This window comes from Malus sylvestris, chromosome 17 (assembly GCF_916048215.2).
Source record: "Malus sylvestris chromosome 17, drMalSylv7.2, whole genome shotgun sequence".
Lineage (NCBI taxonomy): Eukaryota > Viridiplantae > Streptophyta > Magnoliopsida > Rosales > Rosaceae > Malus > Malus sylvestris.
Genome location: NC_062276.1, coordinates 18,744,353 through 18,888,531, shown reverse-complemented (window position 1 = coordinate 18,888,531; position 144,179 = coordinate 18,744,353). Strand labels below are relative to the sequence as shown.

Below are 144,179 nucleotides of genomic sequence, written 5' to 3'. Positions count from 1 at the left end.
ACATGGAATATAAGAACTCTTCGTTGATCACGTTCAGTGAACTCATTCTCTTATTGAGCACCTACGTACTTGTCTTGATGTCACACACACCAATGACTCGAGACTAGTCACTCTCCCTGAGAGAAGACACAGTACGTACTGATCTTAACGGACTGTCAATGCCCAATTGGTAATCCTATGATCAGGAACATTTAGGATGTGTCTACGAAAGAATGGTCTCATTAATCTAACTTCATTAGATTGCATTCTCCCAATCACATATTCCTTGGACTTTATCGTTTAAGCATATAACATTTATATGAGACGGCTCAAACAATAATCTTTGCCCTTTATATGTTAAACTAGATTAGTTTAACATTTGAAATGTCCGTAAAGTATCATCATATGATTGGTTTTAGGGCACATTTCCAACAGTAGGGAACTTTAGAAGAATGTTTTGGGTTGTCGAATGATGTCATCCAATCCAATAAAACAAGGAAAATCTGAGAGATAACTAGTGATGTCACGGTTAATTTGGAGCATTGTCGTTCATAATTCAATGAAGTAGTAACTGGAAATCAAGTTATTTGCATACATGTCATGTGTGGAGAAAAAGCCTCTAGCTATCCCATCCATCATCTTATTTCTCACATTCGTTTTACAATCTGTCTAGATTTTCATACTTGTTTGTTTGTTACAGCTTCATCCAAATCAAAACCCCCATTTTAGTTCTTGTTTCAAAGTGTTTCAAATCTGTTTTAGTTTGTGTTTTTAAGTGTTTTGATTCAAGTAAAAGTCCATTTTCGTCCAAAGTCATTCCTAGTGTCTAGTTTAAGTTTATTTGGTTGTTTTGAGCTGTTTTGAGTATTTTAAGTTTGCTTTGAGTCTTGTGAATCTTGTTAAGTGTTTTTAAGTTTAGTTTTATGTTTTTTTAGTCAGTTTAGAGGTTATTAGCAAGCCCTCCTAATCCCCGGTTCAGAACGATCCCTACTTATACTTATACTAAAATTGTCAAAAGAGGGTTAAATTTGTGTGTTAAGTTAATTTTCGCATCAAATTTTTGGCGCCGTTGCCGGGGATTAGTAACTTTGCTAATCCTTTGTTATTTCTTTTTGTTTATTTTCGTGTCTTTTGTTTTTAGTTACTGACTTTGTTTCTGTTTGTGTTTTTTTCTTTTTTTACTTTTGATATTTGATTTAGTTTTGTTTCCTTAATTTCAGGTACTAGAGAAGTAAGACATGGATTTTGCTACCATTCAAGCTCAATTGGCGGAACTTACTTCTCAATTGTCACAATATGCCGAAAGGACCACAATGCAAAGTGTCCCTACATGTGGTGTGTCCTATGGGCAAGGATATCCAACTCAGCAATATTCTCAATTCGCTGCGAATGAAGATGCTTGGGGTTATCAAGGTCATAGCCAATCATGGGACAACATGTTTTCCAACGCTTACAATTGGGATTGGGGAGATTATTCAGGTTAGATAGAACCTCAACAATTCCAACAAGATGGATATTGGCAGCAAGAAGAGGAGTTCCATTCAAGACCTATGCAGCCATCACAACCTCATATACAATATGCTCAATCAAATTCAGGTTTGTCAATAGATTATGATCAAATATTTGATGAAATAAATTCTTTGGTGCAGGGATCACAAAATCAAACCAAGGAGGCTCAACAAGATGAATATTGGCAGCAATCTGATGAGTTTTATTTAACACCTATGCAGCCACCACAACTTCCCCTACAACAATTCCAATCAAATTCAAGTATGTCCACGGATAGTGATCAAAATTTTCAATTACTAACCTCTTTGGTGCAGGGGCAGCAAAATCAGAATGAAACAATGCTCAATCAAGCTAAGGAGATGAGCGAATTGAAAAATCAACTTGGAGAGATTATAGAGTTCACGGCACAAATTCAAGAGCAAAGTGAACTCTCCAACTCAACTATTGAAAATTTGAAGGAAGATTTTGAAATCCATGATGCTATCACTTTGGGAAGTGCTATGGAGGTTAGAGGTGAACCCAAGACATCCAAACCAAGCCAAAACATGGATGAACAACCGATGCTCGAAGAAGAGGAGAATAACAAGGCCACGGCAAGGGAAGAACCACCCTTGCCACAACCCCATATGCCCTCTATGTCATTCACTACAACCAAGGTAAGCCTAAATTCAATTCATCTTGATCCCATTTCACTAAATTTCCTTATTCCTTGCAAGATCAAGCAATCCAAGGAAGAAGAGGGTGAGAAAGGCATATTCGAAACCTTTCCAAAGAATCAAGAGCAAGAAGTGGATGGGGAATGTCTAGAATTCATCAAAGAAGATACACTTGAGATGAAAAATCCCAAAGAAGTTGGATTTTATGACACGGGACAAGTCATAACTCTCAAAACACCAAATCTGGCCAAGTCCCATATCCCTGCAACCTCCAAAGATGTGGTGTTCGTCATTGAGTTTGTGTCGGAGTAAGCAAGTAAGCCATCTTCTCCAACTTCGATTTAATTTTATATTAACTTGCTGATTTTGATGATTCAGGCACCTACACTAGAATTTAAACCATTATTGGATGACGTCAAGTATCACCTTCCATTCAAGGATCAATTCCATGCTATGGGCCCTATCCAAGCTTAGAAAGAGGTATCGTCCGGCTGAAAGACGTTAAAGCAAGCGCTTCTTGGAAGGCAACCCATGTATTCAAATAAGGAAGATCTTTGGATTGCTCCACGATTAGTTTTGCGTTCCTAAAAACCTTCCCTTTTTCTGCATTTTTATTTTGCCATGATTGTCATTTTTATTTGTTGCATGTTTAATTGTTTTTTTGTATGGGTTTATTTTTGAAACATTGACAGATATGCAAGCTACTTTTACATTAAAATTTGTAAAATATGAACAGGAGGCAGAAAAATACAAGAGAAAGCCTTTACAAAGGCTGCTTAGGAGAAGTCTCAGTAGTCGGCGGAGCCACAAAAGGAGGAGGTATTGGAGGCTGATCATTTGGAGCTTCACTACACGATACTGCCCCAGGAGACGAAGGCAAATGTTGTTGGAACAAACCCACAAACCTCTAATGATCAAGTAAAATCTGACCATCAGATTCCTGCATCTGGTCAATCTTCCTCTTCATGTTTGTAGCATAGTTGTGTGCAAGCCTGTGCAACTGTTTATTCTTATGCTTGAGCCCTCTAATCTCCTGTTTGAGACTCATCACTTCAGCCGCCAATGATTCAACTTGACGGGTTCGAGCAAATAGACGTTGGGCCATATTGGACACAGAACCTGCACACCGCACACAGAAAGCCAAAAAATCCTTAACAGCCAATTCATCAGATCGTTTGGAAAGTAGTCTGTTATCTTTGGGAGTGACAAGGTTCCGGGCCACCACCGCAGCGATCATATCATTTTTCATCACCGAATCCTCAACGGTAAGAAGACCAGTAGGGGATATGAAGGATGGGCGCCATATGTTGTCTGGAGAAGGCATGGATGCCTCTTGACCAAGGTTCAAGTTAAAACGACGGTCGGAGAGGCCAAACATTTTCAAAGGTGTTGAAGAAAGAAGAGGTCGAAGAAATTGAGATCTTAGAAGTACAATGAAGGGAGTTTCTATAGGCAGAAATTCAAGTGTGCTTTGAAACGAACTGCGCGCCTTTATAAAAATTAGCACTCGATGAGATTTCAGAGATCGAAGAGGCGAGCTCAGAAATCGAAGAGGCAAGCTCAGAAATCAAAGAGGCAAGCTCAGAAATCAAAGAGGCCAATTCAAAAATCGAAGAGGCGCTAGCTTTCTCAAAATCTGGGCTTGCTCAAAAACCACGGGCCAATCTTCTTTTCCAGATTTGTCCGCACTTGTCACATGTAACCTCTGCACTCGACGGAGCTCAGAACTCGAAGAGGCGAGCTCAGAACTTGAAAAGGCAAGCTTAGAAATCGGAGAGGCATCTACTTTTCCAGATGTGTCAGCATCTGTCACATGCACACTCAACTTTGCGGAAATCACGAGCAGTTTGTCGAAGCGCCGATTCCAGATATCGAAGAGGCACTTGCTTTTCCAGACGTGTCAGCGCCTATCACATGCACACTCAGCCTTGCGAAAATTACGGGCAATCTGTCGAAGATTTCTTGTGAAGTAGAAGGCACGTGAAGTTTACTGTTAAATCATCCAACGGTTGCTGACAAGAGTGAAAGAATAGTACCGGTTATTAATTCCTATAAATGTCAACCTTCACCCTCTATTGCAAGGCAGACATACATAACCTTTCTTCATCTCTGAGAATGCCTTTCCAACGAAGCCTCTCGAGTCACTCAATGTTCCTTATTCCTTGGGGTACCTTGGCAAACAACTCACCCAAAGCAAAAGTATTTCATATCATGAAGGCTAAAAGCAAGAGTATCTCATATCATGCTTCCTCCCTGTCTTTCTCCTTGTCGTTGTTTTTATCTACGGGACAAAGAGAAAAAGAGCAATTAGCCAGCACTTAGTATCAATCTTTGGATCTGGAACCGACTGCCTGGAACCCCTTCCTGATTGCTTACCTAGCCTTGCTCTCGAGTACTCATCTTCAACATCTTATGCTTCCTCTTTGTCTACCACATCTAACTGGGGAACAGATAAGGGAAGTGGAAATGATATCTCGAAGCATGTGGAGACAATGTGCTAATTCGTCCTCAGCTAGGGATAAGGAGAAAGAAAGCAAATGGTGGGCACTTGGAAAGATTAAAGAAAGAAATAAACCATCACCTCTACCTCGTGCCTGCCTGTCGTGCAGAAGAAACAAGTAGAGAAGAATGGATACTGCAGAATCAAATCAACCCAGTAAAAGGAATTTGATTTGAAACCAAGGAACTCTGATATTCCTCGCTCAGAATTCCAAACTAGTTCGAGATCAAAGCTGAGGAAAGTCAACAAGATCATCTATCTCCAAAACCAGATTTGCGTTCTTAAACTCTACTCTGTCTGGTTTTTACTTTGCCATACTTGTCATGTTTATTTGTTGTTTGTTTGTTTACTTGTTTCTGTGTGAGTTTATGCTTGAAACATTGAGGACAATGTTTGATTTAAGTGTGGGGGGGTAACCAAGTTGTTTTGCATGAAATTCATAGGAGTTTATCACCTATTACTTCTAGTGTTGTTTGTCACATCCCGACCCCGAGCAGATCATTTCCAAGGCCTGCTCCACCACCGTAGCACGATATTGTCCGCTTTGGGCTTACCATTCCCACACGGTTTTGTTTTTAGGAACTCACGAGCAACTTCCCAGTGGGTCACCCATCCTGAGAGTGCTTTCGCGCGCTACTCGCTTAACTTCGGAGTTCCGATGGAACCCAAAACCAGTGAGCTCCTAAAAGACCTCGTGCTAGGTATGGATGGGAATATACATTTAAGGATCACTCCCCTAGGTGATGTGAGATGTTACAATCCAGCCCCCTTAGGGGCCCGACGTCCTCGTCGGCACACCACGGCCAGGGTTAGGCTCTGATACCAATTGTCATATCCCGGCCCGGGGCGGACCACTTCCCGGGCCTAATCTACCATCGTAGCACAATATTGTCCGCTTTGGGCCCCGACTACGCCATCACAGTTTTGTTTCTGGGAACTCACACGAGAACTTCCCAGTGGGTTACCCATCATGGAATTGCTCTCGCGCACTACTCGCTTAACTTCGGAATTGCGATGGAACCCGAAGCCAGTGAGCTCCCAAAAAGCCTCGTGCTAGGTAGGGATGGGAATAAACATTTAAGGATTACTCCCATAGGTGATGTGGGATGTTACAATCCACCGCCCTTAGGGGCCCGACGTCCTCGTCGGCACACTACGGCCAGGGTTAGGCTCTGATACCAATTGTCACATCCCGGCCCGGGGCAGACCACTTCTCAGGCCCGCTCCACCACTGTAGCACGATATTGTCCGCTTTGGGCCCCAACCACGCCCTCACGGTTTTGTTTCTGGGAACTCACACGAGCAACTTCCCAGTGGGTCACCCATCCTGGGATTGCTCTCGCGCGCTACTCGCTTAACTTCGGAGTTCCGATGGAACCTGAAGCCAATGAGTTCCCAAAAGGACTCGTGGTGCTAGGTAGGGATAGGAATATATACATTTAAGGATCACTCCCCTGGGTGATGTGGGATGTTACAATCCACCCCCCTTAGGGGCCCGATGTCCTCGTCGGCACACCACGGCCAGGGTTAGGCTCTGATACCAAATTGTCACATCCCGGCTCGGGGCGGACCACTTCCAGGGCCTGCTCCACCACCGTAGCACGATATTGTCCACTTTGGGCCCCGACCACGCCTTCACGGTTTTGTTTCTGGGAACTCACGAGCAACTTCCCAGTTGGTCACCCATCCTGGGAGTGCTCTCGCGTGGTACTCGCTTAACTTCAGAGTTCTGCTGGAACCCGAAGCCAGTGAGCTCCCAAAATGCCTCGTGCTAGGTAGGGATGGGAATATATATTTAAGGATCACTCCCTTGGGTGATGTGGGATGTTACATTGTTCCTTGCTGTTTTTAAGTGTTTTTAAGCTGTTTTGGAGTGTTTTAGTGTGTTTTGACATAAAAATCCGAAAATCTCATAAAAATTTGAAAAATTGTTTTGAAAAACCCAAAAAGAGTTGTTTTTGTGTGTTTATTTGTGTCTTAGGGTACCTTCCACCACAATGATGAGGATTTGGTTTTTAATTACATGACCGTTAAAGAGAGTTATAAACATGGATGAAAATTTGATTTACACTTTGGTGTATGCTTGGTTGTGGTTATAATTTATGAATTCACATGCAATCATAAAGGAAAAATTAGTTTTTGTAACATGCTTGAAGGAAGGAACTCAAATGAACGCTACAACCTTGTGAGACTTGAGCCTAAACGTTTATTTGGAGAGTTAATAATCTCTGCATCATTGTTTTCTAAAGTCGTGGCATGATCTCATTATTCTTTGCTTGGTTGCTACTTAGAAGGCGGTTCATCATTTAGTTCCAAATGCTAGAACTCATGCCTATTTCATTCAAAGCATGCTATTGATTTGCATAACACATATTCAAGATGAAGTTGTGTAGTGACCACCAAAGCCAAATTGTCGGGCCCCTATTTCATTATGTGTTTAAGTTTAACCCCATTGAGCCTTGTTAAGCTATGTTCTTTGTTAATCCACACTATCCTTACCTAGCCTAGTTTTAAGACCATCCATACCCTTGTTCTTGAAGCATAGTAAAGCATGACTTAAAATGAACTCCTTTTTTATCACTGTATTTCAGAAAGCAAGTGTGGGGGAAGTGATTCTTGTGTGTGTGTGTGTGCCAAAGTCCTTAATAAGGCACGGGTAGAAAAGAAAAAAAAAAGAGTGAAAAGAAAAAAGTTTGTTAAAAAAGGACTCAAAACATTGAATTTGGCCCTAAGTGTTGCATGAATATTCCCCTTTGCATTTAAAAGTTGATTCTGCATTCTAAAGTGATTTCCAAGTGTCTATTTCATTGCTTTGCTTGCCATCACTTTAAGAACGTTTGTTATTCCTATCCTTTCTTTGTTAGCCATTAGCCCCAAGCCCTGTTACAACCCTTGACTTCAATCTTGAGTGTTGTGTGTTTCAATTTGTGGAGTTCGAAATTGGTATGAGCATATGGTGTCACTGGTTCTCGCATCTAAGTAGTAGCATTCTATTCACGAGATCATATCTAAACATGCTTAATAACTCCAAAAAATTGCTTTCTTTGTTATAACATATGTGAGTCCTAGTCTTTCGTGTTTACATCAATCTTCTCACATATACTAGTGTAGGGTGTGTAGTCAGAAAATGTGTGTGAAAATAGAGAGTATCTTGTAAGGAATTGAGCAAATTCTCTAAGGCATGTTACTACATTCAAAACATTGTTTTAATTGGTTAATTGTGAACTAGTAAGTGGTGACTATGATTAAGTATGTGCTCAAGTGTAAAGATGACCAAAATCTGTGGGAATGATGATTTTTAACATGTCATGTTTCATTAAAAATCCCTGTGGCAATTGTTGGAAGATGTAGGTTGTGTTTTGTTTGTTTCGTTTGTTTTGTTTTGCTCGAGGACTAGCAAAAGCTAAGTGTGGGGGAATTTGATAGGAGCATATTTATGCGACTGAGTTAGCTTGTTCTCATGCATTTATGTTGTTATTTCTAAGTTAATTACGTATTTTAAGCTATTTTCGTGTGTTTGTAGGTCCATAGGCCTTATAAAGCAATAAGATGTATTTTGGTGCATTTTGGAGTAGTTTTGGGCTTGGAATGAATATCTCATGCATGGAGCAAGGAGGATGGACGAAATTGAAGACTAAAGAGGCTAGGAATGTGTTAAAGAGAAAGAAGAATTAATGTAAAAAGGACAAAGAGCTCAGCCACAAAGGGGTGTCACTCCACCATTCACATTTCCATCATTGCAGTACACCACCATTACACTCCCTTTGTCTACCATGTGCACAATATCCTTTCACCTCCTTGCACTTATTGATTCACCACTTACTCACCTTTCCACCCATGCCATGCATAACCACCCTTGTCCCCTTCATTATTTCAGATTCATGCATCATTACATTGAATCATTGCACTCAATTGCTACACCATTCCTTGTTCCCTCCATCATTTTAGATTCATGCATCATTACATTGAATCATTGCACTCAATTGCTACATGCATCATTACATTGAATCATTGCACTCAATTGCTACACCATTCCTTTTTCCCTCCATCATTTCAGATTTCATACATCATTACATGGAATCATTGCACTCAATTGGTACACCATTCCTTGTTCCCTTCATCATTTCAGATTTCATGCATCATTGCACTCAATTGCTACACCACTCCATGTTTCCCTCCATTGCCATGCACTTCCTCTATAAAAGGAAGCGTGTGTAACATAAATTTAGCTTAGTTCATACTTGGTTAGATCATTCACTCCCATTTCAACACAACCTTCATCCAAACATATCCATTCATCTTCACATCCATTCCTCCATACAAACAAACCTTCAAACACTCACCAACACCTTGTGCCGTAGCAAAGGAAGGGAATAAGTGCTTGGACGTGCTTGCTGTCCAACTTGGATCGTTAGAGCGTTTAGGTGTTTTCTTTCTTTTGTTTCTAATGTTTAAATTCATTTCCTTTCGTTTTGTTGTAAATATGAGTGGCTAAACCCTTCTTGGCTAGGGGTGATTTCAAAGCCATGATTATGTGTGCAATATAATTTGATAAATTCCAGTTATGAACTCTTGAATCGTGAATGCAATTGGCTTAACTATTCGATTGATAACTTATTTGTATTTGTTAATTAAGGGTCGACACTTAATTGGCATGCATAAATCCGTTGCTAGAATATAAGGAAGTTTCACATAATCGTTACAAACTTATATTCACATGTAGTGAAGGTCACTTATAAACGATCGCGTTAAGTTCAATTCCTAGCATGAGTGACATGATGTCATAGTTGGAAGTGCTTTTTCAATGCTTATGATTTTCATTAAACGTAATGATCTTTGATTGTATCTCTATTATGATGTCATGTAGGGAACTTTAGAAGAATGTTTTGGGTTGTCGAATGATGTCATCCAATCCAATAAAACAAGGAAAATATGAGAGTTAACTAGTGATGTCACGGTTAATTTGGAGCATTGTCGTTCATAATTCAATGAAGTAGTAACTGGAAATCAAGTTATTTGCATACATGTCATGTGTGGAGAGAAAGCCTCTAGCTATCCCATCCATCATCTTATTTCTCACATTCGTTTTACAATCTGTCTAGATTTTCATACTTGTTTGTTTTTTACAACTTCATCCAAATCAAAACCCCCATTTTAGTTCTTGTTTCAAAGTGTTTCAAATCTATTTTAGTTTGTGTTTTTAAGTGTTTTGATTCAAGTAAAAGTCCATTTTCGTCCAAAGTCATTCCTAGTGTCTAGTTTAAGTTTATTTGGTTGTTTTGAGTTGTTTTGAGTATTTTAAGTTTGCTTTGAGTCTTGTGAATCTTGTTAAGTGTTTTTAAGTTTAGTTTTTTTTTTTTTTAGTCAGTTTAGAGGTTATTAGCAAGCCCTTCTAATCCCCGGTCCAGAACGATCTCTACATATACTTATACTACAATTGTCAAAAGAGGGTTAAATTTGTGTGTTAATTTAATTTTCGCATCAAAATCACGGGCAATTTGTCTAAGCACCGATTTCAAATCTCGAAGAGGCATCTGCTTTTCCAGACGTGTCAGTATCTGTCACATGCACACTCAGCTTTGCGCTAATCACAGGCAATTTGTCGAAGATTTCTAATGAAGAAGAAAGCACGTGAAGCCATACTGATCGATCACTCAATGGTTGTCGACACGAGTGAAAGAATAGTACCTCTACAGGTATTAAAGAACTTCCTATAACTGTCCACCTTCACCCTCCATAGCAAGGCAGACATACTCAACCTTTCTTCATCTCTGAGAATGCATTTCCAACAAACCCTCTCGAGTCACTCAGTGTTCCTTATTCCTTGGGGTACCTCTACAAACAAATGACACCAAAGCCAAAGTATCTCATATCACCAAGGAAGAAAGCAAGAGTGTCTCATATCATGCGTTCTCCCTGTCATTTCCTTTGTCCTTGTTCTTACCTGCAAAGACAAGGATAAAGAAAGCAATATGCTGGAACCTCCACTCAAACTCAGGTAAGGAATCGACTACCTGGAACCTTTGCATGGTTGCTTACCTGGCATTGCTCTCTAGTACTCGTCTTCAGCTACTGATGTACTTCCAAAGAAGCTGCCACATCTGCCTAGAGAATAGATAAGGCAAGTGAAAATCATACCTTGCAGCATGTGGAGAAACGTGCAGAAGAAACAAGCAGAGAAGAATGCAGCCCTGCACAGTCAACTCAGCAGAAGAAATCTGAGTTGAGGAACTCGAGAAGATGCCACATTCTGCCAGAAGAATAGATAAGGCAAGGGAAAATGATACATTGAAGCATGTGGAGACAAGCATAACAAAGCACGTGCCGATTCATCCGCTACTTCTTCAAAATCAAAAGTATCTCATATCATCAGGGTTGCAATCACTCTGGGTAGAGGACTCGTTTTGACCCTCAAATTCTTGGGTCGACTCGCTAGGCGTTGTGGGCTACACGTGCCGATTCACCACTCTTGAATCAAATCCTTAAAGATCAAGTCACCAACTGGAAAAAAAGCCCATCAATCTTGAAGATCATACAGTTGACCAAACTGCTCAGGTGTGAATTAGAAACATTGAACAAAGCAACAAGTCATCATCTTCACCTTGTGCCTGCTGGCCATGTGTTCGAGTCAACCTTCAAGAATCAAACCTCAACGACCCTTGAAGAAGCTTCCAGCCAAATTCAAGATCAAGCCTCGACGGCCCTTGAGGAAATCACAAGTTCGATTCAAGATCAAGCGTCCACCACCCTTGAATCAAATCCAGTTCAAGAATAAGCTGAGGAAAGTCAACAATTGGAGGAATCCAGAAAATCCTCCAACCCAATTCAAGATCAAAGTTGTGGAAAGTCAACAAGCGCAAAAAAACAAATACGTGCCAATTCATTCACTACCAAAGCCAAAGATCATCTACCACATGAAGCTCCTTGTAGTCCAATTTCAACCTTCAAGATCAAGCCTCGACTGCCCTTGAAGAAATTTTCAGCCCAATTCAAGATCAAGCCTCAACGGCATTTGAAGAAATCTCCAACCCAATTCAAGATCAAGCCTCGATGGCCCTTGGATCGACATCTACATTAAGGGACTTCAAAACGCATCTCCTACACGTGACAAGCACATATATACGACGCGCCTTGAAGTGAGGGCATTTGTAGACATCGAAATTTCGGTGAAATAAATGTTGACCAATAGTTACAATTTCAACGCTCACGTGTCACATAAATTTTACACGTAGCGTGTGAGTAAACGAAAAATCAAAATAAATCAGAAAAGTCATCAAATAGGACACATGTCAACACCTGACAGAAACGATTTATTTCATATGCATATTATATTCAAAATTAGGCCTTGGAAAATTCTATAAATAGGAAGCCAATGCATTCATTTGAGAAGGACCAATTCAGAACCAATTCATAACCAATTCCTAACCAATTCATATTACACCAAAACCTTGAAGCTCTGAAGCTCTGAAACTCCAAAGCTCTCAAGCATCCAAGTTCTCGAAGAATCAAGAAAGCCCTTTTCGTTCTTCGTTCATCGTTCTTCCAAGATCAAGCCTCGACGGCCCTTGGATCAACAATCATCCACCTTTAAGATCAAGCCCCAACGGCCCTTTGAAGGAACTTCCACCAATTCAAGATCAAGCCCTGATGGCCCCTTGAAGAAAGTGTTCATCGTTCATCATCCGTTCATCCTAAGATCAAGCCCCAACGACCCTTTGGATCAACAACATCAACAAACCCCATATATCCAACCGTTTTGCAAGATAAAGCCCAAAAGCCCTTGAAGATCCATTCATCAACTGTTCATCAAGATCAAGCCCCAAAAGCTCTTGAAGATCCGTTCATCAACAATTCTTCAAGATCAAGCCCAAAAGCCTTGAAGATCCGTGCATCACTGTTCTTCAAGATCAAGCCCAAAAGCCCTTGAAGATCCGTTCATCACCGTCATTCAAGATCATGCCTCAACGGCCCTTGAAGAAACTTTCAACCGTTCATCCAAGAACAAGCCTCCACGGCCCCTGGATCAATCGCACATCCACAAATCAACACCTTACGGAGATCGAATCAGAGGATCAAATTTGAGAGAGATTGTAACCCAAAATCATTAATACAAATATTATTTTGTACACATGTTCTTGTCTCGTTTGTTTCAGGAAAATTCCGTGTTTACAATAATCATGCTCAATACTACTCTCACATAATAGCTGGGCAATAATTCGCTAGTCACCTACGAGTCGGAACCATAAATAAGGTCTGTACGACAAGAATGTGCACCTAAATTGGATCCAATATGAGCATTTGGTGCGGGAGGTGACATAATAAACAGGCTTATGCCATAACTCTAGCTAAATCACAATCACCCTATGTGCAGTTTTATGACCTCAACATTATTCAATCACATATCGCATCATCGATGATTCACATAACCAAACATAACTTACCCAAGCTTACCTGAGCGTCCACGGAACCACAATTATATATAATGCATCATATACCAATTCATGTACAATTTATAAACTTATATGCAAGGCATTTATGGCATACTTTCATTTAAACACATATTTGTGGAAAAATATCAAGTGTATAATATATATTGAAAACCAAAAGCCCACTCACTGGTATGTCGAAGGGTCGTAGCCCTCGAGTCGCCATTGGATACGCTCGTCCTCGGGATAAGTCTCACCTATATGCGAATTAACTATAAAAATGTTATTTTAGAGCATATAGACAAAACTAGCTAATAACTTCTCATACATAGCTCAAAATGGGTATATGAATATACCACAGTGACCTACACAACCTCAGGATCATCCCCAAATTTTTAGATTAATTTTTCATCCACCCACGCACCGCCACGCCCCGGCGAGTGCACAGTAAGACGCGCGGCCACACGCAGGGAATCCTGACGGATTCTCTAACTACCGTTAGGAATATTCCGTTAAGACCAACGATAACTGTTAATTCTAACTGACAGCATTAGCATATTCCGTTAACCTTAACGGAATATGCTCCTTTCTACTCCGGCGAGTCGCTGGTCGTCGATGACTTCGCCGATTTATGGGTAAAACTTCGAAACCACTATTCTTCTTCGTTTCTTCACCATTTTCTATGAAATTTTCACCAATGGAAAGCTAGAGATGAGTAGAACAACATTATACCTATTTTAGGACCTGTAACCCACGAATTCTTACCGGAGAAATTTGAGAAAACCGGCCAACTTCGAAACTAGCTATCCCGACGTCCAATTTCTTTAAACGAAGTACTCTAAGCTTCGTAAGGACCTCCTTAAGCTCCCTATGAGCATGAAATTTCCTAAAACCAACATATTTACGTATGCATGAACAGTGACAAAATCGGAGCTAGGGTTTCCACGTGAAATCGAAGGTTTCCTTACCTGAAAATAGTACCTTTGAACTCGTATGGTTCTCACGAACACAAAGGCCTTTGATCTGTTACATTTCAAATGGTTTTGGGTGATGTCCGTACAAGAGAGAAGAGAGAGAGAGTCTGTGAGAGAGAAAGAGAGTACGGGAAGGAGTGAGAGAAAATGTGGGTGTGTGTATGTGGTCCAAAAGTCACCAATCAAACCTAAGGAGAACACTTAGTTCTAATTGGGTCCAATAATAAAGGAATAATGCAAGTTTGAACCCCTTAACATGCATAACACACACCACAATACTCACGTCCAAGGGTATAACTGTCATTTCACATCGTCAAAAATTAAATATTCGGAATGGTGATAGACGCATATTTATGCGACTTAGTTAACTAGTTTTCTTGCATTTACGTTATTAGTTCTTAGTTATTTTAGTACTTTAAGCCATTTTCGTGTGTTTGTAGGTCCAAAGGGTTAAGGTAGCAAGAAAGTGCATTTTGGTGCATTTTGGAGCAGTTTTGAGCTTGGAATGGATTACTTATGATATGAGCAAGATGGATGGACGAATTTGAAGAAAAAAAAGGCTAGGAACATGCTAAAAATCTGGTGAAACAAATACAAGTTGCAAGAAGGGATAAATTTCTAGAAGGATTGGCCAAAACTTCACTCAAAACCATGCATACCCCATAAAATTCATCAATGCCGTGGCCTTCCCTTTGTTTTACTTCCACCAGATTTTTTTAGTGATGATGCAATGCCTATCTCACTATGACATTTGAGTGGATGATGTAATGCTTAACTCACCATGACATTTGAGTGGATGATGCAATGCTTAACTCACCATGACATGTGAGTGGATGACTCAAAACCTACCCTCACCAACAATTCTCCACCTTGCCATGCCTTACCTACTTCATTCCACCAGATTTTTGCATTAAACATGTCCATCCTCTTCCTATAAATACCATGGCAGCAACCTCATTCAAATCATCCAGAAATTAACCATTCTCCAAGCCTTTCCTTGCCTCTCCTACATATCTAAACCCCTTCCCATCCATTCCTCCAAATAACCAACCCTTCAACATCATTCCAACCTTGTTGTGGCGGCAAGGAGAAGGAGAAAAGTCCTTGGACGCGCTTGCTATCCAACATGGATCGTTGGAACGTTTAGGTGCTTTCTTCCCTTTGTTTTTCAATGGTTAAATTTGTTTATCTTTGTTTTGTAATAATGAGGAACTAAACCCCCCTTGGCTAGGGGGGGATTCAAAACCATGTTTATGCTTGCTATATGATTTGATTACTTCCAATTGTGTTTCTTGAATTGTGAATTCAATTTACTTATCCGTTCGTATAAAAACTAATTTGTGTATGTTGGTTGAGAGTGCACGCTTAATTTTCATGCATGAATTTGACGCTAGAATATAAGGGAGTTTCACCTAATCGTTATGAACTTATATTCACAAGTAGTGAAGGTTGCTAGTCACAATCACGTTAAGTAAATTCTTGGCATAAGTTTCATGCAAATCATAGTAACGAGTGCCTCGTCAATGCTTATGTTTTTCATAGAACTTAATGATTCTTGCTTGTATCTCTATTATGCAATTCATGTAGGGAACTTGTAGGGAATGTTTTGGGTTGTCGTATGCAATCATCCAATCTAATAACTTGTTGAAAAACTGAGAGTTAATTAGTGCAATTCACGGTTAATTTGGGGCGTTTAGTATTCATAACTTATCGAAGAGCAATTGGAAATCATTTTGTATGCAAGCAAGACATGTGTGGAGAAGAACCCCTTAGTTAGCCTTCCATTATCCATTCAACCCAAATTTGTTTAAAATCTATTTAAGTTTTTAGTTTATTCGTTTTTACTTTCAACTTCACCAAACTCAAATCCCCCTTTTACTTTCTTGTTTTAAAATCTTTTGTTTACATTTTTAACTTTGTTTCTTTTTGTTTTTGAGTCAGTATAGAGGTTTTAGCAAGCCCTCCTAATCCCCGGTTTAGAACGATCCATACTTACATACTTTGCTACAATTGTCAAAAAGAGGGTTTAATTTGTGTGTCAAGTAATTCTCGCATCAAATTTTGGCGCCGTTGCCGGGGATTAGCAACTTTGCTAAATCCCCATTGTTTCTTTTTATTTCTTTTTTGTGTGTTTTAATTTTAGTTTTAATTTTATTTGATTTTGTTTATTTCAGGTACTAGTTTATGACTCGTAGTTCTCAACCAGTTCGTGCACATATATCGGAGTTTGACGGCAATTTTGAACGAACTTTGAGAAGGAAAAGGAAAGTACCATAACCTAATCCACCTAGTTCTAGTTCTGAATCCGAATTTGAAGAAAAGGAGGAGGCAGAAAAAGACATGGAGGTGGACAATCGAACAATCAAAGAACTTTCAGCCTCGGGATTGGACAATGCCGCGCCTCTATGTATCCAATACCCCGCAGCAGCCCGAGGAAAGACAGAAGAATTTGAATTGAAGTCAAGCTTGTTACACCACATTCCGAAGTACCATGGGTTGTCCATGGAAGATCCTAACAAACACTTGAAAGAATTCGAGGTAGTGTGTTCGAGCATGACCCCCGTCAATGTCGATGGGAGTATTTTGAAGATGAAAGCCTTCCCTTTTTCTCTCTTGCAAAAGGCGAAGGATTGGTTGTACGAATTGGCGCCCGGAACCGTCACATCATGGGAAAGCATGAAACGGGCCTTCTTGGAGAAGTTTTTCCCAACTTCTCGAGTCATCCTCCTACGGAAAAGGATAAGTGGAATTCAACAAGAGGAAGGTGAATCTTTTCCTACTTATTATGAACGTTTTAAATCTCTTGTTGCTTCTTGTCCACAACATCAGATGAAGGAGGAACTTCTTTTGCAATACTTCTACGAGGGGCTACTACCTATCGAACGTCAAATGCTAGATGCCTCGGCGGGTGGAGCCTTGGTGGACAAGACCCCCACGGCAGCAAAGACTTTAATTTCCAACCGTGCGTTGAATGCTCAACAATACGAAGGCGTTGGACAAAGGAGTAACCCACGACCACATCAAGTCAATGAGGTAAGTGCCATAACCGAACTTCAAAATCAAATGGCTAACCTTACTACTTTGCTTTCTCAGGTAGTGGAAGGTCCAAAAGTGCAAAACGTGGCAGCTTGTGGCGTGTGTTCCATGCAAGGCCACCTTACGGACAAGTGCCCACAGTTGATAGAAAATGGAGGGTGGGAGACCCTCAATGCCGTGGGATTTGGCAACCAATACCAACCAAGGAATGACCCCTTTTCCAATACTTACAATCCCGGTTGGCGTGATCATCCAAATTTCAAATGGCGAGAACCCCAACAAGGCCAACAACAAAGCAGATTTAGGCAACAGCCCCCGGGTTTCTCTCAAAAACCGTTTGCACCAACTCAACCCCAAGCGCAACCTGCCCAAAAATCAGGTTCGTCTATTGATAATGATCAAATTTTTAATTTACTAACTTCTATGGCGCAGGGAATGCAAAATAGGGACAAAAAGGTGGACGAGTTGGAGAAACAAGTAGGGCAAATTGCCGAGTTCATGGGGCAGTTTCGAGAGCAAGGCAGGTTGCCTAGCTCAACCATTGCAAATCCAAAAGGAGGCTTTGAATCTGCCAAGGCAATCATGTTAAGAAGCGGAAAACAAGTTGGAACAGCCCCACCACCATCCAAATCAGCCCCAAACAAGGTGGAGGAAGTGATAATTGAAGAGGAGGAACAAGGGTTGGCCACGGCAAGGAAAGAGGTTCCTTTACCGCAAGTCTCCATGGCTCCTAAGCCATCCAATCTGCCAAATAAAGGTACAACCGTGTCCAATTCCATTCCAACTAATGATTTTCCTTTGAATGTCCCCTTTCCTAGTAGGTTCAAGCAAACAAAGAAAGAAGAAGCTGAAAAGGACATTCTAGAGACGTTCCAGAAACTGCAAGTCAATATACCTCTCCTTGACGCAATTAAGCAAGTACCTAGGTACGCCAAGTTTTTGAAGGAACTATGTACAACAAGAAAGAGAATTTCAAACAAAGAGGTTGTTCAGGTAAGTGGGAATGTTTCCGCTATTTTGCAAAGAAAATTACCTCCTAAATGCAAAGATCCGGGAAGTTTTACAATTCCATGTGTTATAGGCAATACTAAATTTGAACATGCTATGTTAGATCTAGGAGCTTCAATTAATGTCATGCCATACTCAATATATGCATCCATGAACTTAGGAGAGCTTAAAAACGATGGTGTTATAATTCAATTAGCCGATCGTTCTAATGCATATCCGAAAGGAGTTTTGGAGGATGTATTGGTGCAGGTGGATAACTTGATATTTCCAGCGGATTTCTACGTTTTAGAGATGGAGGACTCACCAAATGTCACCCCATTGCCGATTCTACTTGGGAGGCCATTCATGAAAACAGCACGCACCAAGATCGATGTGTTCAAAGGGACGTTGACAATGGAATTTGATGGGGAGATTATTAACTTTAACATTTCTGAAGCTATGAAATTTCCTAAAGATGATCATTCTTATTTTTCTATTGATATATTGGATGAATTGGCGCAGGATTATCTTGATATGTTGGAAGACGATCCACTCGAAACGACAATTGCCCAAGGATTTGGCACAAAACCCAACATGGCCGTACCAAATGATGAACATGCCGAGCTTGTGGCTGCCTTGGAATCATTGCCAAAACATCATGGTAAGCCGTCTAACCCAATTCCAATTCCCGTTTCCACTAATACGTTGTTACCTTCTGTGATTCAGGCCCCCGTTCTTGAGCTTAAACCGTTGCCGGATCATTTAAAGTATGCATTCTTGGGAGAGGAAGAGACGTTGCCCATCATTGTCTCTTCATCACTCACGGCATTAGAGGAAGAAAAGTTGATTCGGGTGTTGAAAGAGCACAAAACAGCCATCGGATGGACATTGGCCGATATTAAGGGAATTAGCCCTACAACGTGCATGCATCGCATCTTTCTAGAGGAGGAGGCTAAACCAACTCGAGAGGCTCAACGCCGACTCAACCCTCCAATGATGGAAGTCGTGAAAAAGGAGATTATAAAGCTTCTCGATTGTGGGGTGATTTATCCAATTTCGGATAGCCGTTGGGTCTCACCGGTTCAAGTTGTCCCAAAGAAGTCCGGAGTCACTGTGGTGAAGAATGCCGAGGACGAGCTTGTACCAACCCGTATTCAAACAGGTTGGAGAGTATGCATTGATTATAGGAAGCTCAACAACACCACAAGGAATGACCACTTTCCACTACCATTCATCGATCAAATGCTAGAAAGGTTAGCCGGTCATTCTTTTTATTGTTTTCTTGACGGTTATTCGGGATATAATCAAATTGTCATAGCTCCGGAAGACCAAGAAAAGACCACCTTCACATGCCCATTTGGTACTTTTGCTTACCGCCGCATGCCATTCGGTTTATGCAATGCACCGGCCACGTTCCAACGATGCATGGTAAGTATTTTTTCAGATTTTATTGAGAAGATTATTGAGGTATTCATGGATGATTTTAGTGTCTTTGGTGATTCGTTTGATGGTTGCTTGGAAAATCTCACATTAATCTTAAAACGATGCATGGAAACTAACCTCGTTTTAAATTGGGAAAAGTGTCACTTTATGGTAAAACAAGGCATAGTTTTAGGGCATATTATCTCTGAAAACGGCATTGAGGTGGATAAATCCAAAATAGATCTAGTACGTCACTTACCCTCTCCGACTTCGGTTAGAGAGGTTCGTTCGTTTCTTGGTCATGCAGGATTTTATCGTAGGTTTATCAAAGATTTTTCGAAGATAGCACAACCTCTTTGCCGTCTCCTACAAAAAGAAGTGGCGTTTGAATTCACCAAGGAGTGCACGACATCATTCAATCAACTCAAGGAGTTGTTAACCACGGCACCCATCATTGTTCCACCAGATTGGAGCCTACCTTTCGAGCTTATGTGCGATGCGTCCGACTACGCTTTAGGGGCTGTTTTGGGACAAAGGAAGGACAAAAAGCCACACGTCATCTACTATGCCTCACGGACGTTGAATGATGCACAATTGAATTATTCCACTACAGAAAAAGAACTTATTGCCGTTGTTTTTGCTTTAGATAAGTTAGATCATATCTAATTGGTACTAAAATAATTGTTTTCACTGACCATGCAGCATTGAAGTACTTGCTCACCAAAAAGGAGGCCAAGCCACGGCTAATTCGGTGGATGTTGCTACTTCAAGAGTTTGACATAGAGATTCGTGACAAGAAGGGAAGTGAGAACATAGTGGCTGACCACTTGAGCCGAATGGTGCATAATGAGGAGGCTTTGCCGATTTTGGAGACATTCCCCGATGAACAATTGATGTCCATAAAGGTTAGTGAGCCTTGGTATGTTGATTTGGTGAACTTTTTGGTGACAAAACGAATTCCAAGCACTTACACTAGGCACCAACGTGATAAACTTAGGCATGATGCACGGTTTTATGTTTGGGATGATCCATATTTGTGGAAATTTTGCCCGGATCAAATTGTTTGTCGTTGTGTGCTTGATTCTGAATTTCGTTCAATTTTAAGTTTTTGTCACACATATGCATGTGGTGGGCACTTTGGCACACAAAGAACTGCCCTTAAGGTATTACAATGTGGATTTTATTGGCCTAGTATTTTTAAGGATGCTAGAACTTTTTGCTTAACATGTGATAAATGCCAACGAATGGGTAACATTGGTGCTAGGGACCAAATGCCGCAGGTTTCTATCCTAAATGTTGAAATTTTCAATGTTTGGGGTATTGATTTCATGGGTCCCTTTCCTTCTTCGTATGGTTTTATATATATTTTGCTTGCGGTTGATTATGTGTCAAAGTGGGTGGAAGCAAAGGCCACCCGGACTAATGATTCTAAAGTGGTTGCAGATTTTATTAGAACTAACATTTTTGCAAGGTTTGGCATGCCACGAGTGATCATTAGTGATGGAGGGTCACACTTTTGCAACCAGACCATTGAGGCGTTATTGAGGAAATACAATGTCAATCATAAGGTTTCTACGCCTTATCATCCTCAAACTAATGGCCAAGCCGAGGTTTCCAACCGTGAGATTAAGCAAATCCTAGAGAAGACCGTTGGGCCAACAAGGAAGGATTGGAGTTTACGGTTAGATGATGCACTTTGGGCGTATCGTACAGCGTACAAGACACCCATTGGAATGTCCCCCTTTCGGCTTGTCTATGGCAAACCGTGCCATCTCCCCGTTGAGTTGGAGCACAAAGCTCATTGGGCCGTCAAGAAGTTTAACATGAACCTCGATGAAGCGGGAAGTCACCGGAAGTTCCAATTGAATGAGCTTGATGAGATACGGCACGAGGCATACGAGAACGCATGCATTTACAAGGAAAAGACCAAGGCGTTCCATGATAAGATGATTAGAGGCAAAACGTTCGCAATTGGGCAGAAAGTGCTATTGTTCAATTCCCGTTTACGTTTGTTTCCCGGTAAGTTACGTTCCAAGTGGATTGGACCTTTTGTTATTACTAATGTTTTTGTTCATGGTGCAGTCCAAATCCAAAGCTTGAAAACGGGACACGAATTCAAGGTGAACGGGCATCGTTTGAAGCCGTACTACGAGAACTTTGAGGAGCATACCGTGGATGACATTCCCTTGCATGCCGTGGACTCCATTGAGGAGTGAATGGGTTCTTCATCCGGCTGTACGACGTTAAAGCAAGGGCTACTTGGGAGGCAACCCATGCATGCAACAAAGGAAGACCTAGAGAACACTCCAAATTCCAGATTTGCGTTCCTAAACCCTTCTCTTTGTTGTTGTTTTCATTTATGCCATGTTAAATTGCTTAGTTGCTATTTTGTTTGTTTGTTTGTTATTTGTGTTAGTCTATGCTTGAAACATTGAGGACAATGTTTGATTTAAGTGTGGGGGGGTAACCAAAGTGTTTTGATGCAAATTCGTGGGATTTTATCACCCTTAACTTAAAGACTTGTTCCTTGTTTTTTTTTTTTTTAAGTGTTTTTAAGTTGTTTTGATGTGTTTTAGTGTGTTTTGAAGTAAAAATCCGAAAATCACATAAAAATTTGAAAAATTTGTTTTAAAAACCCAAAAAGGGTTGTTTTTGTGTGTTTGTTTGCGTCTTAGGATACCTTCCAACACAATAATGAGGATTCGGTTTGTAATTGCATAACTGTTGATGTAAGTTACAAACATGGATGAAAGTTTGACATGCTCTTTGGTTTATGCTTAGTTGTAATTATAGTTCATGAATTCACATGTAGTAAAAAGAAAAATTAGTTTTTGTAACATGCTTGAAGGAAGAAACTCAAACTAACGCTACAACCCTGAGAGACTTGAGCTTTTAACGTTCTTTGGAGAGTTAATAATCTGTGCATTTGTTGTCTTCTAAAGTCGTTGCATGATCTCATTATTCTTTGATTGGTTACTACTTAGAAGGCGTTTTATCATGTAGTTCCAAATGCTAGAACTCATGCCCATTTCATTCAAAGCATGCTATTGATCTGCATAACACATATTCAAGATGAAGTTGTGTAGTGACCACCACCAAAGCCAAATTGTCGTGTATCCTATTTCATTATGTGTTTAAGTTTAACTCCATTGAACCTTGTTTAGCCTTTTCTTTGTTAACCCACATCATCCTCACCTAGCCTAGATTAGGACTATCCATACCCTCGTTCTTAAAGTATAGTAAGCATGATTCAAATTGAATTCCTTTTGATTAATGTGGGCAGAAAATAAGTGTGGGGGAAGTGTTTATCATGTGAGTTTGTGTGCCATAGGCACGAGTAAAAAAAAAAAAAAAAGAGTTCCAAAATATTGTTTGTTGAAATAAGGGTCCAAAACAATGAATTCGGCCCTAAGAAGTTGTTTAAATCTTCCCCTTGTGTTTTAAAGTTAATTTCTGCAATCTAAGTGAATTCTAAGTCTCAATTTTACTACTTTGCTTACTAATGCTTGAAGAACGTTTGTTTTCCCTATCCTTTCTTTGTTAACCATTCCCCAAGCCCCGTTACAACCCTTAACTTCTATCTTGAGTGTTATGTATTTCAATATGTGGAGTTTGGGATTGGTTTGAGCATATGGTGTCCCTGGTTCTCGCATCTAAGTAGTAGCGTTCCATTCATGAGATCATATCTATAAATGCTTAATCATTCCAGAAAAGTGCTTCTTTTATAACATGTGTGAGTGTTCGTTTCCATGTTTACATCAATCTTCTCACATATACTTAGTATAGGGAGTGTAGTTATAAAATCTATGTGAAAATAAGAGTGTATCCAGTAAGGAATTGAGTGGATTCTCTAAGGCATGTTACTGCGTCCATAATGTTGTTTTAAACGATTAAATGTGAGCTAGTGAATGGTAACTATGATTAAGTATATGCTCAAGAGTAGGGATGACTAAAATCTGTGGGAATAATGATCTTTGGCATGTTATGTATCGTTGGAAATCCCTGTAGCAAATGTTGGAAGGTTAGGTTATGTTTTGTTTGTTTTATTTTGCTCGAGGACTAGCAAAAGCTAAGTGTGGGGGAATTTGATAGACGCATATTTATGCGACTTAGTTAACTAGTTTTCTTGCATTTACGTTATTAGTTCTTAGTTATTTTAGTACTTTAAGCCATTTTCATGTGTTTGTAGGTCCAAAGGGTTAAGGTAGCAAGAAAGTGCATTTTGGTGCATTTTGGAGCAGTTTTGAGCTTGGAATGGATTACTTATGATATGAGCAAGATGGATGGACGAATTTGAAGAAAAAAGAGGCTAGGAACATGCTAAAAATCTGGTGAAACAAATACAAGTTGCAAGAAGGGATAAATTTCTAGAAGGATTGGCCAAAACTTCACTCAAAACCATGCATACCCCATAAAATTCATCAATGCCGTGGCCTTCCCTTTGTTTTACTTCCACCAGATTTTTTTAGTGATGATGCAATGCCTATCTCACTATGACATTTGAGTGGATGATGTAATGCTTAACTCACCATGACATTTGAGTGGATGATGCAATGCTTAACTCACCATGACATGTGAGTGGATGACTCAAAACCTACCCTCACCAACAATTCTCCACCTTGCCATGCCTTACCTACTTCATTCCACCAGATTTTTGCATTAAACATGTCCATCCTCTTCCTATAAATACCATGGCAGCAACCTCATTCAAATCATCCAGAAATTAACCATTCTCCAAGCCTTTCCTTGCCTCTCCTACATATCTAAACCCCTTCCCATCCATTCCTCCAAATAACCAACCCTTCAACATCATTCCAACCTTGTTGTGGCGGCAAGGAGAAGGAGAAAAGTCCTTGGACGCGCTTGCTATCCAACATGGATCGTTGGAACGTTTAGGTGCTTTCTTCCCTTTGTTTTTCAATGGTTAAATTTGTTTATCTTTGTTTTGTAATAATGAGGAACTAAACCCCCCTTGGCTAGGGGGGGGATTCAAAACCATGTTTATGCTTGCTATATGATTTGATTACTTCCAATTGCGTTTCTTGAATTGTGAATTCAATTTACTTATCCGTTCGTATAAAAACTAATTTGTGTATGTTGGTTGAGAGTGCACGCTTAATTTTCATGCATGAATTTGATGCTAGAATATAAGGGAGTTTCACCTAATCGTTATGAACTTATATTCACAAGTAGTGAAGGTTGCTAGTCACAATCACGTTAAGTAAATTCTTGGCATAAGTTTCATGCAAATCATAGTAACGAGTGCCTCGTCAATGCTTATGTTTTTCATAGAACTTAATGATTCTTGCTTGTATCTCTATTATGCAATTCATGTAGGGAACTTGTAGGGAATGTTTTGGGTTGTCGTATGCAATCATCCAATCTAATAACTTGTTGAAAAACTGAGAGTTAATTAGTGCAATTCACGGTTAATTTGGGGCGTTGAGTATTCATAACTTATCGAAGAGCAATTGGAAATCATTTTGTATGCAAGCAAGACATGTGTGGAGAAGAACCCCTTAGCTAGCCTTCCATTATCCATTCAACCCAAATTTGTTTAAAATCTATTTAAGTTTTTAGTTTATTCGTTTTTACTTTCAACTTCACCAAACTCAAATCCCCCTTTTACTTTCTTGTTTCAAAATCTTTTGTTTACATTTTTAACTTTGTTTCTTTTTGTTTTTGAGTCAGTATAGAGGTTTTAGCAAGCCCTCCTAATCCCCGGTTTAGAACGATCCCTACTTACATACTTTGCTACAATTGTCAAAAAGAGGGTTTAATTTGTGTGTCAAGTAATTCTCACATCAAATGGGCTGTGACAATAACTAATTGGATCGTTATCGGGTCACACGATAAAAACCCGTTAATAACAGGTCCTTAACAAGTTTACACGAAAGTGACAAGTAGGTAACCTGTTTTGACACGTTAAGAAAAAAGTTATTTTGATGATTTTAATTTTTTAAACTAAAAAAAATTTACTATAAATACAATAGTCATAGTGTATATGTATATATTATATATTAAATATGTTTTTACCAAAAAATATTGTATTATTATTCTATATAAATTTAAAAAATTAAGTTTTACTTATTTATTTATTTTAATAGTATATTATAGACAAAGAGTGAGATTAAAATATTATAAAACATATTAAAATAAAAGTAAAAATACCAAATACATTGAAAAAATGGAATTTTAATGAAAAACTCTTAGTACTGTTCATTTTAACGAAAAACCATATTTTTACACTAAAAAGTCAATCATGGTACTATTTACTTTACCCTTTATTTTATCCTTATCTTTAAAACTTAAAGTTTTCAAGCCCGTTTCATTAGTTTTCATTTGAAAAAAATTATAATAATTAATTTACAAATGCGAAAAATGTGAAAAAAAACATGCAAAGGCTCATGATCTCATCCTCTATGCTATGAGTATGGGTACAACGTCGTTTGAATTTTAAAACCATACAAACCCTCATGAATAGTATTTTTAGGGAGCTCAAAATAAATAAAAATCATAATCATTAATGTACAAGCCTAAAAAATAAGAAAGCATATATAAACATGTAAGGTTCGTCAACCTTGAAACGCAACTCTCTTGATTTTGCATATTCGTGAACATTTGGTATTTTATAGTAATGTACTAATATATTTTCATTAGGCTCTTATTTTTTAGTATATAATACTTGAAAGACAAATGTTTTTTTTTTATTTTTTTTATTTTTTTTATGTTTTGGAGTAATATTTATGTAACAATGTGGTATGCATATACTAATTTAGTATTATGTTTTCTATTTTTTTTTTGGGTCAAATTGTGTTTTTCATTTTCATTAGTTATTGATTTAAAAATATTTTCTTCAACGGGTAATGGGTCGGGTCGTATTACATGATAATATTAACTACTCGATATCAGGTCATGTCATATTACCTGTTTACTTTAATGAGTGTTATACGACACGACCCGTTAAGATATCGGGTATGACACAAAAACGACACGAACACGAAAAACACGACACGAATGCCATGTCTAACCTACTCCCAAGTTTGCAAGTAATAACGGGCCCGTGCTTTTAATTAGTTTTTTTATGTTTTTTAAATTCAAAATTTTGAAGCCATTTCATTAGTTTATATATATATATATATATATATATATATATATATATATATATATATATATTCTTTTCGTCGTTTTAACGACACCTGCCCTTTTTGTGTGGAGGTTTATATACTTGCTCAAGTGGTCATGTATAATTTGGTAATGAAGGATTAATTATCTGAAGTGCACACGTGGTCATGTATTATTTGAAGTGCACAAGTGATTAATTATCTTGGTAATGAAGGATTAGTTATTGAGGATATGAAGCCCATATGACACAACTTGACAAAAAGAAGATCATTCACCTATAATTTAAAGAATAAGAAAATTGAAATCCACCAGAATGTATGAGAAACCATCCTCAAATTTTATTGAATGATAATTAATAATAACATGACAAACCTAACACCTAAACATATGTTCTAGAGTTCTATTTATCAAGCCTCTTAATCCTAGGCAGGGCGGTCCTAAGTTTTTTGTGCCCAATGCGAAACCTCAAAATGTGTCCTTTTTTTAATACAAAAACATATATTTAAAAAAAAAAATTAACGAGGGTTGGAACCTAGTCGAAGTTGAGGCAATTGTTTTAAACAATTTACGACAAAAGCAAAAGACTTTATCCAACTCTTTTGAGTACACGAGCCATTTCCTATCATAAATTTCACTCGTTCGTAATTTTCGATCCTAATAGTGTGAGGAAAATTTTCTAATGAGTTTGTCCCTAGGATAAATGAGATTAGTTTCTCGAAATGATCTCTTTTCTACAAGTAAGTCTCTCATTTCTGCATTAGAGGACCATCCCAAACTCTTGGATCATAAATGTTTAAATGGAAAATAGGTTAATGAGATTCAATATTTTCCTCTACACCAATATGATCATCATCAACATTTAAATTCACATCACCACCATTTTCATGGTCTTGAGACTCATCACCAACATTTTCCTCTAAATCACCACATTTTCATGGTCATGAGACTTGTCATTAACATCTTTCTCCACATTACCACCAATTTCATGATCATGAGGCTCCTCAACAACATTTTGTGACTCTTCACCAACATCATTTTCTCTCAAATTTTCAACCGACTCATTCTTTGTAGAAATTTTTTTATTAAGAGATCCTCTTAAACTTTTGGCAATTTCGTTATCCTTTGCTTTTTTTTTCCTTTTCATATTACTAGAGAGTTGTTTCCTAAAAGACATGGCTTCGATAATTTGTTTGCCAAAATTACCTACATATGATATAACAAAAATTTCCTATCAATTATCATTCCAACACATACTATATATTATAAAAACACTAACATCTATTATATATTATAAAAGCACTAACACATAATCTAACATATTATAAAAAATTGGGTTTGAAATGAAATCAAATAATTCAATTAATCAAGAATTCAATTCATCAACAACAACAATTCTATACATCACTTATCATATAATTCTATGTCATTTGCAAAATTTTATATTAAATTATGAATTAATAATTCAAATTTTAAAAGTTAGTTTACCTTGATAGGAGCATATTTATGCGACTTTGTTAGCTTGTTTCTTTGCATTTAGTCAGTTAGTTTCTGTTTATTATAGTGTTTTAAGTTATTTTCATGTGTTTTCATGTTCAAATTACAAAATTAGCAAGAAAGTGCAATTTGGAGCATTTTAGAGCAATTTTGGGCTTGGAATGGGTAGCATGCGTATGGAGCATAATGGATGGACGTTTTTAAAGTTCAAGAGGCTAGGAATATGCTGAAGAGATGAAGAAAATAAACTCAAGAATAAGAAGATAAGGAATCAACTAAAAGGAAGGAACATTATCCAAAACCTTATCCAAACATTATCTTAACCAATCTTATCTTATCTTATCCTATCATAATCTTATCCTAACCTTATCCTAATCCTATTCTACCTAAATTCCAACTACAAAGGGAACTTATTTTCATAATAGGATACCTACAAATCAAGTTTCTAGAAGCCAAGCTCATTCCCTAAAAACATGCCGCGCCTAGCCCTTCTACAAATTATGTTTCCTATCACAAGGACCACTCATTTTCCTCCCTGGAATCTGAATGACAAGTGTCCTTTTTCCTTACTGATTTAGAGTCCTAATTCCCCTTCTTCTCAGCCTTTGTCGTGCTTTCCCTTCTCCCTATAAATACATTGTGCTGCAGCATTCATAAATCACCCATCTCTCACCACAATTTCGCACCACACATCCATCATACACAGAAATCCCTCTTGTGCCACAGCCTTGCAAGGAGAAAGGAGAGGAGACCCTTGGAGCCGTGCCTACAATTCAAGATCTTTGGATTGTTAGAGCGTTTCTAGGTGAATTCTATCTTTTTTTTTCAATGTTTAATTTCAATTGTCTTTGTTTAATGGCGAACATGTGGAACTAAATTCGTTTTAGCTAGAGGTGAATTCAAAGCCATGAACATATGTGTGATATGAATTGATTACATCCAGTTATGATTTCATGAATCGTGAATGCAATTTACTTATCTGTTTGATTGATAACTTGTTCTTGTGTTTTGATTAAGGGTGCACACTTAGTTTGCATGCAGAGATTTGATGCTAAAATATAAGGGAATTTCACCTAATAGTTATGAACTTATATTTACAAGTACTAGAGGTTGCTAGGCAGGAGTATCATACAGTTCATAGTTACGAATGCCTTGTCAATGCTTATGATTTTCATAGAACTTAATGATCTTTGATATGTATTTCTATTATGCAGTTCATGTAGGGAACTTGATAAGAATAATTTGGTTGCGTCACTGAGTCCAATTCAATGAACTTCGGAAAATCTAAAAGTTAATTTATGCTTTTCACGATTAATTTAGGGCATTCTCATTCATGGTTTATAGGAAGAATAACTAGAAATTGATTTGTATGCATATGTGCCATGTGTGGAGAAGGACCCTCTAGCTAGCCTTTCACCCCTTTCATTTACCCTAAGTTCGTATTACCTTTAGTTTGTTTCTGCAAGTACTTAGGTTTACTTTAAATTCATCAAAACAACCCCATTTAGTATTCAGAGTCTCTTTAGTTTAATTTTTGTCCAAATCACCCTCTAGTTGTTGTTTTGAGTCAATTTAACTTAGGTTTGAGTTGTTTGAGTCTAGTTTTCAATTTTTAAGTTTAATTTGTGTTGATTAGCATCCCTAACTAATCACCGGCCTAGAACGATCCCTACTTAGGCGTACTACAACTATCTTAACAGGGTTTAATTTTTGTGTTAGTTTTTACCACATCAAATTTTGGAGCCGTTGCCGGGGATTAGCAAAATTGCTAATCTTCCCTTTATTTCTGTTTTTTTTTTTTTTTTTGTGTTTCTGATTTAGTTTAGTATAGTTTTCTTTGTTTTAGGTACTAGTTTATGACTCGAAGTTCTCAACCTATTTGTGCACATATATTGGAGTTTGACAACAATTTTGAACCAACTTTGAGAAGGAAGAGGAAGCAGCGAGAACCCAATCCGCCTAGTTCTAGTTCTGAATCTGAATCTAAAGTTGAAACTGAAGAGGAATTCGAAAAGGAACAAGACATGGCTATTGATAATCAAACAATCAAGGAACTTTTAGCCTCGGGATTGGACAATGCCGTGCCCTTATGCATTCACTATCCCAGGGCAGCTCAAGTCAAGACCGATCAGTTTGAATTCAAGTCTAGTTTGCTGCATCACATTCCCAAATACCATGGGCTGTCCATGGAAGATCCGAACATGCACTTGAAGGAATTTGAAGTGGTGTGCTCGAGTACGACACCAATCAACGTGGATGGCAATATTTTGAAGATGAAAGCTTTTCCATTTGCTCTTATCGACAAGGCTAAAGATTGGCTCTATGAATTAGCACCTGGAACAGTCACTTCTTGGGAAAGCATAAAGAGAGCATTCTTAGAGAAATTCTTCCCAACTTCATGAGTCGTTCTTTTGAGGAAGAAAATTAATGGAATTCAACAAAAACAAGAAGAATCCTTTCCAGCGTACTATGAGCGCTTTAAAACGTTAGTTGCATCCTGCCCACAATATCGAATGAAGGCAGAGCTTTTAATTCAATATTTCTACGATGGACTACTTCCAATTGAGAGACAAAAGCTAGATGCCTCAGCAGGTGGTGCTTTGGTTGACAAAACCCCAGTTGCAACAAAGATCCTAATAGCAAATCGAGCCTTGAATGCACAACAATATGAAGGAGTTGGACAAAGAGACCCCCCACGGCAACACCAAGTTAATGAAGTAAGTTCAATGGCCGAAATTCAATCTCAATTGGCTAATCTCAATGTTCTTGTGTCACAGGTTGTTGAAGGATCCAAAGGGCAAGGAACAAGTGTTTGTGGCGTCTGTGCTATGCAAAGACATCTCAATGATCAATGCCCTCAATTGATAGAGAATGGGGGATGGGAAAGTGCCAATGTCATTAGTTATCAAGGCCAAAATCAGTATGACCTATACTCCAACACTTACAATCTAGGCTGGAGATCACCCAAATATGAAATGGAGGGAGCCTCAACAAACTCAACAATAAGGCGAAATAAGATAGCCACCTCTGAGGCTCTTTCCAAGGCCATTCGCACCACCACAATCTGCCCAACCAAATTCAAGTTCATTAATGGATAACGATAAAATTCTTCAAATACTAACTTCGTTGACGCAGGGACTACAAAATCAAGCTAAGGAGATGGGCGAATTAAAAAATCAAATAGGGCAAATGGTGAAATTCATGGGACAGTTTAGAGAACAAGGAAAACTTCCTAGTTCAACCATTGTTAATCCAAAATGAGGTTTTGAAACCGCTAATGCTATCACTTTGAAAAGTGGCAAAGAGATTGGAACAATTTCAAAAACGTCCAAACCAAGCGAAGAGGAGGACGAAAAGTTGCTAAAACAAGAAGAAAGAGCCATGGCAAAGGAAGAACGACCCTTGCCACAACCCTCTAAGCACCCTATGTCGTCCAACTCAACTAAGGTAGGTCCAAAATGGAGCATTTTAGAGCAAAATTGAGCTGGAATGGAGTGTATGCTAATGGAGCACAAGGAATGGACGAGTTTGAAGGTCAGAGGAGCTTAAGAAATGAAGAAATGAAAGTGAAGAACAAAGAATTCAGATTTGGAAACCAAAGTTTCTAAAGTTGGAAGTTTCTATTCTTGGAGGTTTCCATTTTCGAGAGTTTCTATTCTTGGCTTTGGGCTTTTAGATGACCTAAACCCTAATTCCTTGTAAACCCTAACCCTAGCCGCACCTAGGCCTCTAGAATATCTGATTTCCTTGCCTTGCAAGGCATTCTAGAAGGCCCATCTCCAAACCCTAACCCTAGGCCTTATTCCCACTAAAAATCTGATTGTTTTAACCTAATTTCTGGTGGATTTGGGCTTCTAGAAACCCTAATCTGATTGCTAGGGTTTTGAAGTGCCTATATATACTCATTAAACCCTTTTGGCCGGAGATATCACCTCCCATATACATCATTCACGTCAGAAACAAAGAGGCTCTCTTTGCCGCACCTTTCCACCACCATATTCCATATTTTCTGCCCAAAATCATCCCTAGCCGCACCACCCATCAACCTTACACCTTTCCATACCATTCCCCATCCATTCTACACCACAAATAACCCCAAAAACCTGTTCTAAACTTCTCTGCCGTAGCAAGGAGGAAGGAGAATTCTTGGATGCGCTTGCTGCCAAGTTGGAGCGTTCTAGGTGTTTTCTTTCTTTGGATTTTAATTTCTAAATTTATATATCTTTGCTTTGCGAGTATGAGGAACTAAACCCCCCGCTTGGCTAGGGGGGATTCGAAACCATGTTTATGCTTGCTATATGATTTGATTACTTCTAATTGCGTTTCATAAGTTGTGAATTCAATTTACTAATCTACAAGAATTAAAACTGATTTGTGTATGTTGGTTGAGGGTCGACACTTAATTTGCATGCATGAATTTGATGCTAGGATATAAGGAAATTTCACCTAATCGTTATGGACTTATATTCACAAGTAGTAAAGGTTGATGATCTCAATCGCGTTAAGTAAATTCTTGGCATAAGTTTCATGCAATCATAGTAACAAGTGCTTCGTCAATGCTTATGGTTTTCATAGAACTTAATGATTCTTGCTTGTATCTCTATTATGCAATCATGTAGGGGACTTGTGGGGAATGCTTTGGGTTGTCGTATGCAATCATCCAATTCAATAACGTTAGGAAAATCTGAAGGTTAATTTAAGCGAACCTAATTAACTTGGGGCATTGAGAATTCATGGGTTATTGAAAAGCAATTGGAAATCGTTTTGAATGCAAGTATAACATGTGTGGAGATGAACCCCTTAGCTAGCTTTCTATCCATTCAATTCAATCAAATTCGTTTTAAAATCTGTTTTGATTTACAAGTTTATGTTTTGTTTTCAATTTCGTAAAAACCAAATCCCCCTTTGTTTTCAAGTGTCAAATTAGTTAGAGAGTGTGCTAGTTTGTGTTTTTAAGTGTTTTGAGTCAAGTTAAAACCTATTTTCGTCAGAATCTTGTTTAGAGTTCAAAACTGCCCAGAAAGTGGTTTTAAGGCAGTTTTGAGTGTTTTTGTGTTATTTTGAGTCTTTTGGTTTGTTTTGGTGTTTTAAGTTATATTTTTACATTCTTTGAGTCTAGTTTAGTGTTTTAAACTTTGTTTTTACGTTTTTGAGTCAGTTTTCAAGTGATTTAGCAATCCCTCCTAATCCCCGGCCTAGAACGATCCCTACTTACATACTTACTACAATTGATAAAAAGAGGGTTAATTTGAGTGCTAGTTAATATCATATCAGTATTGCATCTTTTGAGTCTACTTTGGTGTTTTAAACTTAATTTTATGTTTTTAAGTCAGTTTAGAGGTTATTAGCAAGCCCTCCTAATCCCCGGTCCAGAACGATCCCTACGTACATTCTTTACTACAATTGATACAAGAGGGTTTAATTTGTGTGTTAAGTTAATTTTCGCATCAATAGTTACAAACTTATATTCACAAGTAGTGGAGGTCGCTTATAAACGATCGCGTTAAATGAATTATTGGTAGGAGTTTCATGCTCATCATAGTAACGAATGCCTCGTCAATACTTATAGTTTTCATAATGCTTAATGATCTTTGATTGTTTCTTTATTGTGCTGTTCACGTAAAGGACTTTTGAAGAATGCTTGAATTGTTGTATGCGCTTTCCTATCCAATTCAATAACTTAAGGAGAACTTGAAGGTTAATTTAAACAGACTTAATTAACCTGGGGTGTTCAGTTTCATGATTCATCGAAAGAACAACTGAAAATTGGTTTATGTGCAAGTGTATCATGTGTGGAGAAGAACCCTCTAGCTAGCCCATCATCCAGAGTTTACCCAAATTTGTCCAAAATCTGTTTTAGCTTACAATCTGTTTGTTTTGTTTTCAAATTCGTCAAAATCCAATCCCCATTTACTTTAAAGTGTTTTATTAGTCAAAATCTATTTTGATTTGTGTTTTTAAGTGTCTTGAGTCAAGTTAGAACATAATTTCGTCCAAACCCACCCCTAGAGTCAGTTTAGAGTCTAATTCATTGTTTTAAGCTGTTTTGAGTCTTTTAAACTAGTTTTTAGTCTTTTTAGTTTGTATTGCATCTTTTGAGTCTAGTTTGGTGTTTTAAACTTAATTCTACATTTTAAAGTTTGTTTCAGGTGTTTTAGTAATCCCTCCTAATCCCCGGCCTAGAACGATCCCTACTTACATTCTTTACTACAATTGACAACAAGAGGGTTTAATTTGTGTATGAAGTTAATTTTCGCATCAAATTTTTGGCGCCGTTGCCGGGGATTAGCAACATTGCTAATCCCTTGTTATTTCTTTTTTGTTTATTTTCGTGTGTTTTTATGTTAGTTACTGACCTTGTTTGTTTTCTTGTTTTAGGTACTAGTTTATGACTCGGAGTTCTGATCCGATTCGTGAGCATATCTTGGACTTTGACGACGATTTCGAGAGGACTTTGAGAAAGAATAGGAATCAGCAAGATCGTAACCCACCTATTCCTGAACCTGAGTTTGAAGAACATCAACTTGAAGAAAAAGAGGAAGATCCCAATATGGCAGCGGACAATCGAACAATCAAGGAGCTTTCCGCTTCGGGATTGGACAATGTTGCTCCCTTATGCATCTAATACCCCCTGGCTACCCTATGGAAGACGAACGAGTTCGAATTGAACTAAAGTTTGTTGCATCACATTCATAAGTTCCACGGGATGTCCATGGAAGATCCTAATAAACACTTGAAGGAGTTCGAGGTTGTTTGCTAGAGCATGACCACTGTGAATGTTGTTGGGAGCATTCTGAAAATGAAGGCTTTTCCTTTTTCTCTCTTATAAAAGGCTAAAGATTGGTTGTATAACCTAGCCCCCGGAACTGTCACATCATGGGAGAGTATGAAACGGACATTTTTGGAGAAGTTTTTTCCAACTTCTCGAGTCATTCTACTACGCAAAAGGATTAGTGGCATTCAGCAAAACCAAGGTGAATCCTTTCCCACTTACTATGAGCATTTTAAAACCCTTGTTGCTTCATGTCCACAGCACCAGATGAAGAATGAGCTTCTTCTTCAATATTTCTACGAAGGGCTTCTACCAATTGAACGAAATGCTAGACGCCTCAGCGAGAGGAGCTTTGGTGGACAAAACACCCATGGCTGCCAAGACATTAATTGCTAACCGAGCATTGAATGCTCAACAATATGAAGGCGTTGGTCAAAGGGACAGCCCACGGCAGCAAGTGAATAAGGTAAGTTCCACATCCGACATTCAATCGCAGTTAGCTAATCTTACTTCCATTGTGTCTCAGATGGCCGAAGGAATAAGGATGAAAGAACCAAGTGTATGTGGTATGTGTTCTATCCAAGGACATGCCTTTGAAAAGTGCCCTCAATTGATTGAAAATGGTGGATGGGAAAGCGCCAATGCAATTGAATTTCAAGGCCACAACCAGCCAAGGAACGATCCATATTCTAATACGTACAATCCAGGTTGGAGAAACCATCCAAATTTCAAGTTGAGGGAGCCCCAACAACCCCAACAACAAAGAGGCTTTAGGCAGTAACCTCCGAGCTTCTATACCAAGCAATACGCACCAACACAAGCCCCATAACAACCTGCCCAAAACACCTCAGGTACATTTTTAGATAATGACACACTTCTTAAGTTACTCACCAATTTGTCTCAGAGGCAAGAAAATCAAGCCAAAGCAATGCAAAACCAAGACAAAAGGGTGGACCAAATGGAGAAGCAAATTGGGCAGATTGCGGAGTTTATAGGACAATTCAGAGAGCAAGGTAAGTTACCTAGATCAACCGTTGTCGACCCGAAAGGAGGATTCGAATATGCAAAAGCTATAAGTATGCGAAGTGGAAATCAAGTTGGATCAGATCCCCAACCGTCCAATTCACGTTCCAATGAGGTTGAAGAGTTGATAATTGAAGAGGAGGAGCAAAGCACCCCCACGACAAGGGTGGAAACATCTTTGCTGCAGGCCCCAAAAGCTCTTAAACCATCCAATTAAGCCAACAAAGGTAAGAAAGTTCCAATTTTGATTAATTCTAACGTTGTTCCTCCAAATGTACCCTTTCCTCGTAGGTTTATGCAATCAAAGAAGGACAAGGCTGAAAAGGATATTTTGGAAACGTTTAGAAAAGTTGAAGTCAATATACCACTTTTGGATGCAATTAAGCAAGTTCCAAGGTATGCCAAGTTTTTGAAAGAACTTTGCACAACTAGGAAGAGAATTTCGAGCAAGGAGGTTGTCAAGGTAAGTAAAAATGTCTTAGCTGTTTTACAGCGTAAACTGCCCACTAAATGCAAGGATCTGAGTAGTTTTACCATTCCTTGTGTAATTGGGAATACTCGTTTTGAATCTGCCATGTTAGACTTAGGTGCATCTATAAATGTCATGCCTTATTCAATCTATGCATCTATGCACTTAGGCAAATTGAAAAAGGATGGTGTGATTATACAATTGGCCGATAGATCTAATGCCTATCCAAAAGGAGTTTTGGAAGATGTTTTAATGCAGGTCAATCACTTAATCTTTTCGGCAGATTTCTACGTGCTTGAAATGGACGAGTCAGACCACTCCCCTACATTACCCATCCTCCTTGGACGGCCATTCAGGAAAACTGCCCGTACTAAGATTGATGTGTTTAATGGAACTTTGACGATGGAGTTTGATGGGGAAGTTATCAATTTCAATCTTTCTGATTCTATCAAGTATCCTAGTGAGGACCATTCATGTTTTTCTATTGATGTATTTGCTTTTTTGGCGCAGGACTGTTTTGAACAATTGAACGACGATGCACTTGAATAGGTCATTTCACGAGGAATGGACATTCAAAACAATGAAGCAGTAACCATGCACCCCCACGACATGAATGATTTTTCCCTTGCCGTACCCCCTAATGAAGACGTGATGGAGATGGTGTCTGCCCTCGAATCATTGCCACTACAATCTGGGAAGTTTTTGGACCCAATTTCCATTTCAGTTTTGGCTAATAAGTTACTTCCTTCAGTTGTGCAGCCACTTACACTTGAACTTATGTCATTGCCAAGCCATTTAAAATACGTTTTTTTGGGCGATGATGAGACATTGCCCTCATCATCTTAAGCACACTCACGGCACATGATGCGAAATATATAAGCACACAAATTAAACCCTCTTTTTATCAATTGTAGCAAAGTATGTAAGTAGGGATCGTTCTAAACCGGGGATTAAGAAGGATTGCTAAACACTTGAAAACTGACTTAAAAACGTAAAAACAAAGTTTAAAACATTAAACTAGACTCAAAGAATGCAAAACTAAAATTTAAAACACTAAAACAAACCAAAAGACTCAAAACAACAACCAAACACTCAAAACTGCCTAAAAAACACTTTCTGGACAGTTTTGAACACAAACACAAATTTGGACGAAATTGGGTTACAACTTGAATCAAAACACTTAAAAACACAAACTAAATGGATTTCTAACTAATCTAACACTTTAAAATAAAGGGGGATTTGGTTTTGACGAAATTGAAAACAAGACAAAACGTTGTAATTAAAACAGATTGTAAAACAAATTGGTAGTTTAAATGGATGATGGATTAGTTAGAGGCTCTTTCTCCACACATGACACGTATGCAAATGACTCGATTTCCAGTTATTCCTTCATAGAATTATGAACGACATTGCCCCAAATTAACCGTGACATCACTAGCTAACTCTCAGATTTTCCTTGTATTATTGGATTGGATGGCATCATTCGACAACCCAAAGCATTCTTCAAAGGTCCCCTACATGACATCATAATAGAGATACGATCAAAGATCATTACGTTCAATGAAAACCATAAGCAATGACAAAGCACTTGCAACTATGACATCATGTCACTCATGCTAGGAATTGAACTTAACGCGATTGTGACTAGCAACCTTCACTACATATGAATATAAGTTTGTAACGATTATGTGAAACATCCTTATACTCTAGCATCAGATTTATGCATGCCAATCAAGTGTCGACCCCTAATTAACAAACACAAATAAGTTATTAATCAAATAGTTAAACCAATTGCATTCACGATTCAAGAATTCATAACTGGAATTTATCAAATCAAATTGCACACATAGTCATGGCTTTGAAATCACCCCTAACCAATAGGGGTTTAGCCACTCATGTTCATAGCAAAATAAAAAGAAAAATTACTCATTGAAATCATAAAAAGAATTACACCTAGAATGCACCAACAATGAAGCTTGGACATCCAAAGGTCCTTTCTTCTTCCTTCTTGCTGCGGCACACAAGTGGGTGAGTGTATGGATTGTATTTAGGGTCAGAAATTATGGAGATTGGTGAAAGATGGGCACGGAAAAAGGAGGTTGGATGGTTTCTGCGTGAATGGGAGTGAATTGTCCTTTTGTGGCTGCAAAAAGGAAGTTTATATAAAGGGATTTCAGGAATTAAAACCCTAGGTTATTTAGGTAAACAGAAATTAAGTCAAAAGCTTCTAGAATTAGGGAAACAAATCAGAAATTTAAAGGAAATAAGCTAAAAGGTGCGGCATGGGATTAAAACACAAAAGGAATGTGTTTTAATTCATAAAATAGGAAAGAATCACTCTCCCTTGCACGGCAAGGAAGAGGAAAGGTCAGAAATCCCTCACAAGGTGTGGCATGGGTTTTAGGGCAGGTTAGATGTCCTAAAACTGAAGGGGAAGTGGATCCCTTGCACGGCAAGGAAGGTGGAATATGGGGTAAGTGCGGCAAAGGTCCCTAAGGGTTCTAGGGCCTTTGTTTTGTGTCCTCAAGTGCATATGAAGTCCTCAAAGTGGCTGGAACACAAGTACTTTTAGAATTAGGAAAGGTCAAACCAAAATAGGAAACCTTGGCTTAACTTTCCTACTTCAAGTAGGAATCCTTGTTGGAGTAGGAATCCTTGTGTGATTAGGAATCCATCTTCAATTAGGAATCCTTCGTTGATTAGGAAACCTAATTTCTTCAAGTCTTCAATTCATCCATTCCTTTTGCTCCAAAAGGCTCCAAATTACATCATTTTGCACACTTTGGCCTTATAATCTGAAAACACACAAAAGTGACTTTAAACACTAAAATAAATAAAGAATCACAACGTAAAAGCACGAGAACAAGCCAATTAAGTCGCATAAATATGCTCCTATCAACACAAGAGGAGGAAAAGTTGGTAAGGGTGCTAAAGGACTACAAAACAGCAATTGGGTGGACATTGGTCGACATAAAAAGAATCAGTCCCACCATTTGCATGCATCGCATACTTTCGGAGGAAGGTTCTAAAACATCTCGAGAGGCTCAACGCCGACTCAACCCTCCGATGATGGAAGTTGTGAAGAAGGAAATAATCAAGCTTTTAGATTGTGGAGTGATCTATCATATTTCCGATAGTCGTTGGGTTTCGCCCGTTCAATGTGTTCCAAAGAAATCCTGAGTAACTGTGGTGACAAATGCTGAAAATGAGCTTGTGCCCACTCGAATCCAAACAGGTTGGAGGGTATGTATCAATTATAGGAAGCTCAACGCCACCACTAGGAAAGACCACTTCCTGTTGCCATTCATTAACCAAATGCTTGAGAGGTTAGCGGGTTATGCTTTCTATTGTTTTCTTGATGGTTATTCTGGTTATAATCAAATTGTCATAACACTCGAGGACCAAGAAAAAACCACTTTCACATGCCCCTTTGGTACATTTGCTTATCGTCGCATGCCATTTGGTTTATGTAATGCACCTGCTACATTTCAAAGATGCATGATAAGCATATTTTCTGATTATGTTGAGAAAATTATTAAAGTTTTTATGGATGATTTCAGCATTTTTGGTGATTCATTTGATGGTTGTTTGAATAATCTTAGTTTGATCTTAAAACGATATGTTGAAACTAACCTTGTTCTCAATTGGGAAAAATGTCATTTCATGGTTAAACAAGGCATAGTTTTAGGACATATCATCTCTGAAAAAGGAATGGAGGTTGATAAATCAAAGATCGATCTTGTACGTCACTTACCCTCTCCTACTTCGGTTAGAGAGGTTCGTTCATTTCTTGGACATGCAGGTTTCTATCGAAGATTTATCAAAGATTTCTCAAAGGTTTCCTAACCTCTTTGCCGTCTCCTTCAAAAAGATGTGGCGTTTGACTTCAATAAGGAGTGCACGGCATCCTTCAAACAACTCAAGGAGTTGCTGACCACGGCTCCCATTATTGTTCCACCGGATTGGAGCCTTCATTTGGAGCTTATGTGTGACGCATCCGATTATGCTTTAGGGGCTGTTTTAGGACAAATGAATGATAAGAGGCCGCATGTCATCTACTATGCGTCATGGACGTTGAATGATGCCCAATTAAACTATTCAACAACGGAAAAAGAACTTCTTGCCGTTGTCTTTGCTTTAGATAAATTTCGATCATATTTAATTGGTACTAAAGTAATTGTTTTCAATGATCATGCAGCTTTAAAATATTTGCTGAGCAAGAAGGAGGCCAAGCCAAAGCTAATTCGATGGATATTGCTTCTCCAAGAGTTCGACATTGAGATTCGAGACAAAAAGGGAAGTGAAAACGTGGTGGCTGACCACCTAAGCCGTATGATGCATAATGAGGAGTCCCTACCCATTGCTGAAACGTTTCCTGATGAACAATTGATGTCCATTAAAGTAAGTGAATCTTGATATGCTGATTTGGTTAACTTTTTGGTGTCTAAATGAATTCCAAGCATTCTCACTAGACACCAACATGATAAGCTTAGAAATGATGCACGGTTTTATGTATGGGATGATCCATATTTGTGGAAATATTGCCCTGATCAGATTGTCCGTCGATGTGTGCATGATTCTGAGTTTCATTCCATTTTAAGCTTTTGTCATACATATGCATGTGGTGGTCACTTTGGCACACAAAGAACAGCACTTAAGGTGTTACAATGTGGGTTCTATTGGCCTAATATCTTTAAGGATGCTAAAACGTTTTGCTTAACATGTGATAAATTTCAAAGAACAGGAAATATAAGTGCAAAGGATCAAATGCCTTAGATTTCCATCCTCAATGTTGAAATTTTTGACATTTGGGGTATTGATTTTATGGGTCCCTTTCTTTCCTCGAATGGTTTCATGTATATTTTTCTTGTAGTTGATTATGTGTCAAAGTGGGTGGAAGCAAAAGCCACCCGGACTAATGATTCTAAAGTGGTTGCAGATTTCATTATAACTAACATATTTGCAAGGTTTGGCATGCCACGAGTAATCATCAGTGATGGAAGGTCTCACTTTTACAATCGGACCATTGAGGTGTTGTTGAGGAAGTACAATGTCAACCATAAGGTTTCTACACCTTACCATCCTCAAACAAATGGCCAAGCTGAGGTTTCAAATCGAGAGATAAAACAGATTCTAGAGAAGACTGTTGGGCCAACAAGGAAGGATTGGATCTTACGCTTAGATGATGCATTGTGGGCGTATCGTACTACTTACGAAACACCAATTGGGATGTCACCATTTTGGCTTATCTATGGGAAACCATGTCATCTTCTCGTTGAGTTAGAGCATCGTACACATTGGGCCGTCAAAACTTTCAATATGGACATTGATGCGGCCGGTCTTCATAGAAAGCTTCAATTGAATGAGCTTAAGGAAATTAGGAATTAAGCTTATGAGAATGCTCATATTTACAAGGAGAAGACGAAGGCATTCCATGACAAGATGATTCGTAGCAAGACGTTCTTTATAGGGCAGAAAGTGTTACTCTTCAATTCCAATCTTCGTTTGTTTCCGGGTAAGTTGCGTTCCAAATGGATTGGTCCTTTTGTTATTACTAATGTTTTTCCTCATGGTGCAGTCCAAATACAAAGTTTGAAGACGTAACAAGAATTCAAGGTGAATGGGCATCGTTTGAAGCCCTATTATGAAGCCTTTGAGGAACATGTCGTGGAGAATGTACCCCTTCATGTCGTGGGCCCTGTTCAAGCTTAAATGGAGGTATCGTCCGGCTGGAAGATGTTAAAGCAAGCGCTTCTTGGGAGGCAACCCATGTATTCAAATAAGGAAGATTTTTGAATCGCTCCACAATCAGTTTTGTGTTTCTAAAAACCTTCCCTTTTCTGCATTTTTATTTTGCCATGATTGTCATTTTTATTTTTGTTGTTTAATTATTTTTGGGTGTGGGTTTATTTTTGAAACATTAACAAATATGCAAAGTATTTTTACATTCATTTTCATGAAAAGAAAAAAGGAACATTAAGTAGAAAATACAAGAGGAAGCCTTCACAAAGGCTGCTTAAGAGAAGTCTCAGTAGTCGGCGGAGCCTCAGCAGTCGGCGGAGCCCCAGAAGGAGAAGGCATAGGAGGTTGATCAGTTGGAGCTTAATGACGCGGTATAGCCCCAGAAGACGAAGGCAAATGTTGTTAGAACAAACCCACAAACCTCTGATGATCAAGTAAAATCTGACCAGCAGATTCCTGCATCTAGTCAATCTTCCTCTTCATGTTTGTTACATAGTTATGTGCGAGCTTGTGCAACTATTTATTCTCATGCTTGAGCCCTCTAATCTCCTGTTTGAGACTCATCACTTCAGCCGCCAACGATTCAACTTGACGGGTTCGAGCAAATAGGCATTGGGCCATATTGGACACAGAACCTGCACACTGCACACTGCACACTAAAAGCCAGAGAATCCTTAACAGCCAACTCATCAGATCGTTTGGAAAGTAGTCTGTTATCTTTGGGAGTGACAAGGTTCCGGGCCACCACCGCAGCGGTCATATCATTCTTCATCACCGAATCGCCAACGGTAAGATGACCAGTAAGGGATATGAAGGATGGGTACCATATGTTGTCTGGAGAAGGCATGGATGCCTCTTTACCAAGGTTCAAGTCAAAACGACGGTCGGAAGGGCTAGACATTTTCAAAGGTGTTGAAGAAAGAAGAGGTCGGACAAGTCAAGATCGTAAAAGTGTAAGATAGGAGTTTCTACAAGCAGAAATTCAAGTATGCTTTGAAACGTACTGCATACCTCTATAAAAATCAGCACTCGACGGGATTTCAGAGATCGAAGAGGCGAGCTCAAAAATCGAAAAGGCCAATTCAAAAATCGAAGAGGCGCTAGCTTTCTCAAAAGCTAGGCTTGCTCAGAAACCACGGGCTAATCTTCTTTTCCAGATTTGTCCGCACTTGTCACATGCAACCTCTGCACTTGACGGAGCTCAAAACTTGAAGAGGCGATCTCAGAACTCGAAGAGGCAAGGTCAAAAATATGAGAGGCATCTGCTTTTCCAGACGTGCCAGCGCCTGTCACATACACACTCAGCTTTACGGAAATCACGGGCAGTTTGTCGAAGCGTCGATTCCAGATATCGAAGAGGCATCAACTTTATCCAGACATGTCAGCATCTATCACATACACACTCAGCCTTGTGAAAATTACGGGCAATCTGTCGAAGATTTCTGGTAAAGTAGAAAGCACGTGAAGTTTACTGTTCAATCATCCAACGGTTGCCGACAAGAGTGAAATAATAGTACCGGTTATTATTTCCTATAAATGTTGACCTTCACCCTCTATAGCAAGGCAGACATACATAACCTTCCATCATCTCCGAGAATGCCTTCCCAACGAAGCCTCTCGAGTAACTCAGTGTTCCTTATTCCTTGGGGTACCTCTGCAAACAACTCACCCAAAGCAAAAGTTTTTCATATCATGAAGGTTGAAAGCAAGAGTATCTCATATCATGCTTTCTCCCTGTCCTTCTCCTTGTCGTTGTTTTCATCTGCGGGACAAGGAGAAAGAGAGCAATCAGCCAGCACTTGGTATCAATCTTCTGATCTGGAACCAACTGCCTGGAACCCCTTCCTGATTGCTTACCTAGCCCTGCTCTCGAGTACTCATCTTTAACATCTTATGCTTCTTCTCCGTCTACCACATCTGCTTGGGGAAGAGATAAGGGAAGTGAAAATGATACCTCGAAGCATGTGGAGACAATATGCTAATTCATCCTCAGCTAAGGACAATGAGAAAGAAAGTAAGAGGTGGGCACTTGGAAAGATTGAAGAAAGAAACAGACCATCACCTCTACTTCGTGCCTGCCTGCCGTGCAGAAGAAACAAGCAGAGAAGAATGCAGACTGCAGAATCAAATCAACCCAGCAGAAAGAGTCTGATTTGAAACCAAGGAACTCTCGCTTAGAATTTCGAACCAGTTCGAGCTCAAAGCTGTCGAAAGACAACAAGATCATCTATCTCCAAAACCAGATTTGCGTTCTTAAACTCTACTCTGTCTAGTTTTTACTTTGCCATACTTGTCATGTGTATTCGTTGTTTGTTTGATTGTTTGCTTGTGTTTGCTTGTATTCGATTTAAGTGTGGGGGGTAACCAAGTTGTTTTGCATGAAATTCGTGGGAGTTTATCACCCATTACTTCTAAGTGTTGTTCCTTGCTGTTTTTAAGTGTTTTTAAGCTGTTTTAGAGTGTTTTAGTGTGTTTTGACTTAAAAATCTGGAAATCTCATAAAAATTTGAAAAATTGTTTTGAAAAACCCAAAAAGAGTTGTTTTTGTGTGTTTATTTGTCTTTTAGGGTACCTTCCAACACAATGATGAAGATTTGATTTTCAATTACATGACTGTTAAAGAGAGTTATACATGGATGAAAATTTGATTTACTCTTTGGTGTATGCTTGGTTGTGGTTTAAATTTATGAATTCACATGCAATCATAAAAGAAAAATCAGTTTTGTAACATGCTTGAAGGAAGGAACTCAAATTAACGCTACAACCTTGTGAGACTTGAGCCTAAAACGTTTATTTGGAGAGTAATAATCTGTGCATTCTTGTTTTCTAAAGTCGTTGCATGATCTCATTATTCTTTACTTGGTTACTACTTAGAAGGCGTTTCATTCATTCAAAGCATGCTAGTAATTTGCATAACACATATTCAAGATGAAGTTGTGTAGTCACCACCACCAAAGCCAAATTGCCATGTATCCTACTTCATTATATGTTTAAGTTTAACCTTGTTGAGCCTTGTGTAGCCTATGTTCTTTGTTAACCCACACTGTCCTCACCTAGCCTAGATTAGAACCATCCATACCCTTGTTCTTGAAGCATAGTGAAGCATGACTCAAAATTAATTCCTTTTGATTAATGTATTGCAGAAAACAAGTGTGGGGGAAGTGATTCTTGTTGTGTGTGTGTGCCAATGTCCTTAATAAGGCACGGGTAGGAAAGAAAAAGAAAAAGAGAAATTCGTGGAAAATAGAATGAAAAGAAGAAAAGTTGTGAAAAAGAGCTTTAAAGTGTTGTTTGTTGAAGAAAGGGTCCAAAAACATTGAATTCGGCCCTAAGTGTTGCATGAATCTTCCCTTTTTATTTAAAAGTTGATTTTGCATTCTAAAGTGAATTCCAAGTGTCAATTTCATTGCTTTGCTTGCTATCGTGATGTGAAAATTAACTTGACACACAAATTAAACCCTATGGATGACAATTGTAGTATATGAGCAAATAGGGATCGTTCTAACCGGGGATTAACTAGGGATGCTAATCAATGTAAAACTGACTCAAGAACATAAAAATATAATGTAGAACACTAAACTAGACTCAATTAATGCAAAACTAGGGTTTAAAACACCTAAACAAACTAAAAACTCAAAACAGCAACTAGAAGGCTCAAAACTGCCTAAAAACCACTTTCTGGGCAGTTTTGAGCACCTACACTACTTTGGACGAATTTGGACTATGACTTGACTCAAAACACTTAGAAACACAACTAAATGGATTTCTAACTAATCTAACACTTTAAAATAGATGGGGGAATGATTTTGACGAAATTAAAACTTTAAAACTCAAACTTTAAAAACAAATGTAAAGCAAAACAGATTGTGATTAAATAGAATGGTGAGAAGCTAGTTAGAGGGTTCCTTATCCACACATGAACATATGCATACAACTCAATCTCCAATTACTCTTTCAACAAATCATGAATGACAATGCCCCAAATTAACTAGATTGCACCAATTAATTCTCAGATTTCCCTAGATTCATTGAATTGAATGGAATACGCATTACAACCAAATTATTCTTATCAAGGACCCTAACTATGGAATACGCATGATAGAGACACATATCAAAGATCATTAAGTTCAATGGACATCATAAGCATTGACGAGGCATTCATAACTATGGGATACGCATGTTACTCTTGCCTAGGATTTACTTAACACAATCGTGACTAGCGACTTTCACTACTTATGAATATAAGTTAATAACGATTAGGTGAAATTCCCTTATACCCTAGCATCAAGTTTAAGCATGCAAATTAAGTGTCGACCCTCAACCCACATACATAAACAAGTTATCAATCAAATAGATAAGTAAATCACATTCACAATTTCTGAAATCATAATTGGAAGAAATCAAATCATATAAAACATATGTCCATGGCTTCAAATTCACCTCTAACTAAAAAGAAATTAGTTCCACATGTCTAACATAATTGAACAACAATTTAAATTAAACATGAAAACAGAAACAAAGAAAGAAAGAACTCCAAACACTCCACTAATGGCAGATTGCATGTGCAAGGCTTCTCCTTCCTTTGGACTGCACGGCACTCCTTCTTTCTCCTCCTTTAGTGGCTGCACAAGGTGGATGAATGGTTATGGAAGGATGTAGGAATGGTTTGGGGAAGAGGATGGTGCGGCAAGGTTGAATTTGGGCAGAAAGTTGGGAGTTTGGGGATGGAAGGCTGCGGCAAGGTGGGAAATAGGGTTTTGGACGAATTTCTGAATATGGAGAGGGTGTTCTTCGGCCAAGGGAGGTAAAACACATATATATAGGCAGCCAAACCCTAAAGAAATCAGGTTAGACAAATGGGCTAGGGTTTAGGTGCGGCTAGGGTTAGGAAATCCACCAAAAACTAGGGTTTCTAGAACATTAGGTGCGGCATGGGCTTAGGGTAAGTAATCAGATTTTTTTCATGTGAACAAGGCCTAGGTGCGGCTGATTAAGTGGGCTAGGGTTAGGGTTAGGTGCGGCATAGGTCCAAGAGGCAAAGATGGGTCATCCAAAAGCCCAAAGCCAAGAATAGAAACTCTCGAAAATGGAAACCTCCAAGAATAGGAACTTCCAACCTTAGAAACTTTAGTTGCCAATTCCGACTTCTTTGTTCTTTACTTTCATTTCTTCATTTCTTAAGCTCCCTCGACCTTCAAACTCGTCCATTCCTTGTTCCAAGCATGTACTTTTCAATCCAAGCTCACTTTTGCTCTAAAATGCTCCATTTTGCCATCTTTTATGTCATATGCCCTTTGAACCTGAAAACACATGAAAGTAGCTCAAAAGACTACTTTAACTAAGAAAACATAACGAAAATGCATAAGAACTAGCTAACTAAGGCGCATAAATATGCTCCTATCATATCGCTTTAAGAATGTTTGTTACCCCTATCCTTCCTTTGCTAGCCATTACTCCCAAGCCCTGTTACAACCCTTGACTTCTATCTTGAGTGTTATGTGTTTCAATTTGTGGAGTTTGAATTTCGTATGAGCATATGGTGTCACTAGTTCTCTCATCTAAGTAGTAGCATTCCATTCATGAGATCATATTTAAACATGCTTATTAACTCCAGAAATTGTTTTCTTTGTTGTAACATATGTGAGTACTAGTCTTTCATGTTTACATCAATCTTCTCTCATATAACTAGTGTAGGGTGTGTAGTCAGAAAATGTGTGTGAAAATAGAGAGTATCTAGTAAGGAATTGAGGGAATTCTCTAAGGCATGTTACTACATTCAAAATGTTGTTTTAATTGATTATATGTGAACTAGTGAATGTTGATTATGATTAAGTATGCTCGAGGGTAAGGATTGCTTAAATCTATGTAAGTGATGATCTTTGGCATGTCATGTTTCATTAAAAATCCTTGAGGCAATTGTTGGAAGGTCTAGGTTTTGTTTTGTTTTGTTTTGTTTGTTTTGTTTTGCTCGAGGACTAGCAAAAGCTAAGTGTGGGGGAATTTGATAGGAGCATATTTATGCGACTTAGTTAGCTTGTTTCTTGGCATTTATGTTGTTAGTTCATTGTTATTTTAGTATTTTAAGCTATTTTCGTGTGTTCGAAGGCCCAAAGGGTTAATGTGGCAAAGTGATAGGAGCATATTTATGCGCCTTAGTTAGCTAGTTTTTATGCATTTTCGTTATGTTCTCTTCGTTAAAGTAGTCTTTTAAGCTACTTTCATGTGTTTTCAGGTTTAAAGGACATATTACATGAAATGATGCAATTTGGAGCTTTTTGGAGCAAAATTGAGCCGGAATGTTGTGTATGCTAATGGAGCACGAGGAATGGCCAAGTTTGAAGGTCAAAGGAGCTTAAGAAATGAAGAAATAAAAGTGAAGAACAAAGAAGTCGGAATTGGCAACCAAAGTTTCTAAAGTTGGAAGTTCCTATTCTTGGAGGTTTCCATTTTCGTGAGTTTCTATTCTTGGCTTTGGGCTTTGAGATGACCTAAACCCTAATTCCTTGTGGATCCTAAGCCTATGCCGCACCCTAAGCCCTTTTTCATTTAATTTCTGCCAAGTTAAAGCCTAATCTATCTCCCCTAGGGTTTGGGCCGCACCTCTCCCCTTCTAGAACACCAATTTCCTTGCCTTGCAAGGCTTTCTAGAAGCCCTAACCCTAGCCCACTCCTTGCCGCACCCTAGGCCCTTTTTCTCACCAAATTTCTGATTGTTTAACCTATGTTTCTGATGGACTTTAAGCCTTTACCGCACCTAAACCCTAGCCCATGGTCTAATCTGATTTCTTTAGGGTTTTAGGTGCCTATATATATGTGTTTTACTCCTTGCCGCAGGGATCAACTCGAGACACAATTCAGAAATTATTCCAACCTTATTTCCCCACCTTGCCGCAGCCACCATCACCCATATACCACCTTGCCGCAACCATTCTACCCTTCCAGCCACCATTCTACACCTCCATACACCATCCATACCCCTTGCCGCACCACCATACCATCCTAACTCCCTTCTAAAACCAAAATCACATCCAAAAACACCCTAAACCCTCTCTGCCGCAGCAAGGAGAAGAAGAAAGAGGAGCTTGAAGTCAGAAATTCAAAGTGGAATTGTTGGGCGTTTTATGTGTAATCTTTCTTATGTCTTCGATGTTTCAATTCAATAAATTTTGTGTTGTGAGTATGAGAAACTAAATCCCCTTAGTTGGGGGGTAATTCGAAACCATGTACATGCTTGCAATATGATTTGATTACATTCAGTTGTTATTTCATAAGTTGTGGATTTAATTCGTTCATCTATTTGATTGATAATTTATTTGTGTATGTTGATTGAGAGTGCACGCTTAGTTTTCATGCATGAATATGATGCTAGATTATGAGGGAGTTTCACCTAATAGTTACAATCTTATAATCACAAGTAGTGAAGGTCGCTTGAAAACGATCGCGTTGAATGAATTCTTAGCATAAGTTTCATGCAATTCATAGTAACAAATGCTTCGTCAATGCTTATGTTTTTCATAGAACGTAATGATTCGTGCTTGTATCTCTATTATGCAATTCATGTAGGGAACTTGTAGGGAATGTTTTGGGTTGTCGTATGCAATCATCCAACCTAATAACTTGTGGAAAAACTGAGGGTTAATTAGTGCAATTCACGGTTAATTTGGGGCGTTGAGTATTCATAATTTATTGGAAGAACAACTGAAAATCGTTTTGTTTGCAAGTGTGACATGTGTGGAGAAGAACCTCCTAACTAGCCTTTTATCCATCCTTTTCATCTAAAAACGTTTTACAATCTGTTTTGTTTTAAAGTTTCTGTTTTGTTTTCAATTTTCGTCCAAAACAAATCCCCCTTTATTTTGAAGTCTTAGATTAGTTAGAAAGTGTTTTGATTTGTGTTTCTAAGTGTTTTGATTCAAGTTTTCACCCAAATTCGTCCAAGTTCTTGTTAGGTTCTCAAAACTGCCCAGAAAGTGGTTTTTAGGCAGTTTTGAGTCATTAGGTTGCTGTTTTGAGTTTTAGGTTTGTTTAAGTGTTTTAACCTTTAGTTTTGCATTCTTTGAGTCTAGTTTAGTGTTTTAAACCTTGTTTTAGAGTTTTTAAGTCAGTTTCCACGTGTTTAGCAATCCCTCCTAATCCCCGGTCTAGAACGATCCCTACTTACATCTGTACTACAATTTGACAAAAAGAGGGTTTAATTTGTGTGCTTATCTATTTCGCATCACAAAGAAGTGCATTTTGGAGCATTTTTGGGCATGGAATGGATATCATATGCTTGGAGCAAAAGGAATGGATGAAATTTGAAGTTTGTGCATCATCCTCTCCCTATAAATAACCATTTTAGCACACTCATTTCACCCAACACATTCACCTACCATTACATCCACTCATTTCACCCAACACATCCACTCATTACAACCACCCAACACATTCACCTACCACTACATCCACTCATTTCACCCAACACATCCATTCACCTACCACTACATCCACTCATTTCAACCACCCAACACATTCACCTACCACTACATCCACTCATTACCACCACCCAGTACATCCTCTCCTTAGCCTATAAATACATCCACCCTTCACCATAACTAGAATTCCAATTCCCTAGCCGTGAGCACCTTACATTCAACCTTAATACATTCATAACCTTTCCATAAATCCATACACATCCTTAGATACTTGTGCTGCAACAAGGTGGTGGAAACGAAGGTCCTTGGCGTTGCAAGCTTGAAATTTTGGAGCGTTTTTGGTGTACTTCGTTCTTGCTTTCAATATCTACTTTGTTATTTTTTGATTTTTTTGCAATTATGAGTAACTAAACCCCCCTTAGCTAGGGGGAAATTCAAAGCCATGAACATACTTGCAATATGAATTGATTACCTTCAGTTGTGATTTCATAAGTTGTGAATTCAATTTGTTTAGCTGCTTGATTGTTAACTTATTCGTGTATGTTTATTAGGAGTGCACACTTAGTTGCATGCATGAATATGATGCTAGAATATAAGAGAGTTTCACCTAATAGTTACAAACTTATATTCACAAGTAGTGGAGGTCGCTTATAAACGATCGCGTTAAATGAATTCTTGGCAGGAGTTTCATGCTCATCATAGTAATGAATGCCTCGTCAATACTTATAGTTTTCATAATGCTTAATGATCTTTGATTGTTTCTTTATTGTGTTGTTCACGTAAAAGAATTTTGGAGAATGTTTGAATTATTGTATACTTTTTCCCATCCAATTCAATAACTTAAGGAGAACTTGAAAGTTAATTTAAGCAGACTTAATTAACCTGGGGTGTTGAATTTCATGATTCATCGAAAGAACAATTGAAAATTGGTTTATGTGTAAGTGTGTCATGTGTGGAGAAGAACCCTCTAGCTAGCCCATCATCCATAGTTTACCCAAATTCGTCCAAAATCTATTTTAGTTTACAACCTGTTTGTTTTGTTTTCAAATTCATCAAAATCCAATCCCCCTTTACTTTAAAGTATTTTATTAGTCAAAATCTGTTTTGATTTGTGTTTTTAAGTGTCTTGAGTCAAGTTAGAACCTAATTTCGTCCAAACCCATCCCTAGAGTCAGTTTAGAGTCTAATTCATTGTTTTAAGCTATTTTGAGTCTTTTAAACTAGTTTTGAGTCTTTTTAGTTTGTGTTGCATCTTTTGAGTCTAGTTTGGTGTTTTAAACTTAATTCTACATTTTTAAGTCAGTTTTAGGTGTTTTCACAATCCCTCCTAATCCCCGACCTAGAACGATCCCTACTTACATTCTTTACTACAATTGACAACAAGAGGGTTTAATTTGTATGTTAAGTTAATTTTCGCATCAAACTCATGCCTGTTTCATTCAAAGCTTAAAATTGATTGCATGGCAAAGACAAGATGAAGTTGTTTAGTTAAACCAGAGCCAAAAAAACCCTTTGCATATGTATTTAGGTTTAACCCTGTTAAGCCTTATTTAGCCTATTTTCTTTGTTAGCCTACATTATCCCTACCTAGCCTAGAATAGGACTATCCATACCCTTGTTCTTAAACAGTAGTGGAGCATGACTTAGAGGGAATTCCTTTTGAGCAAAATTATGCAGAAAAACAAGTGTGGGGGAAGGTTTTCGTTGGAAATCTATGAGGTTGTACGTTTTGTGTGCCAAAGAGAAGGGTGAGAGAAAAAAAAAGAGAAAAAAAAATGAGAAAAGAAAAGAAAGAAAAAAGTGAGAAAATGAAAAAAGTGAGAATGAGCTCACAAGTATTGGTTGTTGAAGAAAGGGTCCAAATGTTTGAATTCGGCCCTAAGTGTTTCGTGAATCTCCTATGGGTGGTTAAAAATAGTTGCTGCATTCAAAAGTTGAATTCTAAGTGTTGATTTCATTACTTCCTTACTATCACTTTAAGAACCTTTGTTTATCCTTAGCCTTTCATTGTTAGCCAATACCTAGCCCCGTTACAACCCTTAGACTTGTGTGTTAGTTGTTATGTGTTTCAATTTGTGGAGTTTGAAATTGGTACTAGCATATGGAATGCCTGGTTCTTGCTTCTAAGTAGTGACATTCCGTTCATGAGATCACATATACATGCATTAATAATTCCAGAAAATGCCTTCTTTGATTATAAACGTATGTGAGTGACTAGTCTACATGTTTACATCAATCTTCTCACATATACCGGAGTGTAGTCAGAAAATCTGTGTGAAAAGAGAGAGTATATCCAGTGTGGAATTGAGTGAATTCTCTAAGACATGGTACTACATTCAAAACATTGTTTTAATTGATTAAATGCGAGCTAGTGAGTGGTGACTGCGATTAAGTATGACTTCGAGGGTAAGGATAGCTAAAATATGTGGGAGTAGTGATTTTTAACATGTCATGTTTCATTGGAAATCCTTGAGGCAAACGTTGGAAGGTTTAGGTTATGTTTTGCTCGAGGACTAGCAAAAGCCAAGTGTGGGGAATTTGATAGGAGCATATTTATGCGATTTTGTTAGCTTGTTTATTTGCATTTAGTGAGTTAGTTTTTGTTTATTATAGTGTTTTAAGTTATTTTCGTGTGTTTTCAGGTTCAGATGACAAAGTTGCCAAGAAAGTGCAATTTGGAGCATTTTAGAGCAGTTTTGGGCTTGGAACATGCGTATGGAGCATAATGGATGGACGTTTTTTAAGTTCAAGAGGCTAGGAATATGCTGAAAAGATGAAGAAAATAAAGTCAAGACAAAGAAGATAAGGAATCAGCTAAAAGGAAGGAACATTGTCCAAAACCTTATCCAAACATTATCTTAACCCATCTTATCTTATCTTATCCTATCCTAATCTTATCCTAACCTTATCCTAATCCTATTCTACCTAAATTCCAGCTGCAAAGCGAACTTATTTTCAGATTAAAATACCTACAAATCAGGTTTCTAGAAGCCAAGCTCATTCCCTAAAAACATGCCACATGCCGCAAGGACCACTCATTTTCCTCCCTGGAATCTGAATGAGAAGTGTCTCTTTTCCTTGCTGATTTAGAGTCCTAATTCCCCTTCTTCTCAGCCTTTGCCGTGTCTTCCCTTCTCCCTATAAATACATTGTGCCGCAACACTCATCAATCACCCATTTCTCACCACAATTTCGTACCACACATCCATCATACACAGAAATCCCTCTTGTGCCGCAGCCTTGCAAGGAGAAAGGAGAGGAGACCCTTTGAGCTGTGCTTGCCATTCAAGACCTTTGGATTGCTGGAGCGTTTCTAGGTGTATTCTATCTTTTGTTTTCAATGTTTAATTTCAATTGTCTTTGTTTAATGGCGAACATATGGAACTAAATTCGTTTTAGCTAGAGGTGAATTCAAAGCCATGAACATATGTGTGATATGAATTGATTACATCCAGTTATGATTTCATGAATCGTGAATGCAATTTACTTATTTGTTTGATTGATAACTTGTTCTTGTGTGAAGGTGCACACTAAGTTTGCATGCAGGGATTTGATGCTAAAATATAAGGGAATTTCAACTAATAGTTATGAATTTATATTTACAAGTAGTGGAGGTTGCTAGGCAGGAGTATCATGCAATTCATAGTTACGAATGCCTTGTCAATGCTTATGATTTTCATAGAACTTAATGATCTTTGATATGTATCTCTATTATGCAGTTCATGTAGGGAACTTGATAAGAATAATTTGGTTGCGTCGTTGAGTCCAATTCAATGAACTTAGGAAAATCTAAAAGTTAATTTGTGCTTTTCACGATTAATTTGGGGCATTGTCATTCATGGTTTATAGGGAGAATAACTGGAAATCAATTTGTATGCGTATGTGTCATGTGTGGAGAATGACCCTCTAGCTAGCCTTTCACCCCTTTCATTCACCCTAATTTCGTATTACCTTTAGTTTGTTTCTGCAAGTGCTTAGGTTTACTTTAAATTCGTCAAAACAACCCTCATTTAGTATTCCGAGTCTTTTTAGTTTAATTTTCGTCCAAATCACCCTCTAGTTGTTGTTTTGAGTCAATTTAACTTAGTTTTGAGTTGTTTGAGTCTAGTTTTTAGTTTTTAAGTTTAATTTGTATTGATTAGCATCCCTAACTAATCACCGGCCTAGAACAATCCCTACTTACGCGTACGACAACTATCTTAATAGGGTTTAATTTGTGTGTTAGTTTTTACCACATCATACCTCAAAACTCAAAATAGCATTCTTCAATCATCTCATACAAACAATGTCAATACAAAGTCTAGGAAAACTAAAGAAAATGTGGAGAAGGGATTAACCTCAAACTGAATGGGTTCAAAAAGTAGATTTGCTTGCCAGGATGCTGATGATTTAGACCCCAGCAAAACATATAGATCGGAAGTCAAATATAGAAAACAAATGAGCTGATAAGTTAATTATAAAACCGGTTTCCTTACCTGAATGACAAAGAATCTGGCGCCACTTTGATCATCATCACATACGAACCATTCACAAGGTGATGAAACCTGCTTTACTTCTTCCTATCCTCTAGATCCCTCTTCTTCTTCTTCTTCTTCTTCTTCTTCATTTTTTTGTGCTTTTTTCTTGGAACTTTTATGCAATATGTTTTTCAGAACGACAATTGGAGCCACATCTTTAAAGAAGGATCCGGATGGGTGGGATCCAGAGAAGATCCTATCCCATTTTAAATGTGTCTTGGACATGATAGGTTAGTATAGGTTATGAGTTCAAAAGAGAGTGAGTTTTATAACCCGGTTACATGTGAAGAGGGCGTGGGTTGAGTCGAAGCAACGCCTTCTCCGTCGTTCTCCATCATTTTTCCAGATCAACTGAAGAAATAACAAAAATTTATGATTTCTCTCTCTCTCTTTCTCTGATTTAAGTAGGTGGTCGGTGGGGGTTCGTCAGTTGACAAGAAATTGTTTTTTCCTCCATCTTCTTGATGGTTTTTGGTTCCTATTGATGAAGTTTGGCAATTGAAATGGTTATTGCGAGCTTCCAAACGGCGACATGTGAAAGATCAGAGGGTACAATGCTGGTTCAATTTGCAGCAACAGGTGCCAATCGAATTCGGGTTAAACGTTGTATCGTCTTCCGTCGTCGAACGCTCTTCCGTTTATTCCGTTTGCTGCTCCGACTCATTCTTAGGCTTTGGGTTCAACTCACACTTTCGTTAAGTCCAATCCAGTCTCATCTAGTTTAGTGTTTCACCAAACAATGGACTGGCATTCAAAGCCTAACCAATCCATGTTAATCCAATCATATCCTTAAGACCAATCCATCCAACCCACCGAACACGCCTGAGTTCTAGAAATCCAAATAGAATTTGAATTTGAATTAAACAATTAATAACAAAATACTTAATTACATGTTCTTAAAACTTAAAACCTTTGCATTGTGATGGAATTTGGCCAAAAAAGACAATACATCAAAGCAATGCATTGCATGGTGTTTGATGCACATTGTTGATCTTTTTGAAACGGCGGGTCATCATGAGCTCAAATTGGACACTGAAACTCAAATATGCAAAGCTTTATTCCTAGTGCCCGATTCGCACATTTCGATAATCTTCAATTCATTCCGCCAGCTATACTACATCACCATAGCTGGTAATTTTTTCACATATTTTCTTTTATGTTCTTCCTAGAAGTTGTAATGATGTACATCAATTGGCTACGTATGTTCATGCTTTGAGTTGTGATCATACTGAAGCCGAAGGATCCACCTTTCTTATATCATCACAGTCTACAGACTAATGCTATCGTTTTAAAAAAGAATACTAACAAGGAAAAATTGCGAGGGGATCCTTCTGAAGAAGGTCAATGCCTTTGGCTGGGGTGTTGTCTTGCTTCCTTTGGGGTTGCCGAAAGAGTCTTCTTGCCTCTTTAAAAAGCTTGCACAGAGGCCACCTCTAAGCTGTGCCGAGAACTTGCTTGTACAACTTTTTCAAGCGCAAAAGAAACCATCAATGAAGACATGGCCTTTAACTAGGAGAGCAATAGTTTCTAGAAAATGATAGGGAGAACACATTTTGTACCATCTCATGCTACAAGTGATGTGTATATATCATAATAATTTAATATTGAACTCATAGCTACAAAAGTAGGACTTAAGATCACTTAACGAATACTAATAGACTGTAGTACTATATGGCAAATGAGTCAACTATAAGTCTCAAAAAGTGGGTAAGCCACGAAATGATCAACAATAATAAATGGGTATCTAATTTGTCATTTATGAGAGTCGAACTTTAGACATCTCACTTACATTGTCATTTTCTTATTTTTATTTTTATTTTTATTTTTAAGTAAGTTCATCCATTCAAAACTTATAATTGACAATAGATTTTCCCACGAAATAAATATATGGTAAAAAAAAAAAAATCATCTTTTCACTTCACCTCCATTAAGAACATTAAAAATAATGAAATCAATGAAACTAATAATAAGGTGGCTGAAGATGGAGGAAGAAATGATGAATATATAAACAACGATTGGCGGGGGGGGGGGAAGAGATATTTTCTCTCTTCACCAGTGATGTGAAAATTATGTTGACACTCAAATTAACCCTCTTTTTATCAATTGTAGCAAAGTATGTAAGTAGCGATCGTTCTAAACCGGGGATTAGGAGGGATTGCAAAATCACTTGAAAACGGACTCAAATACGTAAAAACAAGTTTAAAACACTAAACTAAACTCAAAGAATGCAAAACTAAACTTTAAAACACCAAAACAAACCAAAAGACTCAAAACAGCCCAAAAACACTCAAAACTGCCTTAAAACCACAATCTGGGCAGTTTTGAACACTAGACTCAATCTTGGACGAAAATTGGTTTTATCTTGACCTAAGACACTTAAAAACATAAACTAAAGTGATTTCTAACTACTATGACTCAACTAAGTAAATGGGGATTGATTTTGGACGAATTTAACTTTTAAAACAAAAACTTTAAAAACAAACTTTAATGAAAACGATTTTGATGAAATAGAATGGGGAAAGGCTAGTTATAAGATTCCTTCTCCACACATGAAACCTATGCATACGACTTGATCTCCAATTACTCTTTCAACGAACCATGAATGACAATGCCCCAAATTAACTAGATTGACCAATTAACTCTCAGATTTCCCTAGATTCATTGAATTGAATGGGATACGCATTACAACCAAATTATTCTTATCAAGGACCCTAACTATGGAATACGCATGATAGAGACACATATCAAAGATCATTAAGTTCAATAGAAATCATAAGCATTGACGAGGCATTCATAACTATGGGATACGCATGTTACTCTTGCCTAGGATTCACTTAACACAATCGTGACTAGCGACTTTTACTACTTATGAATATAAGTTAATAACGATTAGGTGAAATTCCCTTATACTCTAGCATCAAATTCATGCATGCAAACTAAGTGTCGACCCTCAATCAACATACATAAACATGTTATCAATCAAATAGATAAGTAAACCACATTCACGATTCATGAAATCATAATTGGAAGAAATCAAGTCATATAAAACATATGATCATGGCTTTGAATTCCCCTCTAACTATAAAGAAATTAGTTCCTCATGTTCGCAAATACACAAAGACAAATAAATTTAAACATTGACATAAAGATAGAAAACACCTAGAAACGCTCCACAATCCAAGCTCCTTGAATGGCATGCACGGCTCCAAGTTGTCTTCCTTCTTCTCCTTGCAAACTCACGGCACAAGAGGTATGAATGGTGAATGGTGTAGTGAAAATCTGGTAGAGGATGGTGAATGAATAGGTGCCGCAAGGCCTTGTATTTATAGGCTGAAAATTCACATTCCTAGGTAGCAAAGGACAATGTTTTAAAGGCCTAAATTGCATAGGATAATAACATCCAATCCTATAAGGAAAACAAGTCAAAAACCCAAAGGGATTGGGAGATAATGTGCAGCAGAAAGAGTGTGAAAAGATAAGGCTTCTAGAAACCAAAAATCCCAAGGGAAATAGGAATTAGGTGCGGCAAGGATCTAGGGTTCTAGAAGATAATGCAAGGCAGATTTTTAGGCTTCTAGAAAGGTTCCTAGGTGTCATCTTGATAGGATAAGATAAGGTCATATAGAAATCCCATTTTAAGCATCCTAATCTAATTAGAAACCCTCCTAAGTGGCTGGAATGTGGATAGTTTAGGATAAGGATAAGATAGGATAGGATAAGGTTTGATTGGATAAGATAAGCTAAGATAAGGTTATGGATGAGGTTTTGGATAATATTCCTTATCTTGAGCTGATTCTTTGGCTTTAATTCTTCTTCTTCATGTAGGAAACCTTGCTTGAGTAGGAAACTTCATATATCTAGGAATCCATCTTCAATTAGGACTCCTTTAGTGACTAGGAATCCCAATTCATTTAGGAATCCTTCATTCAAGTCATTTCCTTCTTCAACTAGGAAACTTTGTATCTTCAATTCTTCAACTTTGAAACGCCTTCCTAGCTTCACCAATTCCTCAAATTCGTCCATCCATTGTGCTTCATGTGCATGAACTCCATTTTAGCCCAATTTTGCTCCAAAATGCTCCAAATTGCATCCTTTTGCTCACTTTGTCTCTAAAACCTGAAAACACATGAAAATAGCTTAAAAGACTAACTTAACTAAGAAAACACAACATAAATGCATAAGAACTAACTAACTAAGGCGCATAAATATGCTCCTATCAACCAGCCTCCTCCATTAAGAACCATCATTTTCTTACGTTTCCTTATTTTTTTTATGGGGTGTGATATCCACACACCCATTTTTACTTCTCCCACACCTTTTTAGTTTTCGGCCGTTGGACCGGATGAATTGAAGAAGATCAACGAACAGAAATTAACAATGGCCACTTAGGCGATCTCGAATCGAAGGGGCTATGTTTAGCCCCCGTTGAGATTGTAGCTCTACAAAAAATTATTTTATAATGAACACTGTCAGGCTATATTTATATACCATCTCCAATTGAACGGGGCTATTTTTTAGCCGGCTCAATAATTTATTATTTTTAAGTTTGTTCTTTAACTTTATTGGTTAATTGAATTAAATTATCATATTTATAAAGAGTAACTCTTCATATTTTATATCTTTATGTAATCTTAATAATTTTTTAGAATGCTATGTTTGTTTTGTAATCTTAGTGGGAAAAGGCTTTGTTGTTGTTGTTGTTGTATGTTTGTTTTGTGTCAAAAATGGTTATTATTTGGCTTATGACCCTATGGCTGGCTTGGTTGGAGATGACCTTAGTATTATGGTTTACTGGTATTTCTCTTCACTTGTAAGAATGAGGCCTTAGGTTCGATTCTTGTCAAAGACAAATTTGAACCATATTATTGCTAACCCATTGTGAGGTTAAGCTCACCCTCTCCCCCTTAATGTAGATGATATCATTTGTTCAAAAAAAAAAAAAACAAATGTTATACAATGTTTGAAATAAATTTTTTTTTTTCAATTTATGTGGCACCATTTGATTGGATATTAAATCGAGTTTCAAGGAGTAAAGTGACAACTTTGAGTTTCATAGACAAAGTGAGATCAAAGTTGAGTTCTAAAGAGCGTAGCTAAAATTAAGGTAAAAATTATCCATAGCAATAATGATTTATTGGCTATGCTTGACAGTAGAGTGAAACATAATGAAGTAAGAAGAAATATAGCTCAGTGTCTAGCTCCAGCTTGTCAACAATGGTGAGGAGGAGAAACACAAAACTCATCCTGTTTTTCCTAATCTTTCTCTCTCTCTTGGCGTTTGGCATCTTTGTCCCTATCTTTGCTCTTCTACCTCCTCTCTCTTCCCACTTTCCCTAACAACAGCAGCACCATCCCAGCACCAAAGGGGTATGTCTTTCAAATCTTTCTACTATATGATAGGAGCATATTTATGTGACTTAGTTAGCTTGTTTTCTTGCATTTTCATAGCTAGTTTCTACTTATTATAGCGTTTTAAGCTATTTTCGTGTGTTTGTAGGTCCAAATGACAAAGTTGGCAAGAAAGTGCAATTTGAAGCAGTTTTGGGCACCAAATGGATAGCTAATGAATGGAGCAAGATGGATGGACGAAATTGAAGTTCAAGAAGCTAGGAATGTGCTGAAAAGATGACGAAAATAAATCTAAGACAAAGAAGATAAGGAATCAGCTCAAAAGAAGGAACATTATCCAAAACCTTGTCCAACCTTATCTTATCTTATCCTTGCCTAATCTAGCTTTATCCTATCTTATCTTATCCAAATCAGTTTGTGACTTAAATCTAGCTGCAAGAGGACCTAAATATTTGAATTCTAGAAGGCTTATCCTTTCCCTACATATATGCCGCACCCTTGCTCTTCTAGAACCCCTAAAATGGTGTCGTATCAACCTTTCTAGAAGACCCTATAAATCTGGCGTTTTCCTTATTCTAGAAGCCTTAGAATTTGTTGGAACCTTTAACCTTTTCCTTTTGGATTTCTGCCAAACCCTAGTCCTTTTCCTCAAGGATTGTTCAATCCTAATCCTTAGGGATTATGTCGTGAGTTTGCCCTATAAATATACATATCTGCCGCACAAATCAATTCACCCACGCACCCACATACATTCAGATATAATTGAGAGATTTCAGAGAGTTTTAAAGGTGCACTTGCGTGGAGGAAGGAGAAGGAAAAGCTTGTGCCGTGGCTTGCAATCCAAGGGAGAGTTCAAAATCTGCCATTGGAGCTGCTGGGACGTTCTTGGTTCTTTCTATCCTTAGATTTGTTTCAATGTTGCTTTTAATTTGGTTTTATGTTTTTAAAGACATAAAGAACTAATCTCTTTTTAGTTAGAGGTGAATTCGAAGCCATGATTATATGCTTTACATGAATTGATTACATCCAGTTATTGTTTCTAAAGTCTTGAATGTGATTTGCTTATATGAGTTATTAAAACTTGTTTATGTATGTTAATTGAGGATGCATACTTAGTTTGCATGCATAAATTTGATGCTAGAGTATAAGGGAGTTTCACCTAATCGTTATGAACTTATATTCACAAGTAGTAAAGGTTGCTAGTCACAATGGGGTTAAGTTAAATCCTTGGCAGGAGTATCATGCTTTTCATAGTTACGAATGTCTCGTCAATACTTATGATTTTCAAAGAACTTAATGACCTTTGATATACTTTCTATCATGCTTTTCATAGTTAGGGGACTTGATAAGGATAATTTAGTTGTGATGTGTATCTCGTCCAATTCAATGAAATAAGGAAAATCTGATGGTTAATTTGTGCTGTCACGGTTAACTAGGGGTGTTGTCATTCATGGTTTAAAGGAACAATACTGGAAATTGGTTTATGTTGCATATGTTATGTGTGGAGAAGGACCCTCTAACTAGCCTATTTCACCATTCAATTCACTTGATTTCATACATAGTTTGCTTTAGTTTACAATCTATTTAGTTTAATTAATTTCGTCCAAATCAATCCCCTTTTCAATTAAGTGTCTTAGATTAGTTAAAAACGTGTTTCAATCTGTCCAACTTAGTGTTTTAAGTCCCATGAGTATTAAATTCGTCTAAATAGTCCTTAGAACCTGTTTTAAGTCTTTTTTAACTTAGTTTTGTTGTTTTGAGTCAGTTTTGAGTCATAAAAGTCTTGTTTAGTGTTTTAAGTTTAATTTAGTATTTCTTTGTCATATTTGTGTAGATTAGCATCCCTAGTTAATCCCCGGTTTAGAACGATCCCTACTTACATTTTTACTACAATTGTCATCAATAGGGTTTAATTTGTGTGTCGAGTTAATTTTCACATCACTGTATTTTCATGTAAGTTGGAAAATTTAGTTAAAATAAATTCAGGGTTTTGATTATGGGTCGCTCTGATTGTTTCCAATCGTTTGTTTAAGTTAATTATAAAAACAACAACAACAAAGTCTTTTCCCACTAAGTGGGGTCAGCTATATGAATCCTAGAATGCCATTACGCTTGATTCTGTGTCATGTCATCCGTTAGATCCAAGCACTCTAAGTCTTTTCTTAGTGTCTCTTCCAAAGTTTTCCTAGGTCTTCCTCTACCCCTTCGGCCCTGAACTCTGTCCCGTAGTCACATCTTCGAACCGGAGCGTCAGTAGGCCTTCTTTGCATATGTCCAAACCACCGTAACTGGTTTTCTCTCATCTTTCCTTCAATTTCGGCTACTCCTACTTTACCTCAGATGTCCTCATTCATAATCTTATCCTTTTTCATGTGCCCACACATCCAACGAAGCATCCTCATCTCCGCTACACCCATTTTATGTACTTGTTGATGCTTCACCGCCCAACATTTTGTGCCATACAGCATCACGGGCCTTATTGCCGTCCTATAAAATTTTCCCTTGAGCTTCAGTGGCATTCGACGATCACACAACACGCCGAATGCACTATTCCACTTCATCCATCCAGCTTGTATTCTATGATTGAGGGGTCCATCTAATTCTCCGTTCTTTTGCAAGATAGATCCTAGGTAACGAAAACGATCGCTATTTGGTATGTCCTGATCTCCAATCCTCACCCCTAACTCATTTTGGCCTCTATTTGCACTGAACTTGCACTCCATATATTCTGTCTTTGATCGGCTTAGGCGAAGACCATTAGATTCCAATACTTTTCTCCAAAGGTTATGCTTCGCATTTACTCCTTCCTGAGTTTCATCTATCAACATTATATCGTCTGTGAAAAGCATACACCAAGGAATATCATCTTGAATATGTCCTGTTAACTCATCCATTACCAATGCAAAAAGGTAAGGACTTAAGGATGAGCCTTGATGTAACCCTACAGTTATGGGGAAGCTTTCGGTTTACCCTTCATGAGTTCTTACGGCAGTCTTTGCTCCATCATACTCCTTTCTTCTCTAGAATCCTCCAAAGAATGTCTCTTGGGACCTTATCATACGCTTTTTCCAACTTTATAAAGATCATGTGTAAATCCTTTTTCCCATCTCTATATCTTTCCATCAATCTTCGTAAGAGATAGATTGCCTCCATGGTTGAGCGCCCTGGCATGAACCCGAATTGGTTGTCCGAAACCCCTGTCTCTTGCCTCAATCTACGCTCAATGACTCTCTCCTAGAGCTTCATTGTATGAATCATTAGCTTAATACCCCTATAGTTCATGCAATTTTGTACGTCGCCCTTATTCTTGTAGATAGGCACCAAAGTGCTCTTTCGCCACTCATTTGACATCTTCTTCGTTTTCAAAATCCTATTGAAAAGGTCAGTGAGCCATGCTATACCTGTCTCTCCCAAGACCTTCCACAATTCGATCGGTATATCATCTGGGCCCACTGCTTTTCTATGTTTCATCTTTTTCAAAGTTACAACCACTTCTTCCTTCCTGATTCGGCGGTAAAAGGAGTTAATTAAAAAAAAAACTAACTTTTGGTTGTTAGGAAAGTGGTTTTGAACTAAGTGACAAATCAAGCACAAGTTGGCCTAATTGGAAAGTGCATTTTACTTTCCGAGTGTTTGACAAATTGGTGATCTAGTTGGAACCAAATTTACCAAGTATACTCAATTTGAGTCAATTTTTTTTTTTTTTTTTTTTTTTTTTGTTCTTGTCCAAAAAGTAGAAGAATTGCAAGTGTCAATTGGTCATGTAGTGATTGAGTAGTGTCAACTTTGTTTGGTTGTTTTTCAGACTTGGGATTATGCCAGAAAGTTTGAAATTTCAGAGGACAAGTTCTGGAAACTGGAAAGATAGTTAGCCTTTCCAGATCATTGGGGGCGACTTGCATTATTTCCCGGTTCTTCCTAAGGCATTTCTCTCCTTTCTTTGGTCTTTCCGAGTACTTAAGGACTTAAAGTGTTTCGTCAGCTGAGTGTACATTAATCTTAAGTATGTCCCCAACTCCTGGGTGTCTTCCGAGCATATGTTGTTTAAGTTTGCACTGGGGAATTTGTACTGGAGAAATTTCTAGTTGAACCTAATCCGTAGGCTCATATTCCATAGATGCACTACCTCAATTTGAAAAAGCATGTGGATCATAGACTGTTGGCATGTATTAATATATAGTGAAGGGTTTCTTGTATTAATATGGTGATGTGGGACATTTTATTTTATTAATGCAGTACTGGGAGGATAGGTTGTTGAGAGCAAAGACATTGGGATTAAATACGATTCAAAGTTATGCTCCTCGGAATCAACATGAACCCAGAGCTGGTACTTTGGATTTTGACGGTATTATGGATTTAGTTGCACTTCTCAAACTCTCCCAGAAGCTGGGTATTCTTGTTATGCTGATGTGAAATTTAACTAACACTCAAATTAAACCCTATTAAACATGTAATTGTAGTATTAAGCGAGTAGAGATTATTCTAAACCGGCGATTAACTAGGGCTGCTAATCAACACAAATATGACTCAAAAACACAAAACTAAACACTTAAGACTTAAAACTGACTTAAACTACTCAAAACAGCACAAATAAGTGAAATTGACTCAAAACTAACTATAGGGAGTTAGTTGGACGAATTTAAGACTACTAAGACACAAAACACTAAATTGGATAGATTTAAACACTTTTCTAACTAATCTAAGACACTTAATTAAAAGGGGGATTGATTTGGACGAAATTAATTAAATTGAATAGATTGCAAAACTAAATCAAACTAGGTATGAAATCAGGTGAATTGAATGGTGAAATAGGCTAGTTAAAGGGTCCTTCTCCACACATGAACATATGCAACATAAATCGATTTCCAGTATTGTTTCTTTAAACCATGAATGACAATGCCCCAAATTAATCGTGAACGCACAAATTAACTCTCAGATTTCCCTCAATTCATTGAATTGGACGGGATACGCATCTCAACCAAATTATTCTTCTCAAGTTCCCTGTATTAACAGCATGATAGAGATGCATTAAAAAATCATTAAGTTCCATGGAAATCATAAGCATTGACAAGGCTATCGTACCTATGAACTGCATGATACTCCAGCCAAGAATCTACTTAACATGATTGTGACTAGCAATCTTCACTACTTTTAATTATAAGTTCCAAACGATTAGGTGAAAGTCCCTTATAATTTAGCATCAGATTCATGTATGCAAACTAAGTATGCATCCTTAATCAACACACAAGAATAAGTTCTCAATCAAATAGATAAGAAAATCACATTCATGTTTTACGAAACAAAAACTGAAAGTAATCAATTCATATTAAACTGTGTGGGCCCAAAATATTAGATTAGGCCGAGTGTAGAGTCATTCTCGGCCCAGTACTGTAGGACGAGACGAATCCTGGCGCAATAAGGAGTCTCGGCGAGATTAATAACTCAGAAGTGAATCCGGCTCGATGAAATGATAGGTTCAAAATCCTGATAGGAGTAGGAATACTCGAGATGGTGTTTGATTAGAAGAAGAAATCCTAATCCGAGTAGGGTGTTAACTCGACCTAGAAGGTATCCGGTGCTATAAATAGAGGAGGCTGTGTATCGTTCAACTCTCTCCAATTCAACACAAAACTGCCTTGCGCAAACTCTCTCAACCACTTGAGATTTTTATTTTCTCTTTTCGCTGACACATCTTCCGTTGGCATCAACAGCATTGTGAAAGCAACCAGTGATATCTTCAGTCGGCATAGATAGCTCTGTCGCTGCAGAATCAGCCGATCTCGCAACACCTTCCGTTGGCATCAACAGCACTACGGCGAGGACGGCTGGTTACCAATCCAAGTCTCGGTCGAGAAGGGTTTTGGAATCTTTATTGATTGAGGTCATCTCATTAGCCTTTTCGACGAAGTGAGGTGTTACAGCTTACTTAGCTCGGAGCATGGCACGTCGAGTTATTTTATGATTGGATATTCTCAAGTAGGATTTAGGGTTCGGCATTCAGACGGCCGAACCACGTTCACTATTAAGACTCATATCTGCTTTGAGTATTTATGCCCTTACACTTTGGTGTCGATTCGGCGTGAGTTTACTCTGACGAATACCATCACTGTGACCGAATCCAACGACGGCGATTCGTGAACTTCGTAAGAATAGTAGCCTTGTCTTCAGGTTCGAAGACCCAAGAGGCCGAGACGTGTTCCTTCCTCGGTCGTAATCGCAAGACGCAGAAGTCAACCGTGCACCCAACTCAACATCAACAAATTTACTCTTCAGCCGAGTTTGGCCGACGAGTTGGCACGCGCTGCATTCACCAAAGAACGTAGTTAGCTTATAGATTACTCGGCCTGCGCGCCACGTAGGCTTGGTAGTTTTTTAGGGTCATCATTTTGGCACGCCCAGTGGGACCCAGTGCTAAACTATGAAGTTCATGCCAATTGAAACGCGATCGGTAAAATAGAAAATAGCTATGGGAAAATCAACAGCCGATTTGCCAATTCAGAACATAGGACAAAGTGTGTCGCAGGCGCAGAATCCCCTTAATGCCATGACACCTGAGTCCACAAGCGCGACTCGTCGAGAAAGGGAAGTTAATCTTGGCGGTCAGTTTCGCAATCTAGAAATCCCTAACAGGAACACCTGTGTTCTCAGTGAAGGGATAATAGAGGATTGTGACGAGGATGGTGGTCAAAGATCTGATCCACCAACAAGATCGTTTCTTCGAAAATGACTTGACAAGTAGTTTCGGACGGTTGAACAGACGTTTAGTCGAGGAATCGATAAACTTCATGACGTGATACGCAATACCAGTAAGGCACAAACCAGATTACTCGAAATACTGGTTAGTAAGGTCAGTGACGGAAGGTCTTTCGATCATGCCCAACACTTGTCACCAAGAAATAATCAGTTACCAATTGTACCGACCGAGTCAATCCCTGCTCGGCTTAAACCAATTAACTTGGAAAAATGAAGAGGATCAAATAGTAGGTCAGACAAATCCGACCATAGAGTGGAAGCAACACCTGTTGATATGACCGAGGTCCAACGGATGATCGATTCGGCCATAAAGAAAGGGACGAAGTTCCTTAAATTTATACATCCGTATCCAGCTTATGTGGAACAGTTCGAATACCCTAGAGGTTTCAAAATCCCAGATTTTAGCCTTTTTGTCGAAGAATCATCCTTATCCTCGTTAGAATATGTGGCTCGTTTCACCGCGCAATGCGGAGATGTCAATAGCGACTTTCACAAGCTGCGACTTTTCAACTTTTCGCTTACCGGTTTAGTATTTGCTTGGTATATCAACCTCCCACCGAATTCTGTCCAGATCTGGGAGGAGTTGGTCGAGCAATTTCATGAGCAGTTTTATCGGCCAGGGATGGAAATGTCAGTGTCGTCATTATCAAGGATGGCTCAAGCATCCGATGAGTCACCAATGGATTATCTTACCAGATTTAAATCTGCCAGGAATTGGTGCCGAGTACCTTTCCCCGAAGTCGAATTCGTCATACTTGCTCTAAACGGTCTTGACGTAGAATACAAAAAGAAATTCTTAGGGGTAAACTTTCGGATATGTATGAACTAGCCCAACATGTCGAGCAATATGATTATTTGCTCCGCGAAGAGAAGATCTCGAAAGCTCCATCCCGAGGGATGATCTACAAAAATCCCACTACCAATTACGCATCGACTGAAGGTGAATGCGTCAGCGTGGACGCAGCTGAGATAATAATAGATAAGCCATACGTTTGCAAGGCACTGACTCAAATTGACTCTAAGGAAGTCAAAACCCGCTTGGCCACTGAAGAAACAATGAAAACATCAAAAGTTTATACTTTTGATATTACAAAGGCCGATGAAATTTTTTATCAATTGTTATCAGCAAAGATCATCAAACTTTGGCCCGGGCATAACATTCCCAAGGCCGATGAGCTTAAAGGAAAGATATATTGCAAATACCATAATTCAAGAAAAGATATGACAAATAATTATGTCGTGTTTTGAGACAACGTCCAAAGATGGATTGATAACGGCAAACTCAAATCTGGTACATGCTCGCCTACCTAGGGACAAAGGAAAAGGGAAGGCAGAGGTCGTTACAACGCAACGCTCTCTGAATCAGAATTCTCGACCATGTTTCAATGCTGTTTTTCGTTCAAACCACCTACAGCTCTAACGGGACTCTCTATTGTCAAACCTATGACAGATTCCAGCACTGATAAAGATAGTGGGTCGGCGGTTTTATGTAGAAAGTGTAAAGCAAATGTCAACACCGAGCCGAAGGAAAAGTCATCTCCGGCTATAATGGAACAACCTACAGCCGCAACACAACAAAAGGTGCTCAACGTAGGCCAACATCAAGGGGTTTTTTATAGGCTCGGCCCTAAAGTACGGGTGGAAGAAACACCTTCAGTCAGACGGCGCCTTGATTTTGATGCTCCGTTTTATGACGAAGATTATTACATACGCAATTCTAGCAGCTCAGAATCAACGCAGAGCCAAAAAACTTTGAAACCTCCCGAACCTCGAGATCAGCATTGGTATATATATCACTATTCGAAAGGCATCTACATTGCACTGTCCAAATCCAAGAAATATCGATACCAAATAATAGACTGCATGGCCCGCCAACGAGCAGCCCAAGAAACTTCGGTCCCTAAATGGCGGCCGAAGGAAACAGTTGCCAATGATGATGAACGACCATCCCCAACTATTATGACAAAGCTGGTTCAAGGGAAACGGCTGGTCAATCGAGATGTTGAAACCACATTTGAGGAGGCTAATAAACGGATCAAACTTTTTCTTCGACCCGGGGAAATAAAGGCACGCTTCGAGCATTTCAGGTAAGAAGCTGAAAGCCAATTGTCCCCGCCAACCCCACAAGAACCTTTGATCAAAATTCGACTAAATTTACATCCACCATTCCTCGGGGAGGCCTTGGAATATATGCGAGAGTTTCATAAAAAGCATTTTACCAACAATCTATATGGTTTGCCGAAAGCATGTCAAGATACAATCGATCTCGTACTAACTTGCCCGGATGCCGAGCGAATTATTCAGAAGACCTCAGACCCAGGATTGAAGGCTGGGTTCCAGCATATACGAGAAGCTCGAGTCCTTGGCTTTGAAGTCGACCCATACACTGATATCGATGCGGCTGACCTTCCTTTCTCATTGGAGGACCTTCAGTATTTACAATACCACTTCGAAGTTTTTTTGGCCGTTTCTCTCTTCGGCCTTACGGTCGATGAAATACACGAGTCGCACGATTGGATGCCTATCTTGACACCAGGGATGCCCGTATAATGTACCAAGAGCAAGCTCGTATCCTATCACCAATCCCAGGCACAATTCCGATTTCATACGCACCTGAGGCACCTACACAGAACAAACAGGCTTCCGAAGAGACACCGCAGGAACAAACCATTGAAGAAGGAGCAGAGGAGTCTCTTAGTACAACTCTGACGGAAGCAGATGCCGCAGTCGGTGACCAGGAAAGAGAAGAGGCTGAAGAGGATGATCGTAACCCGATGGGCCCGTCGGTCCTGGATAACATTGAAACCAGTATGGTCCATGTTTTGCCCGCTAATTTTCAGTCGAGCACATCTCAACTGAATTTCCTCGATGGCGACGTAGTTGCCGAGAAAGCCGGTCACATTGATTTTGTAACTGTTGTTGAAGTCGAGTCAATAACAAAAGATGACAACCTCAAGGCAGCTTTGGCCAAATTGTTTCCTCAATCATCATCGGCCAAACTTCATCATTTAAAGCCATTGTATGTAATGGCCCATATCAAAGGGTATCCAGTCTCCAAAGTTTTTGTCGACTGTGGAGCCACTGTCAATATCATGCCTGTAAACGTCATGAAGGCATTACGTCGCTCCAATGACGAACTTATTCCCTCTGGGATCACAATGAGTAGTTTTGTAGGAGACAAATCCCAAACCAAAGGGTTGCTTCCTTTAGCGGTAAACATTGCCGGCCGTAATCACATGACAGCCTTTTTCATCGTCAACTCCAAGATCGAGTATAATGCACTGCTCGGTCGAGACTAGATTCATCAAACCAGCTATATTCCTTCATCATTATATCAGGTGCTCGTTTTTTGGGACGGTAAATCGGTCATTATTCACTCGGCCGATAGTCAGCCCTTCGAAGTTAACATGATCCAAGCACGGTATTATGATGACCACGTTGGCTACATCACCCTACAAGGTTTCAATGATGAAGGACGGCTGACTTAGATTTCTGTTCAGAAAGATATCGAGGTTGGCACCGAAACTATCCACCAGGATTCGACGAGACTCAGGTTAGCTAATTTCATCCCCGACCCCGATGTTTAACACCGATCGGGAAAAACATCGGGCCACGGTATCATCTACTATGGAACAACTGCTGGCTCATTGGTATACTATATCTAAGCACCCAAATTCAGGTGTTAACCTCGTAGAGTTCATCGCCGAATGAGGTAATGGTCCTGTGTTATCTCTTGATAAAATTCAAGCTGCCCCGGCTAAGCTCGAAGACAATCGGCCCCAAGTCAATGACCCATTGGAAGAAATTAATGTTGGGATGGCCGATGACCCACGACCTTTATTTATTAGTGCTTTGCTTCCCCGACCTATGAAAACCAAACTTCGTGCCCTGTTTGAGGAGTTCAAAGATTGTTTTGCTTGCAGCTACCACGAGATGCCTGGCTTAAATCGCACTTTTATCGAGCACGAGTTACGTATTAAACCTGGGTGTGAACCCTTCCGTCAACCACCTCGACGATTCTCGACCGAAGTGCACCTCAGCATCAAGGATGAACTAGTTCGTCTCTTGAAAGCAGGGTTCATTCAGACAGCTCGATATGTTGAATGGTTGGCTAATATCGTTCTTGTTTTAAAGAAAAGTGGTGCATTGCGCATTCGCATCGACTTTAGAAATCTGAATCTGGCAACTCCTAAAGATGAGTATACAATGTTGATTTCAGATTTGTTAATCGACGCTGTGGCGAATCATGCAATCTTATCTTTTATGGATGGACATGCCGGGTACAACCAAATTTTCATTGCCGAAGCTGATGTGCAGAAGACTGCTTTTCGCTGCCCGGGGGTACTCAGTACATACGAATGGGATGTCATGCCATTCGGCCTCAAGAATGCCAGTGCCACGTACCAACGAGCAATGAACACCATATTTCACGATTTAATTGGAACCATCATCGAAGTCTACATTGACGATGTTGTAATCAAATCTAAACACCGGCAGGCACATCTAGATGATCTCCGACAGGCTTTCCTCTGTATGGGTCAACACAACCTCAAAATGAATCCTGCCAAATGTGCCTTCGGTGTGTCGGCCGGTAATTTTCTCGGCTTCCTCGTGCATCACCGTGGGATTGAAGTGGATGAAAATAAAGCACGCGCAATCATCAATGCTCCACCCCTGAAGACGAAGAAACAACTACAGTCTTTACTTGGTAAGATAAAGTTTCTCCGCCGATTTATAGCTAACTCGGCGGGTAAAATGAAAGCGTTCTCCACACTTTTGAAACTCAAGGACTCAGATAAATTTGAGTGGAAAGACGAGCATCAGGCGGCGTTTATGCAAATCAAAGTCTCCCTCACAACACCACATGTCGTTGTCCCATCCCGGCGCGGTAAGCCTCTCAAGCTATATATCTCGGCGGCTGAAGAATCCATCGGCTGCCTCCTTGCGCAAGACAACGACGCTGTACGAGAGCAGGCTATTTTTTATCTAAGTCAAAATCTCAATCAACTAGAGATCAATTATTCCACCGTCGAGAAGCTCTGCCTAGCCGTATTTTTCGTCGCCTCTAAGCTTAGGCATTACATGCTCCCATCGATCACCAAGTCATTGCCCAGACCGACATCATCCGCTATATGCTCACCCAACCAATCGTCAAAGGCCGAATTGGGAAGTGGACAATGGCGTTGTTCGAGTTTAGCTTGCAATACGTGCCCTAGAAAGCTGTCAAAGGCCAGGCACTGGTTGATTTCCTTGCTCACCACCCTTCCTCATATGGTTTTAGGGGCAACGACGTTGAAATCGACATGGTTGAAACGCGTGATAACTACTGGATGATGTACTTTGATGGCTCACGTACTTCATCCTCGGCTGGTGTTGGAATTGTCATTCAATCTCCAAACCATGATCGTTGGTATTTTTTGCTTAAGCTGGATTTCGAATGCACAAATAACCAGGCCGAATACGAAGCCCTTATCATCGGCATTGGAATCCTTCATGACTTGAGGGCGACCCGTTCCTTTATCCTCAGCGACTCTAAACTTGTGATTAACCAACTTAATGGTTATTTTCGATGCATGAGTTGTACTCTAGCACCCTATCACATGGTCGCCAGCTATTTGGCCGAATCCTTCGATGGTATTACATTTGAATATATTTCCTGAATTCATAATACCGACACAGACGACAGTTATACCCGGCCTTGGTTAACCAGCAAGTCCTCTGACGTGACAACGTGATATGCACAAGAGTCATGTCCTTACCTTCATTGTTAGACCGACAAGATCATATAGATGTTTGCACTATCGAAGCAATACCAGATGATTGGAGAAAGCCTATTATGCAGTATCTTGACAATCCCAATGGCAAACACAGTCTCAAGATAAAAGTTCACGCCACAAACTATGTCATATATCAAAACGAGTTATATCGAAAAGGTGAAGATGGTCTATTACTACTATGCCTCGGCCCCCAAGAGGGTGCTCAAATAATCACAGAAGTCCATGAAGGGGTTTGCGGAGCTTATCAGTCCAGACGTAAAATGTGATGGTTGTTTCGACGACACGTCTATTTTTGGCCAAGAATACTCAAGGATTGTATCAAGTTCGCACGAGGGTGCATACAGTGTCAGATCCATGGTCCTATACAAAGGGTCCTGGTCGAATCATTACATTCGGTCACCAAACCATGGCCGTTTAGAGGATGGGCCATGGACATAATCGGTAAAATCACACCATCTTCCGGGGCTGCCAAGCATGCATGGATACTGGTAGCAACCGACTACTTCACTAAGTGGGTCGAAGAAAAATCGTATGCCTAGCTAACGTCTAAAGAAGTTTGCGACTTTGTGGAAGAACACATCGGCGTACCAGAAATGATCATAACTGACAATGGCACAATCTTTACAGCCGAGAGGTTTAAAGAATATATTGCAAGTTTGAAAATTCGGCTTGAACAGTCTACACCGTATTATCCACAAGCAAATGGGCAGGCCGAGGCAAGTAACAAAGTGTTGATCGGCATTCTCGAGAAAATAATAAAAGAAAGGCCTGGCATGTGGCATTTAAAGTTGAATGAGGTTTTATGGGCATATCGAACATCGCTCCGATCGGCAACGGGGACAACCCTGTATGCACTAACCTACGGACACGATGCAATGTTACCAGTTGAGTTAAGCATAAATTCGTTGTGAATAATTGAACAAAGTAGTAAGTTCAGCGCCGAATATAATCAGTCCATGAGACAGGAGTTAGAAGATTTAGAAGAAGTGCGACTTGATGCTTATAACTTACTGGTGGCACAAAAACAGATTGCCGAGCGAGCCTATAACCAAAAGGTCCGACAGAAAACATTTGGTGAGGGAGAGTTAGTTTGGCAAACGGTGTTGCCCGTAGGAATTAAAGATCCCAGGTTCGGTAAATGGTCACCAAATTGGGAAGGGTCGTTCGTCATACATAAGGTTCTCGGTAAAAGTGCATATCATCTTAGAGATCGGACCGGTTTAGTTCACAGATTACCAATCAATGGGAAGTTTTTAAAGAAGTACTATTCAGTCACATGGGAAATGCGGGAGTAGAAATTCATTTCATTAAGACCGATAAGAGAATACACAAATTGAGCAAGTCGGTCAGTTTACATTTAAATAAATTCAGGGCGAAGAAGGAAGAAGAGTGCCAAGAAAGGCCTTCAGCTCCAACCACCGCACCTCGCCCATTATGACCTCAGCCTGCCGGTTCTTCTTGTCCATCTTCAACTGCTCGATTCGTTTCACGCTCACCGCATACTCGGTTAAACAATCTTTGCCGCCCGACTCAAAGTTGATAGGAGCATATTTATGCTACTTAATTGGCTTGTTCTCGTGCATTTAAGTTGTGTTTACTTAGCTATTTTGGTGTTTAAAGTCACTTTTGTGTGTTTTCAGGTTCTAAGGCCGAAGTGTGCAAAAAGAAGCAAATTGGAGCCTTTTGGAGCAAAAGGAATGGATGAATTGAAGTCTTGAAGAAAGTTGGTTTCCTAATCCAAGAAGGATTCCTAATCAACAAAGGATTCCTAATTGAAGACGGATTCCTACTCATTTGAGGATTCCTAGAAGACCAAGGATTCCTACTCCAACAAGGATTCCTACTTGAAGTAGGAAAGTTAAGCCAAGGTTTCCTATTTTGGTTGACCTTCCCTATTCCTAAATGTCCTTAATTTCCAGCCACTTTGAATACCTTTCAAGCGCTTTGGGACACCAAACAAAGGCCCTAAACCACTCTAGGACCTTTGCCGCACCTTTCCCTTAATCCCCCTTCCTTGCCGTGCAAGGGATCCTCTTTCCCATCAGTTTTAGGTCACTTAGACCTTTCCCAAACCCTTGCCGCACAAGTAGACCTATTTCCCTTTAGTTTTAGGACATGTTTCCTTTCTTAAAACATTAGCCGCACCTCCCTCATCCTTTCCTCTTCCTTGCCGTGCAAGGGGGAGGGTTTCTTTCCCAAAATCTGACTTAAAACACATTCCTTTTGTGTTTTAAGTAATTGCCGCATATCCTTGCCTATTTCCTTTAAGTTTCTGATTTTATTTCCTAATTCTAGAATCCTTAGACTTAATTTCTGATTTCCTAATCAACCTAGGGTTTTAATTTCTGTTTTCCTTTAAATAAACCTCCTGGTTGCAGCCACAAAACATTCTACACACACCCATTCACATCCATTCACGCCAGAAACCTTTCCCCTACCTTTGCCGTGCCCAACCTTCACCCAAATCCATATTTTCTGACCCCAAACCTTCCTAGCGTGCCATACACCCATCCTAGACACCTTCCCACCATTCTCCATCATCCAAAACCCATCCAAACCATCTCCATACCTTGTGCCGCAGCAAGAAGGAAGAAGGAGTGCTCTTGAATGTGCTTGCTAGTCTATTGCAGATTGCTGGAACTTTTAGGTGTAATCTTTCTTATGTTTTCAATGTTTCAATTCAATAAACTTTGTGTTGTGAGTATGAGGAACTAAACCCCCTTAGTTGGGGGGTGATTCGAAACCATGTACATGCTTGCAATATGATTTGATTACATTCAGTTGTTATTTCATAAGTTGTGGATTCAATTCGTTCATCTACTTGATTGATAACTTATTTGTGTATGTTGATTGAGAGTGCACGCTTAGTTTTCATGCATGAATATGATGCTAGATTATGAGGGAGTTTCACCTAATAGTTACAATCTTATAATCACAAGTAGTGAAGGTCGCTTGAAAACGATCGCGTTGAATGAATTCTTGGCACGAGTTTCATGCTCATCATAGTAACGAATGCCTCGTCAACACTTATAGTTCTCATTGTGCTTCATGATTCTTGATTGTATCTTTATTGTGCTCATCACGTAAGGAACCTTTGAGGAATGCTTTGAATTGTTGTATGCGTTTTCCCATCCAATTCATTAACTTAAGGAGAACTTGAAGGTTAATTTAAGCGTATCTAATTAACTTGGGGTGTTGAGTTTCATAATTTATTGGAAGAATAACTGAAAATCATTTTGTTTGCAAGTGTGTCATGTGTGGAGAAGAACCTCCTAACTAGCCTTTTATCCATCCTTTTCATCCGAAAGGTTTTACAATCTGTTTTGTTTTAAAGTTTCTGTTTTGTTTTCAATTTTCGTCCAAAACAAATCCCCCTTTATTTTGAAGTCTTAGATTAGTTAGAAAGTGTTTTGATTTGTGTTTTTAAGTGTTTTGAGTCAAGTTATAACATATATTCGTCCAAATTTGTGTTAGTACTCAAAACTGCCCAGATTGTGCTTCTAAGGCAGTTTTGAGTGTTTATTTGTTGTTTTGGTTCCTTTGCTTTGTTTTGGTGTTTTAACTTTTAATTTTACATTCTTTGAGTCTAGTTTAGTGTTTTAAACTTTGTTTTTACATTATTGAGTTAGTTTTCAAGAGTTTAGCAATCCCTCCTAATCCCCGGTTTAGAACGATCCCTACTTACATCTTTACTACAATTTGACAAAAGAGGGTTTAATTTGTGTGTTTAGTTATTTTACGCATCAAATTTTTGGCGCCGTTGCCGGGGATTAGCAATTTTGCTAATCCCTAGGATTGTTTTTGTTTCTTTTATTTTACTTTGCTTCAGATTTTATTTTAGTTTCTGACCTATTTTGTCTATTGTTTCTTAGGTACTAGTTTATGACTAGAAGTTCTCAAAAGGTTCATGCGAACATCTTGGACTTTGACGACGACTTTGAGAGGAATTTGAGAAGAACTAGAAATCAACAAGAGCCAATTCCTGAACCTGACCTTGAAGAAGAAGTCCTAGAAGAGGAGGAGGAGCCCACAGTACAAGTGGGTGAAAAGGATCAAGGCATGGCGGTGGACAACCGTACACTCAAAGAGCTCTCGGCCTCGGGATTGGATAATGCCGCACCCTTGTGCATCCAATACCCCACGGCTGCCCAAGGTAAGATGGAAGAGTTTGAATTAAAGTCAAGTTTGCTTCATCATATTCCTAAATACCATGGCTTGTCCATGGAAGATCCTAACAAACATTTGAAAGAATTTGAAGTAGTTTGCTTTAGTATGACTCCCGTCAATGTTGACGGAAGTATTTTGAAGATGAAGGCTTTTCCATTCTCTTTGATGGATAAAGCCAAGGATTGGTTATACGAGTTAGCTCCTGGCACTGTCACATCTTGGGAGAGTATGAAGAAAGCGTTCTTGGAGAAGTTCTTTCCAACTTCTCGCATCATCCTCCTACACAAAAAGATAAGCGGCATCCAGCAAGAAGAAGGTGAGTCTTTTCCTACATATTATGAATGATTTAAATCACTTGTTGCTTCTTGTCCACAGCATCAGATGAAGGAGGAGTTGCTTTTGCAATACTTCTACGAGGGTCTCCTACCTCTAGAACGTCAAATGCTTGATGCTTCAGCGGGGGGAGCATTGGTGGACAAAACACCCATGGCTGCCAAGATCTTGATCTCTAATCGAGCGTTGAACGCTCAACAATACGAAGGAGTAGGCCAAAGGGGACCCCCACGGCATCAAGTCCATGGGGTAAGTTCGACTCCTGACATTCATTCACAATTGGCTAATCTTACTTCTATTGTGTCTCAGATGGCCGAAGGCATGAAGATGCAAGGACCAATTGTATGTGGCGTATGTTCCATCCAAGGACATGTCTCTGAAAAGTGTCCACAGTTGATTGAAAATGGTGGATGGGAAAGCGCCAATGCAATTGGGTTTCAAGGTTAAAACCAACCAAGGAATGATCCTTATTCAAATACATACAATCCCGGTTGGAGAGACCACCCAAATTTCAAGTGGAGGGAGCCCCAACAACCTCAAAACCAAGGAGGCTTTAGGCAACAACCCCCGGGGTTCTTTCCCAAAACTTACGGCCCACCCCAAAATCAAGCCCAATCCGGCCCAAGTGCCTCAGGTATGTCTCTTGACAATGATGCACTTCTTAAGATACTAACTAAGTTGTCTAATGGGTAGGAAGATCAAGCTAAAGCTATGCAAAACCAAGACAAAAGGGTGGATCAACTTGAGAAACAAATTGGGCAGATTGCCGAGTTTATAGGTAAGTTTCGAGATCCCGGACAACTCCCTAGTTCCACCATTCCAAATCCGAAGGGAGGTTTCGAAAGTGCAAAGGCAATACTTTTGAGAAGTGGAAAAGAGATTGGGGCAGGTTCTACACCATCACAAACAGGTCCCAAAAGTGATGTAAATGTGCAAATTGAAGAGGAGGAATCAAGCATGCCCACGGCAAAGGAGGTTCCACCTTTGCCGCAAGTCCCTAAGGCCCCCAATTTGTCCAATTCGGCCAATAAGGGTAAGAATGTGTCCCATTCAGTTCATACTAATGTTTTCCCTTCAAATGTGCCTTTTCCGAGTAGGTTCATGCAAACGAAGAAAGAAGAGGCAGAAAAGGATATCCTTGAAACTTTTAGGAAAGCTCAAGTTAACATACCTTTGTTAGATGCAATCAAGCAAGTCCCGAGGTATGCTAAGTTCTTGAAAGAATTGTGCACCACTAGGAAGAGGATTTCGACCAAAGAAGTGGTAACGGTAGGTGAGAATGTGTCCGCTATCTTGCAACGCAAATTACCTCCCAAATGCAAAGATCCGGGTAGTTTTACCATTCCTTGTGTCATTGGTAACACTAGATTTGAATCTGCCATGCTTGACTTAGGTGCTTCTATAAATGTTATGCCATATTCCATTTATGCATCTATGAACCTAGGAGTATTGAAAAATGATGGTGTTATCATACAATTGGCCGATAGATCTAATGCCTATCCAAAGGGAGTTTTGGAAGACGTTTTGGTGCAGGTTAACCATTTGATCTTTCCGGTGGATTTCTATGTTCTTGAGATGGATGAATCGGATCATGCACCCTCGCTGCCCATTCTACTTGGAAGGCCATTCATAAAGACGGCCCGGACTAAAATTGATGTGTTTCATGGAACTTTGTCCATGGAATTTGATGGGGAAGTTGTTAACTTCAATCTTTCTGATTCTATTAAATATCCTTGTGAAGATCATTCATGTTTCTCTATTGATATTGTTGACTCTTTGGCGCAGGGATATCTTCAAGATTTGAACGAGGATGTGCTTGAAAAAGTCATTACACAAGGCGTGGAAGGCAAAAACAAAGGGGCAGATTTCATGCAAACCCACGGCATGAATGACAACATTCTTGCCGTGCCCCCTAGTGAGGAACTAATTGAAGTTGTGGCTGCCCTTGAGTCCTCACCTAAGCTTGATGGTAAGTATACTAACCGTGAGTCCATTCCCATTTCGACTAACAAATTGCTTCCATCCATAATTCAGGCACCTATCCTTGAACTCAAGCCTTTGCCAAGCCATTTGAAGTACATTTTCTTGGGAGAAAATGAAACACTACCTGCCATCATTTCCTCCTCCCTCACGGCATAAGAGGAGGAGAAATTGCTTCAAGTTTTGAAGGAGTTCAAATCTGCCCTAGGTTGGACATTGGCCGATATCAAAGGTATAAGCCCTACGACTTGTATGCATCACATATTTCTTGAGGAGGGGGCCAAACCAACTAGAGAGGCTCAATGCCGTCTTAACCCTCCAATGATGGAAGTTGTGAAAAATGAGATAATTAAACTTCTAGATTGTGGGGTGATCTATCCCATATCCGATAGTCGTTGGGTTTCACCTATCCAATGTGTGCCTAAGAAATCCGGAGTGACAGTTGTGGAAAATGCCGAGAATGAGCTTGTACCCATGAGGATTCAAACCGGTTGGCGTGTGTGCATTGATTATAGGAAGATAAACGCCACCACAAGGAAGGATCACTTCCCTTTGCCGTTTCTAGACCAAATGTTGGAAAGGTTAGCAGGTCATTCCTTTTATTGTTTTCTTGATGGATATTCAGGTTATAACCAAATTGTCATTGCCCCGGATGATCAAGAAAATACCACTTTTACTTGTCCCTTTGGAACGTTTGCATATCGACGCATGCCATGTGGCTTGTGCAATGCTCCTGCCATGTTTCAATGGTGTATGGTAAGCATATTTTCTTATTATGTTGAAAAGATTATTGAGATATTCATGGATGATTTTAGTGTGTTTGGTGATTCATTTGACAAATGCTTGGATAATCTCACTTTAATCTTGAAACGTTGTGTTGAAACAAACCTTGTGTTGAATTGGGAAAAGTGTCACTTTATGGTTAAACAAGGTATTGTTTTGGGTCATATAATTTCTGAAAAAGGAATTGAAGTTGATAAGTCTAAAGTAGATCTTGTACGTTACTTACCCTCTCCTACTTCGGTTAGAGAGGTTCGTTCGTTTCTTGGTCATGCAGGATTTTATAGAAGATTTATCAAAGACTTTTCCAAGATTGCACAACCCCTATGCCGCCTCCTCCAAAAGGATGTGTCTTTTGAGTTCAACGAGGCATGTGAGAAGGCATTCAAGCATCTCAAGGAGCTACTTACCACGGCACCCATCATCACTCCTCCAGATTGGTCCATTCCATTTGAATTGATGTGTGATGCCTCGGATTATGCACTTGGGGCTGTTTTGGGTCAAAGAAAAAATAAACATTCCCATGTTATTTATTATGCTTCACGCACTCTAAATGATGCTCAATTGAATTATTCTACAACCGAAAAAGAACTTTTGGCGGTTGTATTTGCTTTAGATAAATTTAGATCATATCTAATTGGTACTAAAGTAATTGTTTTCACTGACCATGCAACCTTGAAGTATCTTTTCACCAAAAAGGAGGCTAAACCAAGGCTCATTCGTTGGATGCTCCTACTTTAAGAGTTCGATATTGAAATTAGGGACAAGAAATGTTGTGAAAACGTGGTGGCTGACCACTTAAGCAGATTGGTACGTGAAGAAGAGTCCCTCCCCATTTCTGAGACGTTTCCGGATGAACAACTTCTGTCCATTAAGGTAAGTACCCCTTGGTATGCCGATTTGGTCAATTTCTTGGTGTCTAAGCAAGTTCCTAACACCCTAAGCAAGGCCCAACATGATAAACTTAGAAAGGAGGCACGGTTTTATGTGTGGGGTGACCCATATTTGTGGAAAATCTGTTCGGATCAGATTGTGCGTCGTTGTGTGATTGAATCTGAATTTCATTCCATTTTGAGTTTTTGCCATTCATATGCATGTGGTGGACACTTTGGCACACAACGCACAGCGCATAAGGTTCTTGAATGTGGTTTTTATTGGCCTACATTGTTTAAAGATGCTAGGACGTTTTGCTTGACGTGTGATAGATGTCAAAGAACGGGAAATTTGGGCCAAAAGGACCAAATGCCGCAAACCCCCATTCTTGTTGTTGAAATCTTTGATGTGTGGGGTATTGATTTTATGGGTCCTTTTCCTACATCTTTTGGCTTTACTTACATATTACTTGCTGTTGATTATGTGTCGAAGTGGGTGGAAGCTAAAGCCACCCGAACTAACGATTCTAGAGTTGTTGCAGATTTCGTTAAATCTAACATTTTCTCTAGATTTGGGATGCCTAGAGTGCTTATAAGTGATGGTGGATCTCACTTTTGCAACCGCACCATTGAGGCATTGTTGAGGAAGTATAATGTGATGCATAAGGTTTCCACACCTTATCACCCCCAAACGAGTGGCCAAGCCGAGGTTTCCAATCGAGAAATCAAACAAATCTTGGAGAAGACCGTTGGGCCAAATAGAAAAGATTGGAGCTTGCGTTTGGAGGATGCATTGTGGGCATATAGAACGGCCTACAAGACACCCATAGGTATGTCCACATTTCGGCTAGTGTATGGCAAGCCATGCCATCTCCCCGTGGAGCTTGAGCACAAGGCACATTGGTCGGTCAAAACCTTCAATATGGACGTGGACATGGCTGGAAATCATAGGAAGCTTCAATTGAATGAGCTTGAGGAGATTAGGCATGATGCTTATGAGAATGCCCAGATTTACAAGGAGAAGACCAAGGTGTTCCATGACAAGATGATTAGAGGCAAAACATTCTCCATAGGGCAGAAAGTGTTGCTATTTAACTCCCGTCTTCGTCTATTTCCCGGTAAGTTACGTTCTAAGTGGGTTGGCCCATTTGTTATCATTAATGTTTTTGTGCATGGTGCAGTCCAAATAAAAAGTTTGAAAACCGGCCAAGAATTCAAGGTGAATGGACATAGATTGAAGCCCTACTACGAGAACTTTGTTGAGCATGTTGTGGAAGAAATCCCACTAGATGCCGTGGGCTCCAATGGGGTCTGATTGTGTTCTTCGTCCGGCTTCACGACGTTAAAAAAAGCGCTACTTGGGAGGCAACCCATGCAATTCAACAAAGGAAGCCCTAGGAATCACTCCAATTCCAGATTTGCGTTCCTAAAACCCTTCACTTTGTTGCTTGTTTCTAATCTGCCCAGTTTTGTTATTTACTTGCTGTCTGTGTGTTTCTTTTTGTTTAGTGTGGTTTTATGCTTGAAACATTGAGGACAATGTTTGATTTAAGTGTGGGGGGGTAACTAAGTGTTTTAGATGCAAATTCGTGGGATTTTATCACCCTTAACTTGGAGACTTGTTCCTTGCTGTTTTTAAGTGTTTTTAAGCAGTTTTGGTGTGTTTTAGTGTGTGTTAACATAAAAATCCGAAAATCACATAAAAATTTGAAAAATTTGTTTTAAAAACCCAAAAAGAGTTGTTTTTGTGTGTTTGTTTGTGTTTTAGGGTACCTTCCAACACAATGATGAGGATTCGGTTTGTAATTACATGGCTGTTAAAGAGAGTGATTAACATGGATGAAAGTTTGATTTACTCTTTGTTTATGCTTGGTTGTGGTTATAACTTATGAATTCACATGCAATCATAAAAGAAAAAAAAATAGTTTTTGTAACATGCTTGAAGGAAGGAACTCAAACAAACGCTACAACCTTGTGAGACTTGAGCCTAAACATTTATTTGGAGAGTTAAAATCTATGCATTATTGTTTTCTAAAGTCGTTGCATGATCTCATTATTCTTTGCTTGGTTACGACTTAGAAGGCGTTTCATCATTTAGTTCCAAATGCTAGAACTCATGCCCATTTCATTCAAAGCATGTTATTGATTTGCATAACACATATTCAAGATGAAGTTGTGTAGTTACCACCACCAAAGCCAAATTGCCGTATATCCCATATCATTTTATGTTTAAGTTTAACCCCGTTGAGCCTTGTTAGCCTTCATTATTTGTTAACCCACGTTATCCTCACCTAGCCTAGTTTAGGACCATCCATACCTTTGTTCTTAAAGCATAGCAAAGCATGATTCAATTTGAATTCCTTTTGATTAATGTATGGCAGAAAACAAGTGTGGGGGAAGTGTTCTCATGTGAATTAGTGTGCCATAGGCACGGCATTGAAAGAAGAAAAAAAAAAGAAAAGTGTGAAAAGTATGAAAAAAGAGTTGAAAAGTTGAGAAAAAGAGTTCCAAAGTATTGTTTGTGGAAGTGAGGGTCCAAAACAATGAATTCGGCCCTAAGGAGTTGTTTAAGTCTCCCCTTTGTGTGTTAAAGTTAATTTCTGCAATTTAAGTGAATTCTGAGTCTCAATTTCATTGCTTTGCTTACCATCGCTTGAAGAACGTTTGTTTTCCCCTATCCTTTCCTTGTTAACCAACACCCCAAGCCCATTACAACCCTTAACTTCTATCTTGAGTGTTATGTGTTTCAATTTATGGAGTTTGAATTTGGTATGAGCATATGGTGTCACTGGTTCTCGCATCTAAGTAGTAGCATTTCATTCATGAGATCATATATAAACATGCTTCTTAACTCTAGAAACTGCGTTCTTTGTGAAACATATATGTGAGCATTCGTTTTCATATCTACATCAATCTTCTCACATATGACTAGTGTAGGGTGTGGAGTTAGAAAATCTGAGTGAAATAGAGTGTATATCTTGTAAGGAATTGAGGGAATTCTCTAAGGCATGTTACTACATTCAAAGCATTGTTTTAATTGATTACTTGTGAACTAGTAAGTAGTGGCTTTAATTAAGTATGTGCTTATGAGTAAAGAGAACTCAAATCTGTGGGGATAACAATCTTTAACATGTCATGTGCATTGGAAATCCCTGAGGCAAATGTTGGAAGGTTTAGGTTTTGTTTTGGTTAGTTTGTTTCGTTTTGTTTCCTTTCTTTTGTTTGTTTTGCTCGAGGACTAGCAAAAGCTAAGTGTGGGGGAATTTGACAGGAGCATATTTATGCTACTTAATTGGCTTGTTCTCGTGCATTTAAGTTGTGTTTACTTAGCAATTTTAGTGTTTAAAGTCACTTTTGTGTGTTTTCAGGTTCTAAGGCCAAAATGTGCAAAAAGAAGCAAATTGGAGCCTTTTGGAGCAAAAGGAATGGATGAATTGAAGTCTTGAAGAAAGTTGGTTTCCTAATACAAGAAGGATTCCTAATCAACAAAGGATTCCTAATTGAAGAAGGATTCCTACTCATTTGAGGATTCCTAGAAGAACAAGGATTCCTACTCCAACAAGGATTCCTACTTGAAGTAGGAAAGTTAAGCCAAGGTTTCCTATTTTGGTTGACCTTCCCTATTCCTAAATGTCCTTAATTTCCAGCCACTTTGAATACCTTTTAAGCACTTTGGGACACCAAACAAAGGCCCTAAACCACTCTAGGACCTTTGCCGCACCTTTCCCTTAATCCCCCTTCCTTGCCGTGCAAGGGATCCTCTTTCCCATCAGTTTTAGGTCACTTAGACCTTTCCCAAACCCTTGCCGCACAAGTAGACCTATTTCCCTTTAGTTTTAGGACATGTTTCCTTTCTTAAAACATTAGCCGCACCTCCCTCATCCTTTCCTCTTCCTTGCCGTGCAAGGGGGAGGGTTTCTTTCCCAAAATCTGACTTAAAACACATTCCTTTTGTGTTTTAAGTAATTGCCGCATATCCTTGCCTATTTCCTTTAAGTTTCTGATTTTATTTCCTAATTCTAGAATCCTTAGACTTAATTTCTGATTTCCTAATCAACCTAGGGTTTTAATTTCTGTTTTCCTTTAAATAAACCTCCTGGTTGCAGCCACAAAACATTCTACACACACCCATTCACATCCATTCACGCCAGAAACCTTTCCCCTACCTTTGCCGTGCCCAACCTTCACCCAAATCCATATTTTCTGACCCCAAACCTTCCTAGCGTGCCATACACCCATCCTAGACACCTTCCCACCATTCTCCATCATCCAAAACCCATCCAAACCATCTCCATACCTTGTGCCGCAGCAAGAAGGAAGAAGGAGTGCTCTTGAATGTGCTTGCTAGTCTATTGCAGATTGCTGGAACTTTTAGGTGTAATCTTTCTTATGTTTTCAATGTTTCAATTCAATAAACTTTGTGTTGTGAGTACGAGGAACTAAACCCCCTTAGTTGGGGGGTGATTCGAAACCATGTACATGCTTGCAATATGATTTGATTACATTCAGTTGTTATTTCATAAGTTTTGGATTCAATTCGTTCATCTACTTGATTGATAACTTATTTGTGTATGTTGATTGAGAGTGCACGCTTAGTTTTCATGCATGAATATGATGCTAGATTATGAGGGAGTTTCACCTAATAGTTACAATCTTATAATCACAAGTAGTGAAGGTCGCTTGAAAACGATCGCGTTGAATGAATTCTTGGCACGAGTTTCATGCTCATCATAGTAACGAATGCCTCGTCAACACTTATAGTTCTCATTGTGCTTCATGATTCTTGATTGTATCTTTATTGTGCTCATCACGTAAGGAACCTTTGAGGAATGCTTTGAATTGTTGTATGCGCTTTCCCATCCAATTCATTAACTTAAGGAGAACTTGAAGGTTAATTTAAGCGTATCTAATTAACTTGGGGTGTTGAGTTTCATAATTTATTGGAAGAACAACTGAAAATCGTTTTGTTTGCAAGTGTGTCATGTGTGGAGAAGAACCTCCTAACTAGCCTTTTATCCATCCTTTTCATCCGAAAGGTTTTACAATCTGTTTTGTTTTAAAGTTTCTGTTTTGTTTTCAATTTTCGTCCAAAACAAATCCCCCTTTATTTTGAAGTCTTAGATTAGTTAGAAAGTGTTTTGATTTGTGTTTTTAAGTGTTTTGAGTCAAGTTATAACATATATTCGTCCAAATTTGTGTTAGTACTCAAAACTGCCCGGATTGTGCTTCTAAGGCAGTTTTGAGTGTTTATTTGCTGTTTTGGTTCCTTTGCTTTGTTTTGGTGTTTTAACTTTTAATTTTACATTCTTTGAGTCTAGTTTAGTGTTTTAAACTTTGTTTTTACATTATTGAGTTAGTTTTCAAGAGTTTAGCAATCCCTCCTAATCCTCGGTTTAGAACGATCCCTACTTACATCTTTACTACAATTTGACAAAAGAGGGTTTAATTTGTGTGTTTAGTTATTTTACGCATCAAAAGTCCTTCGCAAGCTCAGAAGCTATAGCCGACCTTCATTTTGCCAATTCGGCTATTTGACGATCGAGGTCGGCCAAGGCTTCTCCTTTAGCCTTTAAGGCATCGATCTTCGACCGTAGAGCGTCTTGGACGGCCACGGTCGCTTTTAGATCTTGTTCATCCCTCAGAGCGTTCTCGAGGACACTAAAGGTTTCCCGAACGCGCCCCAAGGTGGACGATGCCTGAACGATAGCCTCGGTGCTCATTTGACCATCGGCTCCGAGATCGTTTAGGCATGCACCCAACAAATCAAGACCTTTATGCTTAAGGACTTGCGACGCTGAGAGGGACAAGACTTCTTGTAACCGAGCCAGAGCAGTTGAATCAGCAGGTTCAGTTGTTGTGGCCTAAGGACTAGCCATTCCGGTATTGCTTGACAAGAGAGCTTTGAACTCGACTTCCCATGAAGGCTGCACACAAAAATCAGTTTAAGCTCAAGGACATCACGAAAAAGATAGCGAGAAGGTTTTGTTTTAAACCTGCCGAGAGGAAACTTTGGCCATATCTTCAGGTTCGTTGCTCGAACCTAAATAACTTAAGGGCCTAGCCCAGTGTCTTAGACTGCTTCTCAGTTCACGCGGCCGATAGAGGTTATCTACGTTCGATGGCCACTAAGGCAGCCAAGAAATATAGATAACACCCTTCGGCGCGTAGAATTTTCGATGAAAAGAGTGGGCAGGCACCTGACATTTAATATTTTCCTGGTTTAGAGCTCTAAGACAGAAAAATAACCAAGGAAAGCGGTAGGGTTACTTACGAAAGCCGAAGTGGCTTCTTGGGGAGGAATGTTGAAGTCATGGTCCTGCGGATGAACGGGCGTTTCCGCCATCCTTTTGGCTCTATGGTAGGTCGTTCGCCATGATCGGCTGCAGAATGGCCGATTTGGACAGCTGCCTCGAACGCAGGGGGAGGTTGATTGCAGGGTTGAGGGCAACCCACCAGCGGAATCTCATCGCTCCCATCGCTCTCCTCTGGTTCTACGACAGGTCGTTTGCCACGGTCGGCCGCAGAAGGGCCAGCTTGGACAACTGCCTCAGACGCAAGGGGAGGTTGATTACGTAGTTGAAGGTGACCCGCCAGCGGAATCTCATCTCTCATGTCGCTCTCTTCTAGAACGACTGTCGTGTGTTTTGGATTTTTAGGGAGAGTTCTCTCGACCAGGGGGGCCACCTCTTCCACGACAAGTGCAGCGGTCGACCCCGAAACTACAGATAACTCGACCAATGGAGTAGTCCTTAGCTCGATCACGACTGGAGGGTCAGGACGAGCTTTGGGAGACTGACTTTTCACAACCGGCTGCACGACCATTGGGATGCTTACAGCTGGGGTGGAAGGAGAAACATTGGGAGTGGCTGTTCCCGACGTTTGGCTAGAGATGACGTGAATTTCTCGTTACTCTTTGTTTGTCAATTTCTTGACGCGTTTTGTATGACGAGGGATTGCGGCGGCCGTCTCAGTCTCCTGTCGGGGTCGTTTGCTCAGCCTGAAAGAGGGGATTACCTTTTTCCTGGCTGCAATTGCAGCCACCGCTTTTACCTTCTTCGACGCTCATCTGCCTGAGAATTGAAAGCCAAGTCAATAACAGTAAGGATATATATATATATATATATATCCAAATATGTAAAGGAACCTATATACCATGGGTAGCCTCTTTAGGTTGGGGAGCAGGAGCCTTGTGGGGATGATCGCAGAAGATCTTGTTAATGACATCTTCAACTGGTGCGCTGAAGAAGCTATGAGTGTATTCTTCCCACCAATCGCCGAAGGTATCGGTGCTAAGAGATTCTGGAGAGGCCGATCGAAGGTGGAATTTTTGGCATCGCTCTTGGAACTCATTTTTGGTGTCATCACATTCTTTCTCTAAAGAACCAGGTTCGCGTCCACGGCTTAGGACGGACCGCGATGAGAGAAGGGGGACTGGGCAACCTTGGAGGTAGCCAAGCTGTTGAGCGGGGAAGTTGGGATTATACACTTCCTAACCCGCTCGGTGACCCTCACAGCCGAGAGGCAAGTCGCGGGCAAGCATGAAAGACCCCAGGATTGACGAAGGTCAGCATCTTCATCCGCGCCCCACAAGGATGTAGGAAGCCTAATCGATAAAGGGTATTCTCGACGACGACAAATTAAGAACTCGTCATTAGAAAGATCGTCGAGAGCGAAGAAGTATCTGAACACCTCTTCAGCTTGGTGGGGGGTGTTGGCCGAGCACTTCCGTAGGCGTGAAATCAGCGATCGTTGGCCGAAGAGGGGCGAAATACACCTGCAACCAGAGTTGGAAGTCCCAGAAAGGACCATTCTGGTACGGGTCGACCTTATCTAGGGTCATTTCGGCCAAGCAGCATAGAAGATGGACGAGAATGGCCGGGCTGAGTGCCAGAATGTGACCGCTAACTAGGGCTTTGGCCATTGGCATGTTCTCGACCATATATTTATTGGATTTGGTACAACAAATAAATTTATTGTTGGAGATATGCCCTGAAAGTCAATCTTTGGAAGAAACCTTTCAGGACAATGAATGTGTGTATAGATGACTCTTATACATCCAAAGGCAAAGATACTAATTAGGACTATCTCAATTAACGATATATGTCCTAAATAGTGAATCCATGGACAATGGATCGATGGAAAAAGCAATATAATGATGTTAAACTACAGAGACCTTCTTCTCATAACCATCATGTCCAAAAGGTTCCTGGTCATAAGGATTGTCAGAGGGATACTGACAATGCATAGACCAATACATATTATGTCCCCTTCAATTGGAAGGATGGAAAGTCTCATCCCATTCGTGTAGTGACACTAAGACAGGTATGTAGGTGCTCATTAAGGGAATGAGTTCACTGAACACAATCGAACGAGAGTACTTGCATGGAGGTCTACTCACATGTCAAGCAAGTAACTCTAATGGTTGGAATAATATAAGTAGTCCTTTGACCTGAGGCATCATAGTTGTCTTGTGGTTAGTCCTTGATCTTTGATTATGTCAAAGTCACTCCATCCGCGGGTGTCCAATGCATAGTTGGGGTTAAGCCACTTAGCCACGAAGGCAAGTGAATGCGCAACAAGGGATCTCTAATCCTCGTTATGAGAGGTTGAATACTCTAAGATATGATTCGGGAATCTTCGGCCGAAGTATCGAGCGTAATAAAGGAAAGCGTTCCTATACGACTCAATTGAATCATATAACATGGAATAATCACATTAGGGGTTTGACATAATATATTCATACCCTAATAGTGTGATTGAGAGTATTGTTTTAGAGAAGGATCGAATTACATTGTAATTCCAACTGAATAGGTTCTCCGAACAAATTCTATATTAGCTTGGGTAGCCATGATATATGGTTAGATGTCACTCATGGCTTGTGAGTTCTTCTAGATGATTAAATAAGTAGTCGTCAAAGAAAAAGGAGAATTAAAAGTAAGTTTTAATTCACTAAGTGATTGGATTAAATATAATCAATTGGATTGGTGCCAATCATCTCACTGCCTTGCTAATTGGAACCTAAAATGATTGTACACCGATACACTCTTGTAGTGAGACAACTAATGGATAATGGAAATAATTAATTGGATTAATTAAGTGTTGTGATTAATTAGTAAGTCTAAAGAAATCATAAAAGCAATAAAAGATCGTTTTGGGCTTAAAGAAAGTTCGGGTTTATTTAGGCCCATTGAGCCTAAACCCATTAGGCTTTTATTCAAGCATAGGATGACTTGAAATGATAAAAGCCCAAAGCCCAAAACAAAAAACACAAAGGGCCGGCCAAAGAGAGGGAGAGAGAAAGTCAAGTTGTTGACTTGTTTCTTTATGCTATAAAAGGAACTTTATAGTGAAAAGTTTCATTAGGGTTTTTTGTGTGTTGATTTAACAAAAGGAGAAAGCATATCTCTCTCTCTTAAACACAATCGGTCGGCCACCAAAGGGGAGACTTAGCTAATCATCTTATCTCCCTTTGGTTATTCCTCCATCCATCTCACTACACTAGTGGGTGTGAATCTTTAGAGGTCTTCAATCTTGGAGACTAAAGGAGAACCAAGGAGCACTCATTCTAGCAAAGTGGAGGAAGCAAAGACGGAGGCTAGGCTCAAGGAGTTCCAACAACAAAGGGCTTGAAGGTGGTCTATCCTTGGTCTCAAGTCTAGATCAAGAGGTATAAATCTACTCCTACACTTTGTTCTTCAATAAAATGTTTTGATGCATCTTATATAAACATATGCTTCTTGAAGGGGATTTGCATGACTATAGCTTTGATATTATGTGATAACATGCTTCCGTTGCTTATGTATATAAATTTTGAATTGTATATGCATGCTAGTCACTAGAAATCCCAAATAAATCTCATTATTTCCCTTCATTTGTTGTACCAATAGAAGAGGAAAGCCTCGTGTTCCCCTTCTCGCAGAGCCTCTTCTCCTCGGCCGGCAAAATGGAGATAAAGGGTGTTATAGTTGAAGAAGTTCTTGTGAAGTTTGTGAACCTCTTCTTTCGAGGGTGCTTGGCCTGCACTGCTCAGCGTCTCAAGGCCCGTTTGTCGAAAAGCGCATTCAAGTCAAGGTTCGACGAGTACCCAGAGAGGGCGGCGTCGATTGGAATCCTAGTTGGAGAAGTCCCCAAGATGGCAATAATGTCAAGAATGGTAGGACCAATGGGGCCGAGAAGGAGGACCATGGTGTTGGTAGCCGAACACCAAAAGCACAGGGCGGCTAAAAGGAGCTCCTTGTCCAGGATGATTTCCATGGATGAAAGGTGAATGACGTCGTAGATGCCTAGGGCTTTCCATTGTTCACCAAAGAGTTTTTCCATTTGTACGACCCAAGCCACCCAGGTTGTAGTGGTCGAATGCCATGAACTTTGAGGCCTTGCCAGGTCCCACTTCGACCATTCAAACCCTTGCAGCAAGGGTGATAGGCAGTGCTCATTGAGAAGTCCGATGATGGTTAGTGGTACTGCCGCTTTGAAGAGAGGGCCCAAGATTTGATGAGGGGTGCTCATGTCACTTTCAAAACGGATGGTTTTGATTGAACTTTGATCAATAATTTTCTGGCATTGGTCATATTCCTTGGAAAGCTTGGAGATGAAAGAGGCCATTGTATGTGGGTTGAAGATGCGACACGAGAGGAATTTTCTGGGTTGGGGGGTTTGAAGACGAAGATCTGGAAGAAAGGGATTCACTGGAGAATAAGGGCAAGAAATTTCAGAGAGCTCGAAAGCGTAAAGTGCAAATGAGAGAGTTTCGGTATTTATAGAATTATGGAAGGAAGGGCAATCGTTCGAAATTCAAAACGAAGGGTAAAATTGACTGAAGAATTCGCTAATCATTATGAACATTCAGATAATCTAGTTAAAAAGACCAAGGGTTTCGTGTTTTGGGGGGCGCACAATTCCGTGTGGCAGCGAGATTTATGGTGAAAGATGTTTTGGCGCCTACACAATGGTGAATGGTTCGTGGATCAAGGTAACATGTTTGTGCTCAACAACAAGGTCATGATGGTATGACGGTTCAGGGAACCGCACGCTTTAAACGTCATCATTAGGGATTAGCCGTGTGAAAGGATGCCACGTGGTGTATTGGTTAGCAGGATTAAGATCGTGCAATCGTGCTCAATAAATGCACCTCAGAAATAGAGTATTTGGATTTTGAGTATTAGTTTCGCTTCTTCACGGTCGGAGCTCGACCAGAGGATTTAGGCCAAAGACCTCAAAAGCGAGGGGGTAATGTTTGGGCCAAAAATATTAGTTTGGGCCGAGTGTAGAGTCATTCTCGGCCCAGTACTGCAGGACGAGTCGAATCCTGACGCAAAACGAAGTCTCGGCGAGATTAATAACCCGGAAGTGAATCCGGCTCAATGAAAGAATAGGTTCAAAATCCTGATGGGAGTAGGAATACTCGAGATGGTGTTTGATTAGAAGAAGAAATCCTAATCCGAGTAGGGTGTTAACTCGACCTAGAAGGTATCCGGTGCTATAAATAGAGGAGGTTATGTATCGTTCAACTCTCTCTAATTCAACACACAACTGCCATGCGCAAACTCTCTCAACCACTTGAGATTTTTATTTTCTCTTTTCGCTGACACATCTTCCGTTGGCATTAATAGCAATTTGAAAGCAACCGGTGATATCTTCAGTCAACATAGATAGCTCTGTCGCCGTAGAATCAGCCGATCTCGCAACATCTTCCGTTGGCATCAACAGCACTACGGCGAGGACGGCTGGTTACCTATCCAAGTCTCGGTCGAGAAGGGTTTCCGAATCCTTATTGATTGAGGTCATCTCATTAGCCTTCTCGGCGAAGTGAGGTGTTACAGCTTACTGAGCTTGACGCATTGCACGCCGAGTTATTTTATGATTTTATGATTGGATATTCTCAAGTAGGATTTGGAGTTCGGCATTCAGATGGCCGAACCACGTTCACTATTAAGACTCATATCTGCTTTGAGTATTTGTGCCCTTACACTTTAGTGTCGATTCGGCATGAGTTTACTCTGACGAATACCATCACTGTGACCGAATCCGACGATGGCGATTCGTGAACTTCGTAAGAATAGTAGCCTTGTCTTCAGGTTCAAGGACCCAAGAGGCCGAGACGTGTTTCTTCCTCAGCCGTAATTGCAAGATGCAGAAGTCAGCCGCACACCCAACACAACATCAACAAATTTACTCCTCGACCGAGTTCTGCCGACGAGTTAGCACGCCCTGCATTCACCGAAGGACGTAGTTAGCTTATAGATTACTCGGCCTGTGCGCCATGTAGGCTTGGTAGTTTTTTAGGGTCAACATAAACATATGTCCATGGCTTTGAATTCACCTCTAACTATGAAAAAATTAGTTACACATGTTCATAACAATTGAAAAGCAAATTGAAATAAACATTGAAACTAAAATGAGGGAAGAAAGAACTCTTAGAACTCCAATGGTTGCAGGTGACTTGCGCACAAGGTCCTCATTCTCCAATGGAAGCGATGGTAAAGCTCCTTCATCTCCAAAATTACGGCTGAATGTGTTTTAGAATTATATGGGGGTGGTAATATGAAATTGTGGCTGAAAACATATATTTATAGGCTAGGGTTTTCACAAATTCTGATGGGAAAAGGCTAGGGTTTTGCGGCACAAGGCTTGGCCCAATCCATGGGGGAAAATAACTAGGGTTTCTAGCAGATTTTTAGGGTTTCTAAAAGGGGTTGAGGCGCCACTTTTGTAGGCTTCTAGAAAGAACATGTTTTGTGGCAGAAATTGGAACTTCTAGTAGGGTTTGGGGGGCCACCTTTCTAGGGCTTCTAGAAAGGTGGGTGCAGCACATGTATAAGGGAAGATATAGGCCTTCTAGAAGGGTTTTAGGTCCCCTTGTAGCGGATTATTCATCTTCCAAGTCTTGAATTAATTTCTCCATCTCTTTAGCACATTCCTTGCTTCATTTGATCTTCAAAAACGTCCATTCCTTGTGCTTCACATGCATGCAATCCAATTCAGCCCAAAAATGCTCTAAAATGCTTCAAAATGCATTTTCTTGCCAACTTTGCCAATTAGACCTACAAACATACGAAAATAGCTTAAATCATTATAATAAACACAAACTCGCTATGAAAATGCAAGAAAACAAGCTAACTAAGTCTTATAAATATGTTCCTATCATATGCTTCGACCTGGACCATATGTATGTATGTGCAGGTCAGTGCTGTCTGTACGGATCTCGGATATCTACCTGTTGTTAAGTGGCTTTCTGCCCCATGTTGCCCTGCTAGTGAACCTAAATGACATGCTTCAATTGGCCTTTAATTTATCCCTAAACCCTACTAGCAGGCATAAACATATTGCAAATTATTCGGATATCTCAGTTACTATTGTTTTTCAATCGTTAATCTTTTAGTTGCCAATAATTTTGGTGTTAACAATAATGGTGATAATAAATATTGTGAATATGCTTATATTGCAGGGTGGGATTTGGGAGGTTCCCATCCTTGGTTATTTGCCATCAATCCAGCTCCCAGACTAAGATCATCAGATCCCGTTTTCCTTAAATTGGTATGTTTTTCGTTTTGGATTATCTTTTCTGTACTAGTTAGCATGCACCCCAGATTTCCAAACTGATCTAGCCTAGTGAATGTAAGTTTTGGTTAAAAGGTATCGTGCTTTGATGTTCAAGTAGGCAATGGTCTTGATTGGTTCTTACCAAGATAAACAAATAATGAAATCAAAAGAAACGGTAATTGAGCTAATATTTATGTTGTAGCTGTTGACTTCACTGCTGGTGATGATCCTTGGCCTATATTTGAGATGCAAAAGGAGTTCAATGCCTTGGGAAAATCACCACCACTTTCTTTGTAAGTTTCTGTTGGTCATTAATAATTCTGTTGGCAGCAGTCAAATGTTCATAATGTTTGCATCCGAGAGTTTTAGACAGGTTGGCTTACACACTGGGGAGAGAAGAATCCAGAGACTGATGCTGATTTTAAAGCAGCTGCCTTGGAAAAGATTTTGGAAAGAAATGGTTCTACAGTGCTTTATGTATGTCCTAAAAGTCGTAATTTTCCTAGTTTCATGTAAAGCTTTATGGCAAAGCTTGTTAACTTTAGATTTCAAATTTGCAGATGGCAAATGGGGGATCAAACTTTGAATTTTATAATGGGGCAAATACTGGTTCGGACGAGTATAATTATTACGCTGAGATGAGTGCTTACAATTGCTCATGGTGATCAAGCGATATAATTATTACGCTGAGATGAATGCTTCTTATTTTCAGATGTTCGGATTTATGTTATACGCAACAGAGTATGCTCTGCAAAAGACAACGATGGTGGAAGCACTGTATCCATACAAAAAGTGTAACCTTCCCTTACTCTATGAAGTAGCTTCCTGTTCATTACTCTTAGAAATTTATCTTCTCCTTTTCCAGGGGAACACAAAGTGTATTACCTCTCATTTGTTCAGATTCCAAGCCACTCGTCTATATATTAGAGAGCTTGATGAAATTGGGGTTCCACCATAAAACCAATTGGCAATATGGGGAGTAGCCCAAGACCATCTAAGCCACCAGCAAGGCTTGTCCCTCACTGATGTGGGACAAATTGCTCCTCACATTTCAACTTTCAACAGAGCTCAAGTTTTTGTAATGTGCTCGTCTGAAGATGGTTATGGAAGACCAACATACGTTGGCACGTTTGAAAGATGGTAAAAAATCAACCTCTAACCCTGTCTAATACGAAAGGTCTTTCTAACATCAGCTTGTTTGTGTTGGTACTTGAATGTCGTCTATTTGTTTTTCTGTTCATCCTTACTTTCATTTCTTAACGTCGAATTTGCCTCATCACATTTCCCCCCCTAATTTGATATATTCTGTTGTTATAGGTTGAAAACATGGGCCGTCTAAATTATGGACCATATATCTTTGACAGGAAGGTAAAGTCAGTACTCAGTTGCAATGAGCAACTGTTTTCTCCATTTCGTGATGAGGTTTATGCAGGCATTACATTTATCTGCCAATGTCATTCGATCTACAATGATCGAATGTTGTCCCACGTGCTTTTGATTTCAAATATATGGATTTGAATGGCAGTCTGTTATTCTTGTTCGTTGTATATGAATATTTCTAGTGGTAGTTTGAACGTCCGAAACCTGAGCAGTGACTCGTAGTTTGGCTTTCCTTTTCAGGGACTGATTCGAAAGAATCAGCATTCTTTGCTGGAGATTTCTCTGTCGGCAAAGAAGACGAAATCAAAGATACATTCATATCATTGAGTGGCAGGGGTAAAGGAATTGTGACTATTAACAATTTCAACATGGGAAGATTTTGGCTGGTCCTGTGTTCTTGATAACAGAAGATGAATTCTTTTACTCGAGATTTGAAATATGTTGCATTTTTGCAGTTAAAAGGGACAGACATGGGAAGAATGTTGTGGTATGAGATGCCGAAAGTTAATTTGAACTGAGTTATATTCTTTTGTTTTCGGTGGTTGCAACGGAAAAACATTTCGTTTCTTATATTCGTTTTGAGTGCTTGCTGCTTGAACATCCACTTGTTTATGTTTTACAATTGCACAGGTCATATCTGAGTTAGAGTCCCCAAACCCGGAGTTTGTGTGCATCAGCTTTAGTGCCACTACGTAAATATGAGACGATCGTGTCTGAAAACATAACCGGACTTCCACTGTTTGTCTCCATTTCGAAATGGTGGTCCTGAAGAAAAATCTTCCACCACGTTTCGTTGATGATAGTTAACAGAGTGTATGCGGAAAAACAAGGGATTAAATAAAAAATCATGTCATTTATTTCAAGTGTTTCAACATTAACTTACATTCAAAAGTAACAACTCAAATGTAGCAAATTTGCTCCTGGGACACACCGGGACAGCCAACACTAACGCTACATAAATTACAGATTACATCAAAAGAAAAACTCATTCGGCTTACTTGTTCGTGTCGTCTTGTCTTGTTCCTACAGCTGCAGTGGCTGCTGCTGTCATGGCAGCTGCCGCTGCACCCACCTTGGCACCACCTGCAGCCTTCGCTGCACCGGCTACTTTGGCAAATGCCGCTATCCCTCCCACTAACATGGCTCTCAAGGCAACTGTTGGTTTTACTGCCGTATCTATCTTATGCCGTTACCTGCAATTTCCATCGATATTAGACTCTTTTTATTGGGCCAAAAACCAACTCTCGTAAACTTGAAAATTGTGCATTTCACACCAGGAAATTATAAATGAAGATGATCAAGCATTACAATGTATAATAGTGCTGGACCATTGGCAGCTATCAGAGATTAGGCAACACCACACCGATGCTGCCTGATAAAACTTTGTTTTTAAATGGAGGGCAATTCTTTCAACAATTTTTTAGCTAGTTTTAATTCGAAAACAGCTATATCGAGCTTTTTCTGGCAGTATGACATGGGTTACTTCCGCGCCATGGCGCCTAGTACTTAAACATTGGCTCGAGCCATTTTCTCTACCCCTTCTTACCCTGAAAAATCAGGGGCACCCCGCGTCCTTGAACCAATAACCAAATTGCAGTTGCAGAAAATATTCTCATGTTCTAAGACCATCAACATACAACTTTTGCAGTTGCCAGCTTAACATTCATTAACATGTATCTCAATTCAAAACATCACATTAATTAAACAATCATAGCAGCGTCTTCTTCTTCAGCAACAGCAGCAGCAGCAGCAACAACAACAACAGCAACATCAACAGAAGCAGCATCACCAGTCGCTCGCCTCATATTTCCATCTCTTCCATGTACCCAAACTCAAAAACCCTAACTTCTACACATTTATATACATCTGTGTGTGTGTATATGTATACAATCAAAAATGCATATTGGTTTGAATTTATGCTTAATTTTGTTGGGTTTGCTTTATATAATGCAGTTGGTGGAGAAATTAGCGGACAAGATCGAGAATGGAACCAGGGATCTGCAGTCTGATGCATTGGTATTATTTGTAATTGGGGGTTTTCGAATGTTTTTTTGTTAAAGTTGTTATTTTGAAGGTTTATGAATTTGAATTGTGTAATGGGTTCTGAATTCGGATTGGTTAGCGATTTGAACAACCACTTTGAGAAGTGCCAGCAGCTGCTCAACTCCATATCCGGATCGATCAGCATCAAGGCTTTGGTAATTGAGTTATTTTGATGTTTGTTGCAGGATAATCAATGGGGGATGCGTTGGATGACATTGTTTAATGTGAGAGTTTATGTGGAGTGTGGTCTTGATTAAGGTCTCCCGCATGTTATGTTGTCATTCCATTTGGTTCGCGAATTTAAATATGGTCGATGATTTGGAGTAATAGTTTGGTAGCAGAACATGCCACACCCACACTGTATTACAATATAGCATTTTCTTAGTATTGGAGTGGAATGTTTAAGATTTGTGTGGCTTTTGGTTGTAGACGGTTGAGGGACAGTGATAAGTACCGATGCTCAGCACCCCTGTTCTCAACCTGCAAGTTGCCAAACAACTATGGAGGACGATAGAGACGGAAGGAGAGAGAGAGTTGTTTTCTTTTTGTTATATTGATAACGATTTTTTAATTCATGGTTGGAGGACAACCCCACCAATTTGATTACATATATGTTTCCACTACGACAATTGCCAGCTGGCTAGAATACTAAACAACTAGATTATTACTAATAGAAGTACTAGTAAACTACTAATTGCGATCAGACTAATCACAATCACAATCGTAACATTGCCCACTCCTTCAGATAAACCTTGTCCACAAGGTTGTATTCACAGAGAAAAATCTGGGAATTTCTTAGCCAACTCATCATAATCCTCCCATGTAGCATCTTCTTCCTTGCTGCCCTTCCAATGAATGAGTAGTTGCACTCCCGCTCCATTACCTTTTCTGTAAACTCGCCGTTGCAGAATTGACATTGGTTCCCGAGACTGCAACCCATCTTCTGTTACCACTGGTAGTGTTGTTAGAGGACTAACCCCTGGACCCAAATGCTTCTTTAAACAGCTAACATGGAAGACAGGATGTATTTTGGAATCTGTAAGAAGTTTGAGTTTGTAGGCTACACTCCCAATTCTCTCCAGAACTTCATAAGGGCCATAAAACCTGGGATGTAATTTATGAAAAGCATGTGCAACCAACGATTGCAACTGGTAAGGTACCAATTTCAAATAAACCAAGTCTCCAACTTCAAACTCTTTTTCCCTTCTATGCTTATTAGCTTGAGCTTTCATCCTATTTTGAGCCACCAATAGATTAGTCTTTGTTGGAAATATGCCCTAAAAGTCAATCTTTGGAAGTAACCTTTCAGGACAAATGAATGGATGTATAGATGATTCTTATACATCAAATGGCAAAGACACGAATTAGGACTATCTCAATAAATGATATATGTCTTAAATAGTGTATCCATGGACGATGGATCGATTGAAGAAGTAATCTAATGATGTTAGACTACAGAGACCTTCTTCACATAACCATAATGTCCAAAAGGTTCCTGGTCATTGGATTGTTGGAGGGATACTGACAATGCTTAGACCGGTTACTGTGTCTGCTTCAAATGGAAGGATGGAAAGTCTCATCCCATTCGTGTTGTGACACTAAGACAAGTATGTAGGTGCTCATTAAGGGAATGAGTTCACTGAACACAATTGAACGAGAGTACTTGCATGGAGGTCTACTCACATGTCAAGCAAGTAACTCTAATGGTTGGAATAATGTAAGTAGTCCTTTGACCTGAGGCATCGTCGTTGTCTTGTGGGTAAGTACTTAATCTTTGATTATGTCAAAGTCATCCCATCCGCGGGTGTCCACGGCATGATTAGGGTTAAGCCACTTAGTCATGAAGGCAAGTGTATGCGCAACAAGGGATCTCTAATCTTCGATAAGAGAGGAAGAATACTCTAAGATATGATTCGGGAATCTTCGGCCGAAGTTGATAGGAGCATATTTATGCGACTTAGTATGTTTGTTTTCGTGCATTTATGTTCTTAGTTCTTAGTTATGTTAGTAGTTTAAGCCATTTTTGTGTGTTTGTAGGTTCTATGGGCCAAGGATGCAAAAAGATGCATTTTGGAGCATTTTGGAGCATTTTTGGGCCAAGATTGGATGGTGCAAACATGGAGACATGAGGATGGACGAATTTGAAGTCAAATGAGGCTAGGAACATGCTAAAAATGTGGTGAAACAAATACAAAGTGCAAAAAGGGATAGGTTTCTAGAAGGATTGGCCAAAACTTCACTCAAAAACCTCAATGCCGTGGCTTTTACTTCAAAGCAACCAGAAATTTGAGTGGATGATGCAATGCTTAACTCACCATGACATGTGAGTGGATGATGCAATGCTTAACTCACCATGACATGTGAGTGGATGACTCAAAACCTACCCCAACAACAATTCTCCACCATTGCCGTGAGTTTACCTACCCATTCCACCAGAAATTTGTGCTTAAACAAGTCCATCCTCTCCCTATAAATACCATGCAGCAACCTCATTCAATTCATCTAGAAATTAACCATTCTCCAAGCCTTTCCTTGCCTCTCCTACATATCTAAACCCCTTCCCATCCATTCCTCCAAATAACCAACCCTTCAACATCATTCCAACCTTGTTGTTGCGGCAAGGAGAAGGAGAAAAGTCCTTGGACGCGCTTGCTATCCAACATGGATCGTTGGAACGTTTAGGTGCTTTCTTCCCTTTGTTTTCCAATGTTTAAATTTGTTTATCTTTGTTTTGTAATAATGAGGAACTAAACCCCCCTTGGCTAGGGGGGGATTCGAAACCATGTTAATGCTTGCAATATGATTTGATTACTTTTAATTGCGTTTCATAAGTTATGAATTCGATTTACTTATCTATTTGACTGATAACATGTTTATGTATGTTGATTAGGGATGCATACTTAGTTTGCATGCATAAATATGATGCTAGAGTATAAGGGAATTTCACCTAATCGTTATGAACTTATATTCATAAGTAGTAAAAGTCGCTAGTCACGATTGTGTTAAGTAAATCCTTGGCAAGAGTAACATGCGTATTCCATAGTTATGAATGCCTCGTCAATGCTTATGATTTCCATTCAATTCAATGAACCTAGGGAAATCTGAGAATTAATTTATGCAATTCATGGTTAATTTGGGGCGTTGAGAATTAATAAGTTATTGAAATGCAATTGGAAATCATTTTGTATGCAAGCAAGACATGTGTGGAGAAGAACCCCTTAGCTAGCCTTCCATTATCCATTCAACCCAAAATTGTTTAAAATCTATTTAAGTTTTTAGTTTATTCGTTTTTACTTTCAACTTCACCAAACTCAAATCCCCCTTTTACTTTCTTGTTTTAAAATCTTTTGTTTACATTTTTAACTTTGTTTCTTTTTGTTTTTGAGTCAGTTTAGAGGTTTTAGCAAGCCCTCCTAATCCCCGGTTTAGAACGATCCCTACTTACATACTTTGCTACAATTGTCAAAAGAGGGTTTAATTTGTGTGCTTATATTATTTGCATCAGAAGTATCGAGCGTAATAAAGGAAAGCATTCCTATACGACTCAAATGAATCATATAAGAAGGAATAATCACATTAGGGGTTTGACATAATATATCCATACCTTAGTAATGTGATTGAGAGTATTGTTTTAGAGAAGGATTGAATTACATTGTAATTCCAACTGAATAGGTTCTCCGAATAAACTTTTACATTAGCTTGGGTAGCTATGACATATGGTTAGATGTCACTCATAGCTTGTGAGTTCTTCTAGATGATTAAATGTAGTCATCAAAGAAGAAAGGTGAATTAAAAGGAAGTTTTAATTCACTAAGGGATTGGATTAAATATAATCAATTGGATTGGTCCCAATCACCTCACTGCCTTGCTAATTAGAACCTAAAAGATTGTTCACCAATACACTATTGTAGTGAGTAATTAATGGATGATGGAAACAATTAATTGGATTAATTAAGTGTTGTGATTAATTTAGAAAGTCTAAAGAAATCATAAAAGCGATAAAGATCGTTTTGGGCTTAAAGAAACGTTCGGGTTTAATTGGGCCCATTGGGCCTAAACTCATTGGGCTTTTATTCAAGCATTGGATGACTTGAAATAAATGAAAGCCCAAAGCCCAAACAACACAAAGAGGGCCGGCCACTTTAGGTGGAAAGGGTGAGATATTTAGTCAAGTTGTTGACTAGGTTTCTTTTGTCTATATAAGGAACTTTATAGAGATATTGTTCATTAGGGTTTTTGTGTGTTTAAAACAACAAAGAGGCAAAAGAAATATCTCTCTAAAACACATCAAAGGCCGGCCACCTTGGGGTGATTTTACTAACACATCTTTCACCTTTTGGTTATTCCTTCATCCTTCTCACTACACTAGTGGGTGAGGATCTTTAGAGGTTTTCAACTTTGGAAACTTGAAGAGAACCTAGGAGTACTCATTCTTTCAAAGTGGAGGAGGCAAGGAGGGAGGCTAGGCTCAAGGATTTCAAGGAGCAAAGGGCTTGGAGGTGGTCCATCCTTGGTCTTAAATCTAGATCAAGAGGTATAAGACTAAACCTTCACTTTGTTCTTGGTTCTCTAAAAATGTTTTTGATGCATTATATATAAACCTATGAACCTTGAAGGGGATTTGCATGACTATTGCTTTGATATTATTTGATAAATGCTTCCGTTGCTCATGTATATAAATTTTGAATTGTATATGCATGCTAGTCATTTAGAAATCCCAGGCTCCAAAATGCATCCTTTTGCATACTTTGCCCTTAGAACCTGAAAACACATAAAACTAGCTTAAAAGACTACTTTACTAAGGAAAAACACTATAAATGCACAAGAACAAGCTAAACTAAGGCGCATAAATATGCTCCTATCAAATCCCATACATGAATCTCAAAGATTTCCCTTCAGTCTTGAGCATAGAGAAAAGATTATCCCTTGCTAACAATCCTTGCTCAATTATATCCAGTTTTGCAGTGCCTTTTTCATAAGAAGCAATATGTGGAGGGGGATACCTATAAACAACTTCGAAAGGAGATAATTTGGATGAACTATGAACTGAAGAACTATAACTCCATTCTGCCCATGGAAGCCAATAAAGCCACTTTTTGGGTTGACAACTTGTGAAGCACCTAAGATAGGTCTCCAAGCACCAGTTAACCACCTCAATTTGGCCATCACTCTGAGGGTGGTATCCTGAACTCATACACAGCTTAGACCCACTCAATTTGAAAAATTCTTTCCAAAAAGCACTGAGGAATACAATGTCTCTATCACTTACTATGGTTGCTGGCATGCCATGCAGCTTGAAAACATGCTCTACAAATGCTTGAGCTACCATAATTGCAGTATAAGGGTGACCAAGAGGAATGAAGTGAGCATATTTTGATAATCTGTCCACGACCACGAAAATAACAGAATTTCCCTTGCAGTTGGGTAAGCCACAAATAAAATCCATGCTAATGTCCCTCCAAACATTTTCAGGTATTGGAAGTGGCTGAAGCAGACCTAGTGGTGACAAGGTCTCATACTTATTATGTTGGCACACCTTGCACTCAGCTACCCATGACTTAATATCTTTTTTCATTCCTACCCAATAAAAACTTCTTTTCAATCTATGGTAGGTTTTTTGGACTCCTTCATGACCGGGCATAGGAGTGCAATGATGCTCTTCAAAGATCTTTTGTCTCCAAGTTGAATTAGGTCCAATCACAATCCTAGCTTTGTACTTTATAAAACCATTATCAATGTGGAACTTTGATAAATCGGAAATAAGTGAGTTGGCGTGTGTGGCTGCCCTTAATTCCTCCATCTTTTGTTTTACCCACTCATCTTTTTCCAATTGTCTCCTCAAGTCATCCAACCATCCAAAATAAGGGTATGTGATAGTGACACGTTCCACTAACTCTTCAATTTGGTTTGTTGGTAATGTCTAGACATTAGGTACCATTGAGAGGGCATCAACTACCACGTTTTCCACACCTTGTTTATATTGGATCTAATAATCATATCTCAATAGCTTTGAAACCCACTTTCCTAGAATGGAGTAGTGGCTCTTTGATTTAAAAAATATTTCAAACTATTGTGATCTGTTTTGATGATGAAATGTTGCCCCTGGAGGTAATTTTGCCACTTTTTAATAGCATGCACCACAGCTATGAGTTCTCTTTCATAAGTGGATAGAGCCTGATTCTTGGGGCCCAAAGTCTTGATGGAGAAAGCAATGGGTTTTCCCTGTTGCTGCAGGACAGCGCCTATTCCATTTGCAGAAGCATCACATTCAATAACAAATGGAATTGAGAAATTAGGTAGGGCTAACACCTTAGGAGATGTCATGACCCTTTTTAATTCTTGAAAAGCTAACTCTGCTGCCTCAGACCATATGAACCCATCTTTTTTTGTGAGTTGGTACAGAGGCTGACATATCTTGCCATAGTTTTGTACAATCTTTCTGTAATAACCTGTCAACCCCAAAAAACCCCTCAGCTCCTTCACATTCCTAGGGACTGGCCAATTCAAAATGGCTTGGATCTTAGTGGGATCAGCTACCACTCCATCACATGAAACTATGTGACCCAAGTATTCAACTTATGGCTGACCAAAAGAGCATTTAGACTTCTTGACATATAATTGGTGCTGCATCAACAATTCCAAAGTCTGGTGCAAATGAGATAGGTGCTCCTCCTAGTTTTTACTGTAAACTAATATGTCATCAAAAAATACCAATATAAATTTCCTGAGATAAGGTTTAAAAATGTCATTCATCAAGCTTTGAAAACTTGCTGGTGCATTGGTAAGGCCAAATGGCATCACCAAAAATTCATAGTGGCCCTCATGGGTCTTGAAGGCAGTTTTCTCCACATCCTCCCCATGCATTCGGATTTGATGATAACCCGATCTTAAATCCAGTTTGGAGAAGTACCTAGCCCCAAATAGCTCATCCAACAGGTCATCTATGAGTGGGATAGGATATTTATCTTTGATAGTGATGCTATTCAGCTCCCTGTAATCCATACATAATCTCCAAGTGCCTTCCTTCTTCTTAACCAATAAAACGGGAAAGGAAAAAGGACTTCGGCTAGGTCTGATAAAACCCGAGTGCAGCAATTCCAAGACTGCTTTTTCGATTTCAGCTTTTTGTAGAGGTCCATAATGATAAGGCCAGATATTAGGGGGTTTTGCTCCTGGAAGCAATGGAATCCTATGGTCGTGGGTCCGTGAGGGAGGTAATGTGGAAGGAATAGTAAAAACCACCTCAAATTTGTTCAAAACCGTGTGCAGTTCATTGTATTAGGAAAAAAGTGAGCTCAGATGTGTCACTTGTTTCAACCTCCAAAGAATATAATAATAATCCCAAGTTGGAAGTGGAGCACCCTTTACTGATGTGATGCAACGAAATATCTTGTATGGGAGACTGTGAAGGTGCACAATGAGTCAATTTAAATTGCTGGCATCCCACTTGAAACTCCATAGTCAGATTTTGAAAATCCCACAGGACTGGACTTACTGTGGCTAGCCATTGGACCCCTAAGACAACATCATAACCCCCAAGAGGTAAAACAAACAGATCACTGTAGCAATTATATTGGCCCACTGTCAACTGCATCTGTCTACAGCAACCTTGACTTTTCACTCTACCCCCATCAGCAATCATCACCTCGAAGGGCTTTGTTGGATGAACAGAACACCCCAATTGCTTGATTAATCTAGAGTCAATGAAATTATGGGTGCTTCCAGAATCTAACAGTATTTTAACAGTATGATTCTTGACCAACCCTTCCACCTTCATAGTTTGAACCGAAGTTTTGGCACTAGTGCCATAAAAGGCACACTCACTCAATGCCATGCTTTGTAACTCTACAGGAAGATCAGTTGGTTCATCATCTCCACATTCATCATCAGAAATTATATCTAACATAAGAAGCTGTTTATGAGCACATTTGTGTCCTTTATCCCACTTGTCAATACAAAACCAACACTCACCCCGGTCTCGTTTTCGCTGCACCTCCTCAGGGGTTAATTTTTTATAAGGCAAAGCAGGGACTCGGTTCCGTCCCGGGTTGGGAGGAGGGAGAAGGTTGGGTCTGGCCGAAGGAACAGGTTTAGGGGTGACATTTTTTAGATCCAGGAGCTTAGCCTCAATTTGCACGGCTAGAGCAATGGCATCATGCACCGAAATAGGTTGCAGCAACTTAACATCATACTTTAATTCTCGCTTTAATCCACCAATAAAACAACTCTTCAACAGAATTGGGCCAACATCAGTAGTACGATTAGCGAGACGCCGGAATTCGAGTATGTAGTCTTTAAGATTACCTGTTTGTTTGAGCTTGAACAAGGATTCGGTACAGTCCTCGAAATCCGACGAGCCAAATTCTTGGCACAGTGCGGTGGTGAACTCATGCCAAGTGGAAGTGGAACAGATGCAATCATGCCATCGGAACCATTGCAGCGATTCATTCTCAAAATGAAAAGAAGCAGTCAGTACCTTCTGATTTTCTGGAGTGTGATAATAAGCAAAATACTGCTTATCTTTGTAGATCCAAGCGGAAGGATCGTCGCCGTCGGTGAAATGGGGAAAGTCCAAACGATGCGGCCACTGAGGGCGCGGAGTGAAACCGCCGTCAAAAGAGTCACGACGAGGAAATCGCGGAGTCTCCAGATAACGGCAGTCGCCGTCGTCAGTAGGGTGCAACGGATCGGGATCTGGAGGATTGGGAGCTACAGAAGAACCCTCGCCACCACGAGCGCCAGGATCTCGATGCAGATGCTCCAAGAGGAGGGAGAACTTCGTCTCCAAGGAGGTGAGGCGGGCGTCCGAAGCAGCTTGGATCTGTTGAGGAAGAGCTTCCAAAACAGTTTCCACAGCAGAGATGCACGATTCCAAGGTCGACATCCGAGAATTGTTGGTGTGGCGGGGCATACAAGAGGGAGTCGCAGGATCTAGAGGATGATACCAGTTATAAGTATCGATGCTCAGCACCCCTGTTCTCAACCTGCAAGTTGCCAAACAACTATGGAGGATGATAGAGACGGAAGGAGAGAGAGAGTTGTTTTCTTTTTGTTATATTGATAATGATTTTCTAATTCATGGTTGGAGGACAACCCCACCAATTTGATTACATATATGTTTCCACTACGACAATTGCCAGCTGGCTAAAATACTAAACAACGAGATTATTACTAATAGAAGTACTAGAAAACTACTAATTGCGATCAGACTAATCACAATCGTAACAGACAGAAGCAGAAGTTGGAAGAAAGTGAGCAATCGTTGCATCAGAGGAAGTGTGTACACTCTAGTGCTCTATTGGTTGTATTTAATACTAAGTAAATATGTTGGTTTCTTGATTCAATTTTATGACACTTTGCTTTTGTTCTCGTTGTCGAATTGAATTCCAGGGACCTGATTACACAGTACAGAAGGTCTGTTGAAGACCTCCTCAGCTCTGAACCTCAGCTGTTTGTGAATCGTAAGACTGTCTTCCCTTCCTTTATTAAGATTAGAGCTTGTATAAAGAAAATTTCTTTGCTTTCGGCTCCTTGCTGTTTCTGAATTATCGATTAAGAAACTACGTGTGCACTTTTTTGTTTTTGACATCAAACCTTGTCTCCGAAAATCAGAACAAAAAACTGCGTGTGTATAACTTACAATGTCCCAAGAATTATGGAACGGCTTCTCACCGTCATTTTGAATTTTGAATTCAGATCTTCTTGCAATTGAGATATGCACAACTGCTGAAATTCAAGAGGAAGGGTCGACAAGCTTTGGATAGTTGGTCGACAAGCTTTCAATTTCTGTATCTGTTTTTAGTTGCTGAACCGTAGTCATTTATTCTCTTTGTATCATCTAGCAATTTCTTGGAATGAGATGGAGATTTACTTTACACTTGTGTTCCTTCGTAAGATATTGAATCTCCTGCCGCTGTTTTTATGTACTGGCTCTGGCTCTAAAATTGCTTTATGCAACCTCACACTTTTCTGAACCTGTCGAACTAGAGCTGATTATAATGTCCCTCGAGTTGGCTACTTTGATCATCGGACCAAAGACCTGGACCCGAGTCCAAAACACACTTCTCTAAGACCATCTCTAACCGAAAAGGCTAAATATAGTCCCGTTGAGAATTATAGCTCTATAAGAAATTATTTTTAAATAAACAGTATCATGCCATAATCATATGTCATCTTCAACCGAAGGAACTAAATATAGTCTCTCAATAATTTATTAGTTTTAAGTTTATACTATAAATTTATTAGTTAATTTAATAAAATTATCGTTCGATGTTTTTAAATCTAATTGTTGAATTTGAATCAATTATGCAATTGAGGTGCTGGGTCCAAAAAAAGGACTAAGTGGGGGGCTACATTTGACTATACTAATGCCCTTTTGGCCAAATGTGGTTTGGTGAGCTCCATAAAATTATAGCCTAGTCAACGGTTGGAGATGAGTTTTTGGGCAAATCAAGCCATTTTTTGGCTTTTGGACTTGTAGAACTCTCCGTTGGAGATGGCTTAAGCTTTGAATCTAACATGCACCACGCATGGAGAAGCTCTTGTGTCCAGCAATGTGTATACAATACAGTCACAACTGGGTAACACCGAGTGTAACGTCTAATAGTATTTTAGATACCTCGATGCTGTTAATTATATTTTTTAAGGAAATTAATATTATTTCATAGTGTAATGTTCATTTGGCTTTACCCAAAAACAGACAAAGCATCCTCTTTCTATTTTTGGCTAATAATCAAATTAAGACAAACCACCTAATCTTACACCACCCTAAACTAATCACATTTTATTAACCAAAAATTCCCCAACAGAAACCGTTAAGATATCTGCCTCTCTGTCCCTCTTATCTCTCCCCATCCCTCATTCCCCCTTTCCTCCTCACTTCCATTGAGAAAATAAGGGAACCCCCCTCCCCACTCCCCAGAAAAAAAAGCCTCGTCAAGAAAAAAAACAGCCTCTACCACCCCCGCCGGAAACGCATCCCATTCCAACAGCACCAACAACGCATCAACCCCCCGAAAAAGAAAAGAAATTTATCATGAGTAGTAGTAGCCATAGCCATAACCACACTCATCACATTTCGACGACAACCACAACACCGTCAACAAAAGGCAACGGCAACACGCAGGCTTGCGCTGCGTGCAAATACCAGCGCAGAAAGTGCGCCCCCGACTGCATTCTAGCCCCTTACTTCCCCCACGACCGCCAGCGCCAGTTCCTCAACGCTCACAAGCTCTTTGGCGTCAGCAACATCACGAAAATCATCAAACACCTTGACCAGCCCGACAAGGATGAGGCCATGCGCACCATCATCTTCCAGTCTGACGTTCGCGCCAACGATCCCGTTGGCGGTTGTTACAGAATCATTCGCGAGATGCAGCACTTGATCGAGTACAACAAGGCTGAGCTCGACATTATTCTTCACCAGCTAGCCATATGCAGAGCTCAGGCACAACAAGTTCATCAACAACAGCATCAAAACCCTATTCAAATGCCGGAAATCGGAGATCAAAACATGTGCGATCTATTGATTAACGGGGATCCTTTGAGCTTGTGCGGCAACCCAATGGGGCATTTCCATTACATTCAACAACCTCAGCCTCCTCACCATGCAGTTGCACTGCAGCAAGAACAACCGCAAGAACAACAACAACAACTGCCTTATGTGTTTGTTCAAAACAACGCCAATAGCAACAACAATAGTGACAATAATAATGGGGGCCCACATGCACATCCACATCATCAACATTTGCATGAAGATGTGAGCATATGGGCCATGCAGGATTCTATGTCTTCCTTGGATATCAAGCAATGTGGTGGTGGGATGAATGGGATTGCCAATGGATGTGAGGATTTGAAGCCGTTCCTTGATCAGATGGGTTGTGGTGATGATCATGACAGAAATAATGGGGAGGTGGTCGATATTAACGGTGATCATCAACACAGGTTTGTAGTGACAAACACAGAATTACTTATGTCTTCCTAATGTTTTTTTTCTTCATTTTTTTATTTATTTTTTTAAATCGAGGGTGATAGTTAGGCATTCTTCTTTGTGATTTAAGAAATGAGTCAATAAAATGACCTTTTTATCTTTTCTCCTTCTTTTATTTATTTATTTATTGTTAATTCAAGATCCAAAGATAATTAAACTAGTGGGACAGAGATGGTTGTTTAGCATTACTCTTGCGTTACAACGAAAAAATTGGACAACTAAGCCCTCGAGATCCTTCAATCAATGCTTGAACGCCCCTCGAGTGTTAAAATTCTAAAAGTTGAGAAAATAATGGGAAAGTCTCATACAAATTTCATCCTCCTCCTTGTCACTTGCTAATCTTAATTAATTAATTAAGTTGTAACTTGAAATTGCAGTGAGGAAGCATTGTTAAGGGTACATAGAGCGAGTTGAACAGAAGAAGGTGAGTCAGCAAGCTAACAATGTGCACATGGTCTAAATAGATGGTCTCTCTAGCGTTATTCTTTAAATAGACATGAGAATGCTCAATTTCCCCCAAAAGATTTTTCGTTTTGTAGAATATGACCATATCCGATGCTTAAAGGTCAAACCCAAATTTTAGGACCTTGTCTGACCGTCGCAAATACTTGTATGACTGTCGAATATACTTTCTAAACAACATCAATTTTTTTGTGTGATACTTTTCTTACAACCAAAATATTGTGTCGAAAAATGTTTTTCCAACAATAAAATGTTATTTATAAGAGCGCATACTTGTCGCAATTACCATTACCAACAATTAAGAATTATCGAAAATACGCACACAAACATATTTGTGATGGTGATGCGAAATAGATAAGCACACAAATTAAACCCTCTTTTTGTCAAATTGTAGCAAAGATGTAAGTAGGGATCGTTCTAGACCGGGGATTAGGAGGGATTGCTAAACGCTTGGAAACTGACTTAAACACTCAAAAACAAAGTTAAAAACACTAAACTAGACTCAAAGAATGCAAAACTAAAAGTTAAAACACTTAAACAAACCTAAAACTTAAAACAGCAACTAGAAGGCTCAAAACTGCCTAAAAACCACTTTCTGGGCAGTTTTGAGCACCTACACTAATTTGGACGGAATTTGATGAAAACTTGAATCAAAATACTTAGAAACACAAATCAAAACACTTTCTAACTAATCTAAGACTTCAAATTAAAGGGGGAATTGTTTTGGACTAAAATTGAAAACAAAACAGAAACTTGAAACTAAACAGATTGTAAAAACGATTTTGGTGAAATAGATGGATAAAAGGCTAGTTAGGAGGTTCTTCTCCACACATGTCACACTTGCAAACAAAACGATTTTCAGTTGTTCTTCCGATAAATTATGAATACTCAACGCCCCAAGTTAACCGTGAATTGCACTAATTAACCCTCAGTTTTTCCACAAGTTATTAAGTTGGATGATTGCATACGACAACCCAAAACATTCCCTACAAGTTCCCTACATGAATTGCATAATAGAGATACAAGCAAGAATCATTACGTTCTATGAAAAACATAAGCATTGACGAAGCATTTGTTACTATGAATTGCATGAAACTTATGCTAAGAATTCATTCAACGCGATCGTTTTCAATCGATCTTCTCTACTTGTGATTATAAGATTGTAACTATTAGGTGAAACTCCCTCATAATCTAGCATCATATTCATGCATGAAAACTAAGCGTGCACTCTCAATCAACATACACAAATAAGTTATCAATCAAATAGATGAACGAATTGAATCCATAACTCATGAAATAACAACTGAATGTAATCGAATCAAATTGCAAGCATGTACATGGTTTCGAATCACCCCCCAACTAAGGGGGTTTAGTTCCTCATACTCACAACACAAAGTTTATTGAATTGAAACATCGAAGACATAAGAAAGATTACACCTAAAATGCCAAAGAAGTCCACTTTGAAATCTGCACAGAAAGCTCCTCTTTCTTCTTCTCCTTGCTGCGGCAGAGATGGTTTTGGGGGTTTTTGGATGTGATTTTTGATGTAGGAAGGGAATTAGGATGGTATGGGGGTGCGGCAAGGTGTGTGGGTGGTGTATGGAGGTGTAGGATGGTGTATAGAGGTGGAGAATGGTGGCTGGAATGGATGAAGGCTGCGGCAAAGTGGGGAATAGGGTTTTGACGAATTTCTGAATATGGAGAGGGAGAGACCGTGCGGCTAGGGTGTAAGGGTGGTATATATAGGCACTTAGAAACCCTAATGAAATCAGATTTTTAATAATGGGCTAGGGTTAGGTGCGGCACTTAAGTGGACTAGGGTTTAGGGTTTGTAAAATAGGGCTTCTAGGTGGAAAGGTGCGGCTTGGGTTTAGGAGGAATGGACTAGGGTTTAACATGGCAGATTTTAGATGATTAGGCCCTAGGGTTCGGCATGGGTTGAAGGTCCACAAGGAAATTTGGGTTTAGGTCATCTAAAAGCCCAACGCCAAGAATAGAAACTCTCGAAAATGGAAACCTCCAAGAATAGAAACTTCCAACTTTTAGAAACTTTGGTTGCCAATTCCGATTTAGGAAAGATCGACCCAAAATGGAAACTTTTAGGCTTAGCTTTCCTACTTCAAGTAGGAAACCTCAAATCTTCAACTCTTCAATTCCATCCCAACCTTGTGTTCCAAGCATGTCCTTTTTAATCCAATCTCACATTTTGCTCCAAAAGCTCCAAATTGCATCATTTCATGTAATATGTCCTTTAAACCTGAAAACACATGAAAGTAGCTTAAAAGACTACTTTAACGAAGAAAACATAACAAAGATGCATAAGAACTAGCTAACTAAGGCGCATAAATATGCTCCTATCAGATGGTCAAGAGTCGTTGGAATTATACATTTGCGATGATCCAACTTCGTCGACAAAATTAAAAGGATACAAATACATTTTTTTTTTAGAATTAATAATATTTTCAATGTCAATTTTTATTGAAAGAATTGTTTTATACTAATCAAATCATATATTCAGCTACATACACAAAAAAAATCAATGTAAAAAATTTAAAAGTATTTGTTACAATCCTATGATATGTCTATCTTATAATGCTAGTTTTCCATATCCACTTTAACCAACTATTGAGGAGTTCGAATGTAGTGCTACGAACATTGATCCACAATTATTATCTTTATTCTGCCAAAAAGAAAAGACAACTTATATCAAGCACAATATAATCATCTATTGGTAAGAAAGCCCAACAATGAAAATAAAAAAATAAACATAAGCTGTAATGAAGAGCCTTGCATAATTTTAGCTTAAGGTGTGAGCATAGTAACCACCAATCTATACCATAAATAATGCAAGTGAGTAGTTTAAGCGAAAATTAAACACACCTCCAATACATTCTTCAATTTTTCTTGTACTACCCTAAGATCAGAGGATGCTCATAAATCCAAAGAGTTTAAAAAATGTAAGGAAAGTAAAACTATATGCATAGTTTAATAATTCTGATGTTTCACAATTTGCTGAAATCCAAAACCAACTACAAAGCTAGCATAGTACATACTTTAAGTATTCTAATACTATAGCCCACACACTACATTACATATTCTAGGGTAAATTACATAAAACTACCTTAACTGTTGGGCCAACCACAGTTTCAATGTCATACCTGATCTTACGAATTTGTTTCAATGTCATACCTTCATCAATTTGTTTGTCAATTCTTCCGTTAAATGTTGACGTGGATTGAGGCGGGGCCCACTCCTTGGCCCAATTGGATTAAAAAATTAATTAAATATTAAAAAAATAAAAAATAAAATCATTTATTAAAAAAGGTCGGACCTATCCCCTACAAACCCATCACCCCACCCCTTATCCCCATCAAAAAATTTCCCTGCTCCTACTTTCCCCCAACCCAATACCAGAACCACTTCAAACCCAGAACCCACCTACACCAACATCCCCCCCCAACCCTCCCCTGCCACTCATCCTACTCCCCTATAAATAAACAAATTTTGAAACCAAAAAAACCCAAATTTTTTTTATTTCTCAGCAAACCCAGCCAAATTTCTCAGCACACTCACTGCCGAAGCCTGCAAGCTGGGCATGCAGCCTTGACAAATGTCCAAGAGCGACGAAACCCCACCTCTAGACCCAATTGCCCTCACGTTCTCCTTCAAAAAACTAAGAGCTTGAAGTGACAAACAAGCCTTTTAGGCGTCGGCGATGTGGCGGTCGAGGCAGGTGATAGGAGTATATTTATGCAACTTAGTGAGCTTGTTTCTTGGCATTTACTTAGTTTAATTCTAGTTATTTTAGTACTTTAAGCTATTTTCGTGTGTCTGTAGGTTCAAATAACAAAGTTGGCAACAAAGTGCTATTTGGAGCACTTTCGAGCATTTTTGGGCCAAGATTGGATAGTGCAAGCATGGAGACATGAGGATGGACGTTTTTGAAGATTAGAATGTTAGAAATCAGCATGTGTGTATGTGTAAGTGTGTTGACCTACAATTACAAACACTCATCCACTACACCCATTACATCCACTCATTACCAAACATTCATCCACTACACCCATTACATCCACTCATTACCAAAACTACACCTATTACATCCACTCATTACCACAAACACTCATCCACTACACCCTTTACATCCACTCATTACCACAAACACTCATCCACTACACCCATTACATCCACTCATTACCAAAACTACACCTATTACATCCACTCATTACCAAAACTACACCTATTACATCCACTCATTACCACAAACACTCATCCACTACACTCATTACATCCACTCATTACCACAAACACTCATCCACTACACCCATTACATCCATCCACTCATTACCACAAACACTCATCCACTACACCCATTACATCCACTAATTACCAAACATCCATCCACCGCACCCATTACATCCACTCATTACCACAACACTCATCACTACCACCTTAATTAGATGGTGGTCCTCTCCCTAGCCTATAAATACATCCACCCTTCACCATAACAAGGGGGAAGAAAACCAGATAGAACACAATCCACCCATCCACCCTTCACCATAACTCACCTATATCCATCCACCACCATAATTTACCACTCATCCATCAAATGACACCTTGTGCCGCAACAAAGAGAAGAAGGAGGACCCTTGGACGTGCTTGCCATTCAAGTTGGATTGTTGGAGCGTTTTTAGGTGTTTTCATTCTTTTGTTTTCAATGTCTAAATTTGTTTATCTTTGCTTTATGAGTATGAGGAACTAAACCCCCCTTAGCTAGGGGGGAATTCGAAACCATGTTCATGCTTGCAATATGATTTGATTACCTTCAGTTGTGATTTCATAAGTTGTGAATTCAATTTGTTTAACTGCTTGATTGATAACTTATTCGTGTATGTTTATTAAGAGTGCACACTTAGTTTGCATGCATGAATATGATGCTAGAGTATAAGGGAGTTTCACCTAATAGTTACAAACTTATATTCACAAGTAGTGGAGGTCGCTTATAAACGATCGCGTTAAATAAATTCTTGGCAGGAGTTTCATGCTCATCATAGTAACGAATGCCTCGTCAATACTTATAGTTTTCATAATGCTTAATGATCTTTGATTGTATCTTTATTATGCTGTTCACGTAAAGAACTTTTGAAGAATTCTTGAATTGTTGTATGCGCTTTCCCATCCAATTCAATAACTTAAGGAGAACTTGAAGGTAAATTTAAGCGGACTTAATTAACCTGGGGTGTTGAGTTTCATGATTGATCGAAAGAACAACTGAAAATTGGTTTCTGTGCAAGTATGTCATGTGTGGAGAAGAACCTTCTAGCTAGCCTTCCATCCATTCAATTTACTCAAATTCGTGCAGATTTCATTAGTTCTTTAATTTACTTGTTTTGTTTTCAAATTCGTCAAAACCAAAACCCCCTTTACTTTAAAGTGTTTTATTAGTCAAAATCTGTTTTGATTTGTGTTTTTAGGTGTCCCAAAAGTGTGTTAGAGTCCAAATCTACCCAGTTTGTGTTTTTAGGCAGATTTAAGCGTTTTTAGCTTGTTTTGAGTCCTTTGAGTTTGTTTTAAGTTCTTTGAGTCTAGTTTAGTGTTTTTAACTTTGTTTATATGTTTTTAAGTCAGTTTAGAGGTTTTAGCAAGCCCTCCTAATCCCCGGTTTAGAACGATCCCTACTTGCATTTATACTACAATTTTACAACAAGAGAGTTTAATTTGTGTGTTAAGAAAATTTTCGCATCAAATTTTTGGCGCCGTTGCCGGGGATTAGCAACTTTGCTAATCCCTTGTTATTTCTTTTTGTATATTTTCATGTCTTTTGTTTTTAGTTATTGACTTTGTTTCTGTTTGTGTTTTTTTTTTTTTGTTTTACTTTTGATAAATGATTTAATTTTGTTTCCTTGATTTCAGGTACTAGAGAAGTAAGACATGGATTTTGCTACCATTCAAGCTCAATTGGCGAAACTTATTTCTCAATTGTCACAATATCCTGAAAGGACCACAGTGCAAAATGTCCCTACATATGGTGTGTCCTATGGGCAAGGATATCCAACTCATCAATGTTCTCAATTCGCTGCGAATGAAGAAGCTTGGGCTTATCAAGGCCATAGCCAATCATGTGACAACATGTTTTCCAACGCTTACAATTCGAATTGGAAAGATTATTCAGATTACATGTGGGGAGAACCTCAACAATTCCAACAAGATAGGTATTGGCAGCAAGAAGAGTAGTTTTATTCAAGACCTATGCAGCCACCACAACAATCTGCCCAATTCAATTTAGGTACGTCTTTGGATAATGATATGTTTAATAAGTTACTCACCTCTTTGAACCAGGAAGTAGAAAATGGAAACAAAGAGATGCAAAATCAAGCCAAGAAGACGGGTGAATTGGAGAAGCAAATTAGGCAAATTATGGAGTTCATGGCACAAATTCAAGAGCAAAGTAAACTCTCCAACTCAGCTATTGAAAATTTGAAGGAAGATTTTGAAATCCATGATGCTATCACTTTGGGAAGTGCTATGAAGGTTGGAGGTGAACCCAAGACATCCAAACCAAGCCAAAACATGGATGAACAGCTGCTGCTCGAAGAAGAGGAGAATAACAAGGCCATGGCAAGGGAAGAACCACATTTGCCGCAACCCCATATGCCATCTATGCCGTCTACTACAACCAAGGTAAGCCTAAATTCAATTTGTCCTGACCTCGATTCACCAAATGTCCTTATTCCTTGCAGGATTATGCAATCCAAGGAAGAAGAGGGTGAGAAAGGCATCTTCGAAACCTTTCCAACGAATCAAGAGCAAGAAGTGGATGGGGAATGTCTAGAATTCATCAAAGAAGATACACTTGAGACGAAAATTCCCAAAAAAGTTGGATTTTATGACACGGGACAAGTCATAACACTCAAAACACCAAATCTGGCCAAGTCCCATATCCCTGCAACCTTCAAAGATGTGGTGTTCGTAATTGAGTTTGTGTTGGAGCAAGCAAGTAAGTCATCTTCTCCAACTTCGATTTTATTATATACTAACTTGCTAATTTTGATGATTCAGGCACCTACACTAGAATTTAAACCATTGCTGGATCACGTAAAGTATCACCATCCATTCAAGGATCAATTCCATGCTATGGGCCCCATCCAAGTTTAGAAGGAAGTTTCGTCCGGCTGGAAAACGTTAAAGCAAGCGTTTCTTGGGAGGCAACCCATGTATTCAAATAAGGAAGATTTTTGAATCGTTCCACAATCAGTTTTGCGTTTCTAAAAACTTTCCCTTTTCTGTAGTTTTATTTTTCCATGATTATCATTTTTATTTGTTGTTTGTTTAATTGTTTTTGGTGTGGGTTTATTTTTAAAACACTGACAGTTAGGCAAGGTATTTTTACATTCATTTTCATAAAAAAAAGGAACATTAAGCAGAAAAAAGCTACAAGAGGGAGCCTTTACAAAGGCTGCTTAGGAGAAGTCTCAGTAGTCGACGGAGCTTCAGTAGTCGGCGGAGCCTCAGCAATCGGCGGAGCCCCAAAAGAAGGAAGCATCGGAGGTTGATCATTTGGAGCTTCATTACGCGGTACAACCCTAGAAGACGAAGGCAAATGCTATTGGAACAAACCTACAAACCTCTGATGATCAAGTAAAATCTGACCATCAGATTCCTGCATCTGGTCAATCTTCCTCTTCATGTTTGTAGCATAATTATGTGCAAGCCTGTGCAACTATTTGTTCTCATGCTTGAGCCCCCTAATCTCCTGTTTGAGACTCATCACTTCAGCCGCCAATGATTCAACTTGACGAGTTCTAGCAAGGAGGCGTTGGGCGATATTAGACACAGAACCTGCATACTGCACACTGAGAGCCAGAGAATCCTTAACAGCCAACTCATCAGACCGTTTGGCAAGTAGTCTGTTATCTTTGGGAGTGACAAGGTTCCTGGCCACCACCGCAGCTGTCATATCATTCTTCATCACCAAATCCCCAACAGTAAGGGGACCAGTAGGGGATATAAAGGATGGGCGCCATATGTTGTCTGGAGAAGGCGGGACTGCCTCTTCACCAAGGTTCAAGTTAAAATGACGGTTGGAAGGGCCATACATTTTCAGAGGTGTTAAAGAAAGAAGAAGTCGGACCAGTCAAGATCATAGAAGTACAAGAAGGGAGTTTCTACAGGCAGAAATTCAAGTGTGCTTTGAACGTCATGCGTACCTCTATAAAAATCAGCACTCGACGGGATTTCAAAGATCGAAGAGGCGAGCTTAGAAATCGAAGAGGCCACCTCAAAAATCGAAGAGGCGCTAGCTTTCTTAACAGCTGGGCTTGCTCAGAAACCACGGCCAAACTTCTTTTCCAGATTTGTCCGCACTTGTCACATGCAACCTCTGCACTCGATAGGATTTCAGAGATCGAAGAGGCAAACTCAGATATCGGAGAGGCATCTGCTTTTCCAGACGTGTCAGCATCTATCACATGCAGAGTCGGCTTTGCAGAAATCACGGGCAGTTTGTCGAAGCGCCGATTCTAGATATCGGAGAGGCATCTGCTTTTCCAAACGTGTCAGCACCTGTCACATGCAGAGTCAGCTTTGCGGAAATCACGGGCAGTTTGTCGAAGCGTCGATTCCAGATATCGAAGAGGCATTTGCTTTTCCAGATGTGTCAGCGCCTGTCACATGCACATTCAGCCTTGCGAAAATTACAGGCAATCTGTCGAAGATCTCTTGTGAAGTAGAAAGCACGTGAAGTTTACTATTAAATCATCCAACGGTTGCTGACAAGAGTGAAAGAATACTACCGGTTATTAATTCCTATAAATGTCACCCTTCACCCTCCATTGCAAGGCAGACATACATAACCCTTCTTCTTCTCCAAGAATGCCTTTCCAACAAACCCTCTCGAGTCACTCAGTGTTCCTTATTCCTTGAGGTACCTCTGCAAACAACTCATCCAAAGCAAAAGTATTTCATATCATGAAGGTTGAAAGCAAGAGTATCTCATATCATGCTTTCTCCCTGTCCTTATCCTTGTCGTTGTTTTGGGACAAGGAGAAAGAGAGCAATTAGCCAGCACTTGGTATCAATCTTCCGATCTGGAACCGACTGCCTGGAACCCCTTCTTGATTGCTTACCTAGCCTTGCTCTCGAGTACTCATCTTCATCATTTTATGCTTCCTCTTCGTCTACCACATCTGCCTAGGGAACAGATAAGGGAAGTGAAAATGATACCTCGAAGCATGTGGAGACAATTTGCCAATTCATCATCAACTAGGGACAAGGAGAAAGAAAGCAAGAGGTGGGCACTTGGAAAGATTGAAGAAAGAAATAGACCAACACCTCTATCTCGTGCTTGCCTGCTGTGCAGAAGAAACAAGCAGAGAAGAATGCAGACTGCACAATCAAATCAACCCAGCAGAAGGAGTCTGAATTGAAACCAAGGAACTCTCATATTCCTCGCTCAAAATTCCAAACCAGTTCGAGATCAAAGTTGTGGAAAGACAACAAGATCATCTATCTCCAAAACCAGATTTGAGTTCTTAAACTCTACTATGTCTGGTTTTTACTTTGCCATACTTGTCATGTTTTTTCGTTGTTTTTTTGTTTGCTTGTTTTTTGTGTGAGTTTGTGCTTGAAACATTGAGGACAATGTTTGATTTAAGTGTGGGGGGGGGGGGTAACCATTGTTTTGCATGAAATTCATAGGAGTTTATCACCCATTACTTCTAGTGTTGTTCCTTGCTGTTTTAAGTGTTTTTAAGCTGTTTTGGAGTGTTTCAGTGTGTTTTGACATAAAAATCCAAAAATCTCATAAAAATTTGAAAATTGTTTTGAAAAACCCAAAAAGAGTTGTTTTTGTATGTTTATTTGTGTCTTAGGGTACCTTCCAACACAATGATGAGGATTTGGTTTTTAATTACATGACTGTTAAAGAGAGTTATAAACATGGATGAAAATTTGATTTACTCTTTGGTGTATGCTTGGTTGTGGTTATAATTTATGAATTCACATGCAATCATAAAGGAAAAATCAGTTTTGTAACATGCTTGAAAGAAGGAACTCAAATGTACACTACAACCTTGTGAGACTTGAGCCTACACGTTTATTTGGAGAGTTAATAATCTGTGCATCATTGTTTTCTAAAGTCGTTGCATGATCTCATTATTCTTAGCTTGGTTGCTACTTAGAAGGCGTTTCATCATTTAGTTCCAAATGTTAGAACTTATGCCTATTTCATTCAAAGCATGCTATTGATTTGCATAACACATTTTCAAGATGAAGTTGTGTAGTGACCACCAAAGCCAAATTGTCATGCCCCTATTTCATTATGTGTTTAAGTTTAACCCCATTGAGCCTTGTTAAGCCTATGTTTTTTGTTAATCCACACTATCCTTACCTAGCCTAGTTTTAGGACCATCCATACCCTTGTTCTTGAAGCATAGTAAAGCATGACTTAAAATGAACTCCTTTTTTATCAATATATTGCAGAAGTCCAAAACATTGAATTCGGCCCTGAATGTTGCATGAATCTTCCCTTTGTATTTAAAAGTTGATTCTGCATTCTAAAGTGAATTCCAAGTGTCTATTTCATTGCTTTGCTTGCTATCGCTTTAAGAATGTTTGTTATTCCTATCCTTTCTTTATTAGCCATTACCCCCAAGCCCTGTTACAACCCTTGACTTCAATCTTGAGTGTTGTGTGTTTCAATTTATGGAGTTCGAAATTGGTATGAGCATATGGTGTCACTGGTTCTCGCATCTAAGTAGTAGCATTCCATTCATGAGATCATATCTAAACATGCTTAATAACTCCAAAAAATTGCTTTCTTTGTTATAACATATGTGAGTCCTAGTCTTTCGTGTTTACATTAATCTTCTCACATATACTAGTGTAGGGTGTGTAGTCAGAAAATGTGTGTGAAAATAGAGAGTATCTTGTAAGGAATTGAGCAAATTCTCTAAGGCATGTTACTACATTCAAAACATTGTTTTAATTGGTTAATTGTGAACTAGTAAGTAGTGACTGTGATTAAGTTTGTGCTCAAGTGTGAAAATAACCAAACTCTGTGGGAATGATGATTTTTAACATGTCATGAGCATTGGAAATCCCTGAGGCAAATGTTGGAAGGTTAGGTTGTGTTTTGTTTTTTTTGTTTCGTTTTGTTTCTTTTGTTTTGCTCAAGGACTAGCAAAAGCTAAGTGTGGGGGAATTTGATAGGAGTATATTTATGCAACTTAGTGAGCTTGTTTCTTGGCATTTACTTAGTTTAATTCTAGTTATTTTAGTACTTTAAGCTATTTTCGTGTATCTGTAGGTTCAAATAACAAAGTTGGCAACAAAGTGCTATTTGGAGCACTTTCGAGAATTTTTGGGCCAAGATTGGATAGTGCAAGCATGGAGACATGAGGATGGACGTTTTTGAAGATTAGAAGGCCAGAAATTAGCATGTGTGTGTGTGCAAGTGTGTTGACCTACAACTACAAACACTCATCCACTACACCCATTACATCCACTCATTACCAAAACTACACCTATTACATCCACTCATTGCCACAAACACTCATCCACTACACTCATTACCACAAACACTCATCCACTACACCCATTACATCCACTCATTACCAAACATCCATCCACTACACCCATTACATGCGCTCATTACCAAACACTCATCCACTACACCCATTACATCCACTCATTACCAAACATCCATCCACTACACCCATTACATCCACTCATTACCAAAACTACACCTATTACATCCACTCATTACCACAAACACTCATCCACTACACCCATTACATCCACTCATTACGAAACATCCATCCACCACACCCATTACATCCACTAATTACCACAACACTCATCACTACCACCTTAATTAGATGGTGGTCCTCTCCCTAGCCTATAAATACATCCACCCTTCACCATAACAATGGGGAAGAAAACCAGATAGAACACAATCCACCCATCCACCCTTCACCATAACTCACCTATATCCATCCACCACCATAATTTACCACTCATCCATCAAACGACACCTTGTGCCGCAACAAAGAGAAGAAGGAGGACCCTTGGACGTGCTTGCCATTCAAGTTGGATTGTTGGAGCGTTTTTAGGTGTTTTCATTCTTTGTTTTCAATGTCTAAATTTGTTTATCTTTGCTTTGTGAGTATGAGGTGGTGCGAAATATTCTAACACACAAATTAAACCCTCTTTTGACAATTGTAGTATATGTATAAGTAGGGATCGTTCTGGACCGGGGATTAGGAGGGATTGCTAATCTAATTGAAACTGACTTAAAAACACAAAAATAAACTTAAAAACTGATAGGAGCATATTTATGCGACTTAGTTGGCTTGTTCTTAAGCATTTATGTTGTTTTTCTTTAGTTATTTTAGTGTTTAAAGTCATTTTTGTGCAATTTCAGGTTTAGAGACGAAGTATGCAAAGAAGTGCAAAATGGAGCATTTTAGAGCAAAATTGAGCTAGAATGGAGTGTATGCTAATGGAGCACAAGGAATGGACGAGTTTGAAGGTCAAAGGAGCTTAAGAAATGAAGAAATGAAAGTGAAGAACAAAGAATTCAGATTTGGAAACCAAAGTTTCTAAAGTTGGAAGTTTCTATTCTTGGAGGTTTCCATTTTCGAGAGTTTCTATTCTTGGTTTTGGGCTTTTAGATGACCTAAACCCTAATTCCTTGTGGACCCTAACCCTAGCCGCACCTAGGCCTCTAGAATATCTGATTTCCTTGCCTTGCAAGGCATTCTAGAAGGCCCATCTCTAAACCCTAACCCTAGCCGCACCTTAGGCCTTATTCCCACTAAAAATCTGATTGTTTTAACCTAATTTCTGGTGGATTTGGGCTTCTAGAAACCCTAATCTGATTACCCTAGGGTTTTGGATGCCTATATATACTCATTATAACCCCTAGATCAGATCACCACCTCTCATACACAATCATTCACGCCAGAAATCTGCTCTTGCATTCTGCCGCACCTTCCCATCACCATAATCCCAAAATTCTGCCCAAAAATCATCCCTAGCCGTACCCCCATCAACCCTAAACCTTTCCCTACCCTTCCCCATCCATTCTACACCCTAAATACTACCCAAAACCTGTTCTAAACTTCTCTGCCGCAGCAAGGAGGAAAGGGAAATCATTGATGATCTTGCTGCCAAGTTGGAGCCTTCTAGGTGTTTTCTTTCTTTGGGTTTTAATTTCTAAATTTATGTATCTTTGCTTTGCGAGTATGAGGAACTAAACCCCCCTTGGCTAGGGGGGGATTCGAAACCATGTTTATGCTTGCTATATGATTTGATTACTTCTAATTGCGTTTCATAAGTTGTGATTTCAATTTGCTTATCTATGTGAACTAAAACTTATTCTTGTATGTTGATTGAGGGTCGACACTTAGTTTGCATGCATGAATTTGATGCTAGGATATAAGGGAATTTCACCTAATCGTTATGAACTTATATTCACAAGTAGTAAAGGTTGTTGATCACAATCGTGTTAAGTAAATTCTTGGCATAAGTTTCATGCAATTCATAGTTACGAGTGCCTCGTCAATGCTTATGGTTTTCATAGAACTTAATGATTCTTGCTTGTATCTCTATTATGCAATCATGTAGGGGACTTGTGGGGAATGCTTTGGGTTGTCGTATGCAATCATCCAATTCAATAACGTTAGGAAAATCTGAAGGTTAATTTAAGCGGACCTAATTAACTTGGGGTGTTGAGAATTCATGGGTTATTGAAAAGCAATTGGAAATCGTTTTGAATGCAAGTATAACATGTGTGGAGATGAACCCCTTAGCTAGCTTTCTATCCATTCAATTCAATCAAATTCGTTTTAAAATCTGTTTTGATTTACAAGTTTATGTTTTGTTTTCAATTTCGTAAAAACCAAATCCCCCTTTGTTTTCAAGTGTCAAATTAGTTAGAGAGTGTGTTAGTTTGTGTTTTTAAGTGTTTTGAGTCAAGTTAAAACCTATTTTCGTCAAAATCTTGTTTAGAGTTCAAAACTGCCCAGAAAGTGGTTTTAAGGCAGTTTTGAGTGTTTTGGTGCTGTTTTGAGTCTTTTTGTTTGTTTTGATGTTTTAAAGTTTAATTTTGCATTCATTGAGTTTATTTTAGTGTTTTAAACTTGTTTTTACGTTTCTGAGTCAATTCCAAGTGATTTTGCAATCCCTCCTAATCCCCGATCTAGAACGATCCCTACTTACATACATTGCTACAATTGATAAAAAGAGGATTTAATTTGAGTGCTAGTTAATATCACATCAAAAACACTTAACAAGACTCACAAGACTCCAAACAAACTTAAAAGACTCAAAACAGCACAAAACAACCAAGTAGACTCAAAACTGACTCTAAGGAGTTATTTGGACGAAAATTGGTTTTAACTTGACTCAAGACACTTAAAACACACACACCAAAACAGATTTTAACTAATCTAACACTTCAAAGGAAAGGGGGAATTGGTTTTGACGAAATTTAAAACAAAACAAAAACTTTGTAACTCAAAACATGTTTATAAATATGATCTCATGAATGGAATGCTACTACTTAGATGCGAGAACCAATGACACCATATGCTCAAACCAATTTCAAACTCCACAAATTGAAATATTCAACACTCAAGATTAAAGTCAAGGGTTGTAACGGGGCTTAAGGTATTGGCTAACAAAAACGGATATGGAAAACAAACGTTCTTTAAAACAATAGTAAGCAAAGTATGGAAATCGAAACTTAGAATTCACTTTAGCATGCCGAAATCAATTTCAAAACAGAAGGGAAGACTCAAACAATCAATTAGGGCCGAATGCAACTCTTTGGACCCTTTCTTCAACAAACAACACTTTGGAACTCTTTTTCACATGCCTTTCAACTATTTTGCATGTTTTTCACAACTTTTCTTTTTTTTTTTTCTATTTTTCACGAATTTTTTTTTCTTTCTTTTCTCATTTTTTTCTCTTCTTTGCCGTGCCTCCTTCAAGACTTTGGCACATCCCCATATCACTAATCCTTCCCCCACACTTGTTTCCCGCACACATTGATCAAAAGGAATTCATTTTGCGTTATGCTTTACTATGTTTTAAGAACAAGGGTGTGGATGGTCCTAATCTAGGCTAGGTAAGGCTAATGTGGTTAACAAGGAAAATAGGCTAAACGAGGCTCAACGGGGTTAATACCTACAAAACATAATGGAATAGGGATATGCGGCTTTTGGGCTATGGTGGACACTACATAACTTAATCTTGAATATGTGTTATGCAAATCAATGACATGTTTTGAATGAAATGGGCATGAGTTCTAGTGTTTGGTTCTAAGTGATGAAACGCCTTCTAAGTAGCAACCAAGCAAAGAATAATGAGATCATGCAACGACTTTAGAAACCAAAGAATGCACAGATTTTAACTCTCCAAATAAACGTTTAGGCTCAAGTCTCACAAGGTTGTAGCGTTAGTTTGAGTTACTTCCTTCAAGCATGTTACAAAAACGGATTTTTACTTTATGATTACATGTGAATTCATAAGTTATAACCACAACCAAGCATAAACCAAAGAGTAAATCAAACTTTTATCCATGTTTATAACTCTCTTTAACCATCATGCAATTACAAACCGAATCCTCATCATTGTGTTGGAAGGTACCCTAAGACACAAACAAACACACAAAAATGACTCTTTTTGGGTTTTTAAAACAAATTTTTCAAATTTTTAGGGGATTTTCGGATTTTTGACTCAAAACACACCAAAACAGCTTAAAAAGGCTTAAAAACAGCAAGAAACAACATTTGAAATTATAGGTGACAAAACCCTACGAATTTGCATCAAAACACTTTGGTTACCCCCCCACACTTAAATCAAACATTGTCCTCAATGTTTCAAGCATAGACTCACACAAATAACAAACAAACAAACAAAACAACATCTAAACAACCTAACATAGCAGAAACGAATTTAACAACAAAGAGAAGAGTTTAGGACGCAAATTTGGAATTGGAATGCTCTCTATGTCCTCCTTTGTTGAATGCATGGGTTGCCACCCAAGTAGCGCTTGTTTTAACGTCGTACAGCCGGACGAAGACCTCATTCACTCCTTACTAGGGCCCACGGCATCCAAGGGCATGTCATCCACGGCATGCTCCACAAAGGTGTCATAATAGGGCTTCAAACGATGCCGGTTCACCTTGAATTCTTGTCCCGTTTTCAAGCTTTGGATTTGGACGGGAAACAAATGTAAACGGGAATTGAACAATAGCACTTTCTGCCCAATTGATAATGATTTCCCACGGATCATGTTGTCATGGAAAGCTTTGGTCTTTTGCTTGTAAATGCTTGCATTATCGTACGCCTCGTGCCGTATCTCATCAAGCTCATTCAATTGCAATCTCCTTTGACTTCCCGCTTCATCGAGGTTCATGTTAAACTTCTTGATGGCCCAAAGTGCTTTGTGCTCCAATTCAACGGGAAGATGGCACGCCTTGCCATAGACAAGTCGGAAGGGGGACATCCCAATGGGGGTTTTGTACGCCGTACGATACGCCCAAAGTGCATCATCTAACCGTAAGCTCCAATCCTTCCGTGTTGGCCCAACGGTCTTCTCAAGTATTTGCTTGATCTCTGGGTTGGAAACCTCGGCTTGGCCATTCGTTTGAGGATGGTACGGTGTAGAAACCTTATGGGTGACACTGTATTTCCTCAATAACGCTTCAATGGTCCGATTGCAAAAGTGTGACCCTCCATCACTAATGATCACTCGTGGCATTCCGAACCTTGCAAAAATGTTAGTTCTAATAAAATCTGCAACCACTTTAGAATCATTAGTCCGGGTGGCCTTGGCTTCCACCCATTTCGACACATAATCAACCGCAAGCAAAATATACATGAAACCATACGATGAAGGGAAGGGACCCATAAAATCAATACCCCAAACATAAAAAATTTCAACATTTAGGATAGAAACCTGCGGCATTCGGTCCCTTGCACTAATACCACCCATTCGTTGGCATTTATCACATGTTAAGCAAAAAGTTCTAGCATCTTTAAAAATACTCGGCCAATAGAAACCACATTGTAACACCTTGAGGGTTGTGCGTTGTGTGCCAAAGTGCCCTCCACATGCATATGTATGACAAAAACTCAAAATTGAATGACATTCAGAATCGTGCACACAACGACGTATAATCTGATCGGGGCAAAATTTCCATAAGTACGGATCATCCCACATATAAAACCGTGCATCATGCCTAAGTTTATCACGTTGGTGCCTAGTGAATTCACTTGGAATACGTTTTGACACTAAAAAGTTCACTAAATCGGCATACCAAGGCTCACTAACCTTTATGGACATCAATTGCTCATCCGGGAATGTCTCTGGAATAGGGACGACATCTTCTTCATGCACCAAACGGCTCAAGTGATCAGCCACAACGTTCTCACTGCCTTTCTTGTCTCGGATTTTGATATCGAACTCTTGGAGAAGAAGCATCAATCGAATAAGCCTTGATTTGGCCTCCTTCTTCGTGAGCAAGTACTTCAACGCTGCATGATCAGTGTAAATTATTACTTTAGTACCAAGTAAATAAGAACGAAACTTATCTAAAGCAAAAACAACGGCAAGGAGTTCTTTTTCCGTTGTGGAGTAGTTCAATTGAGCATCGTTCAAGGTCCGAGAGGCATAATATATGACGTGTGGCTGTTTGTCCTTTCTTTGTCCCAAAACAGTGCCTAGAGCATAATCGGATGCATCGCACATAAGCTCGAAGGGAATGCTGATAGGAGCATATTTATGCGCCTTAGTTAGCTAGTTCTTATGCATCTTTGTTATGTTTTCTTCGTTAAAGTAGTCTTTTAAGCTACTTTCATGTGTTTTCAGGTTTAAAGGACATATTACATGAAATGATGCAATTTGGAGCTTTTGGAGCAAAAAGTGAGCTTGGAATGAAAAGGACATGCTTGGAACACAAGGTTGGGTTGAAATTGAAGAGTTCGAGATTTGAGGTTTCCTACTTGAAGTAGGAAAGCTAAGCCTAAAAGTTTCCATTTTGGGTTGATCTTTCCTAAATCGGAATTGGCAACCAAAGTTTCTAAAGTTGGAAGTTTCTATTCTTGGAGGTTTCCAATTTCGAGAGTTTTTATTCTCGGCTTTGGGCTTTTGGATGACCCATCTTTGCCTCTTGGACCTATGCCGCACCTAACCCTAACTAGCCTTTTATCCATCTATTTCACCAAAATCGTTTTTACAATCTGTTTAGTTTCAAGTTTCTGTTTTGTGTTAAATTTTCGTCCAAAACAAATCCCCCTTTAATTTGAAGTCTTAGATTAGTTAGAAAGTGTTTTGATTTGTGTTTCTAAGTATTTTGATTCAAGTTTTCATCAAATTTCGTCCAAATTAGTGTAGGTGCTCAAAACTGCCCAGAAAGTGGTTTTTAGGCAGTTTTGAGCCTTCTAGTTGCTGTTTTGAGTTTTAGGTTTGTTTAAGTGTTTTAACCTTTACTTTTGCATTCTTTGAGTCTAAGTTAGTGTTTTTAAACTTTGTTTTTGAGTTTTAAGTCAGTTTCCAAGTGTTTAGCAATCCCTCCTAATCCCCGGTTTAAAACGATCCCTACTTACATCTTTGCTACAATTTGACAAAAAGAGGGTTTAATTTGTGTGCTTATCTATTTCACATCAAATGCTCCAATCTGGTGGCCGAATGATGGGGGCCGAAGTTAGCATCTCTTTAAGGTGTTTGAACGCCTTTTCACACTCCTCGTTGTACTCGAAGGGCACCTCCTTTTGGAGAAGTCGGCAAAGGGGTGTGGAAATCCTTGAAAAATCCTTGATGAATCGCCTATAAAATCCTGCATGTCCCAGAAACGAACGAACCTCTCTAACCGAAGTCGGAGAGGGTAAGTAGCGTACAAGATCTATTTTCGATTTATCAACCTCAATTCCCCTTGCAGAAACAATATGCCCTAAAACTATGCCTTGTTTTACCATAAAGTGACACTTTTCCCAATTTAAAACAAGGTTAGTTTCCATGCATCGTTTTAAGATTAATGTGAGATTTTCCAAGCAACCATCAAACGAATCGCCAAAGACACTAAAATCATCCATGAATACCTCAATAATCTTCTCAATAAAATCTGAAAAAATACTTACCATGCATCGTTGGAACGTGGCCGGTGCATTGCATAAACCGACTAGCATGCGGCGGTAAGCAAAAGTACCAAATAGGCACGTGAATGTGGTCTTTTCTTGGTCTTCCGGAGCTATGACAATTTGATTATATCCCGAATAACCGTCAAGAAAACAATAAAAAGAATGACCGGCTAACCTTTCAAGCATTTGGTCAATGAATGGCAATGGAAAGTGGTCCTTCCTTGTGGTGTTGTTGAGCTTCCTATAGTCAATGCACACTCTCCAACCTGTTTGGATACGGGTTGGTACAAGCTCATCCTCTGCATTCTTCACCACAGTGATTCCTGACTTCTTTGGAACAACCTGTACCGGTGAGACCCAACGGCTATCCGAGATTGGATAAATCACTCCACAATCGAGAAGCTTTATAATCTCTTTTTTCGCAACTCCCATCATTGGAGGGTTGAGTCGGCGTTGAGCCTCTCGAGTTTGTTTGGCCCCCTCCTCAAGAAATATGCGATGCATGCATGTTGTAGGGCTAATCCCCTTAATATCGGCCAATGTCCATCCAATGGCTGTTTTGTGTTCTTTCAACACCCGAATCAATTTTTCCTCCTCTAATGCCGTGAGTGATGAAGAGACAATGATGGGCAACGTCTCTTCATCTCCCAGAAATACATACTTTAAATGATCCGGCAATGGTTTAAGCTCAAGAACGGGGGCCTGAATCACAGAAGGTAACAACGTATTAGTGGAAACGGGAATTGGAATTGGATTTAGAAGCGTACCATTATGTTGTGGCAATGATTCCAAGGCAGCCACAAGCTCGGCATGTTCATCCTTAGGTACGGCAAGATTGGGTGTCATTCCAATTCCTTGTGCAATTGTTGTTTCGAGGGGATCGTCATCCAACATGTCAAGATAATCCCGCGCCAATTCATCCAATACGTCAATAGAAAAGCAAGAATGATCGTCTTTAGGAAATTTCATAGCTTCAGAAATGTTAAAGTTAATAATCTCCCCATCGAATTCCATTGTTAACGTCCCCTTGAACACATCAATCTTGGTGCGGGCTGTTTTCATGAAAGGCCTCCCAAGTAAAATCGGCAATGGTGTGACATTTGGTGAGTCCTCCATCTCTAAAACATAGAAATCCGCTGGAAAGATCAAGTTATCCACCTGCACCAAAACATCCTCCAAAACTCCTTTCGGATATGCATTAGAACGATCGGCTAATTGAATTATAACACCATCGTTTTTAAGTTCTCCTAAGTTCATTGATGCATAAATTGAGTATGGCATGACGTTAATTGAGGCTCCTAGATCTAACATAGCATGTTCAAATTTGGTATTGCCTATAACACATGGAATTGTAAAACTACCCGGATCTTTGCATTTAGGGGGTAATTTTCTTTGCAAAACCGCGGAAACATTCTCACTTACCTGGACAACCTCTTTGTTCGAAATTCTCCTTCTTGTTGTACAGAGTTCCTTAAAAAACTTGGCGTACCTTGGCACTTGCTTAATTGCGTCAAGGAGAGGTATATTGACTTGCACTTTCCGGAACGTCTCTAGAATGTCCTTTTCAGCTTCTTCTTTCTTTGTTTGCTTGAACCTACTAGGAAATGGGACATTCAAAGGGAAATCATTAGTAGGAATGGAATTGGACACGGTTGTACCTTTATTTGGCAGATTGCATGGCTTAGGAGCCATGGAGACTTGCGGCAAAGGAACCTCTTTCCTTGCCGTGGCCAACCCCTGTTCCTCCTCTTCAATTATTACTTCTTCCACCTTGTTTGGGGCTGATTTGGATGGTGGTGGGGCTGTTCCTACTTGTTTCCCACTTCTTAACATGATTGCCTTGGCAGATTCAAAGCCTCCTTTCGGATTTGCAATGGTTGAGCTAGGCAACCTGCCTTGCTCTCGAAATTGCCCCATGAACTCGGTAATTTGCCCTACTTGTTTCTCCAACTTGTCCACCTTTTTGTCCCTATTTTTCATTCCCTGCGCCATAGAAGTTAGTAAATTAAAAATTTGATCATTATCAATAGACGAACCTGATTTTTGGGTGGGTTGTGCTTGGGGTTGAGTTGGTGCAAATGGCTTTTGATAGAAACCCGGGGGTTGTTGCCTAAATGTGCTTTGTTGTTGGCCTTCTTGGGGTTCTCGCCATTTGAAATTTGGATGATCACGCCAACCGGGATTGTAGGTGTTAGAAAAGGGATCATTCCTTTGTTGGTATTGCTGCCCAAAACCAACGGCATTGAGGGTCTCCCACCCTCCGTTCTCGATCAATTGTGGGCATTTGTCTTTAGGGTGTCCTTGCATGGAACATACGCCACACGCACTTACATTTTGAACTTTTGGCCCTTCCACAACCTAGGAAAGCAAAGTAGTAAGGTTAGCCATTTGATTTTGAAGTTCGGTTATGGCACTTACCTCATTCACTTGGTGTTGCCGTGGAGTGCCTCTTTGTCCAACACCTTCGTATTGTTGAGCGTTCAATGCTCGATTTGCAATCAAGGTCTTTGCTGCCGTGGGGGTCTTGTCCACCAATGCTTCTCCCGCCGAGGCATCTAGCATTTGTCGTTCGATTGGTAGAAGTCCCTCGTAGAAGTATTGTAGAAGTAGCTCCTCCTTCATTTGATGCTGTGGTCAAGAAGCAACAAGAGATTTAAAACGTTCATAATATGTAGGAAAAGACTCACCTTCTTCTTGTTGAATTCCACTTATCCTTTTTCGTAGGAGAATGACTCGAGAGGTTGGAAAAAACTTCTTTAAGAAAGCTCGTTTCATGCTCTCCTAAGATGTGACTGTTCCGGGAGCTAATTCATATAACCAATCTTTCGCCTTTTCCATAAGAGAAAAGGGGAAAGCCTTCATCTTCAATATACTCCCGTCCACGTTTACCGGAGTCATGCTTGAGCAAACGACTTCAAACTCCTTCAAGTGCTTGTTTGGATCTTCCATGGACAGCCCATGGTACTTCGGAATGTGATGTAACAAGCTTGACTTCAATTCGAACTCGGCAGTTTTGTCCTGAGCCGCCCTAGGGTATTGGATACATAGAGGTGCGGCATTATCCAATCCCGAAGCGGTAAGCTCCTTGATCGTTCGGTTGTCCGCTGCCATGTCTTCCACTTCCTCTTCAATTTCAGAAACGGACTCGGAACTTGCACTTGATTCACTAGCTTCCGGGTTCTTCCTCTTTCATCTCAACTCACGCTCAAAATCGTCGTCAAAGTCTAAAATATGTTCGTGAACCGGATTAGAACTCCGAGTCATAAACAAGTACCTAAAACAAGAAACAAAATAACATAAGAATCTGATCTAATAAGAAAAACGAAAATAACAATCCAAGGGATTAGCAAAGTTGCTAATCCCCGGCAACGGCGCCAAAATTTGATGTGAAAATTAACTAGCACTCAAATTAAACCCTCTTTTTATCAATTGTAGCAATATATGTAAGTAGGGATCGTTCTAGACCGGGGATTAGGAGGGATTGCAAAATCACTTGGAATTGACTCAAATACGTAAAAACAAGTTTAAAATACTGAACTAGAATCAAAGAATGCAAAACTAAACTTTAAAACACCAAAACAAACCAAAACACTCAAAACAGCCCCAAAACACTCAAAACTACCTTAAAAACACAATCTGGGCAGTTTTGAACACTAGACACAAAATTGGACGAATATTGGTTTTAACTTGACCTAAGACACTTAAAAACACAAATTAAACACTTACTAACTAATTTTGACACTTTAAAACAAAGGGGGATTGGTTTTGGACGAATTTAAAAACAAAACAAACTTTGTAAATTAGAACAGATTGTAAAAACGAATTTGATTTAAATGGGTGAATGGAAGGCTAGCTAAGGGGTTCATCTCCACACATGTTATACTTGCATACAAAACGATTTCCAATTGCTTTTCAATAAACCATGAATTCTCAATGCCCCAAGTTAATTAGGTCCGCTTAAATTAACCTTCAGATTTTCCTAACGTTATTGAATTGGATGATTGCATACGACAACCCAAAACATTCCCCACAAGTCCCCTACATGATTGCATAATAGAGATACAAGCAAGAATCATTAAGTTCTATGAAAACCATAAGCATTGACGAAGCACTTGTTACTATGATTGCATGAAACTTATGCCAAGAATTTACTTAACGCGATTGAGATCATCAACCTTTACTACTTGTGAATATAATTCCATAACGATTAGGTGAAATTTCCTTATATCCTAGCATTCAATTTATGCATGATAATTAAGCGTGCACTCTCAACCAACACACACAAATCAATGTAATTCACGTAAATAAGTAAATTGAATTCATAACTTATGAAACGCAATTAGAAGTAATCAAATCATATCACAAGCATAAACATGTATTTCGAATCCCCCCCTAGCCAAGGGGGGGTTTAGTTCCTCATACGCACAAAACAAAGAGAATTGAATTTAAACATTGAAATCAAAGGAAAAGAAACACCTAGAAATTCCAGCGGCGTGAACTTGAATTGCATGAACTTTCGAGCTTCCTTCTCCTCCTCCTTGGTGCGGCAAAGGGTCTAGGGACAGGTTTAGGGCCTTAGGTGTATGGATGCATGGTTATGGAGGAATGTAGTAGTGTTTAAGGGATGGGGATGGTGCTTGGTGGGTGCGGCAAGAGTGTGGAGAGGGTTGGACGAATTTCTGGAGTGAATTGTGAATTGTGGTGAGTGGTGATCTGATTTAGGGGTTAATATGAGTATATATAGGCACTTAAAACCCTGGGGTAATTAGATATGGACTTGGATAACCCAAATCCACAAGGAAATAGGTCTAAACAATCAGATTTTTCAAGGAAAAGGGATAAGGGTGCGGCAGCAATGGGATAAGGTGATAAGGTTTCTAGAATGCCTTGCAAGGCAAGGAATTAGGGTATCTAGAAGCTAGGGTGCGGCACCAAAGTAGGGATTAAGGATAGGGCTTCTAGAAAGCCCCAAAACTGATTGGAATTGCATGAAACCCACGGCAAGGATGGAAACTTTCTAGAAACTTCTCATTTGTGTCCTACAACACTTAGGAGTCCTTCTAGCATTAGGAAAACATGTCTCAATCCTCTCTTGACTTGGAATTCTTCTCCTACTTCATCTTGGAAACCTTTTCCTTCTTGGACTTGGAAATCTTCTTTGTAGCTGCAACTTGATGCCATTTGGATTTAACTTTCCTACTTCGAGTAGGAAACCTTGTTTGAGTAGGAATCTTCATTCTTCTAGGAATCCATCTTCAACTAGGAATCCCTCGTAGATTAGGAATCCTTCTTCAATTAGGAATCCTTTGTTGATTAGGATTTCATCTTTTAATTAGGCGCTTTCCTACTTCGACTAGGAAACCTTTTTCAAGTAGGAAACATCATCTTCAAATCTTCAATTTCGTCCATCCTCTTGGCTCCAAGCATATGATGTCCATTCCAAGCTCTAAATTGCTCCAAAAGGCTCCAAAATGCATCATTTTGCATACTTTGCCCTTAGAACCTGAAAACACATAAAACTAGCTTAAAAGACTACTTTACTAAGGAAAAACACTATAAATGCACAAGAACAAGCTAAACTAGGGCGCATAAATATGCTCCTATCAATGGTGACTAAATGGTGCAGCAAAGGATGGTATTTATAGGCTGAAATTCGCAGCCCCTATGTAGCAAAGGAGAAGGATTTAAAGGCCTAATTTGTATACGATAATAACACACAATCCTTGAAGGAAATGGCTAAGGCTTTTAGAAACCAAGGGGGAAAGGAATAATCAGGTTTCTAGAAGTTCTAGAAAGGTTTAGGGCGTCACTTTTGTAGGACAAGGGATAAGGCCTTCTAGAAAGGTTGTTTTGTGGCTGATTTCTAGAAAAACAAGGGATAAGGTGTGGCACCTTTGTAGGAAGGGATAAGGCTTCTAGAAATCAGGTTTTAAGTCTCCAAATAGGAAAAGAAATCCCTTTTGTAGCTGAAATCTTTATGCATTAGGATTAGGAAAGCTTGTCTTGGTCAATCTTTCTTCTTCTTGGATTCCTTTTCCTTCTTTGACTTGGATTACTTCTTTGTTGCTGGAACTTAAGGCCACTTAGGTTTAACTTTCCTACTTCAATTAGGAAACCTTGTTTGAGTAGGAATCTCATTCTTCTAGGAATCCATCTTCAACTAGGAAATCTTCAAGTCTTTATTTCTTCAACTTTGAAACACATTCCTAGCCTCTTCAATCCTTCAAATTCGTCCATTCTTTGTGCTCCACATGCATGAACTCCATTCTAGCTCAATTTTGCTCCAAAATGCTCCAAATTGCATCTCTTTGCACACTTTGTCCTTAAAACCTGAAAACACATAAAAATGGCTTAAAAGACTAACTTAACTAAAAAACACAACATAAATGCACAAGAACTAGCTAACTAAGGCGCATAAATATGCTCCTATCTTGAGGAGCTAAACCCCCCTTAGCTAGGGGGAATTCGAAACCATGTTCATGCTTGCAATATGATTTGATTACCTTCAGTTGTGATTTCATAAGTTGTGAATTCAATTTGTTTAACTACTTAATTGATAACTTAGTCATGTATGTTTATTAAGAGTGCACACTTAGTTTGCATGCATGAATATGATGCTAGAGTATAAGGGAGTTTCACCTAATAGTTACAAACTTATATTCACAAGTAGTGGAGGTCGCTTATAAACGATTGATAGGAGCATATTTATGCGCCTTAGTTAGCTAGTTCTTATGCATTTCCATGGTGTTTTCTTAGTTAAAGTAGTCTTTTAAGCTAGTTTTATGTGTTTTCAGGTTTTAAGGCCAAAGGATGCAAGAAGATGCATTTTGGAGCTTTTTGGAGCAAAATTGGGCTTGGAATGATTATCACATAATTGGAGCCAAGGTTTGGACGAATTTGAAGACTTGAAGATGATGATTCCTACTTGAACTAGGTTTCCTAGTTGAAGTAGGAAAGTGCTTACATGATTGAGGATTCCTAATCGACGAAGGATTCCTAATTGAAGATGGATTCCTAATCACATGAGGATTCCTAGAAGAACAAGGATTCCTCCTCCAACAAGGATTCCTACTTGAAGTAGGAAAGTTAAGCCAAGGTTTCCTACTTTGGTTTGATTTTTCCTAATTGTCCCTAAAAGTTCCAGCAATTATGAAGACTTTCTAAGCATTCTAGGACACAAAACAAAAGCGTAGAACCCTTTTGAACCCTTGCCGCACCCCCTTTGCATTTCCTCTTCCTTATTTCCTGTTTTTATGCTTTAAAACACCTTCCTTTTGTGTTTTAAACCCTAGCCGAATTTCCCTTGCCCTTTCCTTTAATTTTCTGATTTATTTCCTAATTCTAGAATCCTTAGACTTAATTTCTGATTTCCTAATCAACCTAGGGTTTTAATTTCTGTTTTCCTTTAAATAAACCTCCTTGTTGCAGCCACAAAACATTCCACACACATCCATACAACTCCATTCACGCCAGAATTCATCCACCATCCCTAACCGCACCTATCCTTCACAAAACTCCATAGTTTCTGACCCCAAACCCCCCTAGCCGTGCCTCTACACCCCCCAAATTCCATTCTACGTCATCAAAACAATCCAAGAAGCATCACCATACAATCTGCCGCAAGCAACAAAGGGGACAGATTCTCTACAATTGTTTGGCTTTTCAATCTGAGTTGTTGAACGATTTTAGGTGTTTTCTATCTTATATTTCAATGTCTAATTCATGTAATCTTTGTTTTGCTTTAAGTATGATTGGCTAAATTCGTTTTGGCTAAGGGTGGATTCAAAACCATGATTATATATGTGAAATAAGTTGATTACTTCCAGTTATCGTTGCATAAGTCGTGAATACAATTCGCTTAACCGTTTGATTTAGAACTTATTCTTGTATGTTGATTGAGAGTGCACGCTTAATTTGCATGCTTGAATTTGGTGCTAGGATATAAGTTTGTTTCACCTAATCGTTATGAATTTATATTCGCAAGTAGTGAAGGTCGCTAGTCACGATCGTGTTAAGTAGATTCCTGGCAAGAGTATCATGCTTTTCGTAGTTACGAATGCCTTGTCGATGCTTATGATTTCCAAGAACGTAATGATTCTAACTTGTATCTTTATCATGTTGTTCATATAGAGAACTTGTTAGGAATAATTTGTTTGCGATGCATATTCATCCAATTCAATGATTCTAGGGAAATCTGAAGGTTAATTTAAGCGGACCTAATTAACTTGGAGTGTCGAGGTTCATAACTTGTTAAATTGATAACTGGAAATCGATTTAGATTGCATATATTTCATGTGTGGAGAAGAACCCCTTAGCTATTCCATCATCCATTGATTCATCACAATTTTGTCTTACAATCTGTTTTCTTTACAATCTGTCCATTTAGTTTATTTTCGTCCAAATCAAATCCCCATTTATTTTGAAGTCCTAGATTAGTTAGAAAGTGTGTTGGTTTATGTTTTTAAGTGTTTTGGTACAAGTTAAAACCCAAATTCGTCCAATTTGGTGCTTTGTGTTCAAAACTGCCCAGAAAGTGTTTTTAAGGCAGTTTTGAGTCTTTTAGTTGCTGTTTTGAGTTTTTGGTTTGTTTTAGTATTTTAAACGTTAGTTTTGCATTCTTTGAGTCTAATCTAGTGTCTTAAACTTTGTTTTTGCGTTTCTAGTTCAGTTTTCAAGTGATTAGTGCCCCTAGTTAATCCCCGGTTAGAATGATCCCTACTTACATCATTACTACAATTGTCACAAATAGGGTTTAATTTGTGTGTCAACATAATGTTCACATCAACGATCGCGCTAAATAAATTCTTGGCAGGAGTTTCATGCTCATCATAGTAACGAATGCCTCGTCAATACTTATAGTTTTCATAATGCTTAAGGATCTTTGATTGTATCTTTATTGTGCTGTTCACGTAAAGAACTTTTGAAGAATGCTTGAATTGTTGTATGCGCTTTCCCATCCAATTCAATATCTTAAGGAGAACTTGAAGGTTAATTTAAGCGGACTTAACTAACCTGGGGTGTTGAGTTTCATGATTGATCGAAAGAACAACTGAAAATTGGTTTATGTGCAAGTATGTCATGTGTGGAGAAGAACCTCCTAGCTAGCCTTCCATCCGTTCAATTTACTCAAATTCGTGCAGATTTCATTAGTTCTTTAATTTACTTGTTTTGTTTTCAAATTCGTCAAAACCAAAACCCCCTTTACTTTAAAGTGTTTTATTAGTGAAAATCTGTTTTGATTTGTGTTTTTAGGCAGATTTGAGCGTTTTTAGCTTGTTTTGAGTCCTTTGAGTTTGTTTTAAGTTCTTTGAGTCTAGTTTAGTGTTTTTAACTTTGTCTATATGTTTTTAAGTCAGTTTAGAGGTTTTAGCATGCCCTCCAAATCTCCAGTTTAGAACGATCCCTACTTGCATTTATACTACAATTTGACAACAAGAGGGTTTAATTTGTGTGCTAAGAAAATTTTCGCATCAGCAGGCTAGGATCGAGTTGACGTCGCTTTGGGTGCGGAGCTTACCGATGGAGAGATTGGCAGTCTGGTTCTTTCATGGCCTCTACTGGCTTTCTGTAAAAAGAAAAAGTGAAGAGAGGGAGAGTTTGGGGGTTTGCTTTTTAGGGTTTACAGAGGAAAGAGAAGAGAGAAAGAGTGGGAAATGTTGGAGTAAATGATGACGAGCAAGGGAGGTGGTTGTGAAGAAGAAGGCAAGGGGGATCGGGTCAGGTTCGAGCTTGTGAGAATTAAAGATCTGGTGGAACGGATGGACGAAGAGGAAATGAGGGAGGGGGAGTCGAAGAGGTGGCAGAGGAGAAATTGGGGTGACCGAAGATGGGTGAGTTCAATGTCTGGGTGAACTGGAAATAAGAGGTGGGGTGATGGGTTTGCAGGGGATGGGTCCCACCTTTTTTAAATTAAAATATTTAAATAATTTTTTATAGGAGCATATTTATGCCACTTAGTTAGTTTGTTTTCTTGCATTTACATAGCTATTTTCTGCTTATTAGAGTGTTTTAAGCTATTTTTGTGTGTTTTTAGGTTCAAATGCCAAAGTTGGCAAGAAAGTGCAAATTGGAGCATTTTGGAACAATTTTGGGCCAAGAATGGATAACACATGCATGAAGCAAGGTGGATGGACGTTTTTGAAGTTCAAGAGGCTAGGAATATGCTGAAGAGATGAAGGAAATAAAATCAAGACTTGGAAGATAAGGAATCAGCTAAAAGGAAGGAACATTATCTTAACCAACCTTATCTTATCCAACATTATCCAAATTAACTTTATCTTATCTTTTTCTATCCTAATCCTATCCTGCCTTAATTCCAGCTGCAATGGGGACTCCTTATCACATTAGAATACCAAATATCTAATTCTAGAAGCCCTAAAACAATGCAAATAACCTGATCCCTTTTCCCCTAGAAATCTGATGAATTTAATCCCTTCTCTTCTAGAAGTTTGTCGTGCCCTACCCTATATAAACCTATTTTTGCCACAGCTTTGGGGGAGATTTCAGAGAGAGGGTTTTAGAGAGAAATTCAAAGAAGCAAAATTAATAGTGTGTCGTGCTTGCAAGGAGAAAGAGGACTTATGCCGTGCCCCTGCAGCCAAGGATTGTGCCAAATTTGCCATTGGAGTGCTGGAGCGTTTTTGGGTTCTTTCTATCCTTAGTTTTAGTCCAATGTTTAGTTTAATTTAGTTTTCAATTATGATGAACATGTGGAACTAATTTCGTTTTAGTTAGAGGAGAATTCAAAGCCATGAACATATATGTGATATGAATTGATTACATCCAGTTATGATTTCATAAATCATGAATGCAATTTACTTATCTGTTTGATTGATAACTTGTTCTTGTATGTTGATTAAGGAGGTCTACTTAGTTTGAATGCATTAATTTGATGCTAAGATATAAGGGAATTTCACCTAATCATTATGAACTTATATTCACAAGTAGTAAAAGTCACTAGTCATGATTGTGTTAAGTAAATTCTTGGCAGGAATATCATTAAGTTCATAGTTACGAATGCCTTATCAATACTTATGGTTTTCATAGAACTTAATGATCTTTGATATGTATCTCTATCATGCTGTTCATATGGGGAACTTGATAAGAATAATTTGGTTGGTCGCTGAGTCCAATTCAATGAATTTAGGAAAATCTGAAAGTTAATTTGTGCTTCTCACAATTAATTTGGGGTATTGTCATTCATGGTTTATCGAAAGAATAAATGGCAATCGATTTGTATGCATGTGTGTCATATGTGGAGAAGGACCCTCTAACTAGTCATTCACCCTTTAAATCGCCAATTTCGTCCAAAGTATTTAGAGTCTTTAAATTTGTTTGCTTTTAGTCTTAAATTCTTCAAAAACCAAACCCCCTTTCTATTTCGTGTCCTTAGGTTAGAATCTGTCCAGATTGGTTGTTTTTCATTGTTTTGAGTCTTTTGAGTTCAATTTTCATTACATTCTAGTTTTGGTTTTCAGTCAATTTAACTTAGTTTGTGTGTTTTGAGTCAGTTTAATCTATTTTGAGTAGTTGGAGTTTAGTTTTCTGTTTTAGTGTCTAGTTTTTAGTTTTTAAGTTTAATTTGTGTTGATTAGCATCCCTAACTAATCCCAGCCTAGAACGATCCCTACTTACGCGTACTACAACTATCTTAATAGGGTTTAATTTGTGTGTTAGTTTTTATCACATCAATTTTATTTTTTATTTTTTTAATATTTAATTATTTTTTAATCCGGTTGGCCCAGAGAGTGGACCCCGCCTCAAGCCACGTCAGCATTTAAATGAAGAATTGACAAACAAACTGACGGAGGTATGACATTGCAACAAATTCATAAGATAAGGTATGACATTGAAATGTTTTAAAGATGGGGTATGAAACTGTGGTTGGCCCAATAGTTAAGGTTGTGTATGCAAATTTCCGGCTTCTTCTTGTACAAAATTGCACCTACAAAACAATTAACACTTTCGGGTTGATAGGAGCATATTTATGCGCCTTAGTTAGCTAGTTCTTATGCATTTTCGTTATGTTTTCTTAGTTAAAGTAGTCTTTTGAGCTACTTTCATGTGTTTTCAGGTTCAAAGGGCATATGACATAAAAGATGGCAAAATGGAGCATTTTGGAGCAAAATGGAGCTTAGATTGGAAAGTACATGCTTGGAGCACAAGGAATGGACGAGTTGAAGGGCAAAGGAGCTTAAGAAATGAAGAAATGAATGTGAAGAACAAAGAATTCAGAATTAGAAACCAAAGTTTCTAAAGTTGGAAGTTTCTATTCTTGGAGGTTTCCGTTTTCGAGAGTTTCTATTCTTGGTTTTGGGCTTTCTAGAAGCCCTATCTACAAACCCAAACCCTAGCCCACTAATTTGCCGCACCTAGGCCTTTAAAATTTCTGATTTCCTTGCCTTGCAAGGCATTCTAGAAGCCTAAACCCTAGCCCACTAAACCAGCCGAACCCTAGGCCTTTTCCCTTGCAAATTCTGATTGTTTTAACCTATTTTCTGGTGGATTTGGGTTTCTAGAAACCCTAATCTGATTGCTAGGGTTTTTAAGTGCCTATATATACTCTCTTAAACCTCTTGGCCGAACCTACCACCCTCTCCATATTCAGAAATTCGTCCAAAACCCTATTTCCCACCTTGCCGCAGCCTTCCATCCCCAAACTCCCAACTTTCTGCCCAAATTCAACCTTGCCGCAACCTTCCATTCAAATAACCATTCATCCACCATAGCCGTGCCTTCCCACCACCATCACCACCTTGTGCAGCCACTAAAGGAGGAGAAAGAAGGAGTGCCGTGCAGTCCAAAGGAAGGAGAAGCCTTGCACATGCAATCTGCCATTAGTGGAGTGTTTGGAGTTCTTTCTTTCTTTGTTTCTGTTTTCATGTTTAATTTAACTTGCTTTTCAATTATGTTAAACATGTGGAACTAATTTCTTTTTAGTTAGAGGTGAATTTGAAGCCATGGACATATGTGTTATATGATTTGATTTCTTCCAATTATGATTTCAGAAATTGTGAATGTGATTTACTTATCTATTTGATTGATAACTTGTTTATGTATGTGGGTTGAGGGTCGACACTTAATTTGCATGCTTAAACTTGATGCTAGGGTATAAGGGAATTTCACCTAATCGTTATTAACTTATATTCATAAGTAGTGAAAGTCGCTAGTCACGATTGTGTTAAGTAAATCCTAGGCAAGAGTAACATGCGTATCCCATAGTTATGAATGCCTCGTCAATGCTTATGATGTCCATTGAACTTAATGATCTTTGATATGTGTCTCTATCATGCGTATTCCATAGTTAGGGTCCTTGATAAGAATAATTTGGTTGTAATGCGTATTCCATTCAATTCAATGAATCTAGGGAAATCTGAGAATTAATTGGTGCAATCTAGTTAATTTGGGGCATTGTCATTCATGATTTGTTGAAAGAGTAATTGGAGATTGAGTTGTATGCATATGCTCATGTGTGGATAAGGAACCCTCTAACTAGCTTCTCACCATTCTATTTAATCACAATCTGTTTTGCTTTACATTTGTTTTTAAAGTTTGAGTTTTAAAGTTTTAATTTCGTCAAAATCATTCCCCCATCTATTTTAAAGTGTTAGATTAGTTAGAAATCCATTTAGTTGTGTTTCTAAGTGTTTTGAGTCAAGTCATAGTCCAAATTCGTCCAAAGTAGTGTAGGTGCTCAAAACTGCCCAGAAAGTGGTTTTTAGGCAGTTTTGAGCCTTCTAGTTGCTGTTTTGAGTTTTTAGTTTGTTTAGGTGTTTTAAACCCTAGTTTTGCATTAATTGAGTCTAGTTTAGTGTTCTACATTATATTTTTATGTTCTTGAGTCAGTTTTACATTGATTAGCATCCCTAGTTAATCCCCGGTTAGAACGATCCCTATTTGCTCATATACTACAATTGTCATCCATAGGGTTTAATTTGTGTGTCAAGTTAATTTTCACATCAAATTTTGGCGCCGTTGCCGGGGATTAGCAAAATTGCTAATCCCTTGTGTTGTTGCCGTGTGTCTTGATTTAATTTACCTAGTTTTCTGATTTTGTTTTGTTTTCTTGGTGTAGGTACTAGTGCATGACGCGGAGTTCTCAAACTGTGCATGCAAACATCTTGGACTTTAACGACGATTTTGAACGTGATTTGAGAAGAAAGAGGAGGCATCCCGAACCTAGTGAACCTAGTTCAAGTTCAGAGGCCGAATCTGAGTTTGAAGAAGAGGAAGAAGAAGTTATGGCCGCGGATAATCGGACCATCAAAGAGCTTTCGGCCTCGGGGTTGACCAATGCCGCACCATTATGCATTCAATACCCCGCGGCTGCCCAAGGCAAGACCGACGAATTTGAGTTGAAGTCAAGCTTGTTGCACCACATTCCGAAATACCATGGGCTTTCCATGGAAGATCCCAACAAGCATCTCAAGGAGTTCGAGGTTATTTGTTCGAGCATGACACCCATCAATGTTGACGGGAGTATTCTGATGATGAAGGCCTTTCCATTCTCACTTTTGGAAAAGGCGAAAGATTGGCTTTACGAGTTAGCACCCGGAACGGTT

At 39.1% G+C, this 144,179-nt stretch overlaps 2 protein-coding genes, 1 long non-coding RNA gene and 1 pseudogene across 5 annotated transcripts; all 4 read left to right on the top strand.

The window, feature by feature from the left end:
* Positions 1-60,259: 60,259 nt before the first annotated feature.
* LOC126611870 (beta-galactosidase 17-like) lies at positions 60,260-96,674 on the top strand (annotated as a pseudogene).
* Positions 75,308-85,600, top strand: LOC126612643 (uncharacterized). The gene is made up of 2 exons (XR_007619207.1): positions 75,308-75,420; positions 85,280-85,600. It is a non-coding gene; the product is annotated as an uncharacterized LOC126612643 (long non-coding RNA).
* A 443-nt stretch (positions 96,675-97,117) lies between the features above and the next one.
* On the top strand, positions 97,118-107,785 carry LOC126611869 (mediator of RNA polymerase II transcription subunit 9-like). The gene is made up of 8 exons (XM_050280195.1): positions 97,118-97,150; positions 97,693-97,800; positions 97,932-97,990; positions 98,092-98,184; positions 101,491-101,493; positions 107,250-107,297; positions 107,412-107,482; positions 107,718-107,785. The coding sequence occupies exons 1-8, from the start codon at positions 97,118-97,120 to the stop codon at positions 107,783-107,785; spliced, it is 483 nt and encodes a 160-aa protein (XP_050136152.1).
* A 1,161-nt stretch (positions 107,786-108,946) lies between these two features.
* On the top strand, positions 108,947-121,797 carry LOC126612641 (LOB domain-containing protein 22-like). 3 transcript variants are annotated; one of them, XM_050281101.1, is made up of 3 exons: positions 108,947-109,964; positions 110,388-110,434; positions 121,778-121,797. In XM_050281101.1, the coding sequence occupies exons 1-2, from the start codon at positions 109,057-109,059 to the stop codon at positions 110,422-110,424; spliced, it is 945 nt and encodes a 314-aa protein (XP_050137058.1). In that variant the 5' UTR covers positions 108,947-109,056; the 3' UTR covers positions 110,425-110,434; positions 121,778-121,797. The 3 variants fall into 3 exon arrangements, with proteins under 3 accessions (XP_050137058.1, XP_050137057.1, XP_050137059.1); XM_050281100.1 differs by lacking the exon at positions 121,778-121,797 and adding an exon at positions 114,310-115,352; XM_050281102.1 differs by lacking the exons at positions 110,388-110,434; positions 121,778-121,797 and adding an exon at positions 114,310-115,352 and having other exon boundaries at positions 108,948-109,964.
* The last annotated feature ends 22,382 nt before the right edge of the window (positions 121,798-144,179 follow it).

What these genes read in the sequence shown, in the direction of transcription:
- LOC126612641 (XM_050281101.1), top strand. Translation starts at nt 109,057, where the DNA reads ATGAGTAGTAGTAGCCATAGCCATAACCACACTCATCACATTTCGACG. An exon ending in AACGGTGATCATCAACACAG is followed by an intron (nt 109,965 to 110,387) that starts GTTTGTAGTGAC and finishes TTGAAATTGCAG; the next exon opens with TGAGGAAGCATTGTTAAGGG.
- LOC126611869 (XM_050280195.1), top strand. Translation starts at nt 97,118, where the DNA reads ATGGCTCTCAAGGCAACTGTTGGTTTTACTGCC. An exon ending in CAACTGTTGGTTTTACTGCC is followed by an intron (nt 97,151 to 97,692) that starts GTATCTATCTTA and finishes AAACAATCATAG; the next exon opens with CAGCGTCTTCTTCTTCAGCA. An exon ending in ACCTCAGCTGTTTGTGAATC is followed by an intron (nt 107,483 to 107,717) that starts GTAAGACTGTCT and finishes TTTTGAATTCAG; the next exon opens with ATCTTCTTGCAATTGAGATA.